The 102,292-nt window shown below is 36.6% G+C and overlaps 5 protein-coding genes and 1 long non-coding RNA gene across 12 annotated transcripts; 3 read left to right on the top strand and 3 right to left on the bottom strand.

The window, feature by feature from the left end:
* Nucleotides 1-37,558: 37,558 nt before the first annotated feature.
* Nucleotides 37,559-52,706, bottom strand: LOC147482797 (pleiotropic drug resistance protein 2-like). Its single transcript, XM_086581604.1, has 25 exons — nucleotides 52,038-52,706; nucleotides 51,841-51,961; nucleotides 51,443-51,531; nucleotides 51,237-51,321; nucleotides 50,808-51,098; nucleotides 50,627-50,717; nucleotides 49,471-50,371; nucleotides 48,873-49,033; nucleotides 48,612-48,715; nucleotides 48,314-48,479; nucleotides 48,108-48,221; nucleotides 47,297-47,427; nucleotides 46,146-46,478; nucleotides 45,730-46,020; nucleotides 45,564-45,647; nucleotides 44,803-44,936; nucleotides 44,454-44,681; nucleotides 44,037-44,208; nucleotides 42,799-43,053; nucleotides 41,732-42,624; nucleotides 39,448-39,962; nucleotides 38,664-39,354; nucleotides 38,411-38,580; nucleotides 37,895-38,313; nucleotides 37,559-37,805 (listed from the first exon to the last, which is right to left on the bottom strand). The coding sequence occupies exons 1-20, from the start codon at nucleotides 52,409-52,411 to the stop codon at nucleotides 42,352-42,354; spliced, it is 4,398 nt and encodes a 1,465-aa protein (XP_086437730.1). The 5' UTR covers nucleotides 52,412-52,706; the 3' UTR covers nucleotides 37,559-37,805; nucleotides 37,895-38,313; nucleotides 38,411-38,580; nucleotides 38,664-39,354; nucleotides 39,448-39,962; nucleotides 41,732-42,351.
* A 3,373-nt stretch (nucleotides 52,707-56,079) lies between these two features.
* Nucleotides 56,080-77,518, bottom strand: LOC147482798 (ubiquitin-protein ligase). Of its 6 annotated transcripts, none has more exons than XR_015205021.1 (20): nucleotides 77,295-77,518; nucleotides 77,157-77,207; nucleotides 76,940-77,060; nucleotides 76,462-76,603; nucleotides 76,312-76,361; nucleotides 76,032-76,120; nucleotides 75,837-75,945; nucleotides 68,093-68,129; nucleotides 67,841-67,992; nucleotides 66,540-67,068; nucleotides 63,774-64,049; nucleotides 62,933-63,078; nucleotides 61,554-61,904; nucleotides 60,440-60,683; nucleotides 60,147-60,186; nucleotides 59,765-59,820; nucleotides 59,396-59,476; nucleotides 57,984-58,028; nucleotides 57,806-57,874; nucleotides 56,080-57,024 (listed from the first exon to the last, which is right to left on the bottom strand). XR_015205021.1 is itself a non-coding variant. In XM_086577967.1 (20 exons), exons 1-20 carry the CDS (start codon nucleotides 77,504-77,506, stop codon nucleotides 56,851-56,853), a joined length of 2,829 nt encoding a protein of 942 aa, XP_086434093.1. In that variant the 5' UTR covers nucleotides 77,507-77,518; the 3' UTR covers nucleotides 56,080-56,850. The 6 variants fall into 6 exon arrangements, 5 of the variants coding, with proteins under 5 accessions (XP_086434093.1, XP_086434091.1, XP_086434092.1 ...); XM_086577967.1 differs by lacking the exon at nucleotides 60,147-60,186 and having other exon boundaries at nucleotides 66,540-66,710; nucleotides 66,816-67,068; XM_086577965.1 differs by lacking the exon at nucleotides 60,147-60,186.
* A 3,257-nt stretch (nucleotides 77,519-80,775) lies between these two features.
* On the top strand, nucleotides 80,776-87,809 carry LOC147482799 (neutral/alkaline invertase 3, chloroplastic-like). Of its 2 annotated transcripts, XM_086577970.1 has the most exons (7): nucleotides 80,776-80,921; nucleotides 81,203-81,989; nucleotides 82,088-82,253; nucleotides 82,336-82,547; nucleotides 85,331-85,824; nucleotides 85,907-85,955; nucleotides 87,062-87,809. In XM_086577970.1, the coding sequence occupies exons 2-7, from the start codon at nucleotides 81,264-81,266 to the stop codon at nucleotides 87,386-87,388; spliced, it is 1,974 nt and encodes a 657-aa protein (XP_086434096.1). In that variant the 5' UTR covers nucleotides 80,776-80,921; nucleotides 81,203-81,263; the 3' UTR covers nucleotides 87,389-87,809. The 2 variants fall into 2 exon arrangements, with proteins under 2 accessions (XP_086434096.1, XP_086434097.1); XM_086577971.1 differs by lacking the exon at nucleotides 80,776-80,921 and having other exon boundaries at nucleotides 80,968-81,989.
* Nucleotides 87,810-87,845: 36 nt separating this feature from the next.
* On the top strand, nucleotides 87,846-90,595 carry LOC147482800 (regulatory protein RecX family protein). The gene is made up of 2 exons (XM_086577972.1): nucleotides 87,846-89,102; nucleotides 90,368-90,595. The coding sequence occupies exon 1, from the start codon at nucleotides 88,165-88,167 to the stop codon at nucleotides 88,951-88,953; it is 789 nt and encodes a 262-aa protein (XP_086434098.1). The 5' UTR covers nucleotides 87,846-88,164; the 3' UTR covers nucleotides 88,954-89,102; nucleotides 90,368-90,595.
* A 537-nt stretch (nucleotides 90,596-91,132) lies between these two features.
* Nucleotides 91,133-94,830, top strand: LOC147482801 (uncharacterized). The gene is made up of 2 exons (XR_015203983.1): nucleotides 91,133-92,551; nucleotides 94,061-94,830. It is a non-coding gene; the product is annotated as an uncharacterized LOC147482801 (long non-coding RNA).
* On the bottom strand, nucleotides 92,765-97,618 carry LOC147482802 (serine/threonine-protein kinase KIPK2-like). Its single transcript, XM_086576420.1, has 3 exons — nucleotides 97,284-97,618; nucleotides 94,830-96,779; nucleotides 92,765-93,948 (listed from the first exon to the last, which is right to left on the bottom strand). Exons 2-3 carry the CDS (start codon nucleotides 96,608-96,610, stop codon nucleotides 93,108-93,110), a joined length of 2,622 nt encoding a protein of 873 aa, XP_086432546.1. The 5' UTR covers nucleotides 96,611-96,779; nucleotides 97,284-97,618; the 3' UTR covers nucleotides 92,765-93,107.
* Between the last annotated feature and the right edge of the window lie 4,674 nt (nucleotides 97,619-102,292).

Here is a 102,292-nt window from a genome sequence, read left to right on the forward strand (position 1 = left end):
TTTGGTCGCATCCACATAATTATGGTATACATCTCCATCTTTGAGGAATTAATCTATCTTGTCTATTGTGAGATTGACTCCATCTCTCATAAGGTCGGAAGGCAGGGTGGAAAATTCTTTCTCTATTTCAGTTATGTTCAAGGAGTCAAAATTGTGATCTTTGTCTTCTTCCATAAGAGGGGTGGGTATCTACTAGTGTGGGGACGAGATCGTTGGAAGCACTAATGTGATATACAAAACTCTCAATGGACTTCACTTCTCCTTCTATAGGCAAACCTAGTTATCTCTGCTTTTGTCTAAACATGTTAACTTCCACAGAAAGATTTCCAAAAGAAAGAGTCATTGAGCCATCCCGACAATTGATTTGGGCATTGGCAGTTGCCAAGAAAAGATGCCCTAAGATGATGGGAATAGAATCATGAGCAGCATCTATGTCGAGAATAAGGAAATCAACGGGGTAGTAAAAATCTTGAACTTTAATGAGAATATTTTCAACTATGCCTTTGGGATACTTAATAGAACGATCGGCTAACTGCAAAGTCATTTTGGTTGGTTGAAGTTTTGTTAGACCTAGTTATTTATATAAAAAGGGAGTAAGTTAACACTCGCCCCCAGGTCTAATAAAGCAGTTGTTATAAATGTATCACCTAAGGTGCATTGTATAGTAGGACGACCAGGGTCCTTGTACTTAACAATTCCGTTATGTTCAGATAAAGACGAATATTGTTCTATTAAGAAGGTTTTGTTGGGTATGTTGGTTTTCCTCTTCTTGGTGCACAACTCTTTTAGAAACTTAGCGTGTCCAGTTAGACTTTTTATAGTATCTAGAAAAGGTAGGTTTATAGTCAGATTTTTAAACACTTCCCTAATCTCATCAAAATTCTCGTCTTTTTTAGACACAACTAGTATCTGGGGATATGGTGGTTTAACTCTATATTTAGCGTAAGGTTCAAAAGTATTATTAGTTTTACTTTATCTTTAGCCGTTTTCCATCTAGGTGTCCATATTGGAACCTCTACAGGTGTAAGATCTTCAATTTCTATGGTGGTATTCGGTAAGGTTGTGCCTTTTGGTTGTGGTTGGACTGGAACTTCTACAGTTGTAGGGTCTTCAGTTTCTATGATAGTATTTGGTATGGTTTCATTTTCAGCTTCTGTTTGCGGGCGATCTTTAGGCATAGTTACTTTGTTATCAACTACTCTCTTTGAACGAAGGGCAGTGACTACTTGTAGGTCCCCTGGAGTTATATTACCATTACACTAAATATTGTCTATTTCAAAGGCGGTGTTTGTTGGCTTAGGATTAGGCAATGCTTGACTTGGAAACACACCTGTTTGGTTATTATTTTGGTTAGGAGACATGTTAATAACCTTTTGGCACAAAGACTGCATCATTTGCATCATTTGTTTCATCATATTAGAGTTTTGATCATGCTGATCTTTCATCAAGTTGGAGTTTTGTTGCATAATTTGATTTTGTTTTTCCAACAAGGTCACTACTACTTTGTATGTAGATGATTGGACTGGAATTAAGGCTTGTTGAGCGTTCATGTCTTGATGTTGATAGTTCTAGGTCATGGGCACTAAATCTCTATTCTGGTCACCTAAGTTTCCTTGTCCTTGAGGTTGAGTTAACTGGTTGAAGTTTGATGGTTGTAGTGGTGGTTGTGCATAAACAAAAGGACAATAGAAATCAGAATGCTCAAGACTAAAACAGACATTACAATGAGTAGAGTTAATGTTTATGATTGGAGTGGGTTGTTCTTGAACAGAGAGGGCATCTACCTTTTTAGTGAGGGCATCGATAAGAGTTTTAAGCTCGGGATCAGGTGTAATCTCAAGAGAAGAAGTGGAGCGAGAAGAGCCGTTACCTCCCCAATTGTTGTTTCTCTTAGATTGATCTTCTAATAATTTATAAGCCTCCAAGGCTCCTTTACTAAGAAAACTACCCCCAGTCATGATATCTAGAACCTCCTTATGATAATGTGAAAGCCCCTTTGAAAAAGGCACGAACAAGCGTATCTTTCACAAGGTTATGATGTGGACACTCTATGAGAAGATCAGTAAAATGATTCCAGGCCTCTGAAAAAGATTCATGAGGATTCTAGCAGAAGAAATGAATCTTGTAAAGCATTTCATCTGTCTTCGGCGGTGGGTAAAACTGTTCCATAAACAATTGAACAAGTTTGGCCCATGAGTCCACAGAATTAGGCGCTTGGGCAATTAATCAAAATACGGCCAAAAATTGCCAAAATTTAATTGGAGAATCTTGATAGATCATGTGTGTTCCTGTAAAACATTTAAAGTAATTGGAGTTCTACAAACCCTCCTTATCGGTTGTTGTTCTAGAAATTAAGTGTTGCAAAATTGTAGAAACACACTGGAAACAATCCACTAGTTAGGTGGTCAAAACAAATAAAAAAACACTTCAAATTTTTACTACAAATTCTTGACTTATGATAGATACTCCTGTAAAAATATTAGAATTTTTGGAACTGCCTAACTAACCTTACTCGTCAGTTTTTCCCGAAACTTATGGTTTGAAAGCTGAAATGCAGCACTGTAAAGATGGTATTAGTTCGCTAGGTAAAATAACTTGGAAAAATCTGAAAGTATTTCAGTAAATCAATAACACCTTAAGGATTATTCTTGTAAATGTTTAGAATTTTTTGACATTTACAAATACCTTTGTTGTAGTGTTCTGCACTGTGAATCCGCAGACACAAGGGAGGGTGGGCGCGCTCTGAACAAGGCAAAATGGAAGGTGTGCGCCCCTGTGCTTAAAACAGTGAACAGTAACGAAAATGCAAGAAACAAGAATGAAAAATTAAAAGAATGGGTAGGTTGAGAATGGGGGATTGCCCCTTGGACTCAAGCAACTGAATTCTTGTCCTGAAAAAGTTTAAGATGGCAGCGGCGCCATTTGATATAGGCAAATTTATGTAAACTAACTATCTATGCGTAAACACAAATAATCAATCAACTAAACAAATACTTAGATCAATATTCCTACTATCAAATAATAATGAAGTAATATAAAGAGTACGGATTCGTTTCACTCCTAAACTACCAAGACATAAAAGAAATTCAACTAATTTAAATCACAAAGAAACAATGGTGAGAGTAATATTTTATTGAGAGATTTCTATTCTACGATTATACTACGGATTCAAATAAATCTAAATTAATTAAACTAATAGAAATAGGGTTTTGATGGAAGAGAAAGTTATAGAGAAGAGTAATCAATCCACCTAATGATTAGTTTCAAGCAAGAATATAATATTTCATTGAAAAGAGATCATCTTTAGGTTTTCACACAATGATCCAACCTAAAGCCTCAAACTTTATCATCCATAACAATAACCTACATCTCTATAGTCATTATTACTAGCATGTAGAATTATTACAACCAAGTCTCTCGACTTAATTATAACAATCCCTAGTTTAATTTATTATATACTTATTTTGAAAGTTATATAATAAACTAAATTCATTGAAATACATACACAATTCAAAAATTCTACTAAGTAATATATTCCTCATTAGGCTTCATAATCACTCTCTCTAATGGGGAGATTAGCTTAATATCATTAGATTAATTAAACTAAAATAATGAAAGGAAGACATAATGTAACGCCCGTATTTAAAATACCTATTTATTTATTAATTAATTTAATTTATTTAAAAATTTCACTGGATTGGATTTGGGATACGTGGGCCTGATTTCTAGGCCCGAGTCTGTATTGGGCTTGGGTTTCAAACCCAAGAATATAATCACCTTGTTCTAGATAATAGGGTTTTTAGAGAATAAAATAAAATAAAAATGGAGGCAGAGATAGAAGCTGGATTGCTAGAGCGTGGGAGCGCGACGGTTCGGACGATGAGGGATTCGTTGAGTTTTAATACAGGTGAGTAGCTATTTTTGCTATTTCACCGGATTTATAGTTTTTCGGGTATACAGACAAAATTTTACTGTCTAAGGTTTCGTTCATTTTTTTTTGTAGTTATTCTGCTATAATGTCAAGTCTAAGGTCTCGTTCATTTTCTGTAGTATTCTGCTATAATGTCGAAATGTTACATGGGCTAATGTTAGTATAGTGTTTGCTTCATTATTAAATTGTCGAAGCTTCGAGGAGCGTTGATGGCGGCGCAAAGACAGAGAGATCGTCTCTGTTGCCTTTTAAACTTGTATTGGGTTATATATATGGTGGGTTAGTCAAATATAATTTGGTTGATGGAGGTCGGGGGGTTAAGTATTGGAGGTTGGCAGTGGTGCGGACGAAGCTTTGGAAGGGCGTTAATGGCATCGCCAAGCCTCAGGAACGAATCGTCCTGATGGATTTGTTTGAACTCTTTTTTTTATACTGTGATGTTAAATTGTTGGTTGTTGATGTATGTTTGAATGTTGAAATTTGGTAGGGGGCTGTCGGAGGTTGTATAAGCCTTAAAGGCGGCGGGAATTATTTCCAGATCTAGTTTTGGTGAAGTTTGGATTTAAGGATTTGAGGTTTTAGCTTTTATTAAAGTTGTAGGGGTTTTGAATCTGGTTAATTTTGGTTGGTTTTTGGATGGTGGCGATCGGAACTGGTGGTGGCCGATTTGGTGGCTGCTGGAGGGAGAAGATGACCGGATGGGCTTGGGCTTTGGGCCCAAAGCCTTTTTGGTTTTGTTTGGGGCCCAATAATCTATTTTAGTTTTGGGCCGGTTTTGATATTAGTTGTTGGGCCGGACAAGTTTAATTAAGTTTTGAACCAGTTTTAGTTTTAGTTCTATGGGCCAGTTTTATTTGTTTTGTTTGGGCATTTTCCAATTAGTTGTGTTGGGGCCGGACCTTAGTTTGTTTTGGATGGGGCCAGTTCTAGTTTTTGGTATACATGGGCCGGTTTTCTTTTATTTTGTGGGCTGGGTCATTTTGGTTTTAAGTGGATCTGTTCCCTTTAGACATTTCTAGTTGGGCTAAATCTATTGTTGGGTCGGTCTCTGGTTTGGCTTTGATATTGGATCAGGCTAACATTATTTAAATCTTTGGTTGAGTCATAGGCTTGGCTAGTTGGGTCCGAACCATGACCTTAGCCCTGAGCCCATGAACCATGCACCTTTGACCTTAGCCATGAGCCATGGCTATGACCATGAACCTGTTGAACAGGGAAACGACATGTTGACTTTGACCATGACGTGTTGACTTTGACTTTGACCGTTGACTTTTTCCAGTTTTTCACATATTTAAGAATGTGGACAAATGTAGTAATAAAATATTGTCGAAGCTTGTATAAATTTGGTTGTCATTATCTAGGAAAGATTTGACATTGATATTGTGTATATTTTGACACGTGACGAGATAGAAACTTTAGGAGATATAATATTCCTAAAACGCTATAAAAATGTATGCAATACGTTTGAAGCAATTGTGACATTATATAATACGTTGGGATATATATATTAAATGCAATAATTTTGGAGAAATAAATGTATAAACGCTCCATTATTTTATCTGTGAGATGCTACTAGGAGGTAGTAGAGTATCTGTGAATATTTCCCACGGGAGTGTGGCGTAGTGCAATAATATATTGGCACGTGAAAGAATGAAAGTGGTTATGAGATATAATTGAGATATTTCTAATTATTGTGGCTTAGTGCAATAAGGTATTTGACCTGCACGTGATATAGTGGAATTTTTATGAGTCATAAATGTATGACACTTGAATAAATTACGTAACGAAAATCCTAGAACCTAGCTACCACAACTCATGTGATTTGGCCCTTCTGGCGTTTCAGTGAATCTGAATTGCCCTTTGGGCGAAAGTAATTGGATTGACCCTTCTAGCATTTCAGTAAATCTGAATGGCCCTTCTGGCGTAGCCGAATAGTGGCTTGATTATTCCGTTCGCAAAATTAGAACGAGATGCGCTATATTTTATGCCGAATAATGGCAGTACTTACATAATGACTTTCGTGTGAGAGTTACCTGGTGTGCGGCATCCCGCTTAGGGTAGTTACGCACGGAGTGGTTCATTATGTAAGGGGAGACATGTGGATGTACATGTTCGGCGTTGGGAAGCAATTGTGGTAGCCAGGGAAACTAGGTAAGACATAGATACGACGTGATTTTAGGGACACGCAATGAAAGCCTTAAATAATATAATTAGGGTAATATGTTGGTTAATAATATATCTTTAAATATATGATTGGATAGAGTTTTGCAGAAGGGTGGGTCAAACTAATTACTTGGGCAGAGACGACCCACTCTGTAATTAAGCATGAAATGCGGTACGGATATAATATGCTTGGTTGGTTATTTGTTTAGTTATAACCTAAGGCGCCTCGTTGGAGGAACTACATGCCTTATTTATTATGTGTATGGTTTGTTGTGTGGTTAGTGGGAAGTTAAGGCGCATCAGTGGAGGAACTAACTGCCTTACATGTGGTATGTACATATCAATATGATTGTTTTATTATTGGAAGCTAAGGCGCCTCAGTGTTGGAACTACCTGCCTTAATTATGATACGTAAGGATTTTGTATTAGTCGTTGGAAGTTAAGGCGCATCGGTGGAGGAACTAACTGCCTTATTTATTGGGTACATATATGTATTAGTATGATTTGTATTGTAGGGCTACTCACACCAGCATTTTTTATAATGCTAACCCGATTTGCATGTTTGCTTATCGGGTGTGTTCATTAAATGAACATAGTTGATAAGTCTTGACAGGTTTAGTGTTGAAGAAGGTTGGTTGCTGCTTGTGGTTTGCGTTAACGTCCCATTTCAAGATAGGTTTTGTTTTCCCTTGAGGTGATATAGATTTTTAGTTGAGACAATGTTATTTGTATTTTCAGTTGTAATTTAATTAAAGAGTTATTGAAATGAGAGTTGTAACCTAATCTTATTTGTGAAGTTTTGTAAGGAAAAAGACTTTTGTTTAAATGTTAAATTTTTATTGGTTTTTAATTATCCGCATATTTAAACTGTTTATGGGTTTTTGGAAGTTGAGAGTGCGTCACACCTCGGAGATCGAAGAGTCGGGAACAAATACCGTTTTTCTGAATTCGTCGAAATTCGGGGTGTGACACATAATGTAAAGAAAAAGTAATTTAATTGAATAAATTAAAGCTTTTATTAAAAGGTTCTAATGGAGGCTACAAACTAAACTCATAAACTAAAACTAAAAAGGGAGAGAGAGATAGAGAGAGAGATTAATTAATTAACTAAGGGGTGATAGATTGATAGTTTAGGTTTTAATTCTCTTATATAATGATACAAAATCGTGCATGGGATTTTAGGTTAGGTTATGGACCCATAAATCAAGTCCATAATCTAATTGGTTGAATCCAAGACTTCTAATTTTAGTTGTGTTACTGTAGCACATGTTTTCACTAACTTATACTATTCTGATCGAGTCAAGGCCTAGACCATTGGAAAGAGCTTTATGAGCCGATCATTTTGATATAAAATGGGTCCAAATCTGAGGCCTGAGTTCAAAGATATCGCATTTTGAAGTTATGTTGACCTTTCTTCAACTCTCTAATCCGATTTTGACTTTCACTTAACAGTGTTGACTTGGGCTTTTTAAAGGCTTTTTCTCCATTAAACTTGGGCTTTCGTCATGGAACTTCTCTAGCAATCACTTTAGCTCCTTTTAGCGCCAAATTAGTAACGAATTGACATTTATTCAACTCCAAAACCTGAAATACTCAAAAGCACGTAATTAGTGATAAACATATATTATTAATAACATAATTGGCTAAATAGAAATACTATTAAAAGGTTTAAACTACAGTTTTGGGCTCTTATCAAGATGCTTGTGAAGCCTTTACACCATCTGAGGGACGAAATCTCTTCTTAAGGACAGTGTATTCACACACCTTGAATTTTCCTTTTTCTTCTGTCCTTTTGTTCTATTCAATTATGTAAACCCTTTTACAACAAATGTGTTAATCACAATAATAATCAGTCTATTCTTTGTTATTCCATGAAACTTTTTAAATAAGGGTACAACACTATATACTCCACTACACCACTACAAAGAAAATGCCTACAAAATAGGAAACCAACATAACCGATAAATCTCTAAAACATGGTTATAACCACGTTCCTATGTGCATAACATTTATTGGTTCCGTTAATAAAACCATTCGGAGGTATCGGGTTCCTCGAAACTCGAATCCATATACATCAAGTGGTACCAGAGCCGATCGATTTTTGGTATGTAGGTACACATATTTTATTTATTTGTTCAGTTTCAAATGGAGTCTATTCACATGCAATTAATTCAAGAGTGGGATTTAGAAACTCAAAGCATGGTCAAAGAATTGCAACAACAATTTGAAGAATTTCGTCGCTCATGGGACGCTCGAATGGTATATCACAAATCAATAGTCAAATTTGGAAATCAAAGGTGTCAAGATTTATGTGATTTCTTTGACATTTTCAAAGAAAACATAAAAAAGATACGTACACAGTATCAAAGTTCAATGGTGTATGAAATCAGTGATTTTTTTTCCCGATTTTCAATGTGGATATTGAAGACCATTATACAATTGTTTCAGATTACTTAAGGCCTCATCAAATGGGTAGTTGGAACATGTCCAATAATCTTTCACATCCAAAGTGTCATCAATGCGGCGGTTCAAAGTCCCAGCTCTCTTTCATTATTTCCCTATTCATGTTATGATCTTGATGAAACACGTTAAAGAATGGTCTTATAAGCACCACAACAGCACCCTTGACAAGTTATGCATTTTCATTGGAGCGACAAACAGTAGCACAATATGGGATCCTGGTGGGGTTTGTAATGTAAGACCTTGAGGCTGGACAAGGTCAATTTTAAGGGGATAGGAATGTTATGCACGTAGGAAAGTGGTTATAACCATGTTTTAGAGATTTATCGGTTTTGTTGGTTTCCTATTTTGTAGGCATTTTCTTTGTAGTGGTTCATGTAGTGGTGTAGTGGAGTATATGGTGTTGTACTATACTATTATTAAAATTGTTTCATGGAATAACAAAGAGTAGACTGATTATTATTGTGATTGACACATTGAGGTATTGGTAAATTTCTGATTCGGCCATGATAAAAGCACATTGTGCTCCAACCGGCCACACCTTTTTATTTTGACCCATTCAACAGCTTTTTAACCCTTTTACCCTTCCTTACAACACTCTCTTTCCTCCTGCCACACTCTCTCTTTCCTCTGCAACACATTCTCTCTCCTCTTGTACTTGTGATGTTGACATGCACAGTTATAGTTACTCATTAGATTCTCTTCGCGATGCATACTAGCGATTTATGACAGTTGGATTTTGACACACATAAATAAAAAAACGTGGCAGTCATTTATACCAGTAGAATTAGCTATTGTGGGAATCATGGAGTAGCAATTTACTGGTTTACTATCAGCAACTTTTTCGTAGTGTTTGTTGTACGGACATGAAACAACTTTTACCTCTATATTTATGCCAAGCTCGATTTTTTTTACAAAGCTCCAAAGCTTCCTGTTTTTTTTTAGTTCTTCTTGATTGTCTTCTCTTTCTCAATTTTTCTAAGGTTTTTCATGGAGGACAACAACATAAATCCGATAATGATATAGTTCTCATTGTTTATTGATATGTTTTGAACTTTATTTTGTTGTCTTTAGTGTCGGTTTGGTTCTAAGTAGTGTTGGGTTTGTTTTACGTAGTTGTGTTTGGATTTTTTTAAGGTTTCCATAGTTGTGTTTACCATTTCCACGTTGATTTTATTCTTATTGTTACGATATTTATAGAAGTTTTATCCTCATTAGTTCTTTTAATTCCTGTCTTGTCACTCACCTTCCCCATTTTCCATTTTCATTTCTCATATATTTCTATTCTTCATTGAATAACTCATCTCTCACAACCAATTATATTTTCCATTTTTAGTCATTTTTGTTCATATATAGTTCACATGAATTAAAAATAAATCAATTAATTAATTAAAAAATTCGTGTTTTCTTTTTGTTTGGTTGTGCTTATATTTTCATCAGTCATCTACAAAAATCCACTTTTGTTATATATATGTAAAACTCATTTCAATAATAATTGGTAAACTAACCCATCATTTAGTTTAGTTACACTAGAAATTGTACAAAAAATGATATGATGATTGTGGAATAGGTGCTCCAGAAGAACTTGAAAGTGAACTTGTGTTTTTTTCAATACATTTTGTGTAAAAGTTTTTCTTGAATGTAATATATGAATATGGTCGTTACTTTCATATAATATCTCAACAACTTACATGATTTTTGGTACTGAACTGGTGGTGATTGGTTACTTTTTATTTATTTATTTTTTTGGCATATTAAATTATCTTATAAGTTGTAATTTGTTGATCTATGATCGAGTTACAAACTGTTGGTGATTATTTTATTTCAATATTTTTTTAAAAAAAAAGTTTCTTTAAGTTTTAATTTGTTGATTTTTTAGTGAGTTACATACTGAGGAATCCGCTTGTTATGTATATATGATATTTGTTGAATGTTGAACTCGTGTTGTTTTAGTATTTTTTTTTAATAAGTTTTTCTTGGATGATATATATATAGTAGTTACTTTCAAAACATATTTCAGCTACTTTTTGGGAGGAAGACATTACCGAACAGAATGTTGAGCAAGAGGTGAAGAATGTTGACGATGGTAGTTAAAATGGGGTCACATTGTCCTACAGAATGTTGAGCAAGAGGGGAACAATGCTGAAGATGATTAGTGTCAGCACATGCTTTCATAGTTGACAATTATGAATGTTTTGTAGGTTTACCAGACGGTCCGCTTGATCAACCGTCAACTGGACTCATCAATTGGAAGATGTGGAGATTGATGACGTCGTTGGAAGATTTTCGCAATGAAGATTTCATTTGATAAAGCAATCAACTACACACTGACACTAACTATCAACAACTTGTGTGGTTATTTGAAATACAAGTTCCCCTTAGAAGATATTTATTTATGAAGAATTATGTTTTTCACATAACAGTTCATCTTATGGTTTTTTGGGATTTCCAAAGTTTTTATAGTGACTTTATTATGTTTGGGAATCAAAGTAATGTCATTTCGTAATTTTGAAACTGATAGGTTCATATGTAGTGACTATCAGCAACTGGTGGCTATTTAAAATACAAGTTCCCCTTTAAAGATATTTACTTATTAAGACTTATGTTTTTCACATCACAGTTCGTCTTATAGTTTTCTAGGATTTTTAAAGTTCTTATAGTGGCTTTATATGTTTGAGAATCGAAATAATGTCATTTTGTACTTTTGAAATTGACAGGTTCACATGTTTTGACTATCAGCAATAAGTAAGTTTCCCATATGGAATTTTCTGATTTTGTTTTTTTATTTTAACAGAGTTGATGTTCCCTACAACATTTAGTCATAAAATATCAAAGGCACTATGTTAAAATCAGAGGCACTATGATCAATAGCAAAACAATAATTTAAAATATGCTAACAACAAACACTTAATCTTTAATAGACAAATTCTTGACAAGTTCACTAACATCACCAATACTTCCTTCAATTTTCACTATAACTACTCCATCAATAATAGTAACCTTTAGTTGTCCACCCACTACTGATGCAGGAGACTTTTGGGAAACCGGAGTTACAATTTCTTTATCTTCATTTTCAATCCCACTTCCACTTAAAAGGTGTTTTTGGTTTTTACTTATGATTTTCACAGCTCATCTTATGGTGTTTGGGATTTTCACAGGTCTTCTAGTGAAACAAAAGTTTACTTTTATGAATTTATCTAATACACCAAGTAAAGCAAAATTGTAGCATTTAATAACAAATACTGAAGTTTAAAAGTAGTAATTGGCATCCTAAATTGTCTCGTATATCAGCAACTCGCAATGACCTAGTTCTTTTGTGGTCCTAAATTGTAGCATTGTGGGCCTCGTCCTGAATACCCTCTTCATCGTTGTTCCCCTGGTTCTCAGTACCATCCTTACCGATATTCTCATCCTGCTTCCAGCTTGAGCATATGTTCCCCACTTGCTCAACATTCTCTTAGGCAATGTCCTCTAGCTCATTTTGACTACCACCTTCAGCATTGTTCCCCATTTGCTCAACAATCTCTTGGGCAATGCCTACCTCCTTTTAACTACCATGCATCTCCAGCAATCTTCACCTCTTGCTTATCATTCTGTTGGGCAAAGTCCACCTCATTTTGACTACAAGTTCAACATGCACCAAATATCACATATAAGTGACAAACAATGCCTCAGTACAGAATGCGTTCACAGTCAACAAATCATTACTTAAAACACTCACATAATCACTATCAGTTCAGTTCCAAAAACTCTTGCTCTTAGTTAATGTCCACTTGGTTTAAGTAGCAGCTTCAACATTCTTGGCCTCTTTCTCAGTTCTAGCTGCATCTGCTTAACTCTCTAGCTCTTGGCCAATGTCCACTTTCATTTCAGTAGCATCTAGAACACCCTTATCCTCTTGCTCACATTGAAGTGCATCTGTTTTACTCTCTTGCTCTTGTCAAATGTCCACTTGCTTTTCAGTAGCATCTACAACACCCTTCCCCTCTTGCTCAAACTGAAGGGGATCATTGGTCCTCTCTTGCTCTTGGCCAATGTCCACTTGGTTGTTAGTAGCAACTTCACATTCCATCCCCACTTGTTGATGTCTTTCTTCATAATTGCTTCCATCTTGCTGACTTCCTTCTATCAACCTCTTTTCAAATTCTTTGCTCTTCTTAGCCACTTCATATGGATTTAATCCACATAAGATAATGTCCATTCTAATCTTCAACCGCATTCTAAATGGTTGCATGGCAATATAGTTTACCCTCTCAGGAACACTGTAGTGGCTCATTTTATAACAGAGGACTAGGTCAAAGAGGGTGGGGGGGCAAGATAAGCGGGTAGGCTGAGGGTAGGGGAATCGGTCTGCAAAACCTTAGGGCGGACGTGGCCGGGGTATGACTAACAGGAGGTTGTCAGATGAAGGGGCAGCTGGATGGCCCAGATTGAGGGTGAAAGGGGTATAAAAAGGAAAGAAGAAGAGAGAAAAAAAGGGAGGCGCTCGGAAGAGAGAAGAAAGGAAAGAGAAAGAGAAAGAGAGAGAAAAAAGAGAGGGTGTTGTAGGGAAATGATTTGGTTGCTTTAGACTGTAAGAGTTTTTTGGTTCTTACAAACACCTCTGAGAAGACTATCTATAAAGGCAAGGCAATACAACCCACAACTGTTGAAATCTGGTTGTTGTGTGACATATTGAGGCATTGTTTGTCACTTACATATGATATTTGTTGCATGGTGAACTCGTAGTCAAAAGGACGTGGACAACATTGCCCAACAAAATGTTGAGCAATGTTGTCAAAAGGAGGTAGACATTGCCCAAGAGAATGTTGAGCATCGCACAATAGGGGAACAATGCTTAAAATGGTAGTAAAAAGGATATGTGCATTGCCCAAGAGAATGTTGAGCAAATAGGGAGCAATGCTTAAGCTATAAGTGAGCATGATGGGAACACTGGTGAAGATGGTAATGGGAAGCGGGGGAACAATGATGAAGATGATATTCAGGAAGAGGCCCACATTGCTACATTTTACACCCACAAGAGAACCAGGTCATTGTGATCTGCTGATATACAATACAGTTTAGGATGCCAGTTACTTCTTTTCAATTTCAGTATGTATTATTAAATGCTACACTTTATCCTAACTTGGTATTGAAGTAAAATTTTGTTTCACTTGTAAGTGGATAATACTATTTTGTACATAAGTTATAAATGTTTATTTAAGTAAACCCGATAGTTTTAATTGTGCCCTTGTTCATGGCTTAAGTTGTTGATATAAAAAACATTTTAAGATGTCAGGTCTAACAATTTAGAATGATACTTTTAGCTTGATAAGCACCCAAAAGTGTAGTTTAAACCCTTAATAGTATTACATTTAAGCCAATTATGTTTATAATAAATAAGAGTTAGTAATGTTTACGTGTTTTTGTATATTTCAGGTCTTGAAACTGTTTATGTGCTTAAATATGCTATTTTGCGTGGAAAGCAAGTCAAGATGATTGCTAGAAGAGTTCTATGTTTAAAGCCCAAGAATCAAGAAGAAAAAGCTTTTTCAAGTCCAGTCAAAGCTAGGAAGTCAAAGTCAATTCGGATAGAAAAAGAAAATAAAAGTCAACAAAACTTAAAATGAGCGTATCTTTCGACTTGGGCCTCAGAATTGGGCCTACTTTATGTCAAAACGACCGGCGCGGAATAAGATTTCCAATGAATCCAGACTTTCCCCAATCAGAGCTGTAAAAGTAGATGAAAATGGAACTAAAGTAATTTACAACAATTGTGGCCTCTTTAGACTTTAACCAAATGGACTTTGGGCACACATTAGAGGCCCAAAGTCCCCTTTTTGGCCCTTGCACGAAAATATAACTCTCTCATATATAAAGAGGGTTAAAGCTAAGCAAAACTTGGCTACTCCCCTCATTAGTTTAGTTGTAAATTAGGGTTCTCTCTCTCTCCCTCTTTAGTTTAGTTAGGTTTAGGTTTAGTTAAGTAGTTTGTAGTGTAGCCACCATTAAGAACTTTCAATAAAAACATTTAGTTATTTATTCAATTCTTGTTCTTTACATTATTGTTTTAGTTTAATTAATCCAATGATATTAGGCTAATCCCCCCATTAGAGAGAGTGATTATGAAGCCTAATGAGGAATATATTGTTAAGTAGAATTATTTAATTGTGTATGTGTTTCAATGAGTTTAGTATATTGTATGACTTCCAAAATAAGCATATAGTAAATTAAACTAGGGATTGTTAAGATTAAGTCGAGAGATTTGGTTGTAATAATCATACATGCTAGTAATAATGACTATAAATATGTAGGTTGTCACTAGGGATGATAAAGTTTGAGGCTTTAGGTTGGATTATTGCGTGAAAACCTAAAGACGATCTATTTTTAATAAATAATTCATAACTTGCATGAAACTAATCATTAGGTGGATTGATAACTCTCTCTAATATCTTTTCTCATCATTAATTTTACTGTTTCTTCACATTCAATTTACTGTTTTTGTAGTATAAATTAGTCTCTTATCAAATGGCGACGCTGCCATCTTGCTTTGTTACGTATAACGAGTTTAGAATAACCAAAACTGTTTTCACTATTCACAAAAAACCTATTCTGTTTTACTGTTTGCAATTTTTTCTCAATTTTTCTGCAACTGCCTGAGTGCATATGAGTTGAGAAACCAACTCCTTGCACTCCCGTGACCTGACCCTAAAAATTTCAACCTACTGTTTTTACTTACGAGTGTGCACGCCCTAGAATTGCCTTTACATAGTGCGCCCCGCGCATTACACCCTAGGCGCAACCCGCGCCCAATTTACCCTATTCTGAAGCGCTCCCCGTGTTCCTTTAAATTTATGGAAAAAAAAAAATAGTCTCTCCGTTGGTAGGGTTGGGGAATGGTGACTTTGAGGTGGAAGAATCAGCTAAGAGAGCAGCGACATGGAAGATGGAGAAGCATGAGGAAGCTTGCAGGGCTAACCAGTATTGTTTCATTCCGTTTAATTTCGACACTTTTGGTTTCTTGGAACAATAGTCTATTAAGTTTCTCAAGAGACTTCATAAAGTTATGAACAGTAACGTTATGACAGCTGGTTCTAACGAGTTTGTTTTTAGAATGATAGGATTTGCTATTCAGAAAGGACTTACGGCACAGTTTATTGCATGCTTGTCCTAATTTTTTTTGTAAAATTAGTTATCAGTATCAATAAAATTTCCACTTAAAAAAAAATGTGACCCGCACCCAATTTAGCCTATTTTTTAGCGCGCCCTCCCCCTATTTGAAGTAGAATATATTTATTTTTTTATACTAACTGCAATATTATCTCACGCGTACAATACAGTACTCGTATGCCCAACCGCTCCTGTAATTGCATAAATTTTTTTTCATACTTTACAGTATCTTGAAAACTCAAAGAATTGGGGTTATCTAATTAAAGAACGTGCACGCACGGACAACCTCCCTCAATTCTTAAGTGGACTGGCCGTTGGTTTGAAAAGTTTTTAGTAGACGTGCTTCAAGGCTGTTGAAGGCATTATTCATACGCGTAGCAAGGTCGCTCTAGGTAACACCTCTTTACATCCTCGAATCTCCAGCTAGAGGATTATTTGGGCATTGTTTTTCTCATAAATTTTATAGTTAGAGTTTTTGTATATTAATTAACATAGAATATATCTTTAAAACCAATATGTAGACCAACAATCATCTGCTTATTATGCAAACCCTTCACCATGTTCATGTTGTGGTAGTCCTTACCATTGGGCTTCTCAGTGCCTATCATACCAAGAGTTTGGGCCTACTATAGGATATAATTATAATTATGAGCCTCAATTTTCAAACTTTCATAGTAACCCATACAATCAAGAGTTTTCTAGTCATCCAAACTATTCATGGAGTTCCACCAATAACAATCAACCAACCATTTAGCCTCAACCTAACCCAGCACAGTACGAAATCAACCAGAATCACTCAAACGCTAATAACTATGACTATCAAACACCATACGAACCAGAACCACACCACCAAGCTTCCCCTCCGCTAACAACATTTGAGGAAATAATGGCCCAAAACAAAATAATACTTCTAAACCTAGAACGGACAAGATTGATGCTAACCTCACCTACGCCAGACCTTTCCATCATGCCAGAAATCAACCACCCATCTAGTTCGCCACCCTTCCCAGACCACATTTCCCAACTAGTAGCCGACTCAACAAACATATTTAGGGAGCAAAAGACTGGCTCAAAACAAACATTTCATGAACAAATAGCCGACTCAATTAGGGAACAAAATGTTATCACCTAAACTATGCTTCAGAATCTAGCCCAGATGATTTCCATGATCCCCTCACCTAACACAGAATTTTCAACTTTGTCAGAGATCAACACACAAGTAGAACAACCTATTCCTATAAGCAAACCATTTGACCTAGTTGAGCCCTACTCTGAATTTCATGAACCATTACCTTCTCATGACCGTCCCATTAACCATTATATTGACTCTACACCCTACCTGGATGAGAAAATTCTTGAAGACAACTCTTTAAGACATGTTTTGGATGACCACTCAATAAATTCAAACGATGCCATTGAGGAACCTTATCTTGTTTTACAGTACAAGAGTGAGGAAATAGAAATTAACAATTCTAATCTAAGGCATGAATAAGTTAATGTGCAAGAATCAAAGGAAATAACTTCTTTAGCGCAATGTGAATCTCAATTTAGTTTGGCAGATGAGGAAATAATATATGAATTTCTTAAGGATGAAGTCAATGACCACAACCTTGTGGACTCAGCCAAGCTAGATGTAGAGTTCTCAAGAGCGTGTGAGGATCCGACCACCACCAACCAACCACCATCCACCTGAGCTACAACCTCCTGAAATCCAACCATCTATCATAACTAAGTCATCCATTCCTCCACCATTTCAAAGGAACCTCAAATTTGCACTTGAGCCTTTTGCCTCAAAGATCCTCTATAATTTTTTCAACCCTCAAAATGAAGAGTTTTTGCCTATCATACAATCCCATGAGTACACCATTCCTATAGTTGAGAGCCAAGCTTTAACTGAGTGTAGTGAGAAACCTAGTTTGTCTTATTTTTCATCATCTGAGCCTCATGAAAGACATCATGATCCATACATCATTCCTTTCTCACCTAAAGTATCACTAGTTTATTTTTTGGGCCATTCTAACTCTTTAAAACAGCTACAACATGATGGTTTACATATGTTCTTTGATAAGTTGCATAAGTTTTCGTTCATTCTTCTACATGATTACTTCCAATTATACAAATTCATTCTATTTGGGGGTGCATTTAGTATCATGTTTTTATGGCTAGACCCCCAACTATTTCGACTATTAGTTTATAGTTGACCACACATCATCCATCTTGTGCCACCACAGTTTCTTGCTTGTTTGGGGGTGTGCACAGTCTTGGGAAATCTGACTTAAAACAACCCCACATTAAGTCTAGGGAATCTGACTTTAAAATACCTAAATTTTTGTAACATACCATATTTCTAGAGTATAGGCCACAAAAAATTTCAAACTTAAAAAGATTTTCAAATTTTGTTTGGGGGTGGCATATTTTGGTCTTTCATTTCAATTTTTTTTTTTTTTTTTTTGTCACCCTTTGCTTGTCATATTTACTCCAATAGAGTCTAGGTTAGTTAGTTAAGTAATTTAAATGTGTTATTGAATTGTTTCATAAACCCCCTTCTCCCAAATTATTTGGGGTGATATATTTAATTTTAGCACATTATACGTTCACATATTAAAATTGCATGTACAAATATCAAAAATTAAATTAATTGGAATGCATAATGTAATTAGGTACCTTAATTACGTAAAATTTTCCTACTTTGCAGAATTTCGGAGGCTAATCTTATAGTAGCCACGCTATGCGCATGCTTGATTTGTGAACGTATGGTATTATTTTATTTATGTTAGAGTCCGCTTATGTCCTAACCGCTATTTAAGATTTCATGTTATCCCCATAATGGATGGAACTCATATAGGAGTTGTGTATGTTTTTATTTCTTTATATTAGTATAGATTAACCTTCTTTTTTTAGGTGCTCCCATTTACAAGCACGTTTCTATGGTACTCTCTATCCTTTATTTTCATTCTATACTTTGGGTATAAAGCATGATTCTATACGTTTGGGGATGTTATAGAAACACGTTTTAAATGTTTAAGCACATATTAGGTTGTATATTATGCACTTTTCATTAGAAAAATATAAAAAAAATCATAAATATAGTTTATAATATGCACTTAGTGATAATGGTATTATTGTTCCTTTCTCCATGATGATATTAGTTTAGAAATCTTACGTAATACTTGAATTAGGATTTAATTTTTGAAACTTAGATTAATATGTAGGTAATAGTCATTGCATCTTTTCATGAATAACTTGCATGAGCATCTATGATTGTATTTAGCAGTATTTTTCTGAGACCTAGGTTAGAGTACTTAATACATATCCTGTGAGCATCTAGCCTAAAAGCCTCATAAGAGTGAAATATCTGAGTGATGACACAAGGGAGAAGTAAAATCCTAATAGAGAAATAACACATCCACTTATTTGATCACCATACCATATCCTAAGCAAGAATTTAGGCCATCTTTGGATCGATATAGCTAAAAATTTATACCTTTAAATAATTATCCGCTAGTCACCCTATTGAGCATTTTCATTAGCCTTTTTCACAAACCACAAATCTTTTACCCAATAAAGCAAAATAAAAATAAAATAAAGTCAGCCTACTTATCTAGATAAGTCTGAGAAATAGGATGAGTGAAGAAAAGAGAAGAGAAAAACATGTGTAAACAAAAATTAGTTAGTTGCTTCAAAAGAAAAATAAATAGAAAAATAAAATAAAAGATTTCCCTCCAAAGAAAAAAAAAAAAAAAAAAAATAAAAATAAAATAAAAAGTTAGAACTCCAAAAAAACAGAATAAAGAAGTCAAAAGCCAAAACAAAAGGGCTAAGGATGGAAACAAAGTGTAAAAGCAAAGTAAGAACAAGGTTTTCTCAAGTTACATATTTTGAAGACCCTATTATCTCAAACTTGTCTTTTTGAATATCCATTTCCTTCCTTCTTAAACCATCACCTCAGCCTCGTATCACTTAATAAAGACCTCTAGCTCAATTAGGAATAGGTTGGTATGATAGTAAGTGGTAGATGTGTTTGATCGACCTCAGCTTCCTTGGATTGTCATTGAGATTTTGAGGAAATGTGTGCCCACTGCACACTGGAGTTAGAAAACTTGAGTGAAAAAATCAAAGTGTTATGTGTCTTGACACATTCCTTGTGAAAACCTACTTAGGCACGCTACCCAAAAGTTTCATAAACGAACCTGCCATTGCATTTCCTAGCATAGTTCATTGTATAGTTGTTTATCTTAAGATAATTTGATTATTATACATGTATTAATTTAGGAGTTAGATTGATGATCCTTGTTTAAATGCTAGTGAGATGTATAGATATCTGAGATAAAATTAGGAGATAATTACTTTTATTTCTTAGTCGTTGTAGTATAAATGAAGTTTGTGAGTATCTTTTCTGGAAAACTCTCACGAGGCTATAACTCGTCCATTAGGGAATTTCTAGTGGTTTAAGGCCTTATTGCATATAGTCAATGAAATCCCACTCTGCGAAACGAGATTAGTTAGAACCACATTTTTTGCCACTTATCTGTTTTTATTTCTCATCTTTGCTGGAGGACAAGCAAAATGCTATTTGGGGGTGGTGTGATAACCACCCAAAAGTGTAGTTTAAACCCCTTAATAGTATTATATTTAGGCCAATTATGTTTATAATAAATAAGAGTTAGTAATGTTTACGTGTTTTTGTGTATTTCAGGTCTTAAAGCTGTTTATGTGCTTAAAGATGTCATTTTGTGTGGAAAACGAGTCAAGATGATTGTTAGAAGAGTTCTATATTCAAAGCCCAAGAATCAAGAAGAAAAAGTCTTTTCAAGCCCAGTCAAAGCTGGGAAGTCAAAGTCAATTTGGCTATAAAAAGAACAGAAAAATCAACAAAACTTCAAATGAGTGTATCTTTGGACTTGGGTCTCGAAATTGGGCCTACTTTATGTCAAAACGACCATCTTGGAATAAGCTTTCTAATGGACCTGGTCTTGTCCCAATCAGAACTGTAAAAGTAGACTAAAAGGGCACTGAAATAATTTCTAGTAGCTGTGACCTCTTTAGAGTTAACCTAATGGACTTTGGGCTCACATTAGAGGCCCAAAGTTTCCTTTTTGGCCCATGCACGAAAATGTAACCCTAACCCTCTCCTATATAAAGAGGGTTAAAGCTAAACAAAACTTGGCTACTCCCCTCATTAGTTTAGTTGTAAATTAGGGTTCTCTCTCTCTCCCTCTTTAGTTTAGTTAGGTTTAGGTTTAGTTAAGTAGTTTGTAGTGTATCCACCATTAAAACCTTTCAATAAAAGCCTTTAGTTATTAATTCAGTTCTTGTTCTTTACAAAATGTTTTTACATTATTGTCTTAGTTTAATCAATCCAATGATTTTTGGCTAATCCCTCCCATTAAAGGAAGTGATTATGAAGCCTAATGAGGAATAGATTGTTAAGTATAATTATTTAATTGTGTATGTATTTCAATGAGTTTAATTTATTGTATAACTTCCAAAATAAGCATATAGTAAATTAAACTAGGGATTGTTATGATTAAGTCGAGAGATTTGGTTGTAATAATCATACATGCTAGTAATAATGACTATAGAGATGTAGGTTGTTACTAGGGATGATAAAGTTTGAGGCTTTAGGTTGGATTATTGTGTGAAAACCTAAAGATGGTCTCTTTTCAATGAATAATTCGTAATTTGCATGAAACTAATCATTAGATGGATTTATTACTCCTCTCTATTATCTTTCTCATAGTTTAAATCATTGTTTTAGCATATTTATTTACTGTTTTATTTCATAGTCTAAAATATTACTCTCTCATTAGTGAATTAGTTTAGTTAGTCGAAATTCGTATTAAGTATGTACAAGCAAGAGTGGAGAACACGATTACTCTCCTCTTACCAACATGTTTAGAGAGTATTATATAAATTGATTAGCATGTTTTAGTACTGTTCTAACTACTATTTTTACATTATTAAAATTTAGTGAATGCTAACTTTGATGGAAAAAAGTTAACGGGAATTCTTTTGAGAGGGAAAGTAATTGGCCGGAAAATGTTTCCTTATAAATAAAACTTTTGCCATCGAATTTCCCTACAAATTTCTCTCATTTCTCTCCTTATAAACAACAACTCTGATATATAATCACAAACAAAACATATACTATGAAGATTAACAGTTGCTGATACTCAAGGCAGCTGAACTAGCAACTTCACAAACCATAAAATACTAAAGGTTGATGATACATAGATTCCTAAAATTATAAAATCCCAAAACAAACTGTGAAAATCTCAAAACGTGCACCATAAGAGGAGCTGTGAAAATCATAAGCAAAAACCAATAACATCTTCTAAGTGGAAGTGAGATTTCAAAAAAAACAAAAACAAAAGTTATTGCTGACAGTACATGTAAATGCAGCTGATGGTTGCAGCAAATAAAGTCAATCTTCATTACTAAATCTGGCGGAACCCCGACTGAAAAGTCAATCCAAACAACATTATTAGTCTAAGCTATGCATGTTGAGCTGTTGTGTCCAAGGGCACCACAACGACTGCACATTTCTATTTTGCACTATGACACCATCTCCTTTAAAAGGGTTTCCTCTTCTTCTGTGGCTAGCCAGGCATTACCTCATCTACGGGAGGACGACCAGTAGTATTTGAACTTCATTATCAACTTCATTTAAAATTCATCTTCAACCTCCTCATTTCTTTGAGGACTGTTAATTATGTATTCTTCAGGAATGTCAACTGTACTCCATATGGATTTTGGAAAATCATCATAGTCAGGTTGATCATCATCTGCAACACCAGGCGGATCATCACCCACGTTCAACTCCTCTACAATAAGTCAGCCATTCGTGCAAGGACTATCAACAACTTGAAAGAAAGAAAGCGTGCACCTTCAATGAGGGTTGAAGGAGGTACACTTTCTTTTTTTCTCTATGAAGTACCAAATTAAGCTTCCATTAGGGATAAAATCTAAAATGGTAAAACGAACAGTCAGTAATTGGAAAGGGATGTATCAGTAACTTTCTCATTTACACTCCTACAACATGTTGGCCAACCGTCACATACCATGACATTTTTGAATGTCGACAAGCTCTGTGGGACCCTTTCAACAGCGTCATGAATCTCCATATCTTCCAATTGAAGAGTTTCAATTGACGGTTGATCAAACGAACTGTCTGGTAAACAAAATGTTTATAATTGTCACCAATGAAAGCATGTACTGGCACTAACAATAACGTAAATAAAGTTTCTCATTTACCTATTGTTCCGTCCACAAGGTTAACTTGGTTGAAAGAACATTTCTGATGAACTAACACATTTTATTTCAAAACAATTGTTTTCCTTAAGAAGCACTTCTTGGAATTTATTCATTAAGCAGCTCACTATAATTTGAGCACTTCACTCAGATGTTTTATTTCATCCCCATTTGTAATTATGAGCTGCCATGTGCACATCCACACATTGATATTGTTTTCTTACACATGATGTCATGTTTGCAGGTCTCACATATACTTGTTACCTCAAGCGAACCCTGGATATCAAATTCAAGACACCCAATTTTTTATTCCTCCTTTGTTGCAATTCAAAAGAAGCCATTATAAACAAAACAGTTTTTTAGATTTACCCCCCTGTCAAGTTTGCTAAAATGACTCCCCCTCCCCCCCCAGTCCTTCACTATTTAGACTCCCCATTTTCACAGCATGACCAAGTCAACCATGTTTGACTGTGATCCCACAGTTTGGGCATGATGAAATGTCCTTACTACCCTTTCCAATTCAAAATTACTCAACTACCCCTTGACTCTCTCAAGACCGATCTGTTTGCAAATGACACATGTCACCATCTCGTGAGTTTAAATTGACGACACAATATATTTTGCGAATAAGACCTCTACTACCCTTGGTCACTTTTAGTTACCCAAATATCATCTATCCTGGACACGTGTCGTCATCCTAACATTAGAAATTGATGGTCAATAGCACTCATGCATACAACGTCTCATCAAAACACAATTTCTAGCCAAATTTTAGGGCCAAAATCAGAGCATCTTCAGTGTGAAGGAGAAGATACTATTGATGTAGTTAGTGGAGTGTTGAAGTTGGTATTATATTTTGATAGATTGCGTGACGTTATATTTCATAGATCTCAAATTTCCATTGCATCATCGAAGTCCATATTTCCAGTTCATTTAACAACGTGAAGTTCATCTCATTGCTTAAGGTAAATATGTTAAATTTCTTATCTTTCGTCGGTTTGAAGTTGTGACAAGGTGTTTTATAGTGTGGTAAGTAAGAAATGACTAACTTCTAGGAAAAATTGAACAGTTTTTTAAAACCCTAGTTTTTATTAGAACAATACATTAAAGGTTTAATATTTGTAACATCATTGATGAATGGATTGTTTTTGTCTCATCTAAATTAGCATATAGTGGTGGAATGTCAAGTTTCAGTGGCCAAGTTTTTAGCAATATGGGGGTGATAAGCCTACTTTTGTGATTTACAGTGGGGGTAACACTAATATGATAATTTTGAGTATGGTATTTGTTTGGTTTGCATTTTAATTTTTATTTATTTACCGGTATCACTTTGAACACAGAAATGGACTGTTTGGCTATGAAAAACTTGATGGTCCATTATCATGGATCATTTCAAGAGGCTCCTGATGGGTCATTGTATGGTGTTGATAATTATAGAGGTGGTGTTTTGGAAAGCTTGAGGAATGTGGATGGGGATAAGTTAAATATAATGGATTTAGTAGCTGACCTTAAAGAGAACTACTTCTTTAATATTAGGTTAGGTTTTTCACTGTTGTACTTAATGGTGAGAAGGTGTATGTCAATACTGACAAGGACTTATTAGAAATGTGGGAAAAGATTGAGAAAGATTTGAGGGGTTGGAGTCATATATTTGTGGAGTTTGAAGAGGAAGTTAGTGAGAATGTTGAAACTGATGTTGAAACGTTGTTGCTACCAACTCCTGAAGTTACTGAGAATGTTGAAACATTGGTGCTACCAACTCCTGAAGTTAGCAGTCCAGAGCCAAAGGTGGGAAGCCAACCCTCTCAAATGTCTCCACCTAGCCAAAAAGGGAAGAATACAAAGAAGAAGACCAGAATGACAAAAAACAAAAAAAAATAGTAACAGTTACAAGTCAATCATTAAAGATGGTGAGGATTTTTACACAAGGAAGTTTCTTGGTACACTAGATGAATCTGATAAAGACATGAATGATGATCTACCACCAATAATCCCAGTCATGTTAGACCCACAACCACAAAACAACTCATCTCCACCACATATTTCACTAAACAACTCAACCCCACCACCACCACCACCTCCACGACCCATAGATGACATTGAGGAAGATGAGGGGTATAGAAGTACACATTCTTCTGAGGATGAGGAGGAGTTTGAGATTGCAAATAGACTGGACTTCAATGACTTCATTGCAATGACTGATAATGTGTATGATGGAGATGATGGAAGTGAGCAATCTATGAACAAACCATAGATATGGAAGGTAGGAATGGAGTGGCCAAACATTAGGGTTTTGAGAGATGATATCAAAGATTTTTGTATAGCAAACAGGTTTGCTGGTGATTTGGTCAAAAATGAAAGAAAGAGAGTTAGAGTGGTTTGTTTAGGGGAAGACAAGAATAAGGTGCAATGTCCATGGTTTGCTCAATTCAGGTTGCAAGATGATGGTTTCACAATAAGATTGAATACACTTAAGGAAGAACATACTTGTGAGGTTGATTGTGATATGTTGAACAGAATGACCAATGCAAATTGGGTTCTAAGAAAAATTGAAGAACAAATGAAGGTTAGTTACTTGTATAAGTGTTAAAAGTTCATATATTATGATGTTTAACATTTTGTTCTAATGTTCTTCCTTTGTTTTTTGGGGGTTTTTTTTTGTTGTGCTAGGTTCATTTTAAAACCATGAGTCATACATTCATAAAAGAATAAATTATGAGAGTTTTCCATGTCAATATAAGTTACTGGACTGCTTGGAATGCCAAATTTAAGTGCATGCAGCAAATTTATGGTGATTATGGGGAAAGCTACAATTTCATACCAGTGCTATGTGATATGGTATGTTTTTCACATTTTTTTTTTTAATTTTTTTACTATTTTTTACAATTTACATTATTATGGTATGTTTATTACTATTTACATGATTATGAGTGCTTGCATGTTTATATTTTTGTTGAAATAGTGATTGCATATTTAGGGTTTCATTCAAATAGTGACTGCATGGTTATTGCTTGTAGATTCATCAGAGTAATGGTCTTTCCACAATTGCAAAATATTCAAAAGATGCTCATACACATGAGTTTGAAGGATTGTGTGTTGCCTTTAATGCTTGTATAGAGGGTTTTACTATTAGTTGTAGGCCCTTGGTAGGATTGGATGGGTGTTTCCTTAAAGGAAAATATGGAGGGCAAGTACTGAGCATGGTGGCATTAGATGGAAATAATGGTCTATTTCCATTGGCTATCTATATTTGTAGATCTAAGTGTAAGCAGTCATGGGGTAAGTTTCTGAGTATCACGGCTGAGAAGCTAGAACTACACTTTGGCCTGTTACCTTCATTTCTGATAGGCAGAAGGGGTTAATTCAAGCTGTGAAAGAAATTTTTTCTAGAGCACAACATAGGTTTTGTTTTAGGCACATGTATAAGAACTTCAAAAGGATTTTCAAGGGTGAGTACATGGAACAACTTGCATGGGCTGCTGCCAAATCATATAAGAAAGAAGATTTTGAGAGGTGGATGGCAGTGCTAGAGAAAGAGAATGATTTAGCACATAAGTGGTTGCAAAATGAGGAATATGAAACATGGGTAAGGTCTCACTTTGCTGAAGAAATCAAAGTTGAACAAGTATGCAGTAATTTTTATGAATCTTTCAATAGTTGGATCTTGGATCTTAGGGACCTTCCAATTGTAAGCTTAGTAGACAAATATCATATTCTGTTGATGAGTTTGAGGTATAAGAGGAAGCAGGTGTGTAAAGAATGGGATGAGAATGGTTTGGTCCCTAGAGTGACTAAGCATATAAAGAAGATGATAGATATTTGTCCAAACTACATATTTAATGGTTCAGATGGTGCCATTTTTGTGGTTAAGAATTTTAATGATGATAGGTGGGTTGTGAACATAGTGGACCAAACATGTGACTGTAGGGTGTGGCAGATGACTGGAATTGTTTGTGTCCATGCTGTAAGAGTGTTGTTACCTAGGAGAGTTGATTGGGTCGAGTACTATCACTCTTACTTTTGGGTCTCAGAATACAAGCTAGCTTACATAAGTAATGTGAAGCCTATGAAAGATGTGAAAGATTGGCCTAAACCTGTAAGTTCAATTTGGTTTTGTGTAAGTTCATTTAATTGTTTGTTTGTTGCATATGTAAGATTGTTTAACTTGTGCACTTTTCTTAGGATCCAAACAAACATGTCAAACCACCTCCTTTGGTAAGGGTGATTGGTAGGCCTAGAAAGCAAAGGATGAGGGCTGAAGATGAAAATGAAAATGGTCACATTCAAAAGAAGAGAAAAATGACTTGCAGCAAATGTAAAGGAATAGGACATAATACAAGGTCATGCAAAGGTTTATCTGCATTAGAAATAGCAAGCAATGCAAGCCATCAGAATGCAACACCAAGAGTGAAGAGTAAACCATGGACAAGGTCTAGAACTGTGACTGGGGAATCTACTTTGATGGACAGGACCAAGTAAGATTGTTTTTTTTTAAAGTGTTTTGTGGTTAAGAATTTTGTAAGTGTTGCTAAGTTAAAATGACTTACATGTTTAACTGTATAAAAATGCAGGAAAATTGTGAGGAAGACTAAAAATGGGATGAAAAAGGAAAAGAAGAGAGCATTGAAACTTGCAAGTGTTGTTGATACAACAACCCCACCACCAAGCAATGCACCACCAAGAGTTGCACCCCAAGACATGACCATACCAAGCAACACTCAAACAGTAGACCTACCTTCTTCATGGCACCAGAACAAAGACATAGTATGGAAGATTTTATTCAAAACCAAGCAAGGGGGTCTAGAAATAGTGCAAATGTGCTACAAGCTGCAAACATGACTTTCAAGGCACCTGCAGTTGTGACAGGGTCTAAAGCTAATGCACTTAATAAGCCAACAGTTAAGGTAGCATCCAAGCCAGCAGTTAGGGTAGCATCCAAGCATGCAGTTAAGCCAGCATCAACTCATCCAGTTGTCAAACCAGCAGAGAAGCCAGTTGTCAAACCAGCAGAGAAGCCATTTGTCAGGCCATGTGTCAAGACAGCAGCTCAGCCATTTGTCACTCCAGCAGTTGTGACAAGGTCTAAAGCTACTGCAGATGATCCTCCATAGCTGAAGGCACTACATAAGCAAGTTGCAACCAAAAAGAACATCCCTCCACTTGCACCTAGGCTGACTGAAAACTCAAGACAAATTTCAAGGTGGTGAGGAAATGATTTGGTATTTTGGACATGATTTTATGTTTTGGTGGTGATTTTGGACTTTAGCAGTCTTTATGTTTATGTTTTGGTGTTTTGGACATGATTTTGGACTTGACATATAAGTTGATGTCATTTTGGTATGTAATGACTAATGACTATTTTGGTATGTAATTTTGGTATGCTTCATGTTTGTCATTGCTTATTGTACAAAATCAATTAGGTGCGTAATAGTATAGTGTGTTATTCATTGACAAGGCAACAAACTGCAGTATAGTGTGCTTAATAGTGCTTTTGAACAAAACAAAATGTCAAGTCTAGTGCACAGATGTTGCTAATGTTAGGGTAAAGTACACTGCCAAAAACAAAAAAGCAAAGGGGTCAACACCTCGGTTCCACAAAATATGTCTCTTCCCTAGTCTAAAACACCCATTCCCTAGTCTGAAACACCCATTCCCTACACCACAAACATTGAATACCCATATACAATTCTTTTTCTATAAAACAAGCCAACCACCCTCTCTAATATCACACTCTTCTCTAATTTCACACACTCTACAATATGGCGAGGGGGAAGGTATCTATGAAATCAGTTTTCTACAAAAAAGGTAAATTGGATAATGGATATGATGTGATGCGCAATATGATGAAAAGTAAGCAAGATAGGAGGATTTTTGCTGAGATAATTATGGAGGATGAAGACTTGTCTTTACGTGTTTATAAGTCTTGCGGTGAAATGTGTTTCATGGAGATGGTAATGCTGGAGGCAAAAAAGGGAAGTTCATCTGCACACGCAGTAAATGGTCCACCACCTGGATTTGAGCATGTTAGGAAGACTCCACCATCAGGTCCACCACCAACATTTAAGAATGTTAGAATGACACCAAAAGCTCTCTAAACCCCCCCCCCCCCCCCCCCCACCCCCCAATCAGCTCCACCAACCTTTGACCATGTTAGGAAGTCACCAAGAATCTCTACACAACCACCACCAACATGTCCAACTAAGACTCAAGTTAAGAAAGTGGTGGTTGCTTTGCATGCTGTTGGTGTGTGCATGAAGAGTAAGAAGAAGTGATTAGTTGGATTGGTGTTTTAATTTAGTACGTGCAATGGTTTAAGTCAGTGTTTGTTTTTTTTTTTTCGATCAGCTAGTCAGTGTTTGTTAGTATGGTTGAATCAAGTGTTTGTCAAGGCCTTTTAATGTTCAGTACTGTTGATTGTTTATACTGTTAAAGTTAAAGTTTTGCTTGTTTCGTTTCTGTCAAACATAACAATTGCAATGAAACGATTGATTGAACTAAAAACTAAAATTAACATTACCAACATTCAAATTACAAATTAAAAATAAAACAAAAATTACATCTGATTTTTGTCACTAGAAACAACCCCTTTAACAGTAACCTTGGCCTCAAAGCCTTCACACAAGTTATCCACTTCTACTTCAAGTCTGACTTTTGCCTTCCCCTTCCTCACCACTGACGAGCTCCCACCATCTTCAAACTGCAATTTCCTAGGCTCTATTGCACTTTTTACACCATCATTCACCAAATTCCTAGGCTCTATTCCACTTTTTATACCATCATTCACCAAATTCCTAGGCTCCATTAACATTAACATTTTCACAACATCCTTCACCCATTGAAAACTGTTACAATTTGGGCAAGACAAAAGCTTTTGTCCCCATGAATGTGGTTTACGTGAAGTTCGCACAACACGACTTGTGGAGCAACTAAAGCAAGAAGAGTCTTTCAAGGGGCAAGAGTCTGCCCAATGATCAAGCAAGCCACATGAGAAACATCCAGTACTCTGAGATCCAGAACTCTGAGAAACACAAAAAAAAACATTTTAGTCTTCACCCCCATCTGTAATTAAACTTATTAGTATTACCCCCCCACAAATCAAAATTTTAAAATTTAAATTAAAGGTAAATAAAAAAATGAGGGAGAAGAGAAGAAACCTTCACCACCGTCTCCTTTGTTGAGCTGTTTTCAAATTCCCCACCACCCATTACAATAACTTGTATTGCAACTGTTGAATTTTTAAGATACTTGACTGGATATTTGAACTACTTATAGTCTCTAAAAGTACAACGGCTAGAAATTGTGTTTTGATGAGACGTTAGGATGACGACACGTATCCAAGGTAGATGATATTTGGGTAACTAAAAGTGACCAAGGGTAGTAGAGGTCTTATTCGCAAAATATTTTGTGTCGTCCGATTAAACTCACGAGATGGTGACACATGTCATTTGCAAACAGATCGGTCTTGAGAGAGTCAAGGGGTAGTTGAGTAATTTTGAATTGGAAAGGGTAGTAAGGACATTTTCATCAAGCCCAAACTGTGGGATCACAGTCAAACGTGGTTGACTTGGTCATGCTGTGAAAATGGGGGGAGGAGTCATTTTAGCAAACTTGACAGGGGGGTAAATCTAAAAAACTGTAAACAAAAATTCAAGACAACGTACAAAAATAGAAACCCCACAAGACATCAAAGTTACCATAAACATCCTGAATCCAACCAACCCATGGCGGAATCAATGCCGAAATTTTTAGCTAAAACCAAGTTCACCATCTTTGTATATAAAAAAAAATCCAACCCAAACCAATCACTAAACCCCTTCACTCAACTTTTTCGAAAAAAAGATAGAAGAAAGATGAAGCTCACTAAAGTTTAGAGAAGAACAAAAACCACCACTTTATTGTTCTACATTTATGACATAAAACTTTTATAAATACCATAATAATAAGAACAAAATCAACATGGAAATGATAAATACAAGCATGGAAACCTTAAAAAAAAAAAAAAAAACAACAACAACAACAACAACAACAACAAAACATATCAATAAACAATAAGAACTATACCATTATCAAGGTTTGTGTTGTTGTCCACCATGAAAAACCTTAGAAAAATGAAAATGAAGAGACAATCAAGAAGATGAAGAAAAAAACATTAGTTTTGAAGCTTTATACAAACTCTTGGGCATTGGCAAAAATAACAAGGTAAAAGTTATCTCATGTTTGAATTACAAAAATAACAAAAAAGTTGCTGACAATAGGTTTGTAAATTGCTACTTCTAGATTTCAGATTTCAAAATTAGCTAACTGTGCCTGTATAAATTACTACAATTTTTTCATTTTATGAGGGTCAAAATCCAACGATCAACAGTAGCTAGTCTGTATCGCTAAGAGAATCTAACGGGTTATTGTAACTTCTCATGTCAACATCAAAAGTACAAATAAGAGAGAGAGTGTGACAGGAGGAGAGAGAGTATTGCAAGTAAGGGCAAAATGGTTAAAAAACCGTTGAATGGGTTAAAATTAAAAAGCATGGCTGGTTGGAGCACAATGTGCAATTATCATCGTCCAATCAGGAATTTACCCTTGAGGTATTGGTTCCCTCAATAGAACCATTAGAAGGTCTCAGGTTACCTAGAATCTATATACAATCTAACTTGATTGTATCTAACTAGATTGTATCAGTCAAACATTTATGTCCCTTTAACCCGACCCTAATTTTTATAGTGATTCCATCGGGAACTCATCAAATTGGATTGGGCAACCCCTCAAAAAAAAAGAAATTTTACAAGTTTGCCATATTACAAGTTTGCCATCAAAGCCCAAGCCTAGCAACCAATTCAACCGGTCTCGCCAAAACGAACCCCTCGGGCCGTTTGGGTGTGCACTCAAACGATCCCGCTATGTCGTTTGCTTATACACTCAAACGACGTGACCATATCATTTTCGTATGCACTCAAACGATATGGTCAAGTCGTTTGAGTATACACTAAAATGATATGGACGCGTCGTTTTTGTATACACTCAAACGACTTGGCCATATCGTTTGAGTATTTACTCAAACGATATGGTCACGTTGTTTGAGTGTTTGAGTAACACTCAAACGATATAGCCAAGTCGTTTGGGTATACACTCAAACGATATGGCCACATCATTTAAGTGTTTGAGTAACACTCAAACGATATGGACACGTCATTTTTGTATACACTCAAACGATATGGCCAAGTCATTTGAGTGTACACTCAAACGATGTGGTCAAGTCGTTTTAGTATATACTCAAACGACTTGGCCACGTCATTTGAGTATACACTCAAACGATATGGCCACGTCGTTTGAGTGTACACTCAAACGGCTTGACCACATCGTTTGTGTGTGCATTTTAGATTTGGTTAATCATTTGGTATCACATGCAAGTGGTATGGCTGGGTCATTTAGGGCTTCTATGCAGCGATATGGTGAAGTTGTTTGGACATAAACACCAATTATACTTTTCTTATACATAAACACCGAACATTTTTCTTATAATACAAATAATTAATCGATCATAAGTGTACAATAATTTATTTAAACAATTATGTGCAAAATTGAATTAGTAATGATCAATTATCAACACATCCCAACTAAATTAGGAAAATTAAAATTCGATTTAAAAAATTGGGTTAGGAACAACACAATTACATGCACTTTGCACTTTTTATCTGTTATGACATAGTATCTATATAACCAAGTTAAAACATGTAATCAAACATGCTAAAATCTAAAATAATAATTTGTTTTATATCTAAACTTGTTATTATTATTATTTTTTCAATTGTGAATCATAAACTAGTTTGGGGTTTGGGGTTCAGGGTTCAGGGTTTAGAAATTTTGTAGCAACATATTTCACTTAATTATTCGAAATAATAATTTGTTTTATATCTAAACTTGTTATTTTTTATTTTATTTTTAAAATTGTGAATCATAAACTAGTTTGGGGGTTTGGGGTTTATAGTTTAGGGTTCAAGGTTTACAAATTTCATACCAACATATTTCACTTAATTATTCGAAATAATAATTTGTTTTATATCTAAACTTATTATTTTTTATTTTCTTTTTCAAATTTTGAATCATAAACTAGTTTGGGGGTTTGGGTTTAGGGTTCAGGGTTTACAAATTTCGTACCGACATAAAAAAAATTTAATTTCAAACATATTTCACTCAATTATCTAAATCTAAAATAATAATTTGTTTTATCTCTAAACTTGTTATTTTCCATTTTTTTTATTCAATTGTGAATAATAAACTAGTTTGGGGTTTAGGGTTTAGGGTTTACAAACATATTTCACTCAATTATTCGAAATATATCAAAATTTCAAATATCTCTATATAGAATACTCAAGTTTTTCATTTACTCCTCCTTACTCCGTTTTTCATCAAAATCATTACTCCTTACATAGAATACTCAAGTTTCTCTACATACTCAAGTTTCTCTACATATTAGAATACTCAAGTTTCTCTAAATGGAACATGAAGATGAAGAAGAAGCATTTGAGGTAATGTTTGAGGTGCAACAACAAATTAGAGAAGGAGAAAATAGAAGATATGTTAAAAGTGAAGAAGTGGAACAAAATGTTGAAGGTCAAGGTGAAGAATTTGAAGATGCGACTAGTCGAGCAAATGAGATGCCGAGAAATCGTCAACAACAAAGTGCAAACCTAAATAATGAGGTAACACTTGATTAGAATGAATACAAAACACTTGATTGATTGAATGAATGAATGCAAAACACTTGAATGAATGCAAAACCCTAGGCTAAACGACATGGCTGGTCGTTTGGGGACATTATGGAACGACATGGCTGGGTCGTTTGGGGACACTATGGAACGACATGGCTGGGTCGTTCGGAGAAACTATAGAATCGACATGGCTGGGTCGTTTGGACCAAATATGGAACTACATGGCTGGGTCATTTTGACTAAATTTAGTTAGAAGTTCATTTTTTTTTTTTTTGTGACTTTGAAATCCCTCATTACCTAAATGCAAATTGTTTGAGACTCTTGTTTTATTCTTTTATATGTAGGATTCTTTGCTGCTATCTGGGAACCGATCCTTTGCAAACTCGAATGACGTGGATTGTCAACCAATTTTAAGTGATACAACAGAAATTTTTACTACGGAAGAGGTATGATTGAGTAGGCATTGATTTCATTTTTTTATTTTTTATTTTCTAAATGTAATTTTATTAGTGTATTAATAATAGTTGTTGTTTTTTATGTGTTTAGGTCTTTCATACACATAGCAAGGCAATCGGTTGGGCAACTGCTAGAGGAAAACAAGTTAATGTTGTTGTAGTCATTGAAAAGTTGGAGTGTGCCAAGAGAAACCGAGTAGCAAGATTGAATTTGGCTTGCGAGTGCTCGGGTGTGTATCGGTCACAAAAGATGGAAGGCGAAGGGAGGGCTAATAAGAAAAGGTCGGGAACCAAGTAATCGGGATGTCCATTTAAGTTAAAAGGTATTTTCCAACGCGGCACGTACTATCGATAATTGAAAAATATAAGTTAGAAATGGTATTCACAACCATGTATTGGTGAAGACCCTTGAAGGACATGCATTTGCTACTCGTCTGACCATTCCAGAGTTCGAGTACTTGTCAGAGATGAGTAAGTGTGGAATAAAACCTAAACAAATTTTGGATTCCATCAAAAATAGGTATCATGAAAACATACCTAGTATATCCCAAGTCTACACCGCAAGGCAGAAGGTAAGGAAATTGGATATGAACGGTCTCACACAATTGCAGAGATTGCGTGAGTTGTTAGCAAAAGAACATTATTTTGAGGAGTTGGGACAGGATGAGAATACCGAAGAGATAACGGGGTTGTTATGGGCCCATCCAGAAGGTGTTAAGTTGGCTTGGACTTTTCCAACAATTTTCATGTTAGACGCTACCTACAAAACAAAACAGGTATCGGTGGCCTTTCGTACAGTTTGTTAGGGTGAGTTCAATGTGGAAGTCTTTCACCATGTGGCAGGTGCTGCTTCAGTCTGAAACAACAGTCGACTATGAGTGGGCCCTGCGTCATTTTAGTGGCTTGTTTGGTGATATAAGCCCATCCGTGATCGTGTCTGATAGGGACTTGGCCCTGATGAGTGACGTTGACAAAGTTTTCCCTAACGCACACAAGCATCTATGTAGATGGCATATCGCTACGTGCGTCCTTTCAAAATGTTACGATATTTTTCCAACTACAAAACTTGTAGAGAAGGCCCAGTTCTCGTGGAACACTGTAGTTAAATCGAAGACAGAGGTTATTTTCCAGCGTAGATGGGATACTTTGGAAAAATATTACAGGGTTGAGTACTCTAATTTTGTTAGTTATTTGCGAGAGACTTGGTTTCCTCAGGGATCAATTCATATGTTGTTGGACTGACCAACACATTCACTTTGGGAGTATAACGACCAATAAAGTTGAAGGGTATCATGCTCAGGTGAAGCATGTACTAGGAAATGTAAACTGTCATGATTTTTTGAATATGTTTAGCTTAATCCACCCGATTCTAGAGATCCAGATGTCCGAGATTAGAGCTACCTTCGAGAGAAGTATGATTTTAACTCAGCACCACCACCGGATTATTTTGTTTCATGAACTCAGAAGCCTTGTCTCACGCAAATGTTTGGACTTGCTATTTGAAGAAATAGATACCCGCATAAAGCGTGTTAAAGATTGAGAGATTAGGTGTTGGTGCTATTTGTGCACGAGCCATGGACTGTCATGTGCTCATGAATTAATTGAGTTTGAAGAACAAGAGAGGTCCATCCCTTTGACTGCTATCGACCCCTTTTGAAAAAGATTGTCTGTTTCTCCCAATGTGTCAGTGGGTTTTGGTCCCGATGTTACACCTTCGATGGACTTGTTCATGAATAGGTTTGCAATGGTTTCTAAAGAAGAGCAGAAGGTTATGATTAGGAGGCTTATTGAGATTGTCGTACCATAAAGTACATGGCTAATACAGCCTCGTGTGGAAGCAAAAACCAAAGGTCGGTCGAAAGGTAGCTGCAGCAGAAAGCTTCCAACTGGAGATGAGAACTCTTCAAAGCGAGATCCATCTCATTTTGAACATTCTCAACGAGACCATGAAGAGTAGGTCTCGTCACAACCAAACACTATACCTACCCAAAACACCCACACCACACCAAGAAAGAAGCTTTCTCCAAAAATACCAACCCAAAACACCCATACCACACCAACAAATAAGTCTTCTCCAAAAACACCAAAAACAACCACACCAAGAATAAGCATTCTCCAAAAACACCAAAAACAACCACACCAAGAAATAAGTCTTCTCCCAAAATAGCCACACCACGAAATGTGAGAGATGGGTTAGACTTTGGAAATTCTAAAGGTCCTAAGGATTACGGGTTGGATATTCTTGAAGAAATGCATAAATACATTGTTAGAGTCCATGACCCTGTTGGCGATGGCAACTGGGTTATAGAGCTTTCTACATTGCATTAGGAAGAAGTCAAAAAGAATGGCCGCAGATGAGAAGGGACTTATATGAAGAGCTTACTGACAACCTCCCCTTTTATTGTACTTTATACAATCAAAGTGAGGTTTTTTATGCTATGAAGGAAATCCTACATGAAGAAGGTTACACACTTTTAAATAAGCGGATGAGCATGCCCTTTGCTGGATACCTATTTGCTTCAAGATTTAATGTTGTCCTCCTACATTTGGGAGCTCGTCAGTGCTTCCTTATCATGCCGCTGAGACCCAAGCAAATCATGAGAGAGTGAAAAAAGTGTTAGGTAGTGTACATGTTAGTGGAAATCATTTTGTCAATATTGAACTTGTCGAAGATTGTCCGGTTCCTCCAGTAATGCGCCAATGGCTTAGAGCTCAATATGATATTGCTGAAAGTTAGAATTTGGAATTTGGCCTTGATAGCAAGGCAATTGCAATTTATGGCATTGAACATTCCCAATCTAATATGGGAAAATGAGCTCGTTGAAGACCCAACAGTACATGTTATCGACTAAGTTGTTTGTATGTTGTCGATATGATATTTTGATGTAATTTGGAACAAGTGTAATTTTATTTTATGTTTATGTTATTTGGAAATAATGGTAGGGCTTTTATTTGATTTGATTTGGAAATCGAGTGATCAACTAAGTTGATTCGGACGGCAATCGAGTGATTTTGTATGTTGTCAATATGATATTTTGATGTAATTTGAAATAAGTGTAATTTGATTTGATTTTACCCCGAAACGACATGGTCAAGTCGTTTGGCATTTATACCAAACAATGTGGTTGGGTCGTTTGAGCTTTAATGCAAACAATCTGAAGCGGTCGTTTGGCCTTTATACCAAACGATGTGGTTAGGTCGTTTGAGTATTAAGCCAAACGATTTGACACTGTCGTTTGGTATAAAGGGCAAACGATCTGAACCGGTCGATTGGCCTTTATGTCAAACGATGTGGCTGGGTCTTTTGGACAAAAAAAATTTAAAAGTTCATTTCGTTTTTACAACACTTTCATATTCATACAAACTAATATCAAATAACAACAAATTCCACTTAACAACAAACACAAACATCCATCATTCATTCAAAATCAAATAACAACAAATTCCAAACATCCACCATTCATTCAAAATCAAATAATCCATCCATTCGTTCCAAAGTTACAAATTACAAAGTTACAAACCCTAAACTGAAACAAATCATGAACTATAACGCCCACCACATACTGTACTTGCACCTAGTCAAGTTGTACGCCCGTTCGAAGGAGGACCTTGCTTTCTCTGGAATATTATTCTCAGCCATTGCAGACCTCTCTCTAGCAAACGACTAGTTTCATCGATGACGTCGTTCTGTCAAAAAAAGGGAAATCAAGATAAGTTACCAATCGAATGCAAAAAATAACTGTTAGAGAAACTCAATTAAAAATCACAATACTTACAATCGGTGAACAGTTAGGCAGTGTCTCCAGATAAGGATGAATAGGAAGACGCTCAGGGTTCACCAATCGAACGTGAAAATTCCTCGCATACCAAGTCATGTAGTTTTGATGACACTCCCATGGATAAGACAAGATAGGTCATCGATTGCAGGGTTGGATCACGTGATTCTGCCGTGACTCCCAGTAAAGTGGCCCAATATTGGTCCAGTTCACCTCATACCCACGTCCTGCCACAATTCTTGTTCTCCAATTTGGTGTTGGAGGATCTACAGATACAAGCTGCATGTGACCCAACTGATGCACCACCCTTGCGACAGTGTAAAGCTCGACAATGTTGAAAAAATATAGCAATCCCTCAAAAAATGCAATGTCATCGATCGGGTTTGTATCTCTGACATTATAGTAGGGATGCCAATCAACTTGAAACAAAATCAAATGTGTCATTAACAACTCCAATGATCAATTACTAAAAAAAATAATATAAACAAACTTAAATACTTAAACTTAAATACTTACATTGAAATCATTCATATCATCCAGTATCACTCGATAATACTGCAATGCATACGTTGTATCGTAATAGTGTAGAAGCGACTCATCAGATGTCTATTAGCACGGTGAGAGAGAAGCTTATAGTCGAAGTTTGGGACTGCTCTGAGTATCGGAAAATACTCATAGATCCACTCCTAGATATACACAAATAGTTAACATATTGATAGAGTAATAAAATTAACATTAAAAAAAAATCTCTAAAATACTAAAGTTTTACCTATAGAAGAGTCATATAGCCTGTAACCCCTTTCACCTTCGAACATGTGGCAGCCCCAAGACCTCTATACAAAAACGCCAAAACTGCTGCACCCCATGCATACTCTTCTATCTCACTGAATTTCAACAACGGCCTCAGATAACAAATAGGCACTACAGTCCCAGACTTGTTAGTAAAAATAGCACATCCAAAGAAAAACAGGATAAAAACTCTGACAGCCCGTTAGACTTCCTGGAAACTCGAGGCCTTCTCCACCACCTTCCCAGCAGCATCACATAGGGAGCTATCATGAACCTTGTTAGCAAAATGCTTCCATCTCCGCCTTAATCAAATCAATAGGGAGACCCAGAGCACGATGTAGGAGATTTATCGATTCTTCTAAGTTCAACTCACTGTCCCCTTACACCACTCTTCCTCTAATTGTGACTCCACAGATTTGCACAACATCGTCCAAAGTCACAGTCATCTCCCCAAATGGCATATGGAAGGTGCTGGTCTCTGGATGCCATCTCTCCACAAACGCAGAGACCAGTGGAGGATTCATATGCTCGTGATAAGTTACCACGAGATCAAACAACCCAGTCCTTCTCAACTGTTGGGCAAATCTCGGTGACCTTTGAAATTCATCCTTGAAATTCCATTGGGAGAACTTCGCTAAGTGCGAAACACACTTCAACGCTCCGCGATCCTCCTGAAACAACCAAGCACGCATTAGATATATATGAGCAGAAACAAAAGATTTTGTAAAAGAAAATCAAAATACTACAGAAAAACAAAATATTACCCTTCTCTCCCAAACATCGCGAGCTACATGCACCGCATAGTCATACAACAACTCTGACTCATACGGGCCACCCCCATACTCACCTCTTTTAAACTCCAAATCATCATTGGATTTTCTTACAAAATCCAATACCAAAGGTGCTTCTTCCACTGGTGGTACGACTTCTACCACATATTCTTCCACATCACCATCCTGCTCATCCTCCTCATCCCCCTCCTCATCATCATCCTCACTCTCCTCTTCCACTATACTCTTCCCTTTGTCCATATTTACATCTAAACCTACATTGTTATCACTATCTACACTATCTTCACTCGATGAATCAACTTCAGGAACCTCAGGAACCTCTTTTTCCAAATGGTCCCCTCTACGCGCTGATGTCGTTAAGCCCTCTGCCCTTTGTCTCTTTCTTCCAACTACGTCACCACTAGAGGAACCGCCACCAAATAATTTCTTTACACCCTTGAATGTAGTTTTCGCTATATTCTTCACATTCTTTGATTGAGGACCCATCGCTATAAAGAAAAATAAAACAAGTATTAGTAACTATAATAAGTTTAATCAAATCTACACCTATAGAATAACAACACTTTGGAATGCTAACAACCACTTCCAGTAAAATAACAAACGGAAACAGTGTCAGAGAGATAAATTTAACAATCCTTATTTGTAACACTTTTATTCATAAGAAGAAAATGCATACATCGTGCCCGATCAAAAGCATCTCAGACCAAACATACAACCGCCCATCACATGGCGAGCCAACTATCACACAGTTACAAAATACAACACTCCAGTTGTAAAAAATTAGGACATATTGTTTGTGCTGGAAACAGAGCATGCAACCATCCCAATATAAACAGTCATGCACCACACATGTTGCTATAGGTTTAGTAGGACTAATTACTCCATGAGATGACAGATATGTAGCACATGCAGTCAGCACTAACAGAAAGTCTGTTCCAAAGGATCACAAACCCCAGTTTTCAAACAGAATAATTATCTAATTTACTTGCTGTTGTAATAAATTAAACCCAGGCTCTTCAAATCATTTCATAAATCCTTCACAAAATTTTCCAAGGCACTTGCAAATATATTGAACCAACATGCGATCCACAGTCAAGAACAATATCTGGCTGTTCACATACAATGCCCTTTGAGTTTACATCCAATGCCCTTTGAGTTTACATTTTCCAGTCAAAATATAATCTACAACTTACAAACGCAAGCTCAATGTAAAACAGTAAAGCTTAACATGGTAGCGGCACATCCAAAACCGACGTTGGGATCAGACAAAAATGAATAATCAACAGCATGAAGCAAGGAAGCAATTAACAAGAAGTTAAGTAAGGTAGTCGTTATGATTCACTTCTGTTGGAACCTCCTTTTGCTTGGGTTTGAATCCAGTGATAAAGCACCACAACTTATTCTAAAATTGTTCTTACTTCGAACTGCTAAATATAAACAAACTTCAGTATACCAAAGATTATACTTAACAACACATAAACAACGATTTCTTTCAAGTAAATCTTGTACAAGAACCAACAGCTGACACTAACTTAATAGAGAAGTGGGGAAATATAAAAAAGATAAAGGAATATTAAAAATAATCTTCTTCGCCATCAAACTAAGAGCCTGCTATGGTTAAAATTTTAAGATTTTTTCATACTATTTATCCCAAATTCCTAATACTCAACAAATTACTGAATTAGCAATGAATTAAAACGAACAAATTGCATAAGACTAGTAAAGATGGAAAAAACACATACTGGGGGGAAATGTAGGGACGTCGATTGGCACCGAGATTAGATACTCTAAGCACGAATTTAGCAATGGGCAGTTGATCTTTACACAGTTTAGATGGTTTCCCTTTCCAAACAAAATAACTATATTTCAAAGTTTCAAACAATGGAACAGTATCAAACTTATGCAACAACACCCATGTATCACAGTACTACATCTGGAACCTCAATGTAAAGATAAAGCCTTAAGGTGCAAATGAGGATTTTAAACTCTCAAAACATAACATTAATATGACATTTCAAGATTGCAAACTCTCAAATAATGTCTTTTAGTAATCACAGATTCATAGTAAACTAGCTCTGTAGTAAACTCGGGTTGCTTTCAACGACTACACTAAAGGTCAGCTCATCCTTAACTTGATATGACAATGTTGTATAACTAAACAATCATAACTAACAAGACAAGAAATATTAATCACAGTAAATAAACCTTAGCACTAGCAAAGACAATAGATGAAAAAAGACAATAGAAGAAAACTTACAATTAGATTGGGCAATTCTCAATTGTATTGGGCGAGAATTGGATTGGGCGATTCTCAATTACAATTGTAGTTAAGCCGATTCTAATTGGATTGGGCGAGTTTGGGTTGGGCGAGAATTGGATTGGGCGAGTTCACAGTTCACGAGTTTGGGTTTGAGATTACCAAGCTCGAAGGGTTTCACGAGAGAGATGATACCGGTGGAAAAGGGTTTTCCCGGTTTTGCGAATTAGGTGGGGGGTGTATTGGGCTTTTGTTTGGGTTTTGCTATTTGGGCTTGGGCTGGAGGCTGCCCAATCCAATTCTGGTGGCGCCCAATACAGGACTCATTTTTATGTACCAATGTTTTCTTTTGTCTCTCATAGGTGTCTTACAAAAGGGAAAAAACGAAGGTGACTCTCAAGAATCAAGATACTCTTATACTAGCAGCACTTAATAAGGAAGCCCGCCCTTGACTAAATTCGAGAGGTGAAAAAATAACAAAGTAACCAATAAGCTATATTTCAAACGTTCCTAAAAGTTAGCCCAAGCACACTCCTTTATAATGACGAATACAAGACTGTCCCCTTAAAATACTGAAACTATATCCAGCTTTCGATGAATAACCTTCAAATTTAGATGGATCATCTTCTTTGGAAGTTCAAGAACTTAATTCCAAAAGCGAACACGAATAAGAAGAGGAACACAAATGCAATATGCGCCAAGGCCACATATCCTAGGAAGTCATGCTCATACCCCAGATTTTCCTTTAAGTACTCCTTTACCGTTGGCCTGAAAGTCGTCCCTGGGATCTCAACTTGATTGTTTTTGTCCCCTATCTGAGAGGTCACAAGGCCATATAGTGTCCAAGAAATGGGAGAACCCCAGTAATACCACCTCCACCATATTGGGATTTGCTGCAACAGGTCAAGTGCAAGTGTCAAAGTTTAAGTTTCAGTGAGCTAGATTGTCAGTTTGTGTGATATTGTCGGAAAAAAGAAAAAAAAAATGTGAAACTTCGACAGATGAAATCTTGAATCCCATGTCTACCACGCTTCACTAAGAATATTGTAAAGTTTGAAAAGGTGTACCATCCTGGGGATGATGAATCCTGAGAACAAATTCCAGAAATTGAAAAAGAAGGTCGCGAGTATTGCAGCAACTTGATGGCCAGGCGTTAGTGCTACCGTCATCATCCCATACAATGCGAAGTAAACAAAGCACATGAATATGTAGTAGAAGAACCAGACAAACTTGTCCATTTTCCATTCAAATCCAATCATTGAGAACAGAAGAAGACTGTAAATAAAGCTTTGAATTGCTACGTAAACCATCTCAATGGCAACCTGAGACAAAGAAACAAGCATTTAGTTACATACATTTTTATAATAGCCTTTAGATTACTTATATTACGATTTGTGAAATGAGAGACACTATAAGTTGCCGGGGGAAAGCCCAGTTCCTGAACAAAAAGATTGTGCATCACTATCAGGATATACAGTTTTATAGCATATTTGTTGTGATTGAAATTCATCATATCCTAGATAAACTCAAAAACTCAAGGGATGTAACAATGGATTGGTCTGAACTCTAAACTGCTTAATTGATGCAAAATTCCTAACTGTGCCCAGATGGGAGTCATGGACGTTATTAGAATGAATACATGTCTGGTATGGGAACACACGGCACAGTTAATGAACAAAACCCGTTTTCTTAAAAGTTATGTATGTGTATTATTTTGGAATGACTGGCAATACAACCATTTATCATTATTATTATCGCGCGAGGTGGTTTAGAAAGGGATCTGTGAATTCCTATAAAGCTAGGTTACATGGACACGCCATATTTTGAAAAAAATCTGTGTCAAATACGTATCCACGTGTCTCCATGTCCGTATCCGTGTCGGACACACACGGACACATATTGTATTTAATTTACCTCGAATTTCTGATTTACCATCTAATTTAATAAATTTATAATTATTAAAAAATTAATTAATTATTCCTATCCGTGTCCCCGTGTCGATCTTCAACTGCTCCCCGCATCCGACACCCCGTATCCGTGTCAGACACCAACACGCGTGCCCGTGTCAATGTAACCTAGCTATAAAGGAGGAGTTGTCGTCTCCGGACTGTCACAATCATCTGCAGAAGTACAAATATAGGAAAGCCATTCCAACAAGCCTAATAGTATATTGCAATTAGATATATATGTATATATACCATTAGGCCGAAATTAGGACCTGCTTTTTCTACTGCAACAAAAATATACAAACTGAAAGCAACCACAGTAAAGATAAAAAATATGTTAAGAAACCAGTTTGTCTTACTTGAGCAAATGCATAAGCCAGTGGTGAATACATTCCAGCTGCTCTTTCACGATAGAAAACTGTTCTCTCGATTGCAACAACAGGCTGCACAGTAGTAGCATTTGTGGCTCCAAGGAAGAAAATACATCCATACATTGCTCCTAGAAGATTTGAAAGGTCTTGTTGTTTGCTTCTGTCAAATGACGGTGTTCATGGAACTTCAGGTGATTACATATATACAAATTACAGCTCGCAGAGTAACACATTTTAAAGTTGTGACTTGCTTGAAATATTAGTGTTTTTTGGATAGAGCATCTACTGATAATAGTCTACTTCTTGATAAAAATCACCATTAGAATTGTTATATTCTACTTCTTTTTACCCTTTCTAAGTACAGTAACTGCTTTTATAGAAAACGGAAATATCTTCGTGACTTACGCCTTCTCTCCTTTGTTCCAATAGATGACGCCAAACATAGTACCAATGACTATTGCCATAATGAATCTAATTGCATTATATTGTGGGTTCCTCCAGTATGACCAGTGCTGTTTCCAGAAACAGGCAACGCATTGAGCACTAAAGCTTTGCGAGAACTCAGTAGGAAAATAGAGTTCTTTGGACCCTGATGCTGGAGTACTTAGTTCTTCAATGAGTTCTTGATTCCTCCTAAAATGTACACCAACAGAAATATTGATATAGTTAAACAATAACAAAAAAAATTAAGATACTAAAAAGAAACTTGTGCAGATGCACAGTCAGTGAAGTATTCTTTCAAAATACCACTTACTGATAGAGGGTAGAGTTGACATAAACTTCAGCAAAATCTACATCAAGTTGAATTTCAATAGAAGCAGCACTGACTTCCAACATCCATGTACCCGGGTTACAGCCATCTTTGATCTCGGTTATCCCTGGGATGGCCTGCAAGATGTTTCAAGAGTTAAGATGTGTAAATAGATCCCGAACATGGATGCAGAATAGTTGAGACTTTCTGCAAATTTAGGCACTGATGTTTTAAGTTTATCCACAATCTTAAGAAATTCATTATTTTGTTATAATCTAGTTCGAGAAATCTCAGTGAGCTAAACTTGGAACAGTTTAATCCCATGTAGGCTCTTAAGTTAGCGCCATAACATTACATTTGTCTCCATCAAATTTCAAATGGATAAAAGACTAGACGGTGACTGATTAAGTACTTCTACATATCTCTAGACAGCCCTGTTTCTAGCTTCTCCTTATAGGTGATATCTGATAAGTGAAGAGATTAGAATTAAGTCCTTTTTTTGTGGTATCGCAACTTCACACATCCAGAGGCTAAGGCACCCACACCCATCTGGTCAAACCAGCAATACCCTAAACGAGTTCAAGAGAGTCAAACTTGAAATCTCTTTTGGCTGTTGGTGTGCTCAAAACCATCTCTGAGTGTATTGGGTGCACTTATTGTTAGTCTACACCAACTTAACGAAGAATGGACCAACTGTCTTGTTCAAATCCCTTAAAACCTACTGAACCATGGATCTGAAAAGAAAAATAAGATAGATAACTAACTTCAAAATATTCTATTAGCTTGTGAGAATGGCGACCAAGAGGTCCTGTGTAAATGATCTGTCCTCCTCTCTTCATCAACAATAGCTGCAAGCAAGTGATACAAGAACACCATGAGTCCTTGAAAGTCACAAGATTTACAGGTTTCAAGAATGAGCTTGATTTATACCTCATCAAAAGATTCAAATATATCTATGCTTGGCTGGTGAATAGTGCACACAACAGTTCTCCCTGTATCAACTGTATTTCTAATAGTTCGCATAACAATTGCCGCAGCCCTAGCATCAAGGCCTGAAGTTGGCTCATCCATGAAGATTATGGATGGATTAGCAACCAACTCTACCGCTATAGTAATTCTTTTTCTCTGTTCAGTTGAAAGGCCATCTATTCCAGGAAGTCCAACAAGAGCATCTCTTATTGGATTAAGTTCGACCAACTCCATAACTTCGTCGACAAACATCTATTGCATAGAGGAAAGACTACAGTCAACAACAGTTTCCTTTAAGTGGGTTTTCAAGTTTCTATGTGTTAACTTATGCTAAAGCTAGATGAAAGATGTAAGGAGACACAAATTAGAGTACATACTTTCTGTGTTTCCTTGTTTACTTCAGAGCCCAGACGCAACCAGGCAGAGTACACCAGAGATTCATAAACAGTAACATGTGGTGAATGGATATCATTTTGTTCGCAGTAACCGCTAACACGAGCAAATGTTTCTTGGTTCTTTGGGTAGCCAGAGATGCTGATACTTCCTTCAATGTACCCTCCAGTCTTCCTTCCTGCTAGCACATCCATCAAGGTGGTCTTTCCAGCACCACTGACACCAACTAATGCTGTCAGAATACCTGGTCTAAAGGCACCACTAACATCGCGCAGCAATTGCAGACGAGTTTCATCAATTCCTTGGCTGCTCATTTCCTGATGAAACAGATAATTGGCATTAGTTATTTGGCTCTGTCTTTTATTATCAGTTACAAAGCGAATGTGGCATTAAAAGATAGTCAAGAAGATCTTACATTTTTATTATGAGCGTCCAAGAAAGGGCATTATATGATACACATCAGCTTTTTACCCTACTACAAACTATGTGTGAATTTCCCCTAGTTTAATCAATCAATTCCTCATAAATTTTTAAACAGCAATATATGGGAACTATATTATACATACAGAGTCTTTCTATTCTTGTTTTAGGATAAAAGACATTCAGGAAAAGGATAAAAGAAATTTGAAAATACACAGAAAATTGGTTAATTATCTGAAACAACATTTGTGTGAGGTGATACAATGAGCCCAAGATTGGCATCTACGCACATCGATTCACAAAGATTTATTTCAATGGCTAAAAAATCTAACAAGGATTATTAAAAGGTAGTTTTCCCATGAACCTACTGAATAAAAAAATCCAATCACGGTAATACAGCGGCAGTCTTGTCTTTTCCTACACAAGGCTTTGATACATTTCTAAATTGAGAGATATCTGTTGGAGAAGGTGCCATTAGAGAACAACTAGCTGGAGTATCTTCTTCCCTGTGATGACCTGCACTGCCAATACTGTGCCAACTAAATCCCCCACGAGAGATAACGGCTATGTGGGATTCAAGTTCTGGCATAACCTTCACCTTTCTCAGGCTAGGTGCCTTTCTAGTGTACCCCCTTGGGGTATGCAGTTTTAGCTTATAAGCAGACAGGAACAAAAAGAGGGATTATTTATCAAGTACTTGAGACAAGGGACTTACAGCAGGCATGTCAACATAGTAGTTGACATGGTTAAATGCAAGTGAAAGAGGCTGGAAAGGCAAGACCATTCCTTTTCGAATAGACTGTTCAACAATGATATCTGGAGCTTTTCTCACTGCCATGTCAATACCTGTATATGTGCCGGACGATCAGATAAAAGAACAACAAAAATATTCACAGGTGTCTGTGTTTGAAGTCTAGTGTTAGTATTGCATGAACTGCAGGACTATGGAGGAGAACAGGAATGGTTGAATCTTTGTACGTGTAGTAATAGTTCAGTAGGTGACAAACTAAGAAATTTGATTGAGATGGTTCGGGCATGTGCCTGATAACTAAGAGAACAACCAAATAGGATATAGGTTGAGCTGGTGATAGTGTATTTAAAGACAATTAAGTTAGTAGAAGAGAAGGCCTAAGTGTGATTGAATTGAAGAGGAGGAGTCACCCAACTGAGTTTGGGATGAGTTGCTGTTCTTGAATAGGTTATTCACCCATTACTATAATTGAGCGATGTATTAAATAGTTACTTATAACAACATTGAGCTCTGTAGGCTGGAAAATGGGAGAAATTATACAAGTGGGCTTCCTTTTATGCCTATAATTAGTGGTGGCATACATCTTCAGACAGTCCATTTCATTGATCACATATTTGAATTACTAAACATTTGTGACTTTTATGAGTTTATCAGATCTTTTATTCCTCAGTTCATCTATCACTTTATTGCCAGAAAGCACATATGATAGATAGTCAGAGGAAAAAATAGAAGACCAGCGGCAGGCATAAAAAAGGCAACACTACTGTTTACTGACCTTCAAACGTTGAGGAAGCCATTGCTGACACTGATCTATAGTCTTCACGAGAGGATGAATTCTTTGTATCCTCAGCGTCCTCATCCAATATTGCTGATTTAGAGCCACCTAAAGCTGAAAAGCAGTTAACAAGAAACGGCTAACTATGTTGTTTATATATCCATTGCATGAGGCCAGATGATTAAATGCGAAGCAAGGAAACTTACGATTCAAATAAGTTAGTGCCATAACAAAACATATATTGAAAAGAAGAGAAAACCCTGTGAGTGCCGCAATACAAATCCAGTACCAGTACTCTTCCACAAACAAGCCTCTGGATCTGAGAAGAGCCTTTCCAACTGTGGGTTCACGAGTTACGGGATCAACAATTGGCTGAAGAAAAGAAGAAAGTGTGGATTTTAATTGATAGCATCTGGCAAGAGAAAAAGAGTTTGCAGTCTTAAAAGAAATAAAACAACAGTTTAACCATTCTAACAAGAAAACTGCAATCCAATGAGAACTTACAGTGCTCCATCTTTCATCAAGGAATTCATTGATGGCTATAGCATTCTGTCCATACATCATAGGAGAAACATAGTATCCCCAAATCATCCACGGCCCAAGGTCATCTGTTGAGAAAGGTAAAATGTTTACTTAAGATCAACTAAAACTCTAAAAGTAACGTGTTCACAAATATCAAGCAGTAAACAAATAAATCAAAAAACATCAAATAAGAGCTTGCTTTAATTGTGAGAAACCTTTTAACAGTGCAGATCAATTGCTGACCTTTGGAAATCATGAACCCTCCAAACAGAAAAACCAATAGTAGGGTAAATGTGCCAAGAGTATTTGCGACAACCAAGGTTCTTCCAAGTGCTGCAATGAACCGAAAGAGAGCAAGGGCCGTCTGGTTTATACTGACGAATGCCAAGAACTGCCGGAAAAACCTGAACAAGTCGGCAAATGCATCAAAACTAAAGAAACACAGAGTAAGAACAAAAAAATACAAATAGGATAAACTCTAGCTTTTATGCATCATAGGTTTCAGTGATCTCAAACCTACAGCAAACTTCGCTATATGGCATCTACTACATAAGCGACTATAAAAAGCTATCAACTAGGCCAATAATTACAATAACAATAATATTTATAATGGTAATTATAATAATTTAAACAATAATGGTAACAAGATTAACAATAACAAGAATAAGAATAATAAGTATAAAAAGAATGATAATTACTACAAATTATAATAATAATAATAATAATAACAACAATGATAATAACAATAAAACCTGAAAATGAAAGAAGGAAAACAGACCACAAAGTTCCATTAACATTCAAGTTGCTTCGAAAGCCAAAGGGAGAGTTTTAGTTAATTTACCTGCTAGCAGAAGGAGCAAATCCAACAGTGTAATAAGTAAGAATAACCCATATCCCAGATTCCATCAGGGAGAGGGGGTTTTTGAGGACCCAAATTGGTAATGCAAAGGCCCATGGAGGGTAGAACAAGAAATCTCTTTGTTTATAGAATACGGGAAGCTTGAAAATAGTCAATGAAAGCTCGGCCAAGCCATTAAACATCACATTAATTAAACTGAAAAACAATGCTCCGAAGTATTTTCCTCCATCTTGTATTTGACCAGCCTTCATTTCTGTCCTCAAGAACACTGTCATGCAAATCAGTGACATTATTGTTATCTGGACTGTTTTGAATATGTATATAAAAGAGTTGCATTTTGTCAGCAGCCACTCCCTTGCAAAGCATGCCTTGAAGAGTTCCCATCTAGAGATACCATATTTTTCTGTCACAAGTGCAGCTGGATGAACACCGGATTTGTCATAAGGAGTTTTTAGATCCATTGAAAGCTGTTGACCAATGTGGAAATCTTGAAAGGACTTAACAAACCCATCCCCAGAGACATATTTATAACGCCGGTTCTTATCAAACCAGTACTGTTCCTGGTCTTTTTTTGAAGTTACTTCTTGCAGGAAGTCTGCAACTCCTTTCCTTTCTGGGCATCGAAATCCCATGAATTCAAAGAACTCAAGGACATTCTGGCATGGACCTTGGTAGACAATCTGGCCCTCTGAAAGGAGTATAACGTCATCAAATAATTCAAATGTCTCAGGTGCTGGCTGAAGAAGAGAAATGATCATTGTCACATCCATAATATGAACCATCTGCCTCATGAACTTAACAATCTGAAAAGTGGTGGAACTGTCCAGACCAGTTGATATTTCGTCCATGAAGAGTGCCTTTGCTGGTCCAACTAACATCTCCCCTGCATGTTCAGAAACGGTTACATATGGACTAAATAGATAATCAGGAAAGTGTTAGAAATAAATTAAACATCATTAATACCCTAAGAAGTTGGATATAGCATACACTATCATCAATGCAAGAACACATCTTATCATTATAAGTACCAAATACATTTTGGAACTTCAGAACGCAAATAATGTAGCGTTCTTCACTTTTAGTAAATTGTTGCTGCATAAGTTACTGTTTCACAAGGTATTTTCTATTGTAAACATACCAGTAGTCACACGCTTCTTCTGTCCACCAGAGATACCCCTTCGCATCTCATCACCCACCATAATATCCGCACAAATTTCCAATCCAAGAATCTATTAGAATATAACTAAATGTCAGGATACCAGAGTTGGCTTTTCAAAAGAATAAAACAATGGTAATATCATGAAATGAAAGAAACAAACCTTAAGAACATAATCTGTGACAAGGCTGGTTTTCTGGCCTTCCACTGCCGTGGCTTTCATGAAAGCATCCACATCAGGATCCGGTTTAATTCCTATTTTCTTCTCTCGTCTTGACAATTCAGTCATCAAATCATATCTTGTTCCAACTCCCAAACAGCGTCCAGAGAAATCTAGTGTCTCTCGGACCGTCATTTCACCATACTGAAGATCGTGCTGGCTAATATATGCGCAGGTCCTTTGAGGGACAAATTCATGGAATTCATGACCACAGTAGGTGATGTTCCCAGTTACCTGTTCATGACTTGAAGCTATTAACAGATAGAAACCAGGAAACTAATCCATAAAAGTATATGCAAGTCATATGCAGAAGAACTGAAGAAGCATATATGTATTATGACCACACGAGAAAGAAAAATGAAGAAAACATGCCCTTAAGTCTTTATCAGGCTTCCCTGCAAGTGCCTGTAACAAAGTCGTTTTCCCCGAGCCCGGAGGGCCAAGTAGCAGTGTCATCCTGCAATTAGCACAACCAATATATAATATGAAAGAGGAACTTTGGAGATAACTACTTAAGCAGATGAAGACCAAAGTACCTACCCAAAGATAACAAATATCGCTGCTAATATGTAACTTACCTAGATGGTAATAGTACTCCACTCACATTGCGAAGTATTTTGTTAATCCTTTTTCTAGATGGGGAAAGCCGCATCAATCCAAGTACCATCTATTGACAATAACAAATTGCAAAAGCACAACAGAATCATTTACCCTTACAAATAGAAACTATTCAGTCTCTTTCTTTCCACCACCAGTCATTACGCAATGCAAAATGACGAAAGAAGAAAATTTCAGGCTCTGGAGAAACACGCTTCATTAGTTAATGAAGTTACAGGCTACGACAGTAACAAACAAGATGTATGACATTACATATTAAAAGAGCGGGAAAAAGGAAAAGAAGAATACGTTCAAAACAAAACTAGGCTAGTTGGTTGTTGGTTGTTGAATAGGATACATGGTTTAGAGATAATTTTACCTCTATAGCATTCAAGGTAGAATTGTAGAGAGTAGGAATTGCCCTGTTTCCAACATACACGTCTCCCTCTATCGATAAATGCTCAAAGCGTACTTCAATTTTAGGAATGCTGATACCAACCCTGTAAAATGGAATTGATCTAACAATATTACTGGAAGTCGAAATCAACAAGACTTACTCGTAGAACAGATATTTACCGATCAGTCCGACTTCTAAGGCTTTGAAGCAACCGCTCGTTATCTTCCTCAACAACCTTAAGAATACTATCCATTAAGTGCTTCTTGTCCTGCATTCCAAGCTTTGTCACATCAATCTCTTCATGATGAACTGTACCATTGTCGTTGACTTGAGTAAGAATTCCTTTTCTTATTCGATCATACGTTGGAAGCTTCTCTATAGCTGCCCATATCAACTCTTGTTCATCATCAATGTCCTGTTGGCTTGCACTACTCTTACTAAATATATCAGGCGAAGCTGTCCAAACTTCTTGAAAGCTTGCACTTCCCAAACTCTTCGTCCTCCTACTTGTTGTACTACTAGAAGATCTTTCAAAATCGTCTGCTGCTGCCATTTTTACTCACTACTGTATAGTCACTTCAAGCACGTCTCAACGTCATAACCTTTCTTCTAACGCATTGAGGTTTATCCACGAGAGCTTATGATGAAGAAGAACACTTATAGAACAAGTGAATGCCAACAAACTAAACTATTAGTCGGCGTGGCATTAACAGTTGACAGTTCGGTTAGTTCACTCAGTCAACTTCATCATATTTTTCCTACTAGATAATGCACCGTGCCTTAAGGCACTCATCAGCACGGTTTCTGAACAAAGTTGCGTAGAGGAATGGTCCTTACGATTTTCCACTTTGTTTTTCGCTACCTAGGTTCCAAGAAGAAAATGGCCTATAAACTCCATTGTATCATCTTTTATTGCTTAATACATAATACCTTAAAAAAATTCGAAACTTATCATCAGTAACGATTTGGGTTTAGGTTCAAGTCACCACAGTTTTATATAGAGGCTATTATCAGCAGTTTTTTATTTTGATTTTAAGCTTCTGCAACTTAAAATAATAAAACAAACAAAATGGACAATGGCATGGTTCGAACCATTGACCAACTTGACAGATACAAAAACATGCAAATGGGCCGGCCTCATTACACTGCATGAAATTTGATGGTGCACAGTAAATTAGTATCTACAAACAGACATCTCTGGAAATTTTTTGGCCATAATGGGTGTTAAAATTAATCTAGGCCGTTGTTTGTATTTGCCTATTTGTTATTTTGTCTTCTAGTACCCAAAAAACCCTAGCTTATTATATAGATAAGTGTGGATTTATTTCGTTTTGTTGATTTCGATTTAAATGACCATCTAAATTAAAAAAAATCGACCGCTTATCACCAGAAGTTGAGAAAGTGTTAGTTTATGATTAGGCTACTAAAATTACTAATTAATAATTAGGATTTAAAGTTACTTGTAAAATTTGGAATTTTTTTCTAATTATAGTTTATTTGTAAAATTAAACATAAATTAGCCCAAATTATACTATATAAATTGAGAATTTCTTCAAATTATGATTATATTGTGCATATTGAACATAAATTGGCTCTAGATATCCATAAATTTAGGGGTTTTGTCCAATTAAAGTTCTATTTTGCAAAATAAACACTATGAAGTCTATTAGATTGTGGGATTTAAGTATATTTAAAAAAAAATTGTTTTTGGCCTCTCTTTCAACAAAAATTTTAGAGTTGAGAATTCTCATCTTAACCGAAATTGGTGGGTTTTCTTATTCTCATGTGTGTTTGGTTGCAAATAACTGATGGAAATAAAAAATTTAACAAAACTTGGATTCTCACTTTAGTGGGAATTTGATTCTCACCCTAACCATGTTAATGGGGATTCTCACAGTAGTTAACGGTAGTTAATTTCTTAAATGTAATTAACAAATAAGTGAACCTTTAAAAAAAGTAAATGATCTGATAGGAGCCAAACTCTGAATACCATATTAAAAGTGGGGCCAAATTCAAATAAACCCTAACAGTTGTGTCTATTGTTTCATGTCTCTCATTAACAAATAACTGCAGACAGAATGCCGTCCCAGCAACAGTTTTGGCCTACTTAATGTAAATGCTCGAAACTTTGAGACCATCCAATGACCAATAAACCGTGACTTCAACTTTAAATTATATTGTTCAACATAACAATACAATGACAATGATCCAAAATCATCATAGTCCAAACTCAAACTGCCAAATATGTAAGCTACAAATTTGAACAAGTGAAAATGATATATACAGAGATATCCTAGTTTTTCTTTTCCAAATGTTGAAGATATATAAAATTTGGATTCATAGAAATTTTCAGCTTCTTAAATTTTGAAGCACGGCGTTTACTTTAAAGTTTAAACCCCACACCCGGGGACAGCAACGCGCTTTTGTTTCATTGTCTACTTGTGTGCTTTGTTAGTGTAGTTTAACGTTGTCATCCAAAGACATACGTTTCTTATCCAATGCAGGCCACAATATATATTTCTTTTGAGTGGGCCTAGCAAGAACGAAATCATACTCTGATCATTGGTAGAGACAATTTCTCTAGGATCACAATCTCTTTCGGCTTTGTAAAGATTGAAACTAGATCCATCCATATATAATTTGAAGAGAATGAATTTGGATCAACTCCAACTCAATCTGGCGTTCATCAGATCAAAGAATATCAATATATCATCTGTGAATATTATATTCGTAAGGTGAGGAACTTGGGCCTAACCCGAGCGGCCAAGCCCAACAGACTAAACACACGATTTGCTAGAGCCTAGAGCTTAGGAAGTCTGTTGATCGGGCTTGGGCCGAAAAATAAAGCCTAATGAAAACTCAATTGGGCTCAAAACGAAGGATCGGAGATGGATAGGAATAGGATAAGCAAATTGCCGAATGAAATTCTATCTTTCACCCATCGAGTTGGTGCCCACAAGAGAAGCACCCAGAACAAGCCTCCTTTGACGCATATGAGATACATGAGACAGATGTGGTATTCTCTTCTAGCCTTAGGGCATCACCAATGCAGGCCCTTAAAACCCAGATCCACGTCACTTTTTTAGAGGGTCACGTACTCACGTCGGATAAGCCCGGAGCATAAAGAGGAGCTAAATCTCAATAATAGTTGGGTGTTCCAACAGAGAAACTAATAGAGTTATCTGGAAATAGAAACACTCTATTAAATCTCGTAAGAGAGAAAGAAATTTGGAGGAAATAAAATCACGTGAGCACTTAAGTGAAGTCATGTGCAGATTTTCACTCAAAGGTTTGGACTTCCGGCTCTTTTAAAAACATTTATAGAAATGAAGATAGTTATCGATGACAAAACTGAAGGCCCATTTAGGGGCTGCGCTGGAAGCTGTTTTCTTGGTCCGTTAAATTTGAAGAAAACTGCGGCCCATTGGTGATGCCCTTACTCTTGAATTCTTGATTCTATAGTTATCAAATAGAAAGAAGAAAGTTGTATGGGGCTTTTGACTAAATAGATGGGTTAACCAAATCTTGCAGCACTAAAAGACTACAGCCCTGAAGTAGACTCATTTAGACTTCGTTTTATATGGAGAAAATTTTGCTCGTCTATATTGATCAATGGATAAGTATGGCAGTAGCGCCGTTCAAACCATCAATATTGATCTGAAATTCGTTGCCCATATAAAAATCTCTGGTCGTTCTCATGAAATTGAGCATATTTGGTCAACAATGTCGGCGCTCTCAAGAAAATGACCATTGGCTGTGACATTAAACATCATGAACGCGGTATATATGTGGGAAAATTACCTGCCAAACTCGCTCATCAAAAGAAAGATATAGAAGAGCTAACCATTGAGCAGTCTACGCCCTGGTGTGGAGTTACTGTTTTTGTAGTTCGTATTTTGTCAAGCACATGTTTTTCGAGTAGTCAAGTAGCTTAGCGAGCCTAGATTTGTTCTGAACTATAAATTCAAACTCCGGTCGCATATTTCTGAACTTAATTCGACTTGTTTTGTGTATAAGCTTGAATTCGAACACAATCTAGAGATAAGTATGCAGAACATAGATTTAGAATTCTGACTAAAAACCGAAATAACATGCAAAGACAGTAGTCTATATACCGTAGTGATGAAGTAACTGAAATACAGAAAAAGCATTTGACCTATAATAAGATACTGCAGTGATTTACTTCATCGCCCAAAGGCCAAAGAGAAATACAGTAATAAATCTTGTAAACAAATTAAGGCAATTTATTAAGTACCATAAGAAAAACTTTTACGTGATCAAGTATTAATACAGAGATATAAAACAACCTTAAGTGTAAAACTTTGGAAGACTAGGCTGTATTTAGTTCACAGAATTCGGATTCCAGGGAATCAATACAGATGGATTTTTCCATATTGTAGGAACAAAGGGTGTGTTTGTTTTGTGGAATAAATTCAAGGGGAAACTGCCATTTGACTAGGTAACGTTTTACCAGACCCTTGATTTTCAGGTACTTTTCACAACTCAATTCTGTCTGAAGGTTTTTACAAGCATGGGGAAATAGAACGTAAATCCCATCGCTATAAAATGTATGGATAGCATCATCCTTACTATAAGATGGGAGGTTAGATGCTTCCTATTACTTCCCCTAACCAGTCTCTCCCTTCCACTTTCAACTCCCTCCGACCCTCACTCTCGTTTTCATGCTCTCTTCCTATAACTACTATTTTCCTGGAATCCTAATTCTGCAATCCAAACACAGCCTAGAATTGATGGAGAAAGGGTGAGGGTTAAAAACCATTATGATCTAAAATACCACCATATAATGGTTATTATATTGTTGAAGAGACAATGGAGCCACATGATGCCTTAACATACCATCAGGTGACAATTAAAATGGTATAAGCAGCATATTGTTCAACGGCACCACCAATTTGATAACATTTTGATGACCGTCAACATCCCTGTGGCTCTGAGTTAATTATATGAGGCTCTATCTAACTTATCCATCAGCTAAACTCTTTCCTTCACAACCGTTGTTCGGAATCCTTTACTATTCCATTCTAAAACTATACTCTCCTTATGGACTGACTGCCTGCATGCCTCTGATGCTTGGAGCACAAATGCACATTTCTGCACCTTACATCTCGCTATTGTCACAGTACTCAAGAAAAACCTGTCAGCATACTGGGGCAGACCAAACCAGCTACTTTAGTATCTCACATCAATATGATTTTGTGACATTATTACCAGGATGTATACGTGTCAGGCAACAGAAAATGTAAGAAGAAATAAGAAATGAAACAGGTCCAACGCAAACAAGAAAATTGCCATCCTTGCAATGCAAGAAGCAAGAAAAGATTTAGAAATGGCCACATATGAGTTAAATGCACCTATCACCTCAATGCATATCTCTAAAAGAGCTCAGCTATCCCCAGCTAATTCTTATGTGAACTACCAGCATTGTGGTTTGAAAGGCGCCAACCTCTGAAAATAGCATAGCCTTGGAAACCGTCTAGAAAAAATATATAAAGAAAAAGTCGAGGGGAACCGAGAAAGGAATTTAGTTGAAAAAGGAAACAAATTCACTTCTTTTCTAGATGCACCCTCACTACTTCTCCTTTCCATCGTTTCGTTCCCCTAATATCAATTTTCGTCGTATTCCACAAGACTTTTCCACTTTTTTATTTTTTTTTAAATTTACAGTTTTATTTTTTTTTTGCCAAGACAGGTTCAATGTAGGATTTAACTTTTGGGGAATAGTTTCCATCGGCATGCTGGTCAATTGTAGTTGAGAGGATACATATTAGTGTGGAATAGCTGGGGTCTTCATAAGATTGGAAAGCTACATTTATTTCTCAACCTAGGGTGTCCCCAGGTTAAAACAACAATTTGGTAGGTCCAGAGCAATAAACGATCACCAACTTTTAATCAGTCTAGTAAGTGGTAAGAGAACTTGGTTACTTACACTAGGACTTTCAAAGCCACCTCCACTTGTGTCACACAAATCTAACGCGACTTTCCGTAGCATAGGCAACTGCACATAAGAAGAATATATTCATAACCAACAATCGAATATTTGGTGGCCAGTCAAAGGAATAGCAATGCAGTCTGTGATAAACAATCAATAAATAAATAAAACTGACATTGGCAGCAGCATCAACAATGAAATTCTTCTGGATTCCACTGCCCTGTATATTCAGAAGAATTGTTATTTGTTTATTTCAAAGAGTCTATAATCCCGATGGTATGGTGATCATGTCATACACCCAAATGTTGCTAAATACAACATCAAAAGAAAACTAGCTTCTGATTTTAAAAAAAAAGACAACTAGGTTCACATTTTGAGGTTTTCCATAGGTGAAGATTCTATTATACCATCATTATAAGTAAATTATATATGTAATCCTACACCTTGTGGAAAATAAATAAATAAAAATAAAAACTTGTGACAGAAATGACTTTCACCGTGACAGTTAGTGATGGCAATAGCCTCACAGTGCAAAAAAATCTCACTCTCACACAGGATAGATCATTTTGCATAAATTTCAAAAAAGTTTTAATGTTTTAATAAAAAAAATCACTTAATCTTAATATTTCATTTTCATTTTCCTTTTAAAGGCTATGTCTGCGCTTCATTTTCAGCTATAATGTTAAGCCTCATGTGCAACAGTCCAATGCCTTCAAATTTTCGCCCCAGACCTTGATGAATAAAGTGATATCCGTACATAAAAACCATATACGTAAAATCCAGCATCTGCATTTGGCATTCAGGAAAAATACCAGCTCCGGGACTTCTTTTACCTTCTTTTTATTTCCAAGGATACCTTACACTGACAGCGGTTGGAGGCATCTATGTCACAGAACAGTTACGATAAACACCTCACAAACACCAGAAACCTCAACTTTCACATAAACCCATCGGCCTCGGCAGCAAGCTGGCAATGCTGCATTGTGTGCCTTAGGTTTATATTGTATATTCAAATACAAATCCATAAAGCATCAATACTATGCTGGATTAGTGGAAAAAAGATTTTCTAGAAAAGACCTTTTTAGTTCTTTCATAGTTTTATTCCAATATTTTGCAAGACAGATTGATGATGTTAAATTTCAGGGAATCCTGTAAAGAATTTATTGAGCAATCTTACTTCCTAAACCAGTTAGGTGAAAATGTGGACAACGCATTGGACTAAACATCTTTGCACGAAGGAGAGAAAGGGAGGGGACAGATATATATCTATCCTAACCGAAGAGAGGGGAAACAGACAAGTGAAAGTTATAGGGAAATTTGGTTGGGAATTTCTGAACAATCAATTTTCCACAAATCAAACATACCCCAAATGTGTTTTCATATTATGCTAAATTAACCTTTGATAATGCATTTAGTGTATTGAGGCTTCCAATGTAATAGTATCCTGCCAGATGTGCAGCATGTGGCAAATCCGCCACATTTGTTTTTCAGATTGACAACAGGTCAATATCATGTCCAATATAATTTTCTATCAATCTTAACTGAACAAGCACACACATAGAAGAGAGATTTCCATAAAGAACTCACACTGTGGCGCAGCGAAAGATCTTCAATAGCTCTGCAATCGAAAAGAGAAGATACCCCATTTGATGTTACTTCTCCACAATCCTAACAAATAAAGAAATTGGGTTCTCAGAGATGCTGAAGTACAAATACTTAAGACTAAACTGCAACACAGTTAGTTAGAAATATTGATTTATCACATACTCATTACACTATTGGCAGCAATGACCATTAAACTACAGTTTAATGCTATCACCATTCTATGCAAGTGGTGGTCAGCAGCTCATAGTAGATTTAAATGCAAACACCTTACAAAACATTGTAATCAGAAGCTTTCTTTAATCATAAATTAGAATTTGGGAGAAGAAATGAATGAGGAAAAAAATAACAAACCTCTAAATGGAGAGAAATCAAACCCGGCCATCCACACGAAATGATTTGTTGAGAATCTGCAAATTAAGCTGTATTGATAAGAGTGAAGGAGAAAGACTTGCACAAAGATGAACTCTACACTTTCATGTGCAGGACTTTTAATTAGTGAAATCACATGACATATTTACCCATTTACCTACTGGAATCATTAATAACGCCAAAAGACTTACTTTCTTAGACAGTAAACTGATATTACTATTCACTTTGGGTTCATGCCACGAAAAATTTCATGAAGAGTTCCTATTTAGATTCGGTATATATCTTACAAAAATCTTTTGGTCAAAAGTATAATTTAATCAAAATATTTGCTATGAAATTAGAAAAATAGATAAATTTGCATTACCCCTGGTGAGATGAGAGAGATTCTCCTTAACACAAAGGATCTGCACGAAAGGTGGCTCTTAACAAATGAGATTAGGACTTGTGAGAGAGACATGCAGTGAAGCAAGGGTACTTCCATTGCTAAATTAGAGATTTATAAACTGTTAGTTCTGAATTTCAGGAAATTCAAAAAGTTCTCATGTAATCCGAGACACCCTATGCTTTGAGGTGAAAAGGCCAATCTCTAAAAGACTGCAGTTAAACAAAATTTCCGGTAACACCTCGGACAAAAACTCTATATAGTTGAATGCTCACCTGAATTCAGCCGTGTGCATCCTGATAATGAAAGCTCAATCAAACTTGTACAGTTCCGAACTAGAATAGCCAAATCTTCATTTTTCATCCATGGGATAACCCTCTCTAGCCTCAGTTTTCTCAAGTTTGGCATACTGAGGTGGAAACTTGATGCAGACAAGTCACCAATACAGTAGCACAGACTCAAAACTCTCAGCTGTCTCAAGGATTCCGCAATACTTCTCACGATGCTATCAGATATAACCTGTTATTAGCGAGAATCAATGTTCAGGACAAAAGAAAATGTATTTTACAGATAGCAAAATTTCCGACATGGAAAGAAAACGTAGTAGTTCAATAAAATCATCAGTAAGAAATACAGTGAACACAACTAAGTATACAAGCAGATGAATGAAACATCAGTTTACTAATCTCACCAAGTCGCCAAGGACAATTAAACTAGAAACTCAAATAAACAAGATTCAATGCACATCGGTGTTACACTTTGCAAAAGAGTACCTGTTGCATACATATCATGCAAGCACCTACTACCTAAGCTGAATCCCAAGAAGCAAAATGGTCTCCCGTAGTGAACATAAATTTAAGTGGATGACTCACCATACACTACATTTTTTTAAAAGTTAATAGTGGTTATGCTTTAATTTTGAATGTATTAGAGCTCCGACACTCATACTCTTTCTTAGTCTTTGTATAAAATTTTCTTATTTTATTATGCATTTGAAGAAATACTTACACTAGTTAAGTAAATAACATCATCATAATGAAGAATATATTCTCAAAGCAGCTGTATCAGACACAGAAACAAGTGCTTGTCCCGGTCAGATAGGATATCTTCATTATTGTATTGGGCACTTGGAGTAGTTGCAGCAAAAAGTGTTGTTGTCTATTGTATTATCATAGGTGTATTTCCATAATAGCATCATAAGTCATTACTTCTAGTTTTTTTACTTTTTTCACATCTTGCACATGTTTAGCACATATATGTTACTACAATCCCATATTTGGAGTGTAGTGTTCTACATACCTCAGGTGAGAAGAATAGATTATCCAAATATCTTAAAAGGTGCAGTCCAAAATATAAATCTATATAGCAAGCACTCCATCGAATGACTACCTGAAATTTCAAAACTACTGATTCTAGTGAAGGACAAAGTATGGGCAGTAGCATGAATGCTTGTTGACTTAGTGATGCACCAAGACCCACTGTCAGAGACTTCAGTGATCTAACTGCATGTCCCGAATTTTCTAGTGATAAAGAAGAAAACCCCCACCCAAACTCCACATCCTCCAAGTTACAGTTCCTGCCAATCTCAACATACAGTTGTTCCCCACTGGAGCAGCCATAAGAAAGTGCACTCCTTCGAAGGTTATCTTCATTGTAACACAAATTCCTACAACCCCTTGATTTGATAACCTTCAAACCAGGATTCCTTCTGATGATATGAGCTAACGTAGCTCCAGAGACCTGCATTTGGACACGTATAAAGATATATGTCAGCCCCGTAGTTACATGTGTAAGTGAACAAGGGTAAACAGGAAATCAAGGATCACCTTTGTATTTAAAAAATAAAATTATAAAAAAGAGTAATTTACACAAACTGCAAAATAGACTGTAAATGAATACTTTTGAATAAAAACAAAAACAAAATGAAAAACAGGACATGATCCTCCCTGACCTCACAAGACCAAATCTTAGAAACCAATAACTAACGTTCAAGGTCGGTCAAATGTCTTGATATATTGACGCAGCTTGACTCAATTTAGATTCTTCTCATAAAATCTTGACCATATAAAATTTGGCAGGTTACATGATTAGAACCTTCTTCTGGTATAGGTTTCCGGGGTGGGTGATCTCCAAGTTACAAAGCATGAAAATGTGGCCTCTGACTGATTAAAAAGTTCTTCTCCACATGCACCACACTCAAACTTTAGCTAAAAAGGAATCACAAGCATGTCGATATATTGACCCCAGTTTAAGCTTTCTACTTATTCTTTATCAACTCTTATAAACTCCAATCAGCTCATCAAAGAGAGCCTGTTTAACTCAGATTACAGTCCAAAAGGAAGTCTCTAAAAGATTGAGAAAACACATATATTTGCTAGCAAGGTGGATTTTATCATGGGGCGCACATGAGCAAGTGGCTCAATGGTTGTGCCCACACCCCCAACCTGTGGGAGGTTGAAGGTTTGGAACTCGCTAGTGTCGCCTAGGAAGTTTCCACTCGTGTCAACGTTTAGGTCCTACATGTCAGTGACGATGGCCTTCAGGCCTGGATTCTCTAGAGCCAGTTATGACTCCATACTTGATTACTTTTCACTTAGCTTTTCAGGGCTACTGATGTTTCGCTTAGGTGGACCAAAGTGAAAGAGAAACTTCATAGCAATGGTAGCGCACTAGCACCTGTAAGTAACAGCCTCCATACAAAAAATGGTCACGAAGAACACAAAAAAAAAGTGAGGGAAGAGTCGAGGATCACTGATGTGTCAACTTACCATGGTCTCAGAAACATCAATAAATTCTAACGAAGAACCCAAAAACCTATAGGTCGCATCATCATCAAGAGATGTCCCCCTCAAGCAAAGACTTTTCAGCATGCATGTGTGAGACATAAGTTGTGAAAGTGATGTTACATCAACACCTGCAAGATAAGATGAATTTAGAGTTGCATACACATAACTGCATTCTTGTGCTCAAATGTGTGTTCCTCAACTCCTCAAGTTTCAATGTCAAAGATATATAAACTTTTTGTTCTTACTCCACCAATAAAATCTAGGAGTTATGTTCTATGCGGTATGTCCACAGCAACTAAAATCTATACCACTCATCATTAACCCTTTTAATCTCTTTTTGATGAAGAGATTGGACCCCTGCACGATCGGGTTGTCTACTATTAATACCATGATGTCCATGCACAATATAAAGGAGTATGCTAGATTTCTAAGTGAGACATTAGATAGGTGGGGCAGTTCACCCCCTCCCCCCCCCCAAAAAAAAATTTTAAAAAAAAACCCAAAACTATTTTTCATACATAAGAAGTGTGAGAGAAGGCCGAAGATTTATCTTTTCTCTCAAATTTACTTCTTCACAATATATTTTTACAGAGTTACAAACAGGTAATTAATTATCTGTCTGAAAATTGGACAAAACATTTGGAATTCACGGGGAAAAACTACAAAGAACAGAACAACATTTACTTTAGCATAGACAAGATAGACTGATGTTAAAAGTAATGACAATATTTTTGATAATATAAAGGTATGCCATCACAAGATTTGTGGAAAACAATCGCTATTTGATCAGTCACATTGATGAAAAGTAAAACTTTTCACTCACTCTTGCAGCCACCAATGTGCAGTTTCTGAAGTCTAGATGCCAATGTAGTCGACTGATCATTTTCCAATGTGAGTGAGCTCTTCAGAGAAGGAAAACGAGAACACAGAGCTAGGGTTGAATTTTTCCCAAAGTAAGTATCAGAAGCAACTATAGAGTCCAGGTTCAAACACTTGGAAATAAGTTTGGATATGCCAATATCAGTTATTGAAGTACACCCTTTGAGATTAAGGTAACATAACGAGCCCGAGATCAATGAGATATTAATGAGGTCAAAATCTGCATTTGAAAAAACATAGAGGTTCAGATTGATCGTGGTTGAAGTACGAAATTGCAGATTACCTACAGTCCCACACGCATCAAGATCTACCAAATATATGAATGTCAAGAGCTTTCTATGGTCCAAATAGCTTCTCATAAAAATAAAAGTCAAAAAAACAACAAAAGAAAAGAGGAGGGGGACCCACAATGACAGCTAACGAAAAGCATCCTTGTCAGTGGCCCGCATGATATAGAGGTCCATGAGTCTGTGTGTGTGTGTGTGTCATGGGTAGAACTGTACAGGTGTCTGACGAGGCAAACTTTTGAAGCTCAAAAGGCTGATACAACACAAACACATGCATTATACTTTTCAACACTCTGAAATCAGACAGTTACTTCGTTAGTTTTACCGAAAGTAATATCAGAGAAGTACGAGAAATTTACCCATGTCATAGCTTACTAGAACAGTCACCTACGAATCAAAGAACTGACTGAAATACTGAATTACTATATGAAGGATGGAATACACCAATCCTCTTTCAGAAATCAGAGGTTACTTTTAATTTGAGAATCATCTGAGGAAGGCTGGCTTACCCTGTGAATCCTGGAGTAGAATATATCCTACCCACTTTGTACAATTCTGTTGGTCTCAGCCTCACTACCGCATGCATTACACGTCTGGTTATAAATATGAGACACACCCTACTAGATACTGATGTAGAACATTAGTCGAGTCTGTCAGTGTCATAGGTGTGCGCCTATGTTTCCTCTACATGTTATGGGCGTGAGCCCCATAGTTGAGTCCAAGCCTATGGTTCGAGTCCATTAGTTAGTTGGACACATGTCGTGTTCTTATTGGTTTATGTTTTCTAGGTTTACTTTAAATAACGGGCTTGTAGTTAGGGTTTCAAGAGTTGTGTTTATGTGTGTGATTTGTGATTGAGAGATTCAATAAAAGAGTGATTTTTAGGTCGTCTTTTAATTGTGTTTCAATTAAAGTGTAGATTCAATTAAACTGAAGCTTCCGCCAGTAAGATCTACATTATTTGGTATCGGAGCACGAATCGTTCCTGAGTAGTTCATCGCGTTACTATTTACAGTACTGTTCACCGAAAACACTGTTCACACAACACTGTCCATCGGGTACTATTCACGCGTTACTGTTCAGTCGGTTACTGTTCATCGCGAATCCAATTTTATTTTTGTAGATCAAGATGTCTACAACGTCAGAGATGAAGAATTCATGGATTCATATTAACCCCTAAAGTTCGGGTTACTCGATTAAAAGAGTTGAAAGAAACGTTAATGCAAAACAGGTTTGATCGATTAGAAGAAGCAACTAGTCGACTGAGGGAGGCTATAGTGGAGCTTTTGCAGCCCAAACCCCCCATCGTTGGTGGAGCTTTTATAGCCCAACGTAAAACACCGGTTGTTATCGATGACAACAAAAAGAATGAAGGAACTTATGAAGTCGTTGTGTTGTGTCTTGAGCATGATTACAAATGCCATCAGCAGCAGTGCTCACCACGATGGGCTTGTGACAAACAGGTCCAAAGAAGCCCACACACAAATTCTTTTGGGACGGCTTTTAGGAACATCAATTAGTTGCTGGAACGCCAATGTGCCATTCTGGATTTGGGCCTCCTATATCGCATGGGTCAGTACTCATCGACAGTGGTTATGTGGATCCTTTTTTGTCCAACATTGAGACATTTTCTCTAAGGCAAAGCAGAGAAATAAAGTGCACATTTGTGACATCGTGGTGCATTATTCCCTTTGTGAGTAGATACAAAGCCAAAACTCGAGGTCGAATTCCTCCGAACCCCAAGAGGGTGATGTATACAAGAACGAAAAGTTTTTGCATATTGGTGGGTTTCATGTGGACAAGCTTCTTCAACATGGGGAGAGTGATGTAGAACATTAGTCGAGTCTGTCAGTGTCATAGGTGTGCGCCTATGTTTCCTCTACATGTTATGGGCATGAGCCCCTTAGTTGAGTCCAAGTCTATGGTTCGAGTCCATTAGTTAGTTGGACACATGTCGTATTCTTATTGGTTTATGCTTTCTAGGTTTACTTTAAATAACGGGCTTGTAGTTAGGGTTTCAAAAGTTGTGTTTATGTGTGTGATTTGTGATTGAGAGATTCAATAAAAGAGTGATTTTTAGGTCGTCTTTTAATTGTATTTCAATTAAAGTGTAGATTCAATTAAACTGAAACTTCCGCCAGTAAGATCTACATTAGATACATAACCAGTATTTATTAACATAAGTTGGCTTGCTTAGCTGCAAACCTAACTCAATTTTCCAATACTACTGAAGGTTGAAAAAAAATCAGGCATACAGTGGCACACTGACCAACCCTTGGAGGCCCTAGGCCCCAAGCTCAATCCCTTCCTCCACCTCTGAATCGGGAAGGGGGTTAAAGATTTTAGGTGTTAAAACGAATAAGAGTAACACCAATTCAAAAAATATAAAATTAAAACTCAAAAAATAAAACATATTTCCTTACCATTGATCTCAGTTCGCCCCTCCAAGACGAGTTTTGTGATATTTGATGATAGTGGTATTCCTTTCAACACCTCATGTGATGCAACATCTAGATCTATGTGCCCATCAATGCTAGATGATATTGTTGATATTCGTCCCGGTATCAGTGGACTTATATCGGCACTTAAATACACTTCCTTGACAAGAGGACAGTTTTGTATCAATTGAAACAGGGCTTTCATCTTGAAGTGCAAACAGTGAGATGCTTTCAATGTTTTCAAAGATGGGAACGACTTACAAAAGCACTTGATGGCAGCTTCAATGTGTACCTGTGGACACTTTGAGATATCCACCTCGCGCACGGCGTCAAATGATAAAGTTGGGAATGAATTATGTGGGGCTGCAAATTTACCCAAATCCCTACTCCGAATCTCAGTCAGATACTCTTTGATTCTCTCTTTTGATGCGGGATCCATCTTATGCAAACATGGAAGCATAGATAGGAACAGGAGAGCTGATGTTATCTGGGGGCATCCTGACAAGTCTATTCTCTGATAAAATTTTAAACAAATACACATTAATAAACAAGGAAGAAAAAGAGAAAAAACATGTAACATGCATCATGCATAAAAGATATGGAACAGTGACAAGTTAAACAATGAAATAAAGCCGGTTGAAGATAAACCATCCTTTTGAACTATTTATTGAACTACAAACTACTAGCATGCATGTAACACTTAACTCTTAGCACTTCCCAAAAACTTTGTGGCAATTTGCGTGACACATGTTTGAAACCCTTCTAATACATATATCCCCAGGTCGCAATTTGAACTAACCACCAGCCCAATGACACAAGTGAAAGGTCCCATCGCATGTACTTCCAATGAGCATATTCACAATAAGTGAAACTGAACCCGATGTGGATAACCACCATAACTTGTTCAAAAAGTGGTGAAAGCATATTTAGCAAGTCCTCATGAGAACAGGAAGGTTAATGTCCATCAGACAGTTGGCTGAAGAACATTAACCTTTCTGTTGAAATTTCATCCTTAACAGTGACAGCTTATGTGTAGTTAATATCAACTTTTAACAATTATGTCTTCCACATTATGTATGTAACCTCTACGGAAGTCAATCTAATACAGTTTATTAAATGGATCAGTGGTTATATTTATGACTTAAAACATTATATACAAGTAAACAAAAGAAAAGGACAATGTAACTGAAAAAAGTAAATCAAAGCAAATACTGAAACTACTAAAGCCAACACATTGTACGTTAATTAGAAGATAACACAAGCATTAAGAATGGCTAGGAAGAGACCTCAGTATAATCTGTTAAGCGGATTCTGATACTTTCAAGATCACCATATCTAAACAAGTGCAGTAAACTCATGGTAGGATCACTTATGAGATTAAGAATGGCACCAATACTCTCGTTTGCAAGCTCCGAAAAGTAGAAGCTCCCTTTCTTCCCTATTATACAAATGTGATATAACCCGTATTATTGATGGCTTTGAAAAAGAAAAAAACTAAATGCGGTATTATTTTTCCAAAGTAAGTGAAGCTATGATACCTGCCACAAACCAAAATGGCAAAAGGCCAAGCCGTACCTATTTAAGACAAAGATTAACAATTTATCAAGTTAATGTAGCATCTAACCAAAAAGTTGTTAAATACGGGTGAAAAAGGTTGGGCCATCATTTGGCCTAGAGGAGTTAAGTATGCCTACTTCGGTTCATGATAGAAAGGCTCCACAGGGTAGTCTATCATTCATGAAATCGTCAAAAGATAGAGAATTTGTTTTGGCAGTAAACTGCTTCAACACAACGAGAGCAATGGTAAAGAACACACTAAGAAACAGAGGAATTTAATGTTGGGGGAGATGAAACTGAACCAAGATAATGGCTGCCTACGTACCCAAGATCTATTCTCTAGGGATCAAGTTTCTACGTAGTTCCTTATGAAAAATAATTTAGTATTTATATAGGTAGAGTAGAGAGTCTTTGTAGCTCAAGTAATCTTGTAGCTTGAGTAATTGTGATAGAATATAACTCTCAACTGATAATTATCCCTTTGATAAGAAACGAATCTGGACATAAATTAACATACATTAGTGGCTGTACATTGATCCATAGTATTGCAAATTGGGTTTTAGCCCTGTTGATTAAACGAATAAAATAGAGACCCCTAATAATAGACGTTTGCCACGTATGTGGGGGTCGAAACACCGCCTTCTCTTTGTCATGCGAACAAAATTCACATGGCAAAAAAGAGAAGAAAAAGCAAAGAAAAAATGGAATAAGAAAAGAGTAAGCGGAATGTATAACAAAGTGTCGCGTGAATGTAAATGATAGGAAAATGGACAATCGGGAAAAAGTCGTGAACTATCGGAAACGAAAGAATATCAAACTAACGTATACAGGACGCAATGTAGTTAAAAAATGGCTGAAAAATGCACCAAAAAAATAAAAGATGCACAGAAAAAATTTCAAAAGAAATCGATTGCCGAAAATGTACCGAACGCATTACGCAACAATATGAAAGTTGTTGTTTTTTGTTTTTTTTTTTTTTTACGACGCGTGCCAGCGAAATAGCGATACTAAGATTAGACCGTTGAAATTAAACGTAGGGGCAATTTAGTAATAACAATAATAAAAGAAAGTTAAATACTAATTTGACTCAAAGTGTTGGGATGAGATAAGAATGTGCAGTAGATAAGAATTGAGATTAGAGATAAAGTTGGATTAGAAAAGAATCCCACCAGTACTGGAAAACAGCTCGACAAAACCTTATATAAGTGTTGTGCCGCATATCCCAATCCATGAAAAACCATTGACGCTCATCAACCAGCACTTGGTCAAGGCTCCCATTAGGCAAGTACGCCAGAACACGCGGTACGCACTTCGTAAACAAACAACGACCTAACAACCTGACGAGAGTCCCTGAAGTCGTAGAAAACTATATCACAACAACGTGTTTCGCAGCAAACAACCTATTCGCGTACACCGATCCAAAACCATCCTCGCCAAGTTGAAGTGAGACAGAGAAAGTAGTCGTAGCGGCTCGAAGGGTGTGCAAATCAAAAACAAGAGAGTCGGCGCTGTCGGCTCCGTCTTGCAGTATCGCCAGTACTGCTGTTTTACAACTCGGTGTTTATTCATTGCGTTGCCTAACAGGTACGTTCCCTCGACATTAATCTCGGTTTAGATATATATTTGATTTGGTTTGTATGGAGTTAAAACGTTGCATGTGGAGGAAGCTCTGGACATGCAAGAACACGAAGGCTGAGGAAGAAACGCATTGATGGCGATACTGATGATGGCGCCCATCTTCAAAATCTAATATGAACAAATATGATACGGTACAACACCAGCAAAGGAAGAGCACCGTAATTGTTTTTCTTTAATTTGGCCCGATACTGAAAGTAACAAACATGATACGGTGCAGCACCAGCAAAGGAAAGTCATCGTACCTGCGTTGCATTATTTTGGCCCGGTGCACCCCATTTGGATAAAGTGAACCCGGTTTTTGAGCTAGCTGACCGATTGTTTTTTTTTTGTTTTTTTTTGGCACAGGTAGAAACGACCGTATTATACTGGCAAAAGATAATCGAGAATAGTAAGAATCGATGACGATCGTAGACTTGGTGAGGTGGAAAGAAAGTGACAGATATAGCGAATACACAAGGCCGCAACATAATCTAGCTCAAGATAGAGCAACTTCAAATTGGAGTGGCTAGGATATTAAGCTTAAAATATTAGGTTTCGATCAAAATTAAATTTGGCCTACCGAAGAAGACGGAGAAAATTTCGGAAAATATGACAAAGCAGTGTCAGAAACAGATACGAAAAATTTCTCGTAGAAAGATCAGCACAATGCTTAAGAAAAAATAATGACGTTGGCGAAAATTTTCGCTCGGAAAATTTCTCGCAGAAAGATCAACACAATGCCTTATAAAAAATAGTGAAGCTATCCAAAATTTTCGCTCGGAAAATTTCCCGTAGAAATATCGGCACAATGCCTTAGAAAAAATAATGAAGCTGTCAAAGATTTTTGTTCGGAAAATTTCTCGTAGAAATATCAGCACAATGTCTTAGAAAAAAATAATAAAACTGATGAAACAGTGTCGTTCACCGTGGATGAACTCGAAAAATACTTTAAGCGGAGTCAATAATTGTCGACAGCATTAAACAGGTATGTTAGTATTTTTTTATTAGTTATCTTAAAACTTTGGTTAAGTCTGAAAGTCTGATGAAAAGATATGTATTTTTGTCGTAAGTTGAAACAGAGGAATTACGAGCAAAAGATATTGACGAAAAATTTCGAGTGGAAAGATCTCAATGCCTTAGAAAAAATATGGAAGCTGAAAAAAAAAATTGTTCAGGGTAATCGCGCCGCAATACCGTAAAAAAAATAAAGAAGTTGGAGAAAATTTTCGTTCAGAAAAATCGACGAAAAGTCTCTCTCAAAAATATCGGCCCAATGCCTTAGAAAAAATAATAAAGTTGATGGAAAGTTTCGTTGAGAAAGAACGGCGCAATGCCTTAAAAAAAATAATGAATGCGGAAGATAATTAACCGAAAGTGCTAAGCGAAGCGAATGCAGATTTCGAAGAAGAAAACGAAGATTTAATCGAGCGACCGTAAGACAACTGACAGAGACAATTAATTAAGTAATTGTGGGAATGTAATACCATAGAGCTAAAAATTTTGCTGATGAAAAATAAAAATAAAGTATATGTTTGCTATTGAATATTGTTGTTGTGACAGATAACATACCTGCGGAAAACTGACAATGTTGTTGATTTATGTAGTTGAAATGAAATAGAACGATACGCCCCATATAGAGAAAAACTCCCCCAATGCTAACTTAACTCGGCAAAATTAGACTAAACGAGTGTAAAAACGTTCAAACTTCGACTGACAAAACGAAACGAGGTAACTTAGTCAGATATTGTCGTAGTGATAGTAACGGACTAAACGAGCGTAAAAATGTTCAAACTTAGACTGACGAAGCTAAACATGGTAACTTCGTCAGATTTTGTTATAGCGATAGTAACGGACGAAGTAAGCGTAAAAAGCATTCAAATTTAGACTAACGAAGCTACACGTGGTAACTTTGTCAGATTTTGTCGTAGCAATAGTAACGAACTAAGCGAGCGTAAAAGCGTTCAAACTTAGACTGACGAAGCTAAACGTAGTAACTTCGTCAGATTTTGTCGTAGCGATAATAATATTGCGATGGAAACAAAATGATACCATTAGAACTGAAGTGAAAGAAAGACTTTATTGAGCACCAAATCTTGAAAAGTGCAGAGATAATAACGGAAAAGAAACTATTGAATTGGAAACAAATAAACAAATTTTTGTCCAATTTTTCGTTCAACTTGTCTATTTTGTTCTCTCCCTTAGTAAAATAATTTGTTACAACGAGCAAGAAACGAATACTGTCGGGGCTGTCGGAAATAAACCAACAATGTCAAGGCCCCATTTTGCAAATAACCAAGGTTTATGGATTGGATGACGCTTCATCATGGGAAGTTTGGCCTATATCACATATCATGTTTTTGACAAGGCATACACTTCTCGGACAAACGCTTAACATCATTTGGCATGTACGAACACCAATACCATTGGGTCATTGCTATGTGAGCGAGACTTCGCCCCTGGAAGTGGTGTTCACATAGTCCTGAATGAATGCTCATAAGTTGTAGCAATTGCCTGTTGAGAGTTTTTAATAAGATATTCGTTTAAAAGTCTTTTCTCCACTAATTTCTGAATTCGACCCCGGAGAGAGCGACAAAGTTCTGTCTCATAGCCATAGTCATTATGGAATTTACACTGCAAGGATTTGTCCCTTGTACCTTTGGTATCTTCTGAAAGTGGATAAGGCGGGGAAAGAAGATTCCCACTTTTCAACTTCTCATATATAACAGAGTACTTGGCATTGAGCGAGGTCAGTTTTAGCTCAGGTAGTCTTTCCATCACGATTGAAATTGACTTGCTTCTGATTGTCATTCTTTTCATCGTTATGTTGTTGATCGGATCGTCTTGCCCGGCTTAGAATTCTTCTTTGTCGGAAAAATCTTTACTCCGAATATCTCTCTGTCTCTTTGCTTTTCGCGCAGATAGGTTCTCCTCGACACGGATGTGTTGTTCATACTAACATCTGGATCGTCACCGAGTTTTAGGGACATCTTTAATTAGAGAGTGGTAAAAATCCCTTACAATGAAATTCGAACTTCTGTCTCTTTCATAATATAATGTTTCTTTAAAGGCAAAAAGAAACATCCCATCAGAAACTTCTTGAACATCTGGCTGTTTTTTTGAACCTAGTAACAAAAGTACGTAACTTTTCTTCACGTTGCTGCTTGATGTTCGGAAGTAAGTCGACATCCTTTAGCGTCTTGCAATTGTGGCAGAAACGATTAACAAACTGATTTTCTAGTTCATTGTATTGGTGAATTGATCTTGAAGGCAACTCATTAAACCAGCGTAATGCTTATCCCTTTAGAATTGATGGAAAGAGCTTACACATGAGCGGATCATCTCCACCCCATAACACCAACTTATTTTTTAACGATAGAACATAAAAGCCAGGATCTCTTTCCGACTCATCATAAAGTTCAAAATCAGGTTGTTTGAAGTCGGGATGGTGGTAAGCTTCCTGAATGTCGAGCGAAAACTTATCAAGTACGCCATCATGGTTCGTCAAGTTTTTCATTCTTACATCCCTTGACTCTCTATCGTTAAGTTCTTTTGCAATCAACTCTTTCAACTGTTGTTCTGTTAGAGTTAAAGTATTGACTCGAACAACTAGACGCCCCCGGTCATGCCCATGTGGAGAAAGATACCTTCTATTATCTCTTATTGGAGTTAGAGATCTTTGCCGGGATCAGCTCCGACCTGTGATTGTCTTTGTCTATCCCTGTAACCAGCCTATCTAGGCCAGTAGTCACCCTTGGCCGGGTGTTCAGTATAATTATACCGCTTCTCCATGTTTTGTTGCTCTTTATGCGGGATGCCCGCCTTCCCAGTCATGTCGGACATATCTCGGATGGAGGTCTTCCCTGAAATTGCTTCTCAGAGGTAAATCTTCCCTTTGAAATCGGACATGTCTAGGGTAGTAGTTATCCCTGCCAATCCGATTCTCCCCATAAATACGGGTAATAGGGTCATTACTCTTTAAAGCGTGTAATCGGTTAATTAAGGTCTTGAGAAATAACACGTTCTCGAGGGCGATGAAGTGGATCTTCAAGGCGGACCCATACACCGGAATGGTCTGCGTCCCCCGTGGTCACCTTGATGTTGTTGAATTTGCGGCATCGCCCACGCTTTGCCTCTTTGCGGCTTCCTTCTCCGAGTTCCTATCTAAATTTTTGACTTGTCGTAACTCACTTTCGGCCAACCGTATTAGGGGTGAATTATTTCATTACTATCACCTTTTCCATTAGTTGGTGTGAGAGTAATGTCAACGTCCATATCCATGTCAACTAAAAGATCGACATGGACAGACGATGGACTGCATGGAGAATTACTGACTTGTCGGTTTTCTTGTTGCAAGACTGTTAGGGGCGGTGGCGGTGGCGGGGGCGGTGGCGCTGCTACAGTTGGATGTTGAGAATTGATCCTACCACTAAGAGCAACTTGATTGTTCAACGGTTCTTGCATTGGCCGATTTGAATTTTGAGGGTTGCGATTCCTATTAAGATGAGGAATATATTGACTATTTGGTCTGCTTCTTGTACTTACCATCTTAATTGTTTTACGTGATAATGAATTCTAAAATCCCCACAGACGGTGTCAATTATGTTTCGGCAGTAAATTGCTTCAACACATCGAGAGCAATGATAAAGAACGCACTAAGAAACAGAGAAATTTGATGTTGGGGGAGATGAAACCGAACCAAGATAATAGCTGCCTACGTACCCAAGATCTATTCTCTAGAAATCAAGTTTTCACGTAGTTCCTTATAAAAAATAGTTTGGTATTTATATAGGTAGAGTAGAGAGTCCTTGTAGCTCAAATAATCTTGTAGCTTGAGCAATTGTGATAAAATATAACTCTCAACTGACAATTATCCCTTTGATAAGAAACGAATCTGGACATAAATTAACGTACATTAGTGGCAAGCCATGTGGCTAAGGTTCAGCCTTAGACACATGAGTTAATAGGCCTGTACATTGATTCATGGTATTGCAAATTGGGTTTTAGCCTTGTTGATTAAACGAATAAAATGGAGACCCCTAATAATGGACGTTTGCCACGTATGTGGGGGTTGAAACAGAATTGAAAGACATGGCAGCAAGACGTATTTGACTATATATTCTTTTGAAATAAACTTGAGTAGCCCACAAACGAAAGCACATCAATCCAACATAATAGAGAATACTGATCTTGAGGAATTACAGACACGAGTAGTGGTCCATATTTAATATGAGAAAGTTAATTTATGGCTCAGATTTAATATAATGTCTCGAGTTTTGTGTAGGGGTTTAATGAATCCAAAGTTCAAACTATTAATTTAAGATGGAAGCAAATATACTTATTGATCAATAATAGTTGTTTTGGGATTTCCTAAAATATTACAAATTAATTATGTCGCATTACATATTTTTCTCTTGAATGCACATCTTAAGTACATTCTTAGAGACTCAAAGTACATGTTCTTTAAGGGTAAAATGGCGCTTTCTTTTTTTCAGTATGTGATTGTGAATTGTAATGTATAAGTTCCTCGCAGACTTGCTTGCTATGCACTACGTTCCTCATGTACTCTCAACATTCTCTTTTAATGAGAGATATTCAGCAAATCGGCGTATAAGTTCCATGGGGGAATTAAATGGTTTTAAATGGAAAGAGGAGTTTGGTATAACAAGACAGTGGTGAAAAAGTTGATGGAGGCTGATAGAAGAAGCATTGGAAGGCGTTTGTACCAACTCTTCTATGCCTTAAGTTTCACTGAATTGACTTATTATGATTGCATCGTGACAAAGTTACGGGCAATTTCTAGTGTTGAACAGAACAAGATCAACCCATTCCAATCCTCTCTTAACATTTTCTGGTCAACAAAGATGCAGGAAACAATTGACCGGTGTTCTTTTCCAGATAAATGAGAGTGTCTTTGCAGCTCAGAAGCTACCGAATTAGAGGTGGTAATTGAATATAGGGACCACAACAACAAAACACAAATTGCTAAGTTCATACATCATATTTGCATAGAAGATCAGGGATTCCCCCCATATTAAGCATCAAAGATCCTAAATGATGAAAATAGACAATGCTTCTAAAAATGTAGGCATTCAGATTTTTCCGTTTTACCGTTTTAAGGATGTCACTATAGTCGTCTTTACTGAAGCCAGAAGAACCTTCCAGTGACCTCGGGTTAACTTCCAGCCATCTCAGAAGTGCATCGGCAAGATCCTGCTCACTGTAAAAAAAAAGGTTTTTTAAGACTACTAAAATTCAATAGCTTTTAAATAAATGAATAAGCTATTATAAGATTGACAAGTGAACCTGTGTACCGTAAGATGATGGTGATCTAAGCAACAACTTAGCAAATTGTAAGGAACTTCAACAAAAGACCTGCAAGATATAGCCCATGTCTGCAGAATAAAAACAACCATATATTAGCAACTATCAGTTTATCACCAAAAGATTTGTGTCGTGAGATTAGAGCCTATAAATGCCAGTATCAACCATAGTTACTGCACTCAATCACATTCCTTCATCTTTATTTAAAATAAAATAGTTATTCATAATGAAATGAAAAATAATTGCAATTCAAAATACCTACAAAGTTTCGTGCAAGGTATGCCGCACTTAGCTCTGTAATACAGTCCATGGCTGCCACATATACCAGTTCCAACTGTCAGAAGACATGCTTTAATAGTGGTATATGCCATAACCAAATACAGTTGCATTATACCAAAGAGAGAAAGCGTACCATGCTGCAATCCAAAGCTCCATATTTCAATTATAGATTCTAATGGTATTTGCAAAGAAAGCAGCCTTCTAGAAGAGGTTGCCTTTGAGAACCATGACGTGCACTCCAGCAGAAGACCGTCCACGCCAAAAAAGAATGCACCCTGGGTCCCTCAAAATGTTAGATGTGACTTTCATAGAGCTATACAACATGACAGCACGACGTAGAAGTCTACTATTGTACTTATTGTGTTGTTCAATTGATAAAAATGATATATTACCAAATGAACACAAAAACCAATACAACAAGCATTACTGCTCACAAACTCCCTGCTCTCTTTCCCACCACACACTCGCACACCACACAATTGCACCCAACTATATTAACCTAGGAAAAACAGTGTGTTGCATGCAGGAATACTAATAGTAGTCTATAATACACTTGTGAGCTTACATTGTAATGCAGTTATCTAAACTATTAAAAAAACAACATGCCTCACCTCCATAAGAGGAATGAAATTATCGACCGAAACATCCAACGAAATTCCGTAAATAAACCTAAGCATATCAACAACAGTCTCCACATTCCACTCAACTGAAACAGTATCTAAACACGACTCACTGCAATTCCAAAACAAAAATAATTAATTAATTAATTAATCATTCCAACAGTTTAAAAGTTAGTTTAATCGATAAAAAAAAAATGAATATACAAACCTGAAATTCCCAGTAAGAAGAGTACGAAAGTATGAAGACTGTTCAATAAGCCTGAAATTCAAATAAGTTTGAAATATTGAGAAATTGTGACATTGAAGAAGAAGTGCTTGAAGAAATGTTGGGAGAGGAAATTCTTACTTGTTTTTATTTGTTTGGATTTTGATGATTTGAGAGCTGAGAATAAAAGGGTGGTTCCACGTGGATATGTTTTCAGTTGAGATGAAAATCTCGTTTTGTGATTTATTATTAATATTATTATTAGTAGTAGTAAAATTTCTTTGGATTAAATGAGGTGGAGATGGTTTTAATTCGAGGATTACTAATGCGTTGTTGCTCGGAGTTGAAGCCATGAATGATTTTTTTTTTGGTCCAAGAGAAACAAAGTGATCACTGGAAAAAATAAGCATATATATATGTCGAATATCTGGACACGTGTCCCTGGTGAAATCTTTGGGAGTAGTACCCAGTAGGGACTAGGGAGGTGTTTGTTTTGAAGGGCCAGGATAACAAAAGGAAAAGGGAGGGTCTAACACATATTTTATATTAACACCTAAACAAACTCAAAATTGTTTGGACATTTATAAGTTTTAGATTAGATTAATTTTTTGTAGATATGACCTTTTAACTATTTTAAACAATGTCACAAATAATCAAAAAAAATTAAAAATTCCAAACTTACTAAATATAGTTAACAATTAACAAAATTTGGCTAATTATAGACCGTTCATTTTCACCATTTTGGATATTATATTTGGCAAGTTTATAAATTTGTTATTTTTTTTATTATTTGTGACAATGTTTAGAATAGTTATGAAGTCATATCTACAAAAAATCAACCTAATCCAAAACTTATAAATAGCCTAACCATTTTGAGTTTGTTTACGTGTTGAGATAAAATATGTCCCTATAATCCCTCCCCTAACAAAAAGGTTTACTTATACTTGATAAAATCTATTGTCTGTCACAAGAGAGAGATGTGCGCGAGAATTTAGGTCACTCATCAATCTGCGTACAGGTGCAGCCTGTGTACTCTAGAACTGCTACACATATTATATTGACTACATTTTTATAATTACATTTGTATCCTCAACAGTCTAGACCTATGAACCACTGTGCTGGATGGGATTTAACATTTTAAATTGGTCAAAACCATCAAAGAAAAAGTGACCAAGAGATACATAAAAAAAACATTAAATCACTATTATATAATGGGAGGTAAGCCAAAGATTTTTAAAACAATATAGACTTAGCGTTTGGCCCCAACTTATCTATTTATTTGTTTTTTGACTCGACAACATTTAGGTTTCACTTGTTCGCTGGGCCAAAAGCCTCTGATGGAATTCATATGATTTGCTAAGGCCTATTCTACAAATTGTATCATGTTAATACTCCCATAGTCCCGTAAGTACAATTTGATATTTAATATGCATAGGCAATTTAAGGAATTTCATGCATAGTTAATAAACAAATTTAGAACAATTAAATTTTGTAGAGGGAGAGAAGAGAAGCTTTATATTTCATGTTTATATATAACCATATAATGTGCCCGACCATTAAAAAAAATTATTTCAACAGATTTAACACACGAAGTAAAAAGATTTGAGAGAACATTATTTGTGAGTGATTATGAGTTGATTGTTATGTACAATCAAATAGCTCCTATTCTTATTCATCTAGTGAAATCATCGATCTCGTCGTGTGGATGTAGCCATGTAGACATATTGCTTAACCACCTTAAATATTTGTCTTTGTGGTATGTGTTATTTGTTACATCTCTTTACTAAAGTGTAAAAGGGTAGCTTACAGTTTAATATTTGCAATGGATCTAAGATCTACGATGCAAGTCAAGTGTCTAAACAGGTTACATCAAAACTTTTTATTGTATATGGTTTAGCATTGTCTTGACGATTCCGACAAACGCACGGATGTCATTTGTAATACCAGCCAGAAAGCCTACAAGTTTAACTTATTATTAACAAATAAACAATAAGTTCAAATTCTAAAAATACTAACCTCCCCGGTTGTTATTGTTTCCTACATCCCTCAACTTAGAATACCCGAGGCATTCGTGATTATTATATTTTCAGGCCTCCAAGACCCATGAAATTTATGAACTCTTAGAAAGCAACAAAGAGCGTCTCGTACAGAACTACAATTATTACACCATAATTGAAATTAATAATTAAATTCTCAACACATCATAAATAAACTCTCAACACAAACATAAATTATTAATTAAATTACTTACAATAACATTTCTTTCCCTCAACTTGAAAGATTTATCACTCGACCATTCGCATCAAAAGTAAACAACTGATTGAGCGCTGCTCCATTGAGATAGTTAGCCATGGTCTGCTCACCGTGTCGTTCGTAACCAATTCGGAAGTTTGTACTCATAGAGACACCAAATCTAACAACAAGGATGTGAGGTTGATCAAGTGAGGTGTGATTATGACAAATATTGGCACCACTAGACTGATTTTTGTGATTTCGTAAATCCTTGTCTTGTGGTGTGTGTTATTTGTTACATCTCTTTACTTGTTTATGCTTTGCTAGTTTAAGAGATATTGAGTTTGTGTGTTGGGTATAGTTAATAATACTTGTCTTTATCAAATATCCCACATTTGTGATTGATATTGTTATTGAATACTTGTTTCCGTTATGTGTCTGTCACAACATATTTCATAAAAACAAGGTAAGTTGATGGACTAAAGAGTGTTTACGATTGACATATAATATTTTAAGTTGTATATGAATATGTTTAGGATAATTTTTTATCCATGTTAATATATGTGTTATTCACTTAAAGAAAAATATTGTACATTTTTTATGTGTAATGTTTACGAGTACCAATTTATATTTTTTTGTTTATACTGGTTTTAGTTGACGATATTTTACTTACATAAAATATTATGACTAGAGTTTTATTGACTATTCCATAAAAGTAAGGTAAGTTGACGGATTAAAGAGTGTTAAAATATAACAATATAGTTAACAAATTTTTTATTGTGAGTTGAAAAAGTTTAGAACACGCCGACATACATGCAATAGTCCACGTGTTATAGGAAGAGGAGGGTGGAGGGCTTTATGGTGTAAAAATAATCGAGAAAATATAACAACTTGAGGCAGTTAACTGGAATCTAAGCCGAATTAATAATTATACTACCATTTTATTTATCAGGAGTCATATAGTCAACTATGCTCAACCAAAATTTCATATATTGTTGGATACTAGTATTTGTTTGCGCCGTATGACACAGATACGCACGTTTTCAGCGAGGAGTAATATAACAGTGGTGTTTGGAGAAGAAAACAACAAATCAAGGGGGTTTGTTTGGAGAAGAAAACAAAATAGGGGATTCTATGGGTCTGTTTGAGATCACTATACCACTAGATGACCCCACATTCATCCACGTCATACGCCAAAAAAACGGTTACAGCCAGTAGGATGGAGGCCCTGCGGCCCCACACTTCCCTTATTTGTTATATAGAGAAGAGATAAAGATAAAGATAAATATATATATATATATATCGGTAAACTAGAAAACCAATATCAATATTTCCGATTTTGAATTGACGATATATATCAGTAGATATTTTGAACAAAACAAGAAAAAATGAGAGGAAGCCAAAAAAGTAAGATAACGTGGAAAGTTATCTAATAACGAAAAATTTGAAATCGAAGTTCCGCACGGAAAAGTACAACGAGGAGACAAAACTTGACCCACTCAAACAAACTAGTGTTTATTTGGATCAAAATAATAGGTCAGCCTTTTTATTATTATCCAATTATGATCATCATCAACTTGTTAATAAATAAATAGTAATAATAATAACCTACGTACGTACGTACGTATGTTTATCTCTAAGTTTTGTGTTTGCACTGCAATATTGTTTAGACATTTTGTTCATTTTGCTTAAACTGCTAGTTTGTTTGTGTAGCAGCTATTATGTCTAATATTGACGTGGACCGATATCGAGTTTATCAAAATGAATTTAGATGAACCTTGTTATTAAGATATTGATTATTGACTTGTTGAATATAGGTAATTAGTTGGACATATCAAGATTCGGTCATTATTATTTTTTGGCTAAAGAGGAATATACATGTACAGAATGAGCACGTCATTGATGTTTTTGCAAGTTCGTCAATTTTGGTCTGATCCGTTTTTGGGAAGTTCGGATTCATTATTGGCTGTTAACTCCAATGTGAAGTGCCATAGGAGGAGAAGGTATTTAGGAAACATACCATCTGTCAAGTGTTCCAGAGTGGTAAAAAGTCATTTAGGAGGAACTCATGGCTGTAGGATTCAAGGGTTTAGTGGTGTCTGTAAAGGTAAAAGTTCAGTTGATCGATTTCAGTTATCGACTTGCCGATGTCAAAAGGCGGAAAGTATTAGTGAGTTAGATACTGAAGATGGAGATGAAAATTGGTTGGTGGATGCGACAAAGAATTCAATATCAAATAACGGCGAGGTGAACGGTCCAATTGTTAAAGGCTTTCCGGAGGAGGTTCAGCATTTGAAAAACGGAAAGGAAGGCTTACAATCAAATGGTGCATTAAAAGGAGGTGGTGCAGCAGTAGAAAGTACCTTACATAAGGCCAGCATAGATTCTTTTGAGGATGAAGCATGGAATCTCTTACAGGAGTCTATGGTTTACTACTGCGGGAGTCCTATTGGAACAATAGCTGCAAAGGATCCAACCACTTCTAATGTTTTGAACTACGACCAGGTCTTTATTCGTGACTTTATACCATCTGGGCTAGCTTTCCTTTTGAAGGGAGAGTATGATATTGTCCGCAATTTCATCCTGCACACTCTGCAGTTGCAGGTACTATAGTTTTTCCATTATAACCTTTTGTCATCGTACATATTTCTTCAGGTATGTGCCTGCAAATTTTTAGACTTTACTCTATATGTGTTTGTCAGAGCTGGGAGAAAACAATGGACTGCCATAGTCCTGGGCAGGGACTCATGCCTGCAAGCTTCAAGGTACGTACTGTTCCACTTGATGGTGATGAGTTTGCAACTGAAGAAGTTTTGGATCCTGACTTTGGAGAAGCGGCAATTGGTCGTGTTGCTCCAGTTGATTCTGGTAAACTATATTTCAGCAATTCTTCTCGAGTAAGGTTTTAAAGATAGTAACATATACTAAATAACAATCTATGTAACATTAGGATTATGGTGGATTATTCTGCTACGAGCATATGGAAAAGCCTCTGGAGATCTTTCTGTTCAGGAGAGAATTGACGTGCAAACAGGAATCAAGATGATATTGAAGTTATGTCTTGCAGATGGTTTTGACATGTTTCCAACATTGCTGGTGACAGATGGTTCGTGCATGATAGACCGCCGCATGGGTATTCATGGCCATCCTCTGGAAATTCAGGTATATGTATTAACTGTTTTACTTGTTCATCCACGTCATGCAAGACAGTTTTCTATCATATATTGGTTTTGTTTCCAGCCATATATCACTCTGTGATAAATGAAGTCCATTTCTTGTGTTTCTATTGGTTATACATTACTTTTTATCTAACAATGCACAAAGTGGAGAAATTAGTGCAGTAAATGGGCTCTTCAAATAAATAAACCAACCTTGAATGTTAAATTTGGTATCATTAGTAGGTGACCAGCCACATTCTCAATATTATTAGACTTTGATGGCCGACCATCAAGCAGAGTCTTGAACGTATCTATCAAGAAGGCTGTTAGGTAAGCCTACGCTCATCAGTGGCTTCCAACTTAGGAAAGATGTTTGATAACGGGATAGAACTCGCTTCACATGTTCAGCTCCCCACACTATGTTCCATTCGAATGTTCTCTGGGAATGAAGCTGCACACACTCCTTGAAGTACATAAAAGGTTTGTGATTCAAGCGGATTGATCTGATCTGATTATTCTGAATAATTAACTGACAAGGGTTTGGTTAAGGACAAACTATTGTGTCAAAAGCAGAAATAGTTTCCAGTGAGAAATGTTCTCCCTTGCAATAAGAGCCCTTTAATTCCTATATCATCACCTTATTTATAGTAGAGCTTCAAAGGAAACCAATTTCCTATTTGGCTGCATAGAGTCCTGGGAAGGGATGAAGCTGTATCTAATTACAATCGTGTGATGGATCCACTACAAAGTGGTTGCTATCTAATTCTAAATAGGGTGGGACTATCCCTGTTTCCATTTTCCATGTCCAATCTTTTTTGGGATCTTGCAAGAACATTATCAGAATTCAAGTTTCTCCTTTCGAATTATGATGTTGGAGACATGGAAATGGGACAGTCAATGTTAAGGTCTCAACAAGTAGGGACCATGGGAATGACCAAATGACATGTGGACACAATCCAATGGATGAAAAATAGCTACCACAGTGTGTTCTAATGAAAAGAATGAGACAAAATGATGCAGAGATCCTCAAAAAGAGGGGAGATTTAAGAAGAAGAAGATTTGAATTGAAGAACAATAGAATTTGGTGGAGTTAATTAGAATTTAGAGAGTTCATAATTCAATAATCAATGATAATGTGATCGCTATTTCATTACAAGTACCTATTTATAGCTTAGAAACCCTAAAATAGCTATTTGTTTTAAAAACAGACTAAAAGGTCTATTGGACCGAAGCTGGCTCGGCTTCGGATCCATGTAGCAGTAAAAACATTTCCTCAGGTATAGCTGATTGAGTAAGGCGAGTGGCGCCTGGGGACAAGTGTCTGGACCTTGGCAACATCTACCCGGGGTGCTTTCGGATCTGTTTTTAAAACCATTTGAATATGGGATGCTAGCTTGAAAGCGTTCTTCCAAAGTTCCGTGGCATGGGGTATTAATTCTACATCATGTTTGTTAGCCGTTGCCAGTATTACCTATTAAGGCCTCCACATCGTCCTATTTCTCCTTAGCAACAATTATTAGAGGCTCTTGATATAGCAACTAAACAAAATTTAGACCATGTTTCCTTCTTTGGACTCTGTTGTCTACATCTTTATACAAAATTCAACTTCCTTGTTTTGTGCCTCCTATTGTCACCAGTCCCCTGTTAGGCTGTTACTCAAATCCACGTCAAATTGCAAAAGGAAACTCTATCACACATGGTTGTTGGATTTATTTGTCTCCATTTATATAAACGGCGTTCTCTTTGCCTGTAACTGGTGTTAACCTGATTTTTGTGATAGATTCATGATTCATCTGATAAGTTGCTTTGAACCTTTTCTTTCTGCTATGTACTTTCTGTTTTTCCTTACCAGTTTCCTAAATTCTACACATGGGTCAAACTAATGTCATCTCTAGATCAAAAGCTACTTATTTCATTTCTGTAATTCTTGAGCATGCAGGCACACAGCTTGGTTTTAATAGAATAAAAATATTGTAGCGTTCTTTCATAGATTAAGTAAAACATGTTTGGGTTTTTAAGGTATTCTGGGGCTTTGTGATTAGGTTCAAGAAACAAGGAAATGGCCGATTTGCTTCTATACACGTCACTGCCTAAGTTGCATGGACGCGGTACATTCCCAAAAATTTCTGTGTTGACAGTGTCGGATGGACACTCGCAGACACTGTTAAACTATTTAAAGCTGTTAATCGCAACAATGTTAGCCTATTTAATCAGTGGAAGATTCTTAATAGAAAAACAAGGAAGTTACCCGTAATAGTCAGTTTTGTTTATAGGAACGATGGATATAGATCCTAATTTCCAGGTATCCCAATGAATCAGTTGGTGAATTCTATTTATGGGAAAAGATTGTGTTGGATTTATGAGGGAGAATCCACCTGGAATATGAACAGAGAAAGAAAATAAGGCATTAACAATGTGATCTGCTAGTCCAGCATTGCATAATCCACTGCTAGTCTCTCTTTAATGCAAGGAAGTGCATTTTGTCAACTGCCCCTAAGGCCAGCTTAGGTATTTTGGTCCCAGGTCTCTTACAATTAAGATTCTGAAGTATATATAATTTTTCATTATAATATATAAGTGTATCAGCCACATCCCGGTGTGTCGGACACCGACACACGTATCAATGTCAATGTAACTTAGGTCACTACTTACGGCAGTATTTTGAGGATCGTAGTGTTATGGCCATATATGGGTATATGGACGTTCATGTGTTATACTGAGCTGAGGTTTCTTTGTTACACCAGTGACTCATGCATAACATTCTGAAATATATATTACTTTTTGCAGGCCTTATTTTATTCGGCTCTAGTTGGTGCTCGTGAAATGCTTGCACCTGAGGATGGATCAGCTGATCTTATAAGAGCGTTAAATAATCGTCTGGTGGCATTGTCATTTCATATCAGGGAATATTATTGGGTTGACATGAAAAAACTCAATGAGATCTACCGCTATAAAACAGAAGAGTACTCATATGACGCTGTTAACAAGTTCAACATATACCCTGATCAGATTCCTCCTTGGCTAATGGAATGGATGCCTAATGAAGGAGGCTATTTAATTGGGAACTTACAGCCAGCTCACATGGATTTCCGTTTCTTCTCACTTGGGAACTTGTGGTCTGTAGTTAGCAGTTTGGCAACAAGAGATCAATCACATGCCATACTGGATCTCGTAGAAGCGAAATGGTCAGATTTGGTAGCAGACATGCCTTTCAAGATATGTTATCCTGCTCTTGAGGGTCAGGAGTGGCGAATTATTACGGGAAGTGATCCCAAGAACACGTAAGTTTCTTTGTTATGTACTTAGTAGCAAGCAGTCCTCTTCTTTCAGCTATCATCTCCAACTCATATATCTCTGGTGCAGGCCTTGGTCTTACCACAATGCCGGTTCTTGGCCAACTTTGCTTTGGCAGGTAGGTTTTGCCATATTCTTGTTATAATTTAAAGTCCGTATAACATTCTCTGGGAGTATTGTAGGATACCTATTATTCAACTTGACTAGATATGCTTCAAATCTTGTACAGTATATAGATTATAGGGTCATTGATGTGTTCTTGAGGGCGGAAACAACTTCAGTTGAACACCAATAATTAAACTAGGGCTAATTTCGAACCCTAATTTGATAGAAAAAGAGGATTTTAGGTAAACCCTAAAATCTACACACTTTAATACGAAAATCACACACCATATATTCCACAATCAACCTCCTAAGTTGTGAGTTCATAGGCCTTATTATACAAATTAATCCTTGTAGCACAAGGAATCCTAAAGGGAAACCACCTGAGGTAAAAGTAATTCCTACTAGAATAGCAACTACATATTATACTAGACTTCTAATATGCATTATTCCATCCGTCATATTTTTTGGAATTCTTCTAGTTTACATTTTCTACTTGATGTCTTGATGTGACAACTCTGGGGGTTTGTACCAATAATATGATACACTTCTAAGACTTATACCATGAGGAACGGTTTAATGATGTGGATGTCAATGCTTCCCATATATAAAATTATCAGCTGATTTTCCTTGGGAGTTAATAATAGTATAGCATATAGACCATTAGAGAATTAGAGAATTTCTATTTAGACATGTGAATTGCAGCCTAATACAATGAGGCAAGGAGCTGAAAGTTTGGCTATTGCTAGTAACTTATTAGCACTGCAGTTTACACGTCTGAGCCCAGTGATGGAAATAGTGTGAAATGGTATATGCAATGTACTTAAAAACTGAAGCTTTCCTACTAGCTATAAGCCGGCGTATCATGATCCCATATTTGCATTTGAAAACCTTATATATGGAGATGTGGTTCATGGAAGTCATACCCTCCTGATGTACCATGCTCCTATCTATTTGTGTAAACAACAACCTACGCATGTGGTGGGGGACCTACTTGAGTGCACCATGTTAATCTCCTCTAAGAGAACTAACCTAAATTGACCGATTTGAGATACCCTCACTTATCTTAAATAGGAGTTTAAATTGTTTTTCAGCAAATAACCTTTCTAGAGTTTGTTTCAGCTCACAGTGGCTTGCATAAAGATGGATAGACCAGAGATTGCTGCTAAAGCTGTTGAGATTATGGAGAAGCGCATATCACTAGACAAGTGGCCAGAGTATTATGACACTAAAAGAGGCAGATTCATTGGGAAACAAGCATGTCTGTACCAAACCTGGTCTATTGCAGGATATCTTGTCTCAAAGCTCCTCCTTAAGAATCCTAGTTTAGCAAAGATACTAACTAGTGAAGAGGATCAAGAGCTTGTTACTGCGTTCTACTGCATGATCGATAACAATCCAAGAAGAAAGCGGGGACGGAAACCATCGAAAAAGAGTTACATAGTATGATTTTTATGACAAAAGCTTTCAGTATATCAGTGAATATGGTGGGAAAGCAGGCAGAGATGAAAAATAATTAACAGAACTTTTCGAGTATACACAACAGATCCGAATTTGTGCTTTATTGAGCTGAGGGATTGCCCCCCAATATTGAAGCTCATACTTGTTTAGGCTAATCAAATTGTATTATAATTTTGACTTCTCATTTTACCCTCGTCTTGATGGGCAAGTTGGAACAGATTTCTGGTGGTCTTGTATTATTTTCACACAAGTCCAAGACTGAGTTATGTAATGGTTTTCACAGGTATAGATTTGTTATCCCGACTGATATTGATGCTGTAAAGATGATGAGCAGCTGTATATTTTTTTGATAGGGATGGTGAACAGCTGTAACATCATATACTTGGGTGAATAATATATTCTTTTGTTATTTTCTTTGATAAATAAATAAATAAATACTTAAAAATAATTTTACTTGGATGTCTGATGAAATTCAATATGTTAGGGTTGATTATACTATCTGAATCGTCGTCTTCAATTTGTTCGTCATGCTGGAATACTGTATAACGAACTTTCGTAAGTCCCATTATCCTGTCGAAATTTCAGGCTTCACGATTTCGCCATGCCACGATATTTTTGCTTCATCTGTTATTTACTTATTTTGCTTGTTGGAGGCTTTAGAGCTGTACGGTCAGATGCTCCGGTTTTGATTTCAAGGTTAGGGTTTCAATTTTACATTTCCATTTCCATTTCAGCCTTATTTTATTTTCACTAATTTTGAAAACATGTCAAATGTCATGCGTATAAACCTCACCTCAAAAATATCATTTCAGTTTAAATCCAAATTTATCCTGACTCCCTGGTTTCAAAAAACTAGTATTATCAAATACTCTACAAATAATAATCATGCCACAGACCCAATTAAATACATTCCTAATAAACCCACTTTTAGTAATGACCTCAAAACTTCACTACCCACCACACACAGGAATACAATGCATTCTATAGGCAAGAAATCACAGGAATACATTGAGTTGGAAGAAGAGTTTTGTGAAAATGAGACTAGTAGAAGTGAACAAGATGCTGAGAATTTTGCTATAGGGGCACTTGCCACAAGAGCATTAACAGCAGTCGAGTTACAAAAGAAACTGCGTGCGAAGAAATTCGCGCCCAGTGTGATTGATAAGGTGATGAAGGGGTTGCAAGATAAGGGGTTGGTTAATGATGGTTTGTATGCTGAGATATATTCTCAGTCTAGATGGTCATCGTCAACTTGGGGTCCGAAACGTATTAAGCAAGCGCTTTATAGGAAGGGTGTTAGTGAAGTTGATGCGAATAAGGCTACAAAGTATGTGTTTGAGGATAGTGGTAGTGGAGAGAATGGAGAGCAGAATGTTCTTGGCATGTCGAAAGTGTCAATGGATCGTCTGTTTAGTCAGACGTCTAAGCAATGGTTGCGAAGTCAAAATGTGGAGTATGAGAAGAGAAAGTCGAGGATTATTAGGTGGTTACAGTATCGCGGTTTTAGTTGGGGTGTTGTGAATTTAATTTTAAAGAAGTTGGAGTCCCAATAACCTCCGTAGAGCGCTGTTTATGTGTTTGTTAGAATTGGCCATGGGGTTCGTCATGCTTCGACTACTGCTTGCGGAAACAATCATGGGCTGCGTCAAGGTTGCAAACTATTGAGTAGACTACTTGAGGCTGAGCTAAAATCTGGTAAACTGTATGTTTCCTTTTTTATCATTTCCTTGCAATTTTGACTTTGGGACATTGTATGTTGAAAAGTATATGGATTCTGTCTGAGGAAATGAAACTACTTTTGTTGTTGTTATGCTCAAAATGTATCTTAATATAACATGCACAAATAGTCTTGGAGAAAAGTCTTTAAAATTACTGTATTTGGTTCAGTTTCCTGTGTTACATGTATCGCTTGAGATTCAATAAATTTTTATCTCAGGTGACACACGAGAGGTCATGAGAATGTTTACCTAGCTTTTTGTGTTTTTTGGGGGTACAAAGATTGTGCGACATTGTGGGTAATAGATGTGATTCCCCTTTTTATTGATGGATCCCACTTCCTTCATTCGAGACGTAAATTTTTCCTAGAGATGGCTTATGTGGATCTCCAAATATGGGAACCTTCTTGTGGGTGTGTTATAAGTCTATTGATCAAGCTTGTGAAAGACTTGTTCATCAGATACAATGGACATGGTAAATTGGTAACGAACGAAACCTTTTAGCTTGATTAACTGTCGAGACAGTTCCGACACTTTAAAATTTATAAACAATATCTTTTTGGCAAAACTGATAGCTTCAATTGCAGAGGAAGTAGTTCATTTCCTTGTCTAAACTGTAATACTAAAAATAAGCTAGTGTGGTATAATGTCTCTTACTTCTTATAATAAAGAAAGGTAAGAAGCAGATTACAGATTGGAAGGTGCTTCCTCTATAACCTAATTTGTACACTAAACATGTTTGTTCAAGGTTTGGCGTGATGTCCACTAGGAAAATGTCCTAGACTGTGGATACATAATATATTAATATTGATGTTGAGACCTTGTGAGGAAAACCAAAAACCCTTAAGGAGTTCTCGGCTTTGGGGGCGCTAGCTGGGGATGATATTCACACTTGGTATAGGTAGGTCGTTTCAAGTTTGGTGCGAGGGTTGACAGTTTATTCACTAAGGTGGTTGAACAGTGACATCCAGGCGTATAGCCTAGGAAGCCATTTGAAAGGCGGGTGATGGTAGCTCTAAGGTTTACACCACACTTGCTTGAGATCCTTCATATAATGAACAATCACATCCACGCATATTTAGAAGATAAGAAGATAAACCAGGTACAAGAAAAGATATATATTAGCTCTTTTATACCTCGAGGTAACGAACACAAACATTTATTTCAAGTGGGCTTAGGCGTAACTTCATGTGTATGATGGTGAGGTACCCTTAAGTTCCACTTTCTCACCCTGATTTGTTCCCAATTGCAGAAGAGTTCATTTGTATCTTTACAAGCACACGAACAGTACCTTACACACTAATATGGCAGCTATTCCTTGTACTCCAGAAGTTCAGAGCCAATAGCGTAGAAGTAAACGTAGTTATGATTCTTTGGATTCGTCCTGGCTAGATAGAGAAAGGTTGATGCGTTTTTGTAAACTTACGAGAAGTCTTCTACATTTTATTATATAATACAGTTGTTGGATAGTTCAATTGCACTACAGTTGTTAATTTGTTACTGTAAAGCTTGTGTTTAGTCAAAAAGTAAGCTGATATTGAAATTTTCTGAGAATACTCTACTCTAGTGAAAACTCATTATGTATGTTAGACCATTATTCAGCTTGGCCATTGATTGCAGCTCAGATGTTTTGATTTTGTTTGTTAAGTAGGTAATCATTAGTTAAACAAACTAGTGTAAGAGTCGTGCTTCTATTTTTCTGACGCCAATAGTTTATCGCAAGAAGCGGTTGAGGAACTGAGTTATGCTGTGCTTGGTTGTACTGAATCTGTAAGCTTCTTTCTTTCAAGTTCATAGTATTTACACATTGGGGATTCCTGTGCTTATATATTAATTAATAGACGAAAGCCAGCTTCAGCCAATAGTTTACTCAATTTTTTATATTCTTTTTTCGATTTAGCTCGCGACACAAGATAGGGACATGTTTGCTAGAAATGGCCCATAGAGTGGAAGCCAAGCACCCACACTTATCTGGTCAAGCCAGAGCATTGTTTCGTGTCCCAAGGAGACTCAATGATGAGAGCTCGCAGACCTACTCCAAACCAGCTTGTGCTGCGATTGGAATACCATCTAATAGTTTACCAAGACCGGGATATACACGTCTGACCAAGTAATGGAGATATTTGCATACTGAAAAAGGAAACCCCCTTGACAGAAACTACCTCAATATAACACTGTCACGCCATGAGGCCGAAAATTGCAGATGCCTGTCAATAGTCATGTCAATGTCAATAGGCCGAAAAACATCTAATACCAGCAGTTTGTCATGAAACTGTTATTTTCTTGCTCTTTTAAAGTATCGTTGTGCTTCTGACAGTCTAGGAATGGCTACCTGTGCATGCCTGCTTGTACTTGCATATGCATTAACACTACGAAGGTAGAAGAACAAGGGTCTGAAATATATAAGGTGCAAGAACCAGGCATATCTACTGGTACTAGCATATCTACACTGGTTTATGTAAAGGGGTGCGGGTTTGGTTCAAAGGTGTTCTACAGAGTTCCATTTTCTTGGCTGTCTAAAACTCTAAACCCTAGCAGTATTAAATCATGGGTAAAACCTACAATCATGTACGTAATTAACTAAGTTTTCTGCCATGCTTCCAACACGTTAGCTTATGTAAACCCTAAAACACGCTGCAAAATACAATAAAGACATATAGTTAATTGTATTTGGAGAGCATATATAAGCCAAAAAGTCTCGAATACAAGAGAGAGAGAAACTCACTGTGTAGACGTCTTCCTCATTGCTGCGCTGCTGGTATTTCTCATAGGAGAGCCAGATAGAAGGAAAGGAAGAGAGCAAGAAAACAGAAAACACAATTCTCGCCCTCTTCCTGACCTTCTATCAAACTCGCCTTTGAGATTGATCTTCCAATTCAAAGTGCCATGTATATTACGACAGGAAGAATGCTTTAGTTTCTATATAAATAGGTTCGTATATATATAACGTTCTAGCTTGGTCAACAAGGTACCCAAAACATTCTAATCGAGCAGTCTGAGTTCAATTGGGTTTAGAAGTTCGATCAGTTCGAGTCCTAATGCACACGAATTGGGGTGCACTGTCCTTTACGTACAAACTCTTACTTTTAATAAGTCAAATTGTTGCTTGGGGGCAACTCAATAAGCGAAAACTTGAGTCTCAAGAATGCTAAACCGAATACACTTCGAACATGATTACTGATGAAACAAGGAAGTTATTCTCTCTATAAATATACATGGAACTACGACCAATTCCCTCAAAACTATTTTTATGGTTCGGGTGATGACTTGGGGCAATGAATTAATCTCAAACAGAGGTAGACTGTAAGAGAGAGAAGATGAGGAAGAATGGTGTATAGGTTGTACGTTTCTCCTTGTCTTGCTCCTTCTCTCTTTTCCAGTCCATCTCTCTTATGAGAAATACCAGCAACGAGGATTACCAGGACAGTATATCCAGGTAAAATATATTAACTTAAACGTAATAATTTTAATTCTTGTTATTTGTCAATTTATGAATTCTTTCTTTCTTTTAGTTTGTTCACATGAGGGTTGACGTGGGTGGGTTTGTTCCAAGTAGATATGCCGCATACATCAATTTGTTCGCAGCAGGCAGACTACTTGAGTTTCAAGATGGGTAGTTTGATAATCTTCTTTGTCCCGTAAAAGTATATTTTGCTAGAAGCATGGCACAACTAAATTAACAGTATGATGGTTTCTTAATACAGGGTTTATCCAATCTATAGTTACAGTCTCACAGAACATAATCTCGAGCCCCTTTGTATGAATATCTAATTTAATCCACAGTAAAGATTCTCAATTCTCACATCTAGTACAACTAGATGAGGATATATATGCCCCAGATTTTCTGATATCTTGTTCATATTATTATACGCCAAATGGCTTTGTAGCCTTTCTTCCCTTATATCGAAATAACGAGCTACAAGTATTAACTGTAAAGAGGAAGAGAGAGGAGATGTGGGGAAACGGATTAAGAAAGATAATCAACGAGTTTGCTAGAAAGTATCAAACTCGGGGTGCTCTGCAGAAGACATTTTATACTCCACAAGCTTGTTCTCCTCAGCAGTCGTCAGAGAAACTCCTGTTTCAGAAGATTTAGGCACCGTTGGTGGGACAGCACATCTTATTAACGCCCAATTCAGCCCCTTAAAGAAGGGATGTTTTCTGATCTCAGCTGCGCCTTTGGCTGATCCAAATCGGTCCTTTGGCTCCTTTCTTAACAGCCCTCTGATCAGGTCCTTTGCCTGAGAACTTACAGACGAGCTTTCAGGGAACTTGACGCTATGCATGACCACATTGACTAAGGTGTCGTCATTTCCTGGTCCCTTAAATGGTGTTGTACCAAATAGAAGCTCATACAAAAATATTCCAAACGTCCACCAATCAACAGCATTGCCATGGCCTTCACCTCTTATTATCTCAGGGGCCAAATATTCATGCGTGCCAACAAAAGAATGAGATCGTGCATTAGTTGGTTCTGCCAGAAGCTGTGGAACCTGAGTCATTGAATTTGATTTTAGCTTACGAATGTTTGTTGGTGTGGATACGTGCCTAGGTGTGAAGCAAGGAACTTGGACCCAGGATGGTTGGACACAGAAAGGATCAGTGCAGATACATCCTACGCATGAACCTGATATCCCTTTACTGGGCGTTGGGAGAGATAAAGATGCTTTAACTAATGTGGGCTTTACTGTGCATCGGAGGGACAAATCAAAATCTGAGAGCATGATGTGACCATCTTCACGAACTAATATGTTTTCTGGCTTCAAATCCCGGTAGACTATTCCAAGCATGTGTAGGTATTCCAAAGCAAGAAGGACCTCTGCCACATAAAACCTGCAGAGATGACAACATGAATTAGTCCAGATTAGAGGTTCTACAAACATAAGCTTTTCTGGTCAAACTAATAATCATGAAAGTTTTCTTGGATGCCTTTTGTGTATTTCAGGATGTTAAACACTTCCCGGGAATTCATTCAACAGACAGCTCAACAACAATTTCTTCATTAACATGATACAAGAATGAGATTGGGCTGAAGATGACCTTCAACTCAAACTGGACTCACAAGGATTTCAAAGACCAGATGACATCTGAAAATCCACTAGGGCACGATGATGAGGCTCCACTAGCAAGTGTAAAGAAAAAAAAAATACAAAGGTTCTCATAATCCCAAATCAGTCAGTCTTCCTACTTTGTATGGAAATGTTACATGATATGAGGAATGCAACTGGTAATACAGAAGACCATAAAAAAAAAACTGGTAATACAGAATTATATATTTATAGGAGATTATTCGCATCTCTACCTTCCACTTTTCTTCAGTACAAGAGGTTTAGATACTTGCAGGAATTCTTATTTTGCTTACTAACAGATGTTTTCGTTGGCAAATTGGATGGGAATTTGGCAAACCCAATTCAACTAACTCAACTATCATAAAATTTTGACAAGAACTGTAAGAACAGGGAAGAAGCATGCTTTAGTGTCTCAAGTCTGAGAATCAGTTTGAATATTGGCCGTTTCAAAACCAATTAATGAACCGAGAATGAAGTAAAATCCCAACAAATGAACAAACGTTTTATACAGAGAATAACTAACGGTGAATACATACAAATGCATGTGCGTTCTATGTCTATGCATGAAATGTGTGTTTTATTTGACACTAAATGACGACAATGCAAATAGTATATCAGCAGTGCAGCTTAGTTCAAATTTCCTACCTGGCTGCTTGCTCAGTGAAAATACTTCCAGGCTGCTTTTGGCGCAATATGTGCAGGTCTCCCCCTGGGCAATACTCCATGACCAAAATGGAAAACTTATTTGTAGTAAAATAAGCAAATAGTGTAGGGAGAAACGGATGATCCAGTACTTGCAGTATATCTCTTTCAGTCAGGGCCCTAGGCATCTTCTTCCTGCTACCCAAAGACTCATTGTCCATAATCTTCACAGCAAACAGGCAGTTTGTTCCAGTCAGCTCAGCAAGATAAACAGTTCCTAAATCTCCACAACCTAGTCGCTTGAGCAGCTTGAAGTGCCTCAAATCTAGGCTACCATGCTGCATTTCAACCCGGCGGATTGCCTCCCACCTTAAATCTTTTGACATGTGGGGCCTACTTCCACTGCAACTAGACCCACAAACATTGCTTTCATCACTGATGCATGTAGTGCTGCTGTACGCACCAAGACTACTTTTTGAGCTTTGGGAAAAGTCTGCTGCTTCTCTTGATCTCGAGCATTCACTTGCTTTTGCATCAAAATTTCTTTTATTGCAACTGTCTAACCCCTGAACTGATTTATTTGCTTTATAATCTGCATTACTCAAACTTACATTAACATCTAGACAAGTCCTGCTGAAAGCTGGACAAGCAGGTTCCTTCAGAACATTCTGATTAGAATTTTGAGCCTGACAAACTACTTTACTTGCACTCGGACTAAGAGCACTATCGACATCTGCAATACATGTATTAGAACTACTGCATGCAGAGCTTACCTCTTTCTTCATTTTCTTATTAGGAAAACAGTTATTCTTAGGAACAGGATTGACTACACGTGGACTATTGCTGACTGATTTCTTTACCTTACTGCTGGCACTAGAGTTCAACAAAGAAGATGAAAAGTTCAGTTTGAGATTCTTCCCGAACTTCATCATTGCTCTTTTGCTCTCAATGTCCTTTGAAGCAGTAGTATCCTTACTTAGTGTTTCTGTTCTATTGCTGATATTTGAACAACATAAAGACAGTGCAGATTTCAGTTTTCCTTCCTGCCCAAGCTTCAAAGTTAACGCTTGTGTACCAACTTCTGTTGGCACAGGACCAATCCCCTCTTCCAGCTGTGCTTTTATCATGGATATCTCAGTTGTTGCAGGAACTGCAAACTGGGGAGAAGAATGAACAGTTGAGCCCAAATTTTCTTCCCTCGTTGCTTGTGAGGATATCTTCTCGGAGGAGTTCAACTTACTTTCTTCGGGAACAAGGGATATTTGTAGCAAACTCCCTTTGCTTTCATCTAGGGTTAGGCCAGAATCGTTAGCCTCAACAACCACTGCTCTGTATAGCCTCTTGACAGCAACAGCTTCTGCAACTTTTGATGACGCTGTTGACTTTGATACACGCTTCATAGCAGCAACCTCTGATGCATGGGAAATGCGTAACCCTCTTAGTGCCTGCTTCAAAGTCACAGACTCGGATATTCCAATACCTGATGCTTGAGATATACCCCCTCTAATTGGTTTCTTTGATGCAGATATTTGTGAGGAGCCTTTACTGAATTGGCATGATGGACCTAATCCCCTAGCTGAAGCTCGTAGTTCAATCGCTTCAAAGAGCTTATTAATTTCATCCTCTAATGTATACCTGCCTGCTGTTTTCTGCCTTGAAAACTTTTCAGTTCTGTCATCCACTATCGGTCCACCACTTAGACGATTAGTTTCTTTTGAATGTTGGGATGCAACCAACTCATCCCTCAGTTCAACAATTTCACAAGCTCCATGAAATGGATCCATATCTTCTACTATTTTCCTACTCAACTGACCACCAACATAAGAGAAGCAAAACGCCACAGCTTCATAGTAATCCACTTCTAAGGAGGCCTTTTGAAGATGATAAAGCAGAGGAAACAACGACTAAGATCTCCAACTTCCATCTTTGAAGTATCCGCATATTCTTCTCATACTGCAAAATTTGCCATGATTACCAACAAGTAAGACGCAGCGTAAAAATCATAGCATCTAGTGTCATATCTTAAATACACAACATCAGGTGTACGTCATATCTTAAAGCATTTGATTAGAAACACTTCTCTAATATTAGTTCCATTTATTAGCACTGTCAGTCGAAATTATATTTCACAAATGACCAGTTTATAAGCCCTGAGATACAAGATTCACTAGTCGTCTAGTCAAATGGTTTTTCTGGTCCAAAGTTCAAACTAGTTTTCATTAAGATATCCATAACGGACGGAGTTACGCTATACAATTTTCCTTGAAACAACTCATCTATAACAATTATTTCATTCTAAGGTTCACTATAACAATCACTTCGTTCTAAGATTCATCACTGGTACTTCCAAGCATAAGGCTTAAACAAGTCAACTATGAACGAAACTTAAATATGAACAGTACATAGTATTTTTTTTTTAAAAAAAAAGGCCACTGTTCAAACTAAATAGAACTTTACCTTTAGCTAGCTCAGACTCAGCATGGACACAATTTGAGTCAATGGAAAACTGTCAAAAGAGAAAAAGGAGGTAAAGGTTGCACTAGAGTTGTTGATCTTGAAGAAAGAAGATGAAGGAAAAAGTGTGTCAAGAGTGAAGAGAGCCAGAGAGCACGAGAAGAGTAAGTTGAAAGTGAATGAGGAAAGAAAGCCAGAGCCAAAGGACGAAATGCACTTCACGAGAATTTTAGTTCCAAGTTCAATTCAACAGCTCCTAGGCTCCTAACATTTGTTCTTTTTATGTATTTATTTATGGATGAATGTTGGCGGAATAGTAAAAGCGAGGGAAATTGATTTGTTGATGACTTGATGTTATGCTTGTGGACATAATACTCCCTATAGATTGATCCATTAGATTTTTCTTGGGATTGATGAACACATTTACAATTCGGCCTTGTCAGGCCGACACCAAAATTTATAGAGACTGAGACTTTACACCTGACTCATTCTATAATCCTATCCAATGCATGCCCAAAAAATCTAGAAAGAGTCCAAATCCTCTATAACCGGGTATAGATATTGATCTCTGTACTACACACACATCTCGTATCTAAGTGCACATACACACATCTCGGAGCGCACACACAGATATCGAGACACACACATCTCGGATTCGAATCAACGGCGAGATAACACGATTACAGAGATGATCTCTGTACCTGGTTGTAGAGATCTCGAGTCCATCTAGAAATATGATACTGTTAAAGGTACCCTACTGTTACTATAATGTAAGTAATAATATGGCGTACAATGCCGTTGACATTGCCTATGCACACACATTGATACTCATTAACATGGTATCAAAATCACAAATAATGCCATTGTCACATCTAGTATTGGAGGAAATATTTCTGGCACATCATTTTCAGTTTCTCTCAGCATACGTTCATAATTTCATATCAAGCCATACATGATACAACACATTTAAGTCTATCTGCGGAGTAGGACTATTATGTGGTCATCCTTTATATACGCAAACAAAAAAAAACAGCAATTTTTTATTTTGAATCAACAAACGATTTAACTCCAAATTTGTCATATTTGGTCTCCTTACCAAATATCGTGAAGACAAGCTACCAAACTATTTGCTCCAGTAGTACATATTTGTATCCCTTTAAAAAAAATCGTACATCATAGAGCCTTGTAATTTGTAAGAGCCTTGCTGACACACGCAAAAACAAACGAACAAACACACACACGCTGACACACATCTGTACATTGGGTGAATTCGGGTCAATGGCCTATTATAAGGAGGCCCAATTTGTTATCATTAAAAGATAAACAGGGAAACCTCAAATTGTCACTGATAACTGATAGAGATCATAAGACAGACGCAGGGCCCAATTAGCTTACGAAACACTGAGTCGGCTGTCGGCCTGCTATATATTTTGGCAAATTGTCAGATCAATTGCAAGTATAATTCGAAACGTACAAGATTTGCATTGTGAAGATAATCTGATAATGTCAAAAAGATAAATGTATATGTATATACAGAATTAATACAGTAATCTAGTAGGACATTAGTAGTCTAGTACTCTAGTTACAAAATTATATGGACCTTTTTCTTTTTTTTCTGAGTTCGTCTACCACGAGGATATCCCTATAGGGACGCCAGCCGAGACCGTTGGATCCGAGATCTAACGGTCCGAAAATAAAAAACAAACCCATATTCTCTCTCTTCCTTTTTGTTTTTGATTTTCGGACCGTTGGATCTCGGATCCAACGGTCTCGAAACACTCATCCCTATAGGGATATCCTCGTGGTAGCCCAGATCTTTCTTTTTTTAATACAAAGATAATTTTAGAATTATGGACTTGATTGTTAGTAATCATACTATTCATTCTTTATGTGCTCGTGGGCCCAGTTTCAACGCGGGTTAAATGGGAATCGCTCCTAATCCGGGTCGCACTTGCAAGTTGCAACAACATTGACTGATGACGGCGGTCATAACGCTGATGTTGCTTCATTCTTGTCATAGGCATCTGATCTCATTGTATATCAATTTCTAATCGAAAATCACCTAACACAAAGTAGTTATTTTATTTAAATAGAATTATCTATACTTATAAATGGGCACGTGCTAGGAGGATAGTAAGATTTAATTGGGAAAAAGGGAACCAAAGAATGATATGGGAGGTACTACTGTACTAGGATAAAATTCACGAAACTATTGCAGAATAACATTGTAGCATGTTCTATGCTAACTCGTCTAGCCAGTTACATTGAAATTGCATATGCGCAAGGAATTTTTGAGCATAATCAAATAACATATTGCTTTAGAAGATAGTAACAAAGATTTACATTTATATTCATATCAAGTAGGCTCAAGCAAATTACGATTGGAGTTCTTACAAAAAAAACTATAATGACAAAGAGCCAAAAAATATGCTAAAATTTGTAATGATTCGTATATATTATTCAAAAAAAATGATTCATATTCCTTTAACATATCAAAAACTATCACTCACAATAAGTAATTGAATCCTACATAAAAAGTGAAAACTCTAAATTCTTGTTGTAGATACCCTTGATTGTTAGATGTTTCATCGATCTTTCATTAATGATCAACGCATATATCTTGAAAGTAATATACATGTTACAATTCTATATAAATGAAAGTAAAATATATTATGGAAATAAAAATACAACGGTTACCTATTATATGATGAAGCACTTTGGCTCTAGCATACAACTCTATGATACTAGCACTTATCCTCCTCAATTATATGACGCTAAAGACTGAGAAAGCAATATAGCACTTGACATTTAGGGACTTGCTTTCGATATCAATGTGATAAATAACCTGAAAGTGAACACAAAAATGTTAATAGAGTGTGGCAATGATCCTTGTCTTCAACACACAAAGAAGATATTGGTCTTTTTTTATAGTAATATGTCGTATATGTATATCGGTTATGAAATCGACTGCACATGGAGCTGCATTCGAATCTAGTAAATCATAGACATTGTGTAGATCTAGTAACAATGGTTATAATTTTCTAATTCATCCCCACCTCCCACGTCATCAAGGCTTCATTCATTCATTCCCCTTCATGTGAAATGACGATGAGTTGTCGCATTTGGTTTGCAAACATTCTAGTCCCATTCCTTGAATACCTCAGATCAATATGTCCATGCTTGCACAATTGAGATGCTTTGCCTAATTTAACTTTTTTGTTGACTTCATTTCCACTAACGCTCTTCCGCGCAATATAATCCTCCTAGACACAAAGCTTTAGTGCCTGACATGTAGAATTTTTTGTACTACAATCATATACAATAATTATTTATTTGTTATAGAAAAGATGCTAAAATGCTAATCGATTATCCATAACACCAAAAAGCAATCAAAATTCAATGTACGATGAATCCTACAACATGAATGAGTGATACACAGATTTATGAATGAGGCATGACCCACTTCTACGATCATGGGCGTAGGGAGCTTCTATAACAATGTTGACACCATTTTTTTTTTATCACGGTTGAAGGTTTGAACGTTACAGGCCTGTCACTTGGAGTCTAGTGGCAAAGACCATGTGAGTTTATATGGAATGTTGATAAGGAAATTGTGTGACATTGCTAAAATTCTAATCAAAATCTAATTTATACCTCCTACCAAGAACCATTGAAGGAAAATGTGATTCCCGAAGACTCATCGACTGAACCACTTAATACCAAAATGTTACAATGGATGTGGTTAAAAGCATGCATGCATTTTATTACGCAAGCCTTTAAACCAGAACATACCACATAAGCAATATCCATATATCTGGTTTTCTCCTAATCCCCCTAATGATATAAAGAGTGAAGGATAGCCAAATAAATCCATATCTAAAGCAATTTACATAGACCAAACATAATTCAAAGAATTGTGACATAAGTAAATAATAAATACAAAAGAAAACATTTATTAAAAAGTTCCATTAAGGTATTTTTCTAAATTTCATCGTATTAGTGCCTTAAAATAAAAAATAAAAACCTAAGACCATTGTGATACTGTGCAGTCTAACTCCCTAAGAATGAAAGAGTTAGTAAGCACCTTTTACAAAAACCTATGACAACCAATACAAAAAATGATCCTAGATGAGCACTAAAAAAGTTGAATATGGATACCAAACTAAAGTGAACTTAAATATTTTTAACAAATACACATATTTTATGATCCAATATTTCTTTTAACAAAAACAAAAAAAGAAATGATAACAAACTGTTAATGCAACCAATAACACGTGGTTGTTAATTACACCGACAATGAGGAAGAGATTGAAAACATAATGTCCTATATGTACATTGTAAAGTCTAACTTGATAACTTATTAGTAACCATCTGATGAGTCAATAATTGTTTGGTTTACCCAGGAATGAAGCGAATAACGTAAGCAATGAAATGAGTCAATACATATAGTAATAACAAATGCGAGGATTCTTTGAAGTGGGTCATAGCTTGGGTGAACTATTGTCATAGATGTGTATTGGTTGCCCATTTATGATCCCCTTATGTGAAGAGGCGTAACTGTGTGGGATTAGCTTTAAAATTCTTTTAGGAGCAACAAGACTTGAAAATCCAAACACATTAATAAGACTAGCAGTAATAAGATTCAGAAATCCAGATGCGTCTCTTGAGAATGGCAACCATTTTCCAAAATGGTGATATTTATTAGATTTTCAATCCCAGAGAACAAACCAAGATTTTCAAACAGTAGAAAAAAATTGCTAAAGAAGTAAAATGTTTATAGGTGCTATCTCAAACAGTAAACACGATGAAAAATAGGAAGAAGGAGATAGAAAAGAAGAAGAGTGGTACCTGTTTGTTTCTGAAAAAGAAAAACCTTATTTGAGGTTGACTGCAAATTTAAAACAAATAATAAATTAGAAATTCAGTAAAATAGAAATTGAGTGAGAAACTCAAATTGACGATTATCGTAATGCAAGTGAAATTCAGTTAGTAATAAGGGTGGAATTCAAGCT

Source organism: Coptis chinensis, chromosome 8, assembly GCF_015680905.1.
Source record: "Coptis chinensis isolate HL-2020 chromosome 8, ASM1568090v1, whole genome shotgun sequence".
Classification (NCBI taxonomy): Eukaryota; Viridiplantae; Streptophyta; class Magnoliopsida; order Ranunculales; family Ranunculaceae; genus Coptis; species Coptis chinensis.

Excerpts from the sequence above, each read along its gene's own strand:
- LOC147482799 (XM_086577970.1), top strand. The coding sequence starts at position 81,264 with ATGTACAGAATGAGCACGTCATTGATGTTTTTGCAAGTTCGTCAATTT. Across the intron at positions 81,990-82,087 it reads TGCACACTCTGCAGTTGCAG|AGCTGGGAGAAAACAATGGA; the intron begins GTACTATAGTTT and ends TGTGTTTGTCAG. Across the intron at positions 85,956-87,061 it reads GGCCAACTTTGCTTTGGCAG|CTCACAGTGGCTTGCATAAA; the intron begins GTAGGTTTTGCC and ends AGTTTGTTTCAG.
- LOC147482802 (XM_086576420.1), bottom strand. The coding sequence starts at position 96,610 with ATGGATCCATTTCATGGAGCTTGTGAAATTGTTGAACTGAGGGATGAG. Across the intron at positions 93,949-94,829 it reads TTCACTGAGCAAGCAGCCAG|GTTTTATGTGGCAGAGGTCC; the intron begins GTAGGAAATTTG and ends TCATCTCTGCAG.
- LOC147482800 (XM_086577972.1), top strand. The coding sequence starts at position 88,165 with ATGTCAAATGTCATGCGTATAAACCTCACCTCAAAAATATCATTTCAG.
- LOC147482798 (XM_086577965.1), bottom strand. The coding sequence starts at position 77,506 with ATGGCTTCAACTCCGAGCAACAACGCATTAGTAATCCTCGAATTAAAA. Across the intron at positions 58,029-59,395 it reads ATCTTTCGCTGCGCCACAGT|GGCAGTGGAATCCAGAAGAA; the intron begins GTGAGTTCTTTA and ends CTGAATATACAG. Across the intron at positions 57,875-57,983 it reads TTGTTGATGCTGCTGCCAAT|TTGCCTATGCTACGGAAAGT; the intron begins GTCAGTTTTATT and ends TCTTATGTGCAG.
- LOC147482797 (XM_086581604.1), bottom strand. The coding sequence starts at position 52,411 with ATGGCAGCAGCAGACGATTTTGAAAGATCTTCTAGTAGTACAACAAGT. Across the intron at positions 51,532-51,840 it reads CTACCTTGAATGCTATAGAG|ATGGTACTTGGATTGATGCG; the intron begins GTAAAATTATCT and ends TATTGTCAATAG. Across the intron at positions 51,099-51,236 it reads AGCCTGATAAAGACTTAAGG|GTAACTGGGAACATCACCTA; the intron begins GCATGTTTTCTT and ends AGTCATGAACAG.